The 121,896-nt window shown below is 37.8% G+C and overlaps 1 protein-coding gene across 4 annotated transcripts; it reads left to right on the top strand.

Annotated features, from left to right (window-relative positions):
- Positions 1 to 22,252: 22,252 nt before the first annotated feature.
- DAPK1 (death associated protein kinase 1) lies at positions 22,253 to 97,613 on the top strand. 4 transcript variants are annotated; one of them, XM_063295208.1, is made up of 26 exons: positions 22,253 to 22,345; positions 23,294 to 23,468; positions 42,684 to 42,905; positions 49,836 to 49,974; positions 50,786 to 50,915; positions 55,256 to 55,304; positions 55,403 to 55,429; positions 56,843 to 56,995; positions 57,740 to 57,785; positions 58,309 to 58,398; positions 59,687 to 59,779; positions 62,409 to 62,528; positions 62,909 to 63,007; positions 63,318 to 63,416; positions 64,864 to 64,962; positions 67,203 to 67,400; positions 71,092 to 71,289; positions 74,827 to 74,925; positions 80,199 to 80,276; positions 82,302 to 82,524; positions 88,352 to 88,540; positions 89,251 to 89,448; positions 91,441 to 91,579; positions 92,291 to 92,411; positions 93,947 to 94,135; positions 96,022 to 97,613. In XM_063295208.1, the coding sequence occupies exons 2-26, from the start codon at positions 23,407 to 23,409 to the stop codon at positions 97,252 to 97,254; spliced, it is 4,293 nt and encodes a 1,430-aa protein (XP_063151278.1). In that variant the 5' UTR covers positions 22,253 to 22,345; positions 23,294 to 23,406; the 3' UTR covers positions 97,255 to 97,613. The 4 variants fall into 4 exon arrangements, 3 of the variants coding, with proteins under 3 accessions (XP_063151278.1, XP_063151279.1, XP_063151277.1); XM_063295207.1 differs by lacking the exon at positions 22,253 to 22,345 and adding an exon at positions 22,515 to 22,837 and having other exon boundaries at positions 23,292 to 23,468; XM_063295209.1 differs by lacking the exons at positions 22,253 to 22,345; positions 74,827 to 74,925; positions 80,199 to 80,276; ... (5 more) ...; positions 93,947 to 94,135; positions 96,022 to 97,613 and adding exons at positions 22,352 to 22,837; positions 71,878 to 72,046 and having other exon boundaries at positions 23,292 to 23,468.
- The last annotated feature ends 24,283 nt before the right edge of the window (positions 97,614 to 121,896 follow it).

Genomic DNA, 121,896 nt, shown 5'->3' on the forward strand with positions numbered 1-121,896 from the left:
ACCCACCTGTGGTGTCCCACAAGGTTCCATCTTGTCCTTCCATATGTTCAACATTTACATGAAATCACTGGGGAAGGTCATTCAGACTTTTGGATCAGTAGTTGATGATATTGCTGTTTACCAACCAACTTCAAAGAAACAATTTGTACCTGAAAACCTTGCTTAAACGAAATAATGGTCTGGATGAGGAAAAACAGGAAGAGTTACTGATAGTAAATAGGAAACTAGACTCAGGGATTGAGATGCAAGCTATTTTGGAATAGGCTGCACTCTCCCTAAAAGAGCAGGTTCACAGTAGTGCCTTCACACAATTACGCCTAATGCACCAGCTATAACCCTTTCTGAAGAGATGTAAGGGCTGAACCTGCAAGGCTGGAACCAGCAGTCCTCAGGTCAGATTGTAGAAACATTGAGCAAATGTCTCCAAACTCTCCAAACGGGGAATAAAACAGCCCGAAGTCCACTGACTTGAAATAGTAGGAGGAAAAGTTGTAGAAGTAAAGCCCTGAAATGAATGAACAGCAGAGAAAAACACATGCACGCACACACGCACGCACACGCACGCACAATCATCAGCCAGAATCAATCCACCGAAAGAAGGTTCACTGAAAGGTTCATTGAAGGCTATGGATCATAATCTACCACACTAGTCCACAGGGAGTTGGTAGATAGATATTTTTTTACTTCCCAGTCTAGGGCTAAGCCAGAGCCCAAAGTCAGCCAGCCAGCTTCCAAGCCTAAGGGAGAACAAGAAGGTTCTCCTAATCCAGCACCTTAGGCACTACACCACATAGGCTCACACACATACATACATACACACACATGGTTTGATTTCTGTGTTCTATAGAAAGCAAATATTCTGCATAAATACAACTTCTTTGTGCGTTCAATAAAACAGTTTATCTAACCATGTTATGTCTGTGAAGATTCAGCATAACCAAGAATAGGAGATCTGACAAGAATAAACTATGTGGTTAACACCTCAAAATAAATTACTGCAATGCAGAAGACTGCCTGGAAAATGCAATGGCATGCCTGCTGGTGGGATAGACCTATTACGATCATATAATAGTTGTTTAGCGGTGCTCCGTGGCTCCCAATCTGTTTCTGAATACAGTTCAAAGTGCTGGTTTTATTCTAGAAAACCCTTCATGATTTGGTTCCCAGGTCCTTCAGTTCTGCCTTCTTCAAGCAGAACTGGGCCATCATCGAGCTTCATTTGTAAGGGTTGTCATCTTGGCCACAGATGCCAATTTTGGTGAATGAATTTATCTATTTTTATGTATTTATTGTTCAATATTGCAGCATTAGCAAGCCACCAGGAGTCCCTTTGGAATGCAGTGGTATATAAAAGGTAAATAAATATGTGTTTGAATGTCTGGAGAGTGAAGCTTTACTGACATCAGATTGGATTTTTGTTAGTTATTCACACCTTGTTTATATCCCTTCTTGACAACTGCAATGCACTCTATGTGCAATTATATTTGAAAAGTATCCAGGAGCTGCTATTGGTGCAAAATAACCAGCACCTTGAATTGCACCTGGTAGCCAACCAGTAACCATTGCACCTTGCAAAGCAGCGGGGTCACACAGGCATAACCATGCATGCCCAACACTGCTTGCACTGTTTATTTATTATTTAAATAATGAAGACGTTTTAGTAAAAGTGACCTACATTTAAATACTTTGGTCACATGAAGGAAGAGGACTTTGATAGCAGCAAAAGAGAACTACTTACTTTTTTTTTTCTGCCAGTGGGCAAGCTGTGACAGTCACTTCCTGCAATGCTAAATGACAGGAGGGTAGCCACATACTATACCAAGTCATAAATATGGATGACAGGTCTCTGGAACATTTAATAACAGGCATTTGGCAAGATTCAGTGGGAGGGGTAGGGCAGCTACATTTCTGGACCACAATTTCAGGAGAGGCTGGAACTGTTGAACCCTGGAAAATGGCTCATGATCAGAAGTTAGAGGCACTTATCTTGACCCAGCAGAAACAGACTAAAATAGGTGCAGTCAGTGTTGCCTCTTATTGCAGTTACCCTATTATACTTGGTATTTTGAATAAAATATATGCCTTCATTTCAGCATCCTGTTATATTAAGCAGAAAGGAGCATAACAGCTCTGTCAGTAAATAGTACACTTCTGATATATTTGCCTTTGTTTGCAAGACAGACAGATTGTTATCTGTCCATGAAACAAGCATTTAAAATTATAATATTGTATCTCAGAAATATCTCAGCAATGCGGTTTCCAAAGATTTGTTTTTTGAATATATGCACAAAGTGGTTAGTTTATTTCAGTGTTTGTCAGACTTGGCAACTTTAAGATGTGTGGACTTCTGCTCCCAGAATTCCCCAGCCAGCAGGAATCTTCAATTCTGGGAGTTGAAGTCCATACATCTTAAAAGTTGCCAAGTTTGCAAACACTGGTTTACTTACTTTAGAGAACATCCCCAAATGGTGGGTTATTACTATCAGAAAGAAATTTAGTCATAAGCTATGATGCAGTTTAAGAAACTGTTTGAACTACTATCCAGGTGGACCAGTGTAACAAACAGAGTCCTCAGACATTTTAGTTTCCAAAGTGTTATTCTCAACCGTTCTTGCAGATAAAAATAGAGTCAGCTTTTTCAGGTGCATCCATTGCAGTAAAGGAAATGTGTTTTATTTTGGTTTGCACACATATTCAAAGTTTCTTAAAAAGTCCATTTCATTCCAGTTAGGTCCTAATTTTATGTAGGAGTGAAACTGCCTTCGCTATTGTGAGATGTACGTAAGATCCAGTTAATAAATGTTTCACTGAGTTATTCATTTATGAATAACAGGATATCTTTCTAGGAAGCTGTTTTGCTGATAAGATGTATCATTACATTGGCATAGCAGGAATCCAAAAATCTGAGGTAAATGTAATCTCATACATAGCTCAAACTTCAAAAGAAAAGGAAATTGAAGAAAAATGATGATATACCCATTTAGAAACTTTTGATAGAACAAAAGATAAAGTTCATTAGAGTGGCCTACCTTAGATCAAAACTAATATACAGAAAATACCATAGATTCTCAGCTTTATTAGTGGCCTTCTGTTCCACTAATAATACATGGGAATGCAAGTATGGGCAATATACAGTGCTTGACTATTTCATACAAAAGAGTTACTTTAACAAATCTGGGGGGAAATGTTCCAGTTTTGAACTTCTGGCAAAAATGTACATTAAAATTCTGGAAAAAAAAATTATTTAGTACTTTAGTTCAAGAGACAGCATCATAGGTCAGTTAAATAAGGGTTAAAACATAGTTGGGCACTCTTGGACTCTCCAGATTTTGCTGAAGTACAGCACCCAGCATCGCTGACCAATTGGCCATAAACGTTTGTGCTATGTGGGGATACAGTCACCCATATCTGACAAATCACATATTCTCCTGGATTAAAAGATCAAATGGTTTTGCATCCATTATTATAAGAACAGGACAGTGCTATTTTAAGCCTCTGAGACAGTGTTTCTAAACCTTAGCAACTTTAAGATGTGTGGCCTTCAACTCCCAGAATTCCCCAGCCAGCCATGTTGAAGTCCACACATCTTAAAGTTGCTGAGGTTGAGAAACACTGCTCTGAGAAGTTCAAGGGAAGAAAATTCATTTGAGGACCTTACCTCACTTTTCTTTTCACAGCATGCTATGAACTGAAGTTTTCCCCCTCAGTGTGTCCCATCCAATCATTTCAGCAAAGATTGATTAGAATCATCTCTCTGGTGGGGCCAAGCACAACTGCCTCCCTTTGAAGGCCTTGACCCAGAGAATGACCTCAGCTAACGATCATTATCTATTTTCTTGGGGGGGGGGTGACATGTGCATTCTAATTTATATCATTCCTGTAAGGAACACAAAGTGCCTGAAAGTTAAGAAGATTCTGATGTATCTTCTCCTGACTGTTTTCCCATGTTTTATTTTCCTGGATCAACTCCAAGGCTTTTCCCTTTGCTCCTTCCTGTTGCCGCACCCAATCTATTCTTTCTGGAATGTCAACTCTGCCTTGTCACATAGCAGAGGAGTTTTGCTGTTCCACTTTTCTGTGTGTTTCAAAAGTGGGTTCAGCTCCTCCTGCATAACTAATATTTTATCATACTTCAATGCCTTGGGAAATAAAGTAGTAATGAGGCCATCTTTGCAGTGCTGTTTCCAGTCAGATGTTTTATCTTCCATTTGGACCTATAAACCTGTAAGAAAGATGTTGTCTTTAATGAAATAATGTATAATATGCTGGTAAAAAATTATTTTTTGGACAGAGTAGGATGATTTCTAATGTTTTTCAGAGCTATGTCAGCTTTCTGCCCTGACCTTTTGTAGCAGGAAAGCTTGCTGCAATGCCAATGTCTTGAGAAAGGACCCCTTCTCACCACAGTATGGTACAAATGCTGTTGTGTCTTATCTTGCTGCTTTCGCTTAAGGGAGTTCAAGTTATTACAAAATCTGCAGGGCTGTTCCCTTGCCCCACTGCTTGATGTAACTGATACATTAATTTTCAGCAAGGTACTTCTTGTACTTCACTTTAATCATATCCTCCCAATGAATAGTGTTGCACAGTCTTATGTAAGTGACTAAATCTGGATCTTTCTACTTAAGCACTATAGAGAACAGCAAAATGATGGATACTCAGAAGCTGACCTTGGAGTGGATTCTGCTTGCAGCTGAAAAACAGAACAGCATTAGTGTATATCCTTCCCAGAAGCCCTCTGGGACACAGTACTTTCCTATATGGGGAATATAGATAATACATTTAACCTAAGAAATGGGACATTGTGCAGGATTACTGGGATACTCATCTGTCACTTTTCAGCAAGACCTAAAACATCTCTTTAGAAATGGTAAGACTTGATCTTTTAGTTCAAAGTCTTCTGAACCCTTCTGATACCCGGCTTGCATGTTTTTCCTATCGTTGTCACTGACCGAAATACCACTGCCTGTAAAATAAGCAGTTTAGTATTTTCAGTCTTACTTGGATAACATTCATGAGACAAGATTGTCTGGTCCATCAAGTTTACTCTGTACTGCTTAGGCAAGGGCAAATGTAGTAAAGTTGGTGTGCTTTTCCTAAAGGCGCTCACTGGGTTGCCAACAGCTTCTTTTCTCAATTCTCTCATCTCTGTGTTAGAAACACAAACATGTTATCAGCAGATTGTTTCTGCTGAACTCACTTTTGTCCCCAGCATAAAAAAATTCACTTGGTGTCTAGGGTATCATAATGATACCTAGAACAACTGGGTTAATAATCTGCTGAGCAACTTATCTAAGGTACATGAAATATGAATGCTATGCAGCTTTATTTGTAACAATAGAACTCACTCAGTTCTTCCCAACAAATTCCACTAAAAAGGAGAATATTGTGTGGGGGTACCATCAGCTTAAAAAAGTTTAGTCAACTAATCATTTGCAGGTTAATTTACAATTCAAATACTGTACATCTATGAGAGTTTCTTCTGAAGAAACAATTGTTTTCAAAGGAAAAGCATTATTTATTTGACACGTGACTGCATTATGAATTGTATCAGGGAACTGCTTTTTAGAAAACAATAAATACAACAATTAAACAGATAAATTTGGGAGTCATTTATTTCCTATGAGAAAGGAGGATGAATGGTACTTCTAAATTTTGCCATACATATTTGTAAGAATATTTATTAAAAATAACATTCATACTTTTTTTAACCATTCTTTTAGCTGATAAACAGTCCCTAAACAGCTTCCTGATCTGAAAAGGTGTTCTTGTCTATCAACAAGTAAGTTAATTTACATTTATTTTAACTGTAAACAATAATAAAATAAAATCTGTCTACCCAGCGTTTCTGCAGTGTACTTTGTTCTCCTTAAACTATGAAGAAATCCTCAAGTCAAAATAAGCAAAACAGTATTATGGATCAAAAGGCTTTTAATCAATTCATCTGATTAGACGGTTAAACACTGTAGCCTTAATACCAACAACAAAGCCCTGATAGTTTACTCAGTATATACTTGTCAGTCAGTCCATGAAAGACTTTGTGGTAAACATGCATTAGGCTTGGGCTGTTAGGGCCAAACTACATATTACACTAAGCATGTAATTGGCCTCGCCCCTTTCTTTTTTACAGAGCTGCAGCACCAATGAAATCTTTTGTTTTTAAAAAACATTTTATTTCCACAAGTGCCATGGCAGTTTCCTCTCAGCACAAAAATAGATTCAAGGCAATTTTCATTGGACTTACAATTCAATGCAATTATTAATTTATTCATAATTTGTCAAATGTATATCCTTCCGTTCCTGCAGGAGCTCAGCATGGTGTACACAGCACTCCAGCCTCCAATTTTTCCCTACAACAATCCTTTAAGTTAGGTTTGGTGGAGAGGGCACCTAGCCCAACATTAGGGTAAAGGTAAAGGTTTCCCTTGACGTAAAGTCCAGTCGTGTCCGACTCTAGGGGGCGGTGCTCATCTCCGTTTCTAAGCCTTAGAGCCGGCGTTGTCCGTAGACACTTCCGGGTCATGTGGCCAGCATGACTCACGGAACGCCGTTACCTTCCCGCCGAAGCGGTACCAATTAATCTACTCACATTTGCATGTTTTCGAACTACTTGGTGTGCAGGAGCTGGGACTAGCAACGGGAGCTCACCCCGCCGCACGGTTTTGAACCGCCGACCTTCCGATCGACAGCTCAGCGGTTTAACCCGCAGCGCCACCGCGCCCAACATTAGCCAGGGAATTTCCATGGCTAAGGTGAATTTGAACCTGGGTGTTCCTAGTCTAACACCTTAACCTCCGCATCATACTGGCTGTCTTCTATTGTTCTAAAATTAAAAATTCAAATTGTCAGATGATAATGGGGGACATATTTGTAAGCAGATATCTTTTCCATTTATATATAAAACACGGGATGTGAGTGAAATTTAAAAGGGCCAAAGGAAACACAGGTAGACCCCATCTTTCAAAAAGTATATCTCCCACCCAAGATCATTTTACATAATTTGACTGGCCTTGACGAGCTCCAAAAGTGGACATGAATCTGGTTAGAAGAATGTACATGTTGCCGCATGAAAAAGTTTCAGCTGTTAACAGACAGGGGAGATATTCAGTCTATATACACTGCCATGTCACATCTTTTTGGCCATGTTTAATTTTTTTTAAAAAATTAATTGTTCAACTCTGTTTTCATTATCTTCTTTTAGAATAGCTGGCTTTATTGTTGTATTTCATTATTTTATTGGATTGTTTTTACTTCCCCTCCTTTTCTTTAATACCAATTTGATTTCCTTTGGAAAGAAGACTGATATACAAATAAAATAATAATAATAATTTAAATTACATCCTAGTTTATACATTGGAAGGGGAAGTTAAAATATGTAGAATGGAATCTAATCCTTATTATGGCCACCAACCAGGATTCTATCAGTTTTAATAATAATAATAATAATAATAATAATAATAATAATAATAATAATACAGTTTCTATTTCAAATAAAATAAGACAACATAAAATTGTAGCTAGGTCACTGAGCTGATCAGAGCATGTCTATTTTACAGACAGTGTAACAAAATTTATCTACATTCAAGGAGAAAGGGCAAATGTACAATTTTGCAATGTACAGCTGAAAAATAAAACAAAATACATAATACGTAAATAATACATACAATAAAATCATAATATAATAAATGAAATCTGTACATAAAATAAATCTGAACTGTTTAGTACTTTGCCAGAAAAGGAGTTATACAGCAGGCCCTTGCCTCCTTATAGAAGATGTAGTATAACAGGACATGAGCTATGGATTCAATAGATCCTTCTCCAGAAGGGCACAATTTTTAGCTCGTAAGGGATTTTTTTGTATTTGCCCTTAAGAAAAGTTGTTGGGAAGACATTGAAACACACTAATGTTAACGTCTTTTGCAGTTTAGGCACATTATTTGATTTAAATATCTTGGTAGCCTAAAAATAGAGGTATGGCTACCCAGGAACACATTCCTGGGCAGGGCAGATGGATCCATTTGGGTTTCTGTATCTCTAGCATGTTCCTTAAGTCCAGTAAGTGCTTGACTGTATCCCATCATCAGAGTGGCTTCTCTTAAAAATCCATAGTTGCTATTTTTGTAGGGTGTCCTTTTTCATGTTGATTTATAATTGCTGGTAATGAACACCTTCAGGAACAAAAATAACTTTAATCAGTGGGCAATAATACAAGTCCCCGCACCCATTTCTACTTTAGTCAAACCTGACTTGCTCCTTAGTACTCGTTTAGCACCAGACGTGTGTGTTACATGCTGTTCATAGATAAGTAAGGCACCTTTGAGTGTTATTTTGTATCAAGAGTAACTAAAGGCAATGGGTCACATCATGGTGCAGAGTACCCGAACAAGCCAAATTATTTTGGCCACAGAGACAGAAAATCTACAAGCATCTCTTTTCTTTCCCACTGTAAAAATAATAAAAATAAAAGTAATTTAACATAAGCTGCTCTCTCCTCACAATCAAAGTGGGCTACTTGTTTGGTTCTGCATCAGGCACAGTTAGGCTGTTAAAATTCCAGTAAGGGCTCCTCCAGATGGCTGAATCAAAAGCACTATCCCACAGTCCTTCAGACAGCAGGAAAAGCATACTGCCAGCAGAAACTGTGCTGCCACATTGCCAATCCCCATTATGCAACGGTAATGAGGCTGAAGAGTGCTGCCTTACGCAGCTATTGAGGGACAAGTTAAGGCACTGGTGGATTCCCCTGACTTTTTCTCCCTCCCAACTGCCAGCATTAAAACAACTACCACTCTCCTTAATGTGAAGTGGGACAATATTGCAATTTAGCTACATTCAAGGAGATGGTTGTTCTAAATGGCAGGTTTGGTTACCTCTCAAGTTACCCAATTAACAGGTCACAGACATAGAGGAGCACCTGGGACAAAGTGGGAGGAGGTTCCTTCCAATGGTCCTGCTCAGCACAACCCCTGTGACCTCTCTGTTGTGTCATTTCTGAACTCAGGTCTAAAGCTCTTTGGAAAGAGCGCTAAAATGTCTCAAAATAGTCCAGCTGACAGATTGCAGGCAAGGGGGAGGAAAGAAGGGTTGAAGGGATAGGGAGCTGATATTCCTGCTTGACATAATCCATCCTCTATGCCTGTGACCTGCCAATTGGATCAGTTCTCAACACAGACCAAACAGCACTAAACTCATGTTTCAAAACAGCCCAGCTGACAGGTAAATGGGAATGGGGCAAAGCAGTGTCTCTGTGTGTGTAACAATAACAATCAAGCTTTGTCCTTAAATAATACTGAAAGAGATTGGCTGTGCTGGCAGCAAGTGATCAAAGAGTCCAGGTCTAATCTTGTAGCTCACATCTCCCAACAGCAGTCATGAAAAACCTGCAGTTGTAATTGGCCAACATGTAATAACAACAACCATAATCATGGCAACAACTGTTGCCAAAGCCTGAATGAAATAGGCAAAATGGTGCTGCCCTTTCCCCCATCAAAGTATTAAAAACAATTTTAAAAACATGGCTATGTGAAACCCTTGTAAGCAGAAGCAGTGGGAAACCGGTAATGCAGCGAGTGGTGACAACACTAGCAACACACAGCTGGAAGAACCTGGTTCTTTTCTGGTTTAAGTTGACCTATGAACCATAGGACTACTGGTCTCTCAAAAAAGAACTAAACCTGCTTTTTAAATCACAGATCTAGCACTCTTTCAGAAGAGCCCTAAACCCCTGCTTGTAAGAATCCCATGTAAGACCTGGCAAGTGCTTTAAAACCTACCAGTTAAGCATTTCACAGGTAGATTCTTCTGCAAGACAAAGGCCAGGACCAGCCCTTCCTGCACCCCAAAGCGAAATGGCCACTGAGGGCAGTTCCCAGCTCCTGGAGGGGAGAGGTTGTACTCACAGCTGCCTAAGGTGGCCAATAAGAGTCCAGGAGATCCTAATTCCTGACTGCATCCACAACTACAGGTGAAGCATACCAGATTTTATCCTTGGTGAAAATCGTATCTGGAAAAGAAGGAAAAGGCTATTTTAAAACTGGAACAGCCGAGGACAACTTTAAGCTGTTTCAGTTATGGGCTGGATCATAGACAATCATATCAAAATCAGCATCATGAGGAGATGGCAAAGAGAATTTGGAAGAGGAAGAGGAAGAGGAGGAAAAAGAAGACTGCAGCATCAAGCAGCTGCAGTGGTTACCAGGGCAGTTCATCCAGTTTGAAGGAAGTGAGGAAAACCCCAAAGTTCAATATCAACAAAATGGCAACAGTTCAGCTTCCAAATAACCAATCGACAGTAACAAACACCATGGTGTCTGTCTCACGAGACATTGTGGAAGAGGAAGCAGAAGCAAGAGAACATCGCACCAACCATGTTTTTGTGGATTTTTGGTTCCTCTTGTTTCCTAGTTTTAAAAAAACAAGGAACTATATTCATGCTAAGATGAAATAATATTTATCTTCCTTAAATGCACATTTTCAGCATTTTCCTTTGACATTTACTGAGAATCTGCAAAATTAACTTCCTGGCTGCTGATCTGACCTTTCAACAGCTTCCATTATTTCACATAGAAAATAAGGGATCTCTTGTATTCACATGTAAACATCTCTTACCCTGTGTCACCTTATGGAAGGCTTTTCTCTACCAGCAGTGTGTCATGATGATCCCATAATTTTAACTTAAACAAAACAAACAACCTTTTAGATTGTTTAATACAATTGATCTAGTTTGATTTATTTCATAGCACTGTGCAAGTCCAGTGGATTCAGCAGTACCAACTATCTTGATAAGCAGTGGTGGGTGAAATGAAAAGATTACACAGGCATTTCCAGTAATGTGTACATATTGACATAAATTCACCAGGGTATGTTTCATCCTACCTCTCTTCCCCACATGAATTTTAACTTACAGATTAAAGGAAGAAACCTGAACTCTGCTACCTATGTGGGTGCCCTAATCCATAAAAGAGATCCTCAGCCTCTTTCCCAAAAAGAAGGGGGACAAATTTGCACCATGGCAAGGGAATAGAAAGAAAGCAGCCTTAAAAAAGAGACATCTGGCTATATATCTTCAGATCAGAGGTGCTAACTTGCAAAAAGCATTTATTTCTTTAGGAGAAAATTATTGGTTAATGGTCCTGAAAGTACAGAAGTAGTTTATGCCACAATATATTTCACAAAGAGATATAAAGAGAGAATAAATAGCCACTGCAAACAGCAGGAAGAAAACTCAATCCTAGTTGACTGCTAAAATTGTAGTTGACTCTGTATACTGGCATGGATAACTTTTTTAATGTCACAAGCCACCTTCCCACAGTAGAAATTGACTGGGAGTTCTGCTGCACCTCTACGATAAGTGTGGCCGAAATAAGTGATAAATGGAGTCACATCTCCAAGTGGATGGAACATTTTCTCCCTATCTCTAGCTCCTTCATTTTTCTCTATTATACTTTATAGCAGTGTTTCTCAACCTTGGCAGCTTGAAGATGTGTGGACTTCAACTCCCAGAATTCCCCAGCCAGCAAGCAAGGAGTTGAAGTCCACACATCTTCAAGCTGCCATGGTTGAGAAACTCTGCTTTATAGCAAACTGTAAGGAAAGGGACAAATTGCTATTGCCTGAGATTTAAATTGCTTGCATGAAAAAAAGAATTTGAAATTAGATAGAGGTGTAGGTACTGGTTGCCTGTTCAAGATATAAACCACCTAATGAAAAATATTGGTATTTTCACAGTACAACTTATAGAAAAGTTACAAAGTCAGCTTCATGGGCAATTCTCTGTACCCACTCCACAATATCTTTCTCAACTTACTAGGAGTGCTAAAATTATAATGATAAACATTTCATTACACTCTGAATTGGTGGTACTACTTTACTTGCTAGATACACACCCTGCCTTTCATTCAGGAGGTCAAGGCAACCAATGTATGTACTACTCCTTTCCTCCATTTTTTCCACCCTGTGAAATAGGTTGGGCTGAGAAAGAATGACTAGCCCAAAGTCACCCAGTGAGTTTCTGTGGCCCAGAGTGGTCTTGAACCTGTCTGCCCATTGCCTGTCCAACAGTTACCACCACACCACAGTGGCTGTTTGAGTACGTTCACATGCCATCAATTCAGTGTCCACTCTTAGCAGCTACATAGAACAGGATGTTCTTTCCCCAACTTAGCCTTTCTCGCAACAGTGCTCCCATTACCACCATAATCAAGTCCATCCACCCTGTTGCTTCTTTTCCTCTTTTTGTTCCATATTTCCCAGCATTATGGATGTCTCAAGGGGGCTGGGTCTTTGCATAATATGTCCAAAATATAATTTGAGTCTGGTTATTTGTGTCTCAGTTGAGAACTCTTGATTGATTTTTCTATCATCCATTTGTTTGTAATGACATAGAATATAAACTTATACTTACTATCAAGTAAGTTGGCTTCTGAGTGCAATTCAAGGTGCTGGTTGTTACCTATAATGCCCTTCATGGCATAAGGCCTGGTTATCAGCATGACTACCTATTTCTGATAGTATCTGCCTAGTATGTACATTTGGACAGAGTGTGTACATTCCAGGTCCCTTCAATTAAAGGTTGTCATCTTGTGGGACTGAGGAAGTGGGCCTTCTCTGTCACTGCCCCTGCCCTCCTGAACAGCATCCCTCCAGAAATATATATGGTGCCCCCTCTCTTGGGTTTCTGGAAGGCCCTTAAGACCTGTCTGTTCCCAGGCTTGAGCTCAATGCATCTGTGGAGCCCCTGTCATGCTTGGTATAGTTATGGCTGCTTTTTCGTCTTGGTTGTTACGTTTTGTTGTCATGCTTTTAACTATTTTAACTGTGTATTCTGATGTAAGCCATCCAGAGTCTTTTGGAGTAGGCAGCCATAACAAATTTATATCACCATTACCATCAACATCAAATCGCAGGTAAGTTATTATGCAAGTTATAGGGAAATATCTTGAGGAAAAATATAGTCTTTGTCTTAAGTAGATCTCTTATCACTAGGTAATAAGTTGAGAATATTCTTACCCCATGGAAATAAATTTAATTGACCAATATTGTGCCATTTGTTCATAATCAAGAAAGCTTAACACTATCATAATAAAATGAGAATAAAATTGTGTTGCTTTGTTGGCTAGCCCCCAAATCACAAAAACAGATGTTGTCATGGAAAGACAATAGGTAATATGCCTGGTAGCCTATTATTTGTACATAAAGATTACTATGTAAATTGTGCATAAGTGATACCGAAGAGGGTTATAAATCATTTGCCTAGTTAAGCGATGGAACCTTTATTTCAGTAGATTATGCCAAGAAATATAAAAGCTTTCAACTAGATTGAATGCTAAATTAATAATAGTCATTGTAAGGTTTCAAACAGTTCTAGAACAGTTGGGAATATTGTTTCCGGACTTTGTTTTTTTTCCCTTGTAGGTTTTTTGGGGGGGTTTTTGGTAGTTTTTATTCTTCTCCTGAAACCTAATAAAATCTTCTATAGAACAGTTGGGAATAGAAATTCCTACATAATGTTAACTGAGTTCTTCTCACTGGAGAAAGCATGTTTGAATGTTGTCTTAGGCACTGGACAGAACAATTGTACAATCACCCCTGACGTCTGTAGGATGTAGTTTGAACTTAAAACAGGAATGTTCTGTATATTTTATTTTTCAATATAATGCAAATATTAAAATAATACTACCTTCTATGCAATTATTAGAGACATGGATTAGATAGAAGTACTCAGCCTCACTAAAGCATGTTTAGGAACTGGAACAAAATACTGTAGTGCAATGAACCATAGACTCTCCTTTTCTTTTTCCAAGAGTTTACACACAACCTTGTGTGGCACAGAGTGGTAGGCAGCAGTACTGCAACTGAAACTCTCCCCACAACCTGGGTTCGATCCCAGCAGAAGCTGGATTCTCTCTCGGGTAGCCGGCTCAGGTTGACTCAGCCTTCCATCCTTCCAAGGTTGGTAAAATAAGTACCCAGCTTGCTGGGGAGGGTGACGACTGAGGAAGGCAATGGCAAACCACCCCGCTCTATAGTCTGCCAAGAAAACGTCACAAAAGTGGCATCCCCCCAGAGGGTCAGACACGACTCAGTGCTTGCACAGAGGATCTTTCACCTTTTTACAGCCCCATTTTGCTGAAGTTAACATTTTCTGATATGGACTTCACAGTACCACTTCCCAGCTTGGGAATTACCTAAAAACGTGGCCTTAGTTTTTCTCATAGAAATGAAGGGCAATCATTAACTCCTATGAAAGAAAACAGAACCATGCATCAAATTCCTTGCCCTGGTGATTCCAGGGAGTGGTGGAATCAGCAGCAGATTTTATCTCCCAATTTAAGTATGTCCTGATTAATCTGGCACATAAACCTCAGTAACACTATTGTAAACTGCCCAGAGTCCCTCCTTTGGGGGGAGATGGGCAGTGGCAAAATTTAATAAACAAACGAACAACCATTGAAAAATGTATTACTCAATAACCTTACCTTGGATGCAGTTGCTTTATCATGGTAGAGTATGATGGAATATTAGACAAATTTGAGAAAGAGAGAAGCTGGTTGCTTTATTTCTTGAATCAATTTATATACTACTTTCCATATTGAATATATTTGCTAATATATACAAATAAGAGAGGCAAGCTTGATCCTTGTCATTATAGTGCCACAATGTCACTGATATTTTAAATGTAGTATTTTTATTAAATTATATTTAATAATTGTTTAATAATATTCATATTATAGCTGTTAGCTGCCTTGGGCACCATTAATAGCAAAATATATCATCTGCTCCAACAATCTCCTTGTCAGTTCTTTCTTGCTAAGCCTAGTTGCACAACAAAAGAAAAGGTAAGCAAAAACCCTATGGGAAGAATACATATTACTGCTACCTCCAACCTCTTTCAGGGAAAGACTAACATGGGATTTGACAATTCTGCAGGACATCAAATTAGGCTCCTGGCATGTCCTGTGAACATATGGGATACAGATCTTACAATAACAGCAACAGTATTTAATTTTTTACAAAAATCTAGAAAGTTAAGCATGGAAAATGGCTGATTATATCAGGCTATTAAAGAAATCACTACCAAAGAATACAGTAAAGGGAGACAGAGTAATTATTAAGGAATGAAAAAGCAATTTGCTATACTTGCTTACCCCTGCCAAGCTTTCAGGTTGTTGAGATACCACTCTGCAATCAAGCAAGATAAATTCTTTGACTTTTCCACAGCCATAATCTAAAACCACAGCTCTTCAACGTGTTGGTTATTTACTGTAGCTTTATGCAGCAAATTATTTCCTCACGATATCCTTTATGTGTCAAATTATATCCTCATGAAACATTGAGGGTGCCAGTGGATCAGAAGATCAACTGTGTAGAATAACACAATCAGGTAGTGATGTTCTCCTTAAAGTCATGGAGATCCCAAAACAGGAACAGCTAGAGTCACTATATCCATGTGGCCTTTTACATATGTAGAGATATGCCACTAATTAAACACAGCTGCCTATCAACATGCAGCTGATATTGAACCAATTTTCTACAGCAATGGCATAACTCTAAGGCTAGTTGTGTCTTATTTCTCATATTGCTTGATCTGCAATGTTACAGAATTTGCTGCTGACAAAAAAGAAAATGTTGCAGAATATCTGTGTAAGGCCCTGGTTTAAGAATTGGTTGGGATCAGTTAAGATAAAGGATTATCTGAATTGGGCCTGTGTCTGCTTAAGTCTAATACATGAATAGTTTCCATTTGACGCAAATAAATGTCAATAATATTCTTGAACTTCAGTGTGGAAGCTATTGATTTCCAGCCCTTGATCTGGAATTACTGGCTACTACTACATGCTGTTGCAAAGTTTTTATTATTTCCATTGCAGCTAGTTATGTCTGGTGCACATCACAATCCTTCAAACACCAAGGGCCCATTTAATTACCAAAGCATTACTAGCTGAGCTCAGATTTCTTCTTTTAGCCATTAGCTGCCTATAAATCTTTACTGACTGAAAGAAACTTCAATACGTTAAAGGTGGAACTGAGCCTGGCAAATGATAGTACAACAGCAGCATGAAAACCAAACAGAACATTTAAGAAGAATTTGTTTGTTTGTCAAATTTGCATGGCCACCTATCTCACACTAAGTGACTCTGGGCGCATGCAATAAAACTGACAATTCAAACGTTCTATAAAACCAGTTAAAAACAACGAACATAAATAAAGCAAGATCACAAGAGGGAACATATTACATATAATACAGCCAGAGCACAGGCTCCCTATTACCAGGTGATCCCCAGGCTTGATGAAAAAACCAAGTTCTAAGGGCTTTCCATAAGGTCACAAGGGTTGGGGCTAACCTCACTTCAGGAGGATGTTCCAGAGGACAGGTGCCACGGCAGGAAAGGCTTACCTACTAGGTCCGGTCAGATGGAACTCCCTCGCAGACAGAACCCGCAACACGCCTCTCCTGCTGGATCTGATGGGATGGGTAGATGTAATCAGGGAGAGGCAGTTCCTCGGATTACCTGTCCCCATGCCATGTAGGGCTTTAAAGGTCAAAACCAGCACCTTGAATTGAACCTGCAAGGAAAGTGGCAGCCAATGCAGCTTGCAAAGCAGAGTTATAAAGTGACCTTCCAGGGGCACACATAACTGCCTGTACAGCCACATTTTGCACCAGTTGAAGCTTCTGGATATTCTTCAAGGGCAGCCGCATCATTTTATTATTTATTTAGTATGGCCACCCATCTCGCCAAGTGACCCTGGGCAGTGACAAAATTTAAAAAATAAAAACCATTAAAACAAAAATTAAAATACGTAGCAGCCGAGAATAAATCACCCATCATAATCACTAAATTAACCACAAAACAGCACACACTCAGGGCCCCAGGCCCAGGCCCAGGCCCAGAGCCAGATCTTTAAGGGCTTATGAAAAACCAGCAGGGTTGGGGCCACCCTGATCTCAGGAGAGAGAATGTTCCATAAGGCAGAAGTTTTTATAATTTTATAATTGCCATTTATATGGGAATAAAATAATCCCATATAAAATGCAGTAGCCAACAGGGTTAACAGCTGATGTTCTAGCTGATTCACTGTATAGAAAACCATTTGGGAACCATTAAGTTAGTGACTTTAGAAAGAAGGGCATGGGTGCAATCAAATTCAGAAGCCAGATAATGCAATATAACTGAATGTGCTTTCAGAATATTTACTTGGCCTTCTAATTAGCTTGTATTCCATTATAGTACAATTCTGCACAATGCTACACTCATTGCTTGGATAGAGGAATCCAACATTTTGGTGACTTCCATATTACATTACTGCAGTGTTTCTCAAACTTGACAATTTTAAGATGTGTGGACTTCAACTCCCAGAATTCCCCAGGAAAAAGCATGGCTGGCTAGGGAATTCTGGGAGTTGAAGTCCACACATCTTAAAAGTTCCCAAGGTTGAGAAACACTGCAGTAGTGTAAATATATTCTACCTGAGCTGCCTTCAAAGATTGTGTGAAAGTTCAACTATGGAAGAACGCAGCAACGCATATTAATGAAGGCTGTCTGATCTTCACATAGATTTACAGTGAAGATTCATCTGAACCCAATTCTAACTCCTAGTTCTGAGCTCTACAGGCTTAAACAAGTTGGACTCCAGATTATCTAACAGTCCTCTCTTCTCTTATATTAAATCCTTTTCTTCCTCTTCCAAATAGGTAAGATCTTCTGGTTACATCCCACTCCAAATTTCATTAGGTGGTCAAATTAATCTTGACTAGAAAGTGGATTTGTAATAATCTCAGTGCTGTGGAATATTTGGTCAAGACATACCTGAATATTTTTTTTATCTGACCAACTTAGAACAAAAACAAATGGGCAAACACACTGTGATGGTAGTACAAGTGCCTTGAATAGTTCAGTCACTTCAAATTTGGGGCAAAAATATACATTTTACTTTGCTAGTTGATATAATAACTAAACAGCTAAGCGTAAGGTCTTGTGAACCATTTGGAAGAATTCAGATACGTTTGGACTTACTTAAAAGTTGCAGAAATAGACACACATGCATACCTACATGTATGCTGCATTCGTTTTGCTCAAATTTTACAGTTTACTTTGACTGAAAACTAATTAAGAATATCATTTCTTTTATTAACTTTTAAAATTTAGCAGATGAAGTATAGGACTTATCTGCATGCTTATGAAGTGGTGAAAACTGAAGCATATTTGCTGCAGCATTCAGCACTTCATAAGCATGCAAGTAAGTCCTATACCCCGTCTGCAAAAGTTCAGTATAAGACTGCTGGATTCATATTTCTGTCTAGATCAAAATGTGATGTGTTTGCTTGTGCTTTAATGGGACGCGGTGGCGCTGCGGGTTAAACCGCTGAGCTGTCGATCGGAAGGTCGGCGGTTCGAAACCGCGCGGCGGGGTGAGCTCCCGCTGTTAATCCCAGCTTCTGCTCACCTAGCAGTTCGAAAACATGCCAATGTGAGTAGATCAATACGTACCGCTTCGGCGGGAAGGTAACGGCGTTCCGTGAGTCGTGCTGGCCACATGACCCGGAAGTGTCTATGACAACGCCGGCTCTAAGGCTTAGAAACGGAGATGAGCACCGCCCCCTAGAGTCGGATTCGACTGGACTTTACGTCAAGGGAAACCTTTACCTTTACCTTGCTTGTGCTTTAGTATGGTGCACGAACCACGTTTGTGACTTATTCAACACTAGGGTTAAGCAAATTACTATCTATCAGGTCTAAATCTTTCACCAGTGACAGGTTATTTATTTCCATATTAACTTCACCTTCCTGAATTAATCTATAAACCAGAATTCTATGAAGGGAAAGAGTTAGGGTTAGAATTAGAGGCAACTAAATGCTCTATGGGGGACGCGGTGGCGCTGCGGGTTAAACCGCTGAGCTGTCGATCGGAAGGTCGGCGGTTCGAAACTGCGCGGCGGGGTGAGCTCCCGTTGCTCGTCCCAGCTCCTGCACACCAAGCAGTTCGAAAACATGCAAATGTGAGTAGATTAATTGGTACCGCTTCGGCGGGAAGGTAACGGCGTTCCGTGAGTCATGCTGGCCACATGACCCGGAAGTGTCCTATGGACAACGCTGGCTCCAAGGCTTTGAAACGGAGATGAGCACCGCCCCCTAGAGTCGGACACGACTGGACTTTACGTCAAGGGAAACCTTTACCTTTACCTAAATGCTCTATACCACAGTTCAATGATTCTTTAAAGCCAAAAGATAGCAGAATTCTTTACAGGTGATTCTTCTATAGGCTCTGGTCCAGTGTATCTATTTCTCCTGCCCAAGTAAGCAGTAAAGTGGAGGGCTATTGAAATGGAATGTACGCATGAAGTCAAAACCGGAATTCTTATATGCAAAAACAGCAAGATATATAATTACTAGACTTTTCCTTGTCCTTGAAGATTAGCCTTTGATTAAGTAACAGGGTTCACACAACAGTTACACATTGCTCATCTGCTCTGTGTTCTTTTGGAGATATCTCTGGGTCATGAGTTCCTTTCAAGCTATGTATAGTCTGCAAAGCAGTGTCAGATGTGAAAGGAAAAAGCTGTTAAGCTTGCTGTAACAAATGGAAATGCATTTGGTAATATTGCACAATCTTTATCGAAGGTTCACAGTGCACAAGTATATGGAATATTAAGGAAGAAAAGCTCACATTGACACTTTTAAATTTTAGTAATACAATGCAAAATACAATAAATATTGCAATATTGCTGTATAATTAGGGATATATTTAGATGCTTCAGTCTAGTTTCCCCTCCCCAGCCTTGAGTCATATTAAGAGTTGCAGCATATTATATAAGCCAGCTGGAAGAGCAGGCTACATGTAATTCTAGGCAATTCTCTTGGTTTTGTTTTGGCAATTCAAATTTCTGTTCTGTCAATATGAGATAGGTTCAGTATGCTGCATTTGATTTTCTCAAATTTTACAGTTTACTTTGACTGAAAACTAATTAAGTATATCATTTTATTTTATTAACTTTTAAAATTTTATGGCATTTGAGAAATGGCTCAAATCAAACTTGGTAGTCTTAAAGTAGCAAACCCTTTTTTAGTTACATCAGGGATGCATGCTATAAATAGATGCACATCCCAAATTGAGGAACGCTTAGATGTGCATTTCCATACATGAGGTCGATGGGAGTTCTTTTACACGTGAGATTTGTAAAGCACAACAGAAACCATTCCAGCAAAAAAGAAAAAATGGGAAGCACTCAGGGAAAGGAATGTGATTGCTACATAAAGAGCTTTCTAATGAGTTGGAGTCTGTATAGGAAATGGAAGAAGGGACTTCTCTTTGCATCCAATGAGATGAGCTGCAGCTCATGAAAGCTTATGCCTTTCAACACATTTTGTTTTTTTGAAAAAGGTGCTTCCAGACAGCGAATTTCTTGCCACCTCAGAGTAACATGGCCCTCCTCCTACAAAGAACTTAGAGGTTACTTTTCACCATGCCCTGTACCAATTTTTGAAATTAACCAGTGACCTGGCATCACATCTCTGCCAGCTTCTGCCAACTTTATATCAGAGGGTATTTAAATACCAGGCTACCTTGTCAGAGATTTCCAAAGAGAGAACTAACAAAGTAGAAGTTAAAATTGGAAAAAGTCTTCCAAATACTAGAGTCATTTTCAGGGACAAAGAGATACATTGACAGAAGGATAAGGACTGTACTGTGTGTAGCAGAGCTACACACAAAACTTATGTATCTCCTGAGCCTCACAATATTTTTGTGTATGGGGGGGTATGTATGTGTATACACATACTAACTATAGTCTAGTACTTTGTGCCATCACCCTTACTACATACATAGACCCATCTAGACTGTTTAAATATTTTTTTATTACAGCAAACAACCAATCTTAATAGATCATTAATATAGTGACTTTCTGGTCTTCAGGATAATTTTCAAAATGGTTTACTATTTTCTTTCAGAGTAATGTATCATAAAAGCACAAGATAAAAATACCACATACAACTTTAGAAAAAAAAGAACTAATTAAAAGCACCAAAGCTAGAACCAGTGTGACAAAGAATATATACCTATCACAGACACAAAATTACAAGACAAAGCAATGGAAATATAAGAAGACAAAGAATCCCAAGATAAGGCTGAAAAGGTTAAGAAATAAGCAATAGAGTTATTTCAAGTATTCCAAAAATTGAAAATATCACCTATTGCTGAAAGTGCCCATCCCTGATTAGATACCACAATAGTGCAACATGCAGGAATTTTGGACAGGAGCCTTTGGTGTGGATTTCAGAGTTAGATAGGAATAGATGAGATGGGATTTTCCTTCAGGTGCTGTGATCCCAGTCACGGCTCCAGACAATTAGAACTGAGTTCAGAAATGAGCCAGTGAATTTTGGCCTATTATACAGGTATTCGATTTGATCATAACATGCAATTCCAGTCTGGTTTCAGACAAATCAATCAATCAAATGATGTTAGTATGGAAATATCATAGCACCTGTACAATTTTTTTAAGGATGTTGTCATATTTTCAGGCTAAAACATATATAACTTTGGTGGTTTCATTAGTGTTGCTCCTGTGCATTCCCGTTAAAGATGAAAATGTGGAGATTAAGTCCTATCAGCTAATTTACATATCACAATTGCAAGACAATCTCTTTTGATTAGGAAGTTTATCTCTGACAAAGCACACCTTGGTTGTCAGACAGCCAAGGCAAACGCCAACTTTTGAATAAGGCACTACAACCGTGGCCCAGAAGGCTTCCACACCTACCGCCTGCAATACCTGTGGACGCTACAATTCACTTTTCTCTCGCTGTGACTTCACAACCCTGTTTGGTGGATAGTCGGAACCGGGTGCCTCCCCAACGCGTTAAGCTCAGGTCTCACGATGCCCAGCTAGCCCCACACCTGGCAATCATGGGTAGCTGGAGTCCAACTGGAGGGCACCAAGTTAGAGAAGGGTGGGCAGTACTTACATACTGGCCATTAATCCCTGCAAAAGCCCTTCGAACGGATTAAGTCGTGTTCTTCTACTCAGGCGCTAACCTGGCGGCCGGGAAGTCCCGGCGCCTTCAAATACGTGCCAAGGTGCCAGCGATTCGTGCCTCCCAAAAGGGGCAGCCCCTCCGCACCTGCACGCCTTTGTCGGCCCGTGTGCGCGCGCGCGAGCTACATCCCACCTCCCCCGTGCTCACCGCTGGAGTGGGCAGGTCCTGAGAGGAGAGGAGAAGGAGGGGTGTAAGAGCGGCGGCTTTCCCATTGGCCGCCTGCCGGAGTGCTTTTCCCTTGCTCGGCTCCGAAGAGTGCGAACGATTAAAAAGGGAGGTTGTCGCCGGAAAAGAGCGAGCGAGGGTGAGTGAGCTGGAGGAGGAAAGGCGGAGGGGCGGGTTTTCTCTCCCTTCTCTCGTTGCCCCAGCCAGAGGAGGCTCCCTGCGCCAAGGAGAGGTCCACGGCGCGCGTCCCCTCCTCCCCCTGCGGCGGCGGCGCCCCCAGACGAGTCGGGGGCTTCCGTCCCTTCCTCGCCGGGCTGCTCCCCTCCTTCGCCAGCCTGGGGGAGGCGAGCGGGGAAAGGCCTTCCAGGAGAGCAGGGGCGAGCGAGGAAAAGCGCAAGGATCTGTGCGCCCCTCCCGACAGGGCGAAGGGGAATGCCCGCGCCTGGCCAGCTGGATTTCATCGACAGCCAAGCAGGCGGATTTTAGGCGGCGGCGGCTCCTCCCGGTTGCACGTCCTAGTTGACCGGGTAACGGAGGGGGAGTCGCTGAGGAATGTGGCGTCCGTGCGGCTCAGAGCTCCTGGCTAAGGTGAAATGGTGGCTTTTGGCGCTGCCGCTTGCGGTGCGGGGAACAAGGTGAGATGCGCGTTAGAAAGCGGCGCTCGGAGTTTAGGAGGTGCCTTTCTTTCCCTCCCCACCCCACCCCACCTCACCTCAGCGAGGCGTTGTTCTTGGAAAAAAAGGGTTACTTCTTTTTCCTGGCTGGTGTTTCCGTTTCGCAGCTCGGGGGAAGGGGGAGAGGCTGTCGCTTGTGCATGTGAGGCAGGGAAAGGACCGGCGGCTTCCATTTGTTGTAAGCCAAATTGGCAGCCGAGGCCCGGCGATTTTTAGCGAGCAAAGTTAACCAGCCGGTGGCCACCCGGGACTAGCCCCTGCTCTCTGCTTTGATTTCCCAACCATGCTTCCTTATGGACAGTGTCGGTGTGGTGTATGTAGGTATGTGCAGTGAGAAAACAGTGCCATAACCGCACCCTTCTTGCAAACATGGGCATTTTAACTCACCCCTTGCTCTTCTGTGTCTCTTCTCCAGAGCTAGTGGCCATGCATGAAGTCCTGGAAGATCCTACCAAGCTGGCGGTGATGAGTTGAAAGGCAAAGGCAGTGAGCTGGTTGTGGGCTTTCCCTTCCGAGCAGCAACAGCTATCATGACTGTCTTCAGGCAAGAGAACCTGGAGGATCACTATGAGATTGGAGAGGAACTTGGAAGGTAGAGTACCTGTTGGGAGGAAAGTGTGTGGACCCCGTGTCCCTTCATTGATAAAAATCCTTGGGGACAATCAAAACCACAGAGCATGTGTACTGGGCTGGGAATAGGACTGAAGTTCTGCTGATGTTGTTGGACCAAAAAAGAACATGGGAACCAATCAGTGGCATGTGCATAGCAACAGGAAACTGTGAACTAGCTATGTGCATTGTAGTCTTCTGTGGAATGTGAATCCAGGCTGCTTGATAGATTTCAGGTTCTGTGTGGCATGTGAACTGTAGTTCAGTTGACCAAGATAGTAAACATGTTGTAGGAACACAGTCACAGTAGTGAATTGTAAATGTGTTTGCCATTAGTGCATTCCAGTGAGATGCTTAAACACTGCAAATTAAGAGATATATTATGGTATCTTTTAGCAGCAGCATACCTTGTCAGGAGCCACAAATAAAATGTATTCTGCTGTGGCTGGGAACTGAGCATTGATACTGGTGTTATATAGGCATTTTTCCGGAGAAAAAACTCAATATTCTGATGAAATTACCTCAGAAAAATGATTCCAAGCAGCCTACTGCATTGAATAAGCATAAAAATACTGGATTGAAGAATATTGAAATTGACGCCTCTGTTTTATGCTGATAGTAACTGATTATAAGAACCCTTTGTATGATCTCAGTCTCAACAGTGAATTGTTAGTATGTGTGATAGAACACAAATTGGTATTAATCTATTCAGTTGCAGCTTGAGTCTTAATAATGGGTTCTGAATCCAAATAAATTTTATTCTCAAACTATCAGAGTTCACTTATTTCATTTCAGTCAAATGTCAGATCAAATAATTTATAGTTATTAAATAGTGTAGCTTTAACACAGCTTCCAAAGCTTGTTAGCTGAACATTATAGCATGCTGGGTGTGTACCATAGCTTTGTGATTGGAAAAACAAAGCTGTTGACTACTGATTATAGCTTCATTTTTATTTTAAATCTCTGAGCTTAATTGCTGAATTGAGTTTGTTTTTAAGTGTATTACATTCTTGTTAAGGTAGTGTTTATGCTTTCAAATAAAATGCCTAAGCGAGCAGTAAATGCTTCTACCTCAAGTATTACAATTTTCATATCCTCACAAGCAACCTGTGAAGAAAGTTAGGTTGAAAGATTGATTACCATAATGAAAATGGTAGGTTGGCAAGATTACTGAGACCAGTTCAGCTATTTGGATGTCATGCAAACCAAAACAAAACCTTGTGTAGAAACAATTACATAATGTAAAGAGAGCAAATATACTAACTTGTAGAGAGACTTCTAGCAGCTGGACTAATGAGCTGTGTAAACTTGGACATGGTTTTAAATCAACCCCTTATTTTGGTAATTATGGTTTCTGGGTCTTTCTGAGTATGGGTTTAAATTATTTTCTTCTTGAATTTATTTTTGAGTTACATACAATTAGACAGCGAGTGTAGTGGTTAAAGGTTTTGGTCCTGCCTTAGGCACAAAGCCATCTGGGTGACCGTGGGCTGGTCACACACTCAGCCTTAGAAGAATGCCATGGCAAACCACTTCTGAAAATGTTGCCAAGAAAATCGCAGGGACTTGTCCAGGTAGTTGCCGGGAGTCAACACTGACTTGAGGGCATGAATTTATTTTTGCATCTTTTATGTGCAATTATAATACAAAGAAAAGACAATGTTTTGACTTTTAATCTCAACACTGTCAAATTATTTTGGAAAAGGCAACAGTTTCACTACATGTATTGAGAACTGAATATACACTGTTTACTCTGTAACTACAGGGAAAATCCAGGCCTCCCGCAAATAAATAGGAAAACAGCAACTAGATGATTAATTTGAATTCTGACATAATTCAGATTAATTTCTGACAGAAAATTATAGTCTGTGAAAGTAAAAATAAATTCATATTTTATTCATTCTGTTATTTTATTGGCAATATGTAGCTAATCAGTTTGTAGATTATATCATCCTGAACACTGTTTTAAGAATTTTAAATTGTCACCAGGATTGTAATATTAATTTAGAATAGTAATGAGAATGAATTCAAACAGTATTAAATGTACACAGAATTGATGTTAAAATATCTGAAATCCAGAATATTTAATATGAAGTTCTTGGGTTCTAAATATCAGGACAAAAATTGCTATTTGCCAAAATAATATTTTGGATTTCTTTTTCTTAACTGTTGCAAAATTTGTAGCAAGTTGTAACTTTTTCTTCTTCAAAATCCACTGATGTTGATTTATTATTTATTATTGTTCACATTTCTATCACCGCCCATCTCCCCCTAAAAGGGGGACTCTGGGTGGTTTACCATAAAATGCACCTTAAAACCTCAACATCATAAAATCACCAGGTCAGCAGCTACAATACTAAAATAATAAAAATATAAATATGGAATCCAAGTAGGAGATTTCCATTTACTGTAAACATGCTAACACTGCAAAGCAAATCTTATGTTCAGAGATAATATATGACTAGTAAGTAAGTTGAATTTCAACTTACAAAATAAAAACTAAAAATTTATCTGTTAACCTCTATAGGACATTTTAGAAAGTTGTATGAAAACTCTTAACTTGCTTTTACATTGACTTCTAGCACTGATCATTTTACCTGAATATGATTTTGTGCCTCATATAATGTGTAGTATGCAGTCTGTAACTATGATTTGAACCTGCAATCATATGAGCAAAACAATACTCCCTTAATTGTCACTTAAACAGCAGTTATAAGCAATCAACACACTGTACAATTTCATAAGTCCAAAACAGATTTCAGTTCAATTTAAGAGGAAATTATTATGAAATACATACATGCCTTTGCTGCTGCATTTTGTCCTTTGTGGTTATGAACAGTGTGACTGTGCATTTTAAATACTTCATTCTCTGGTTTTTTTCGTATACTATACTGTTTCAGGGAATGTATATCCTAGTAATACTTTTTTTTTTAAATTGTCCCTGATCAAAACAGTCTAAGAATTCATCCCCATGAAGGTGGCTTAGTAGAAAAACATCACAGGCAGTATTGTATTGACCTTGAAACTTTAAGACTGAAACTGAAGGTGAAACAGTTTAAATGACTTGTATCTGAAATAGCATGTACTGGTAGTACTCAATTAACAGTAATTGGGACCAGGAACTCCATCGCTAAGTGATGAGGTCATAAAGAGCAATGTCATGTGACTGTACTGATTTACAACGGCAGTTCCAGTTGCCATCGTTAAGCAAATGCAACGTGGTGGTTAAGTGTGACATCATGTGATTGCCCTTTGCGACCTGTCGATTTTCCCATTGACTTTGCTTGTCGGAAGCTGGCAGTGCAGGTTGCAGACAGCAATCACGTGACTGCAGGACGCTAGAACCATAGTAATTGCAAACCAGTTGCCAGGCATCTGAATTGTGATCACATGACTGTGGGGGTGCTGCGACAGACGCAACTTTGAGGACCATCTGTAAGTTTCCTTGTCCAGTGCTGTAACTTTGAACTGTTGCTGAACGAATGGTTGTTAACTGAGGACTACCTGTATTTCAAGAAAGTGAATCAAGCCACAAGAGCATAGGTTCAGTGTGCATGAAATGGTTATACTATATAGAGGATTTTCCTTTTAAAAAATAGCTATTTTAGAGCTAGGAACATAGCACAGCCTGAAATATGTCAATTCATGCTACATTCTCTCTCTCTCACATATGAATAGAAACTTGGTTTGTTCAGCCAGATGTACACATAGGCCATTTCTCCAAATACAAGTTGTTGGAGACAAATAGAGATACTGTTTCCAACAACTGTAGCCTAATCCTTAGTGGCATTTCACTGCTAACTGCTGCAGATAGACTGAAATTAGTTAACTGCAGACTTCATACATGGCAGTGGGGCTTAAGATCTTAAAACCTCCCTTTGAATCTCTTGCTAACTGCTGCAAAACAATACAGTACCCATTTTCCTAAAGGCAAGTGCTTCATTTAGAGGAGACAGATCTTTCTCAGATCAGTGTTTCTTCATCTGATTTACTACATGCACATCAAATGACTTTTTAATTCAAACTTAATTAATTTTAATTTTCTTCTAGTTTCTATCCTTGATAGAAAACAACAAAGTTAAAGAGTAGAAGACAGCAAAAACGATAAAGGATCATATGAAAAATATAAATGGTAATCTGGAAAAAGATATCTGGCCCAGTCAGTCAAGCAGTGGTACCACTCCACCTGTGTGTGCAAATATCAGAGTTCCAAAATACAAGTAGTCATGTAGGATTACAAGTCATGGGACTGCAGGAACACAAACTATCAAACACACTTCTTCCAAGACTGAAATTTCAAAAGCTGACTGTGCTGCTTTATATTGTATGTTTTATTTGGAGGAAGTCTTGAGTGCTAGAAATGCCCTAGTTACAGAACCCAGCTAGCTTGCTACTCTGCATACTTTGTTTCAATTTCATTTATGTTTCAACACAATGAAACCTGGATTTAGGTTAGAATCAACTTTAGCTCTCAGTGGGGACACATTCCTTTGCATGATGACTTGGTTTGCGATTTGGGGATTCTTCAAATTTGCAACTCCTGCTTGAACAGCAGGTAGAGGCCATGACCAGGAGAGCCTTTGCTCATCTTCACTGGTACAGCAGATGCAGCTGTGTCTGGAGAGGATGCTGTGTCAGTCATTCATGCTCTTACTGCTTCATGGTTGGATTGCTGTACCTGGGTCTGCCTCTGAAGACAACTTGGCAATTGGTTCAGAATGTTGGTTTAGCAGGATAATAGCATTGTGGGAACTACATTCGCACGTCTAGTCGTTTCTGAGTACAATTCAAAGAGTTGCCATAAAGCCATTAAAACTTTTATGGCTCAGATTCTTTTTGCCTCTCCAATAGCATCTTCCTATCCTGTGCATTCTATGCAGGAAGAGATACTGCTCATTCATTCCTCCCACTGGTCGGGAATACAGCAGCAGAAGCGCAAGCCTTTTCTGTGGTTGCCCAACCTTACAGAATTCTTTTTGCTCCTCCAGGGGAAGGGATGGCTCATCCCAATCATCTTTTAGGAAAGAGGTGAAAACTATTGTCTTTCTTTGGCCCGGGAGCATAGATGTGGAATCACGGTAGCTGCTTTTTGCTGTATTTGGTGATTGTATGTCACTTTATGGTTTTTATGTTGATTCTTGGACTTTATGTCTTTTCTGATATGTGTTGTGAGTTTTAATTTTGTAATCTGCCTGGAACTGATGACTGGAATTGTGCACAAGTGCTGTGAAGTAAACAATAAATAGGGCAGTGTTGTGTAAATTCAGGTATATACTGTAGCATGCTGGAAAATGAGCAGATGTATAAAACCCTGAAAGTATGGGTGACATTATTAGGTCCTAATTTTAAGTGTTGCTGACTATATTCTGATATCTAATATAATATAAAGACTTGCCATAGGATACTATTCATCTTTTGCCTCGTACAATTAGAGTGGTGTCATTTTCAACTTAACTGGATTAAAATAGTTGGCTTTGACTACTGTAATATTTGTGAAATGTAATGTAAATAAGAGGCTTATGAAATAACATACTCAAAATAGGTTCTTGTTTCAAGTCCAACGTCTGTGGAAATTGCAGGTCCGTACTCTGATACATGCAAATCCATCCTAGCAAAATTGGGAAGACCTGCAGAAAAGAATATATTAGGGATGCACCTGAAATGCCCTTTGTTTCAAACATGGGACAAAATGTTCTTTTATAACATTCCAAGCTGATTGTGTTCCACAGGATAGAGGTAGAAAAGAGTTGAGTGTCTATAATCTAATGGGACAAAACTCAGTGGGAAGTTAGGGGGGAAAAAACTTGTTTCCCTTGTTTTTCATCCCTGGGTTACAAAAATGAAAGGTCCATGTTGAGTGCTATCTATCATCCAACCTTTAAAAAACTGTACAAAGGGATGATTTTAGTGTTTTCCCCAAAATTGGATAAAGAGTGGCTATTCTTATGGCATAGTAAAATCCAATCATGATTTATGAAATTAGATTCCTTCAATAAGCCATATCTTAAAAAATAATCATTTAAGTTGAAGGTAACTCTTATCTTGGAGCAAAGAACCATGCTGAGACAATTGGTTTGATCTCTAGTGTTTATTTTTCTACTCTACTAGACAGAAAATCCTGCTGAAATGAAAGGCGATGAGAAAACCCTCACAGATAAAATCCAGAAATCTAAGGCGGATCTGCTCTAAGTTTCTTCGATGGGAGATTCAAAGCTTCTAAACTACACATGTGTTTCTCCCCCTGGATAGGGGCCCCCTCCTGTTCACCAGCAGTACTCATGACAGTAACCACACCTTGTAAACTGCTTATTCTGTGGATAGGATATAATGAATCCTATAACCTTTAGTTATGGTTTGGTGTGAGGACCAAATTGGCAAAATATAGTTAATGATCAAATTTGCAAATCAGAACCTATCACAGAATTGGGATTACAAACTATAATTACACTAATAACGTAGAATTTGTACTGCTGAACAGATGGAAAAATTAAAGTAGACAAGACGCTCATATGCTTCAAATAAACTATGACTTGATGTGCCGTCTGTCTTCAGCCACTGGTCTTACCAAGGTAACATAAATGAGCCCTACCAAATACAGAATTGGGCTTGCATATTGCATATTCCTGCCTCCTCTGGTGTAATTATATACAGAGATTTGAAACTTCTGCTTCCATTTTAGATTATGTATCTTGTGGCCAAAACTCGACAAAATTTCTAAGCAATGTTAACTATGCTTTATTGAAACAAGCCAGTTTTTAGTTATAGTTTATAACACTGGCTTAATTGACTGAAGTTAATTATATTTAGAGCTCAAATGAAACCATAGGGTAAAGCCCATTGAATTAAATTATAAATATAGGTGCATCAAGTGCATAATTAAGTTTCTGCATAATTTGTTTAAATATTATCTTTCATTTGTTTCATTTCCTTTTATTTGAGAGAGAGCCAGTAAATACTCATTCTGGATTAAGGTTACATAACATAATGTCTTGTGGATTTAAAACTGGGTAAATATTTTAAAGAAAGAAGTGGTACAGAGGAGCTCATATTTACAGAAATTAACTTTCTTGTGTGCATTCATGAATTTCCCTTTAACAAACAGCCATAGATGGGAATAAAAACAGTTTCTCTCCCTCTCTCTCTCTCTCTCCTGGATAGGCAAGGTAAAACATCAAGGCATGTCTCCTGCCCATAGCAGGAACATTTTCTGTCTGAATGGATTTCATCCATGCATGAATGCTTTCTCAAGAAAGTAGGTCTTGTGCCAGCAAGGTGAGGTGGAAAATTTTCAGTGGAAAAATACTCTATTTCTAGATATGCAGTGTTTCATTAAACGAATGTAATGTGAAATGGACAGTTAAAAAAAACCCCAATTAGATCTAAAATAAGATGTGTCTTTTGTTCTGATAATTAACTTTATAAAGTGTATGTATATGCTCTTTTGGACATAATTAAAATATGTGCTGCCAGTTATCAGTATCTTCATTTTTCTCAAAATTATGTAATCAAAGTCTCCAGTTTTGTCTATCTTACCTTTCCTCTTTACATTTCATAAAAAAATCAGGATTAATCTTAGTGTTTGCCTAAGAATGTGATGACAGTCAGTCCCCATATTTATTCAGATCAACAAAGTAGTTTTTTTGAAAGTCGTGTTTTCTGATGATTGAATTAACAGTGGCAACCTAAGTTTGAGCTTCCAGTAGCTGTACAATTGCCCGTATATTTATTTAATATTTTATCTACTTGTCATAACAGTGTTGGTTTGCGCAAAGTCTTCTGATTAAATGACTGAACAATATGCCTTGCTTTCTTAAGCATTATAGAAATTTCTTAAACAGACTTCTTGAGCAGTAAATTGATATTTACAGAATAGAAGTATCCAGAAGAAGCAGGCCTTTAAATTGCTGTAAATAGTGATGACTAAATAAAGGGAAGAGGATTACTTCCTGATTTCCTCCCACTTCCTCATAATACTGATTTCTATAATAGAAAGTTTTGAAGAAAGGTATTAGTTTTGAATATCAGCATGGGTTGCTGAAAGATATTTTTCATTTTTGACCTTACAGCGCAGAATTTTGGTTCTGATATAAGATTGAATTCTCAGTAATAAATGCAGTTTAGAGGGAATATTACAGTATGAAATTCCAAATGTAAAGTGTGGTATAGCTTGTTGTACCCTTCATCTCATATGAAGGGCACCTGGAAGTGTTGTGTTTTGCCTTGCTACTCACAAAATGACCTTACACATAGGATCACATTTATTATTAGATGGTTATGCCTAAGATAGTAAGAACTTGCCTGTTAAGACCTTTGCATTGTTCCATGGAGCTTTCATCCAGACGTTGTCATGAAGCACTCCCCCATTCTCTCACGCACACTTAATAACTAGGATTGTATCCACTAATGGTCGGCAATGGCAGAGATGCATATATAATCCCCACCTCACTAGCTAATTGCATTTTCTTTTCTAATATGATTTATCCTTCGTTTCCAAACTGCCCCACCCCCCCATGCCCTGAATTTATTTGAGGGCAAAATTAGGCTAAAAGCCTAAGTGGTTTTACTACGGCACATTGCTATTTTTTTTCATGGATGCACAATCAGGAAGTGGGATTGATAAAGGAATGGTGGTATTCCATGTGCCATTACTGTAATAAAAATCTGCCAGGGATACATTGATTCCAGAAACTGGGAAACATTAATTATTGGGAATTGTGCAGTAAATCAAACTTCTGATATCTGATGTTAAGCAAGCTTCCAATATCCCTTTTCTTTTTCACTAGGACCAAGATGGTATATCTCAAAATATGGAGTACAGACACTTAATTTACCTTGTTCCCAGTATGCAGAATTCATTTTAGATAGACAGACACACACACACACGCGCGCGCACACACTGTACATACCATAATCTTGGAATTTCAGTTTGAACCCATTCCATTAAAACTTTCTTTGTGCCATGTTTGGAGCCCACTGAACAGAAGGTTAAAAACAATCTCAGAGATGGATGTTCCCATGTCAAGCTGCAATAGCAAAAGTCACCTTCTTGTCCTTGGCAGTAATTTGATTATGAATTCCTATTTGTATTTCAAGCTACATTCCTGTTCCATGAACAGATACATTCTGAAATCTGAAAATGAATTTAAATGCCTTCAGTGTCCTTGTAACTATGGCTAGAATAAAGTTTAAATATTAGGCGTTACAGTTATTTTACAGTTCTCAACTCTTGTTACAAGTATGCTTACAAATGATACCTCCTATTGATTTCTCTTGTCCAAACGGAAGGTAGATGGATAATCCATAGCACTCAAGATTCAATTCTAAAGAAGTGTAGCTGATTTGTACAAATATCAATCAAATGAAAATTTTCTTTTTGTAAAATGAAATTGAAATGCTTTTTTTTAACTCTACTTGCTGTTTTATTTTTCTCATTCATTATCTTCATATGCATGCATTTTCAGCATATAAAATAGTGCATCATTATTTTATCAAGCAAATTCCATTAGCATTTCATATAGTGTTGTAAAAAGTAAGTAAATGTCTAGAGATCTTTGATTCTAGTTGCTCCTTTTCTCTCTGTATGACTCTCATTCGTACACTGAAGCTGAGTATTAATTAGGTCTTTATAGTTGTTTTGCTCTTACCAAGCATGTACATTGAAATGTATGTTTAAAAGAGTTTCCTGAGTGTGGATAGAATGGAAAACTGGATACTTGTTTCTTTTGCAACACAAAAGCACAGAGAATAAGAACACTTGAGCCCAAGGATTGCTGCACGTAGTTTATAAACATCCAGAAAATGTGTTTACTCAAAAGGAATACAATGATGAATTTAAGACGTTTCCTTGCCTAAAAGATTAGGCACCTCCCGCATCTGCCTCTAATATTACAGTACATTCTCAAATGATCTAGGACAAGCCTCTGATTTTAAAAGTATAGATGGGTGTATATTGCTTCTATTTAGTGCAACACTATATTAAAATTCAAAATGCAGCATATAACAAAACCAGATTATCAATATGTATATATTTAATCTTAAATTGATGCCTGAATAGACTAGAGGGGATTATCTGCATTTCATACTTTTAACCTCAGATTTTCTCTTCTACCTGCATCTGCTGTAATAGTTTTAGTCAACTACAATTCCATTTTTTAGTTAATAGATTTGTATATCAGCCAAAATTTGTTGCATATAAGGTTCGTAAACGTTTATCTCAACTTCCTCTATCAGTGTTTCATCTTAATCTGTATATTAATGTTTGGTGCCATAAACAGAGATACGTCCAAAAAACATACTTCATTGATTAAAATGTGAGCCGTGTGTAGACTTACACTTAATCTGCTTTAGGAAGAAGTGCTAACAAATTCTGATTCAAAGCCTTACAACCTGATATGGAAACATTTCTCCAAATAGTGGTTGATTGATTTTTTTCAATAGTCAGGAGAACACACATTGCACAGGCAACATATCTGAAACATATCTGTGATTTTAATTGTTAAAGCTTAGATTATCAAGTCCAGTTCCAGAACAGAGTCCTGTCACAGTTATGCTCACTTGCACTTAGCAGATATAAAAAGGCTGTGTGTATAGCCTGGTTGTAATATATAACCATGTTTTTATCATGTGAAGATAAGTACCCAAATATATATTTCAAATGAAGAATATTAAGTACAAAAGAAATGTAGTTTTCTCTGTGAAACAGAAGAGCCATTGTGTCACAAGTAGAATCCTGTTGCTTCTAGGCCTGGTAAAATATATTAATGTCTAGTAGAGTAAATATGTTTCTTTGCATTGTCATTTTGTATCTTTATCAGAATTCTCTTCTGTTTGTAGTAATTAGAAGGTGACCTAATAATAACTATCAATGATTGTGGAAACAGGTTGGGAGAAAGGGTATTATAAAAAATAAGTTTAAGGTATTGTGACATTTTTTATTTCATTTTATTTTATTTTTTTATAATATTTCAGGCATTCTTTCTGGGCAAATATCTAGCAATCCTAAATTTAATCCAGTAGATCCATTGTTCAGGGAATTTGTTCCATCTGCAGTTATTATTGGTATATCCTTCACTTCACTGAAGCTGTTCATAATACTCTTCAATAGCATTAGAAATAGGACAGGACTCATTTGCTATGGACCCTGTTGCCTATTATTTGTGTGTGTTTTTACCATGCTCTTCAGACAAAAAGAAAGAGTTCTAAGACTAGAAATAAATAGAACTATCCTTGTCCTGAGGCATACAAATCTGAAAAACAGGACACAGGGGGGGAAGAAGAGTCAGAGAGAGAGGAAGAAAAAAGCAGACCAGTTCTTAGTTACTTTGTAATCAAAGAAATTGAAAGAAAGGCCCATTTAATGCAATTTGGGTATGTCTTTTCTAACAAATGCAGATACTGTTTTTTTTTTCCTTTTTGAAATACTATACATCTTGCTTATTTATTTTATGGAAGTAGACAGAGTCTTTTCTATTTGATGTCAAAATTGTTGCATCACAGTTTATATTATTTCCATTTGGGAACATTTATCTATAGATTCATTCTACTTTCCTTTCTCAATGTCTTTGTAATTTTAAAATGTCAGGTAACTTGAAATGTTTAAAATCTATACATAAAATGTTAAAAAAACATTTGTTTCCTCATCTTAACTGCTAATGGAGAATTTGTTCTTTGGCTCATTGACATCAAATACAGTACAATTATACATTGATTATATGCTTCCTGACAAAAGTCGCAATAATATTTTATCTTCAGCAAACTTGCTTTATATTTTTAGATTCATCACACCTTGTGATAAAAGCTGTGATCAACTATGCAAATATAATAAGATTAGACGTAATAGCCTACTTTTATGCAAAATTATAAGTTGATATGTGCAAGTATATAGGTGAAGGGGGCACAGTAGATGTGGGGATGATGGTTGGGTTCCTGCAGTGTTGAGAGCGGGAACTGAAGCGCTGGGGAACTCATTACCACCCTGTGATTGCTTGGTATGTGCCTGTTGTATGGTTGGATGGAGGGGCCCCTAACCAGGGAACCCAGAGGGCCAGGATTGAGGGGAAATAGAAATAGGAGCTCTGGGGGATTTAGGGCAGGCTATTCCATTCAGATGGTGACAGGGTGGGGGTGTTAAAGCAGGAGTCAGAGGGCGGGCCATCTACAGGGAAGATGCCCCTGGTGTTTGGTACCGGTAGCGTGTTCCGGCCCTCTGCACTCAGACCTACTCCCTGGACAGCAGACCCATGAAGGCCCTGGCTTTTGGCTATTGCTCTTGAATGACAGATCAGTTAACAACAAGGCCCCCCTTATATGTGATTTGATCACCGAGGAGGGGGCAGACCTTGCATGTATTACCAAGACCTGGCTGGGCCCTGAAGGCTGGGCCCTCTCAGAAATAAGCCCAGCTGGGTTTACGGTATGGTTCCAGAGGAGACCCCAGGTCAGGGGAGAAGGGGTGGCTGTTGTCATCTGGGAATCTCTGGTGGCCTTCAGGGACGCTGCTCCACAAGTGGCTGGTTGTGAGACCCTGTTCTTGAAGTTGTGTTCCTGAGAGCATTTGGGATTGTTGCTATTGTACCAGCCTCCCTGCCATGTAGCAACCTCCCTGCCTGAGCTGCTGGAGGCCATCTCGGGGTTGGCGGTGGAGTTCCCCAGGCTTATGGTTCTGGGGGACTTCAACCTGCCATCCCTGGGCTGTGCCTCAGAGGCAGCTCAGGAGTTCATGGCCACCATGGCAGCCATGGGCCTGTCCCAGGTTATTCGGGACCTGACTCGGGACAGTGGCCTCACTCCGGACTTGGTTTTCTTGTCGAAGCAGTGACAATGTGATCTGAGGGGAGAGTTAAATCTGTCCCTTTTGTCATGGTCACATCATGCCCTGGTGGCCTTGAGATTCTCTTATGCTGCCCCCCTCCACGGGAGGCAGGACCCATTCGATTGGTCCACCCTCGGCGACTAATGGACCCAATGGGGTTCAAAGGGAGCTTGGGGCTTTACCCGAGGATCTGCTGCACGGTCCAGTAGAAGCCCTGGCTACCACCTGGAATAGGAAAGCAACTGGGGCCTTGGACAGGATCATGCCCATGTGACCTCTCTTGTCCCATTGAACCTGACACTCCCCATAGTTTACGGAGGAGCTGAGGGTTCTGAAGAGGATTAAGAGACGTCTAGAGCGCTGCTGGAGGAAGACAAGGACCAAATCTGATCAAACACAAGCTAGAACCGCTATTAAGGCCTCCCTTGTGGTGGTAAGAGCAGTGAAATGTCACTATTTCTCCGCTTTTATTGCATCTGCAGAATGCCACCCAGTAGCCCTGTTTAAGATCACCCAATCTGTATTGGGGAGGTGGGTCCAGTAACCCACCTACCGGGCCATGCAGAATTTTCAAAGCATATGGAGGATAAAATCGCTCAGATTCATACCAAGTTGGATGCCAAGCATGGGGCATGCCTGTGGAGATGCCTGGGAAACGTACTTACCTGGTTATCTTGGAACAGTTTGATCCTGTTGGGCGTGAAGAAGTAGACAGCGTCCTCCGGACCATAAATGTCATCATTTGCCAATGGTGAAGGCAGCTCAGGAGGTGATGTGTGGGTGGGTCCAGGTGATGGTGTCATCCTTGAGGGGAGGGAGTGCTTCTGACAACCTTTAAAGAGATGCTGGTGCACCCCCTCCTCAAGAAACCATCACTGGATCCCACTCTACTGGACAATTTTTGTCCACTCTCCCACCTCCCCTTTTTAGGGAAGGTGGTTGAGAAAGTAGTGGCATTGCAGCTCCAAAGGATCCTGGATGAAATGGATTATCTGAACCCTTTTCAGTTGGGTTTCAGGCCAGATATGGAATGGAAACAGCATTTGGTCGCACTTTTGGATGATCTCTGGCAGGAGCAGGATGGGTACAGCATATCCATCCTTGCTCTCCTTGACCTCTCAGTGGCTTTCGATACCATTGACTGTGGGTTGGCTCAGGGAGTTGGGGGTGGGTGGTGTGGTTTTGTGCTGGTTTATCTCCTTCCTCCAGGGCCGGTCCCAATCGGTGCTGATAGGGAGCAAGAGATCTGGCCTGTGACCCCTCCTTTGCAGGGAGCCACAGGGTTCAGTACTCTCTCCACTCCTTTTTAACATCTACATGAAACCACTTTTAACCTTTTAACCGCTTAACCACCTTTAAAGTCCTACATGGCATGGGTCCAGTTTACCTGAGGGACCGCCTCATCCCAATTGCATCGATCCGTCCCACCCGGTCAGGCAAAGGGGGCATGCTACGGACCCTGTCCATGAGAGATTCTTGATTGGCATGGTCCAGGAAGAGGGCCTTTTCTGTCTTGGTCCTCAGCCTGTGGAACATGTTACCCTCAAGGGTGAGGCAGGCCCCCACAATCCCAGCCTTCCGAAAGGGAGTGAAAACTTGGCTTTGCCACCTCGCTTAGGGTAGGAGGGGAGATAGTCAATCATGGGGGTGGTGGCACCGTGATGTGGCTCTGAGGAATTTATATTTATATAAATTTAAAATATGTTTCTATATTTTATATTTCATATTTATATTTTTATGATGTATTTGTTTTTATGTTTTTAATCTCTTGTTATTTTAACTAAATTGTAAACCACCCAGTGTCGCTTGCAAGATGGGTGGTGTAGAAATATGATAAATAAATAAAGTAGAATTGCTTCATTTATTTTAGCCAATTCTTAATTTATATGTATTTTGATTTAATGCCTGGATTTCTGTAGCTAGAATGAATGAGGATTGTATTTTTCATCCTGGAGAAAGTCTGTCTATGTGGTCACTGGGAGTTGACTGATTTGATGGCACAGAACCACTCAATCAGTACTGTATTTGGGCTCTCTGAATTGTTCTCTGAACAAAAGGAGGGTGAAAAACTTGTCCTAATTATCTTATGGGATTTCTGGAAGCATCTGTGTGAAATGACATGCTGGATGCAGAGGTATTGCTTAGCAGAACGGCTCATGTTATTAGTATCACTCTTTGTTATCATGCTTCCTGGTAGAGATGTTAACTCTAAAAGCATAACTAACTCATAAAAAGTTTATTGCAAGTCCATATACTCCTTACAGTTGGAGAGTTATATCACTATAGAGCTCCTAGTACAGAAGCATCCATAGCTGATACTCTGTGAAACTTTGGGCAAATATTTTGAATCTTGCAGATTCAGGAAGGAAGCTGGAGGGGGATGGTTTAAAAAAAAAAAAGAAAGAAAAAGGAAAAAAAAAAGGGAACAAATAAACTGTCCTCCAAAAGCAACTTTGCTCTGTTTGCAGTAGATTAATCATGTCCAAATCACAAATTCAGGGTACATCATGTAGCTGATCATAATCACATTACTACTGCAATTCCATAATACAGGTATTTACCTGTATTACCTTTCCACTGATATGTACTACAATTGCAACAGACAAAAAGGAAACAAAGCTGAAGAAATTTAATGATACTTGAGAACCATTAATAGTTACAAGATTTTTATAAACAATGTTTAAAGTCCTCTAATATAGTTAGGAACTAGGAACCAGGGCATTTCACTATTATTTATTTTTAATATTTATATACTATCTACTTAGATAAAAAAAATAATAACTAGTGATGTGTAAAACACAAACTATTTCTTGGCCCAAAGTATTTAAAATATTTATTCTAAACCTTAGGTACCCATGAATGTCAACGTACGTATGGAAAGCTTCCTTGGTGTTCACAGGCTCCATGCCCTATTTACATTTTATTTATTTAGGGGTGGGGTTTTTTTTGGTAAGGTAACATGGCGCTTCTGAGTCTCGTGCATACAAACATTTGGAAATGTGTCCATCTATCCTGAAAAAAAGACAAAAGCCGAGATGATTTTAAAAGATCTTGGAAGACACCATCAAATTTCTCTCTGGTAAATCAAGTGTTTTGGTGTGGTCATATAGATCATGGTGGCTATTTTGAGTTCCCATCCTTTACTCTCAAAATTCTAAATATGGCTTTAGAACAATATCTGTAAAAATACCCGATACAACTTTGCACTGGAGAGATGGTTTAACTATGTGAGAACCTTAAATACTGTATTCCTAAGTGTAATTCTGTGATGGTCTAGGCAGCTAATAGGGGAAAAAGCTGGGATTTGTTTATCATAGTTGGGAGAAAAAAGGGTTGCAATATCATTTTCCAGTGGATCATCTTTAATCTGATCTCCCATGTATGCCTGTCACAGGTGATCCTTTTGGTTCCCAGTGGTGTAGCTTGTATGATCATTGGAATGCTGCGAGCTTTACCACTGGCAATGAGCCATGAAGGGAGTAATCAGTATGCATATTGTATTTTGAGAAAACTGCTGGTCTGTTTTTATTTTCCATCTGCTCAACACAGAGCTTTTTTGGGTCTACATTTTATAGCAGTCTGTTCTGATGTCCCTAACTGACTTTAACTTCTCAGTGGTTAGCAGCTGAGGTATCAACAACATAACACAAACTATGATTTGCAATCAGTTTTAATCTCTGGTTTGGTATACTAGTATAACAGAACTGTTTTGACTTTGAGGATAGCTGAAATATTGGTATCATGTTTGCACACATATCTGCTCTTTATCTAAATTAATCAACTTCCCTTACATTAGCCTTGATTGGTATCAGTGCTTAATACTATACCATGATTTATGCTGATTTTAGAATTCTATTGCTTATTCTATTAGTGTCAGTTTAGGCACATGGTTGGTAAAGTGATGCCTTTGAATACTGTGGCACCTACACATCCCATTTTATCATCATTTTTAGGGGTATTGGTGTAGCAAATATTGTAACAATCATCTTACATATTTGTTCCTAGTTGAAATCCTGTAACTAGTGCCTGAGAGTTATAGCATATTTACCCTGTCATATTCTAGGTTTTTTTTAAAAAATTTCAGGGGTTTACATTCTCAAACAAGCTTTCTTTTCTTGCTCAAACTGGAATAGAAGAATTATTTCCCAAACAAAAATTCAACACCCATTTAAGTAGATTAATTTTTCATTCATGGTTCATTGGATATTGTGTTTATGTGCTTATTTGACCTCCATCAACATTCACTTATTAGCCACCTTTCTAACTTGAATCACTATACTGAAATTATTACACAAATTTTGGGTGAAGTATACCTAATGTTTTGTTTATGCTGTTATTTTTATAATTCTGTTACCCAAACTCATGTTTCCTTCGTGCGAGGATGTGGAGATGATTTTGGCTGAACTGTATTTTGGTTGGTCCTAATAAGATATTGCCTCAAGTTTGGATTTTTTTTTCTTAAAACTTAAGTAAATAGATAAATATTAAATAGAAGTAAGCAGTTTGAAATTAGAAAACTACACTGGACATCATCTTATAAGAAAAAAAGATGCGTTGAATAAAACAGTTCCCAAAACTTTTGAAAACTTTTCTGTGAGTCTGGGGATATGTCATAGCTCTCCATTTCAATTGTATCTCTTGTGCCACCTCTCAAAACTCTTCCTGAATCCCCTGACCTTCAATAAGATAAGTTTTTGAAGGGTTTCAGTTCAAAAAAAATATTTCTATAGTTGCCAAGGCTTTTAATCCCAATTTTCTTGCAAGTTTCCTCTGTCAGTTTTTCAGCACTCCTTTCCCTGGCAGCTCCCATGTAAAAAGGCACCATTTTCTTTCAGTTTCACACAACCAGAGAGAATGAGGGGTACTGCCCTGCACCACATACTGTCACATCCACTGAAGGAAGGGAAGGAAAAAATAGGGAACCTGCTTGAGCAGGTCTCTAAAATTCATATGCTTAAAAAACAAAATCATTTTATCAGGATTGACATGATTTTATTTGTTCTATAAATGCCAAAATGACTCTCCAAGAGGATGTATGGAAAATTTAAATGGCCAGATATAAGAATGTAGATGCTATTGTGTATTGTAATATGATATAAAGAAACTTTAAAATCATAAAAATTCTTTTTAAAAGTTGGTTATAGAGAGGGAGGTGGTTTGAGGTGGTGAGACTGAAACCAGAGGTGCTCCAGTCAGACAGAATTAATATATACAAACATTTAGCAGGTGCATCCCAATCTGAAAGCTGGGTAAAGAATGGCCAAAAGTCCATTAATTTGAAAGGGTGGGAGGAATGGCTGAGGATTTAACCCTAAGCCTGGCCTGTAGAGAGAGCTATTCGGTTTTTCATTAGACCGATCTACTACATGCGAGTGTCTTCTTGTCTGCAGTAAAGCACCTTATTTAATCAAGTCAAGTCTGAAGTTTCTGTTGTTAGCTAGTTAGCGAATGCAAGATGGAGTTTCTGGATAGTACAGATTCATTGCCATCCCTGTGTGAAGTCGTGACATCAAAAATCAAACTGGGGTGGGGGTGGGGAATTACTTAGCTTCTAACCGTTTCATGAATAGTAAAGGTAAAGGTTTCCCTCGACGTAAAGTCTAGTCGTGTCCGACTCTAGGGGGCGGTGCTCATCTCCGTTTCTAAGCCGTTAGAGCCGGCGTTGTCCGTAGACACGTCCGTGGTCATGTGGCCGGCATGATGACATGGAACGCCGTTACCTTCCCACCGAAGCGGTACCTATTGATCTACTCACATATGCATGTTTTCGAACTGCTAGGTGAGCAGGAGCTGGGACTAGCAACAGGAGCTCACCCCGCCGCGCGGTTTCGAACTGCCGACCCTCCGATCGACAGCTCAGCGGTTTAACCCGCAGCGCCACCGCGTCACCGTTTCATGAATACTATGATCATAAAAAGATGAGGGAGTGAGCTGAAAAATAAATATAGTAGATGTTCTAATACCAAAGCTAAAAATTTTAGTTAAATTTAAATTAATTTGAAGGCTTTCCAAACACAAACATATTTTTCTGTTCACGTATTTTTATTTCAGCAGGGCTGTAGTGTTTTCCCTTATCCCCCACACTGCAGATAAGACAATGACTATATTTAAAATATGGATGTGTTGGCAGAAAGTTTTAGCTTAAAAGGATCAGGATAAATCCATGATATATTCTACCTCTGCTGTATTATTGACTGGTTGATTGACTGATTTGATTTATATGTCACCTTTCTGCAATTCCCATCTAGGATTTACTGAGCTAAATAGACCAATGATCAGAGTCAACATAAGACAGCATCCTGTGCTTTTGTGTAACAGTTTACTTCCACCAAGATAGGTGTTGTACCTTTAAAAGCCCTACTTTCTTTCTTTCGTTTTTTGTTTTAGTGGACAGTTTGCAATAGTAAGGAAATGCCGTGAGAAGGCCACCGGTGCACAATATGCTGCAAAATTCATCAAAAAGCGAAGAACAAAATCCAGTCGTCGAGGAGTGAGTCGCGAAGACATTGAACGAGAAGTAAACATATTAAAAGAAATCCAGCATCCCAATGTGATTACGCTGCATGATGTTTATGAAAGTAAAATGGACGTAATTCTTATATTGGAACTGTAAGTAGTTTTTAAATTATTTGAAATGTCTGTTTTGGAAATGAAGCTTCGTATCAGTTTTGAAAATAAGGTTCATCCTCCCCTCCTCCCTGCCCCAGTAATTATCTTTGCATTGGGAGGGGGGAAGGATGAACCTTACATTTGCTCATAAGAATAGAATAAGCAGTTGAAAATAAAGGAATTTGTATGCAGATGTCTTTATCCTTGTGTGCTGTAAAGCATGGAAGCCTTTGAAAATTAACCCTGAAGCTTATCTGCTTGGAAAGAGCCGAGCCCGTTGAATTTTAACTTTTATAATGCCTCTCCCTTTTCTGATCCAGCTTCCTTTTCCCCTCTCCTCATCAGGATCCAGCTTTCTCCCCTCCTCCCCACCCACTTCTGTTTGCATCCCTTCCCTGCTTGTTATTCTTACTGTACCCAGCTTGTGGGGTGGGGTTTTGTTTGTTTTTTCTCCTCCTGCTCTTGAATGGATGGAAGGGAATGTGTGTCTGTGACAGAATAGTATATGTGGGAGAGAATAGTCAGTATAAGCAGATGGGGACCAACTGATTTTGTAAATGGGTTACCTTATTTAAAGAAAATTAATTTTAATTAACAGTTAATACAGATTTTTTTTTTGTCTGCATTTTTTGAAGTATAACTTGTGGAAGTATATGCTCACATATATATGACATGTATCTGTGGGATGGCAAGGATGGAATTTTCCAGATTTAGTGTAGCTGGAGTTGACAGTCCACAGCAAAGAATCCGTGTGTCAAATAAGCCAGTGAATTTGCTTACTTTTGCATAATTCCTGAAATCTGGGTTTCATTTTGAAGATGGCTGCTCTCATTCTACCAAAGCGATGTTGGAAGGGTGTTTCTTTGCTTTAAATCAGCATCTTTTAAAATGCTGCAAATCACTTGCAGGCTGTAAATTGTTTTTGTGTGTTCTCTTTTTCAGCACAGGTGCCTTGAGCCACGTTTTCTTTCCCTTCCAACCTGATTCTTCAAAATCCCTTCTTCCGCTCTAAATTTTCCTCTTCTTTGCAGTCAGTTGCCCCTCCTTTCTTCACTTCCATTGTAATTCCTTCTGCAGAGCAAGCATCAAGTTAGACAGTCAGAATGCTGATCTTGGTTGAACAGCCAGAAAGCAACAGACTCAGTGAATAGGGAAGTGACATCTTTTTTCATTTTCACAAACATGAGGCCAATTTTTTTCCATAGTGTTCCCTTGTGCTTTTTGTTGATTCATTGTATATAAAAGCCTATCTGAGCAAAACAAGAAAGCCAGATATTCTTAAGGTCTGAATGGCATAAAGAAGCAACTTGTTCATTTCTGACATATGCACTGGAAACTTACCTCATTTTTCTTTTTTTAAAATGTGCTGGAAACATAAAGCGGCAATTCTCAGAACTGTAACAGTTCTGTTACCATATAAGAACAATATGAGACCGTGGGCCTCAGGTTACCCTATTTAGTAGTATTTGGTAGTCTGTTAAACAAAAAACAGTTCTATTAAGGAATATCAATTAATAGAGTAGGCTTGTGCAAATCTTCCAATGAAGCATTGCTCATGAATGAAGCACCCTGCTGGATCCGTTCCTTGAAGCTGCCACAGCTACTTGAAGGCTTGGTGTGTTGACTTTGAGGCTCTGCCAAGCTTTAGAGCACTTAATCAAATGATTTATACAGCTCTAGAATAGAACAGAAAACTTTTAAGTTGAACATTTGTTCCCACTAATGCATGTTTTTGTAATTATTGGTTAATTCTCAGCAGTTATGAGCAAGCTAGAAAATGTCATATCACTTTTTTAAAGAGTGGATTAACATTAGATGAGAAAGATTCCAGTGCACTTAAAGCATACAGTCAGATTATTCATGTCAAGTATGTGGGCATGTCACCTGAAATACTTTTGTGAAAATCTGTCAATAATGCTTTCCTGATTTTTAGGACGTTTCTAATATTAAGTCATTTGTTCTTTCTGTATTAGTGGTTAGCTATTATAAATCTTGGTTGCAGCCTTGACTTCAAAAGGTCTGTCTGCAGTTGAAGGATCATTCTCCACTTAAGCTGGTTATTTAGAAAGAACATTCTAAATAGTTTGCTAATCCAGACTGGGAGTTTTGCATTTAGTTCCTTCTCATTCTCTTCTTAAGGTTGAATCCTGGATGATTTCTTGTGTTTTCTTTTCTTTCCTAGAGAATAAATACTGTTCCTATAGACCTTTCTTCATTTGTCTGTTAGTCTTTTATACATAAGAGCAAGACGTATATGGTTCTTGAAGATTCAATTATCCCCTCTTCCAATATGAAGAGGGGATAATTGATCACTTCTGAAACATTTATTTTATGTAGAAACTACACTTCAACGCTGCTCACTCGCTTTCTAATCATAGGATTGGTAGTTCACATCCTGTACACTATACTTTTGGTTGGGAAGCATTGTTTTTTTAAGGGCAATGCGTGCTTAGTTTTTTACTCATTACTCAGTTACTCATTTCTGCATCATGTATAATGCTGTTTTCCACAACGTGCCCCACTACCAATTAAATGAATTATTTGAAATGATTGTAATTGATTGATACCAATAACAGGAATAGGGTTAAATCCTATTCTTGCATTAAAGACTTAACTTGAATTAGACCCCCTAAAGTGGTAGCGGTATGGAGAAAATCATAGGTTAAAGATAACTTCAGGTTCTACTAAAGTTTATGTGTCTCTTAAATTTAAAATATAGTTGCAAATCTTAAATTTGGGAAAAGCTACAAGTGATAAAAATGATTAATAGAAATACAATTTACTCAGTTGCAGCTTTTTTCCATCACATATCTGTCACACTCTGGAAGATGGGGGAGAAACTTCTTTTAGGGAAGGCATTTAAAATAGTTACAGATTTTGTTATTGAGCTGGTTTTTATATCATTTTCTTGCTCTTGTATTTTGATGCTTTTCACTGATACTGCTGATGTTAGTGCTTTTAACCTGTGTCTTCCCATTTGAGAATGGCATTGTTAACGAAGGGATTTCTCCGTTCATTGCAGCCTATGCTTATCCCCCAATTTGTATCAGGGTGTTAAGGGACTCCTAGGTCCAGATTTGGCAGATGTGATGTACTGAGAGAGGAGAATAAAGGAAAATTTTGCTGAAAGATCAAAAATATACCCAGTGTCAGATATCCCTTACACTTTCTAAATGTTATTTAACCTCAATTACTGCTTTTGGATTTACTTCAGTTAGCTCCCTTGAGATAATTTGTAGAACAGATTATGGTTCTAAGCATTTAAAATAGAAAAAATCAAATCATTGCTAATTATAAACAAAAGGACAGCAAATCAAGATTGATTTTATAGTAGATATGAAAAACAAGCCCTGCATATGCAAAATAGCTTCCAGGCTTAAAGAATCATTAAGATCATTTTCTGGGATTTTAAATATCTTTCCTTCCAGCAATGATAGAAGGTATTATCCCAGTCTTAGAACTTCGTTGGTTAGGAATCAGTCCTCTTTTTCCCTGTATAGAGAATAGGTTTTGCACATCCAAGCAACACTTTTTCAGATTGTTCTCTAGAGTCCCTTTAAAGAGAGAACATGTAGTTGATAAAGCACATGTCCTTTATAATTGATGAAATTGCCATATATAATGTCCTTATATCCAATAGATAGAAGATACCTTTGTCATGCTTTAATACTTTACCAAGCAAGAAAAAGTTTTTAACATTTTATCAAGCAAAGAAAATGTCTAGGAAATTTAAATCATTGTTTTCTATGAATAATTATGCAATGAGCTGATTTGCTAATAGGAAAGCCTATCATGTTGATCTGATCTTTGTTACTGTTGCTGATTTTTCTCACTACTTTCAATGAAAGTCCTTTTAATTTTGTTAAATCGACTGGGATTAAAAATCTCCATGGACAACATCTTTAGATAGTGCCTTAATTATTTAATTGGTTCATTAATAAAGGCATATAAATATGTTGGTGCTAATTCATTAAGAGAGATAATGCTGTTTTTCTAAGCCAATCTGTTTCACATTAAATGCTTAAGACCTATAATTATATCTTGTGGGATATAGTTTGTAATCCCAAAGCTTGGGTAACAGTTTGCTTGTTAGAAAAAGAATTATTTTCTGGTATTATGTAATCCAGTTTTCTTCCCAAAGGAAGGAGGTGTTGATTACTATGTGTTTTCATTTATATAGAAAACATAATTAGCTGTTTTGAACCATTGCAATAAAATAAAGATATTTAAATGGTTTAAAAAATAGCTGTTTGGGTATAGTATCTTGAGTGCCATAAGAACTTGTTAAGCTGCAAAGTGTTTTGCTCTGGATATGTTCATCAGAACACTATAATATGCTACTTTCCCTGTTACCCACTTTTTAAAGAATCAGTGTAAATTATTTTTTTAAATACTTAATATAATTGTTGAGACAAATTCTAAAATACATCTTCTTTATTCAGGGCACAGATTCCATGTGCTGGGCAAAATCATGGATCATTTGTGTTGATAAAAATGTTAGGAATCTGAAACCATGATTTAACGCTGGTTTCAAAACTTGCATTGAATGTGTGCTTGCTTAGATCTGTAGATTTATTTTTTTATGTATTATTCAAATTTTGTTACTGCCCATCTCCCCCAAAAGAGGGACCCTGGGCGGTTTACAATAAAGTTAATACTATAACAATAAACATTAAAATCCCATAAAAAGTAAAAACAATAATGTAGATAATATCACTATCAATGCAGTGATTCATTATTTTTCATGGATAGTAAAAGAAAAGTACTTAAATTTTCAGTGGAGGTTGAGTAAGACAGCCAAGATGCTACAACCTAAATAACTCTCCCTTTTATATTCAGTAAGATATTACTCTTATAATTGTTGGTGGGGTGGTAATACAGCTAGAGTACAGCAATTGGAATGAAGCCTCAGGATGCTGTATCTCTCTTGCTGTGCCCCATCACGGATAATGTTGTGTTTTTGTGTAAAATGTCTCTTTAGGTCTGTAAATTCTCTTGCAAATATTGGCAGAATAAACAATATAGAGTAATAATAAACTGAGGAAGTGCCTTGTGTGGAGAGGAGCTGATCACACATTGTTTTTAGCAATCATAAGCACAGAATATTGATGTACATGTTACTTGAAACACTCATACATGTTTTTCATATTCAAGTCTTATACTTCTATAGATAGAATCATTGACATGGGAAAATATGTTTGTGGTTATGCTATGAAGTGTTAATTGCAAAGGCTATATTGCATATAGGACTGTGGTTGTTGATTCCACATTCTTTATATCATCAGTCATTCAGAATTGGTGGGTTTCAGTGCCACAAGATAAGAGAAGCCACCTGATGATATCTATAATGTGAATGCTTCTTACCTGAGAGGTAGAAATCCTTCCCAGAAGCATCTGACTAGTGCTTTTAAAAACAGGATAGTATCTATATAGATGGTTGTCCCTGTGAAGGTCTGGAATAGTTTTAGTGGTTACAGTCAGTAGAAATATGGATTTGGCCTTTTTCATACATACTTAGTAATTTCCAGATTGGATTACATCATGTTTTCTGTACAACTGCTTTTGAAAACTGAACATTCCCCTTGTTCAGCCTGAGACAGCCAGACTGTTAAACAGATCCGATCACAGAGAACATACTGTGCCTGTTTTGAGGCTGACCAATCTACAGTTACTTTCCAGGCACAATATAAAATACTGATATTAGTCTTTAAAGCCTAAGTATTCTTATATGCCTATTCCATATAAATTTCCTCATTTACTGAGAACATATAATAAAATTCCAGCCAGTCCTTCAAGATTCGTATGCTAAGATAGTGGCACAGACCTATAGGCCCCGGTCACATACAACATCCAGAAGCCTTTGGTGCAGCCTCCAGAGTGCCTACAAAAGCTGTCACCAAATTGTATTTTTTTTTCATTTAACAGGAAGAATCATTAAATTATATAAGGAAATGTCATTTTAACTATATTTAATTAATTTTGTGTAATTTTAATAATATATGAATTTAACTAAATCAGATATTGTTTGTGATCCATTTCTGCCTGTTGTTTGGACTGTGGTCTTAACATGATATCCATTCACCAAGTACTCAGTTTGCCCTCTTAAAAAGTTACATCCTTGGTCTAGGATGGTGGCTCTAAGAGGAGAGAACTTATACAGTAGTTTCATTACTAACTTGAGAACAATTGATAGAATGGAGGAATATCAATCAGAAAAAGATGCTAATAAGTGGTTTTCTTCATGTCAGTTAATACTCATCACTGTCAGAAAGTGATTGGTAGAATAGGAATAGATGTGTTTTTGTTCATGATTTTTTTAATGAACTGAAAATCAAAATATTTAATAGTTTTATGAACATGTTTCATTCAAAGATTATACAACAATATTTAGATCATATGAAAGTGTGATGTAATATTGAAAAAATCACTTTAATTTCTATGACTTAGAACACATTTGAATACATGGGGAAGTAGATTTTACATCATAATTGTAGAATAATCATGTGTCATTTTTCTCCCACTCTATTGTTTAAACTAATGTCTTGTTTTTATTTTAAGATATGAATTACTGTTTCTCTTTTGCAAAGGTTTGTCAGTACTGTTATTTTCAGTTGTCCAAAAGTGATTTTGAACATGTTTTCCTACCTAAATTAAATCTGAAACATGATTGCTAAAATAAAGTAGCATGAAAAGTACTTAAAGCATGTAACTAAGATAATGCTTTTTAAGTGGACAAGTTTTTTAGTGGCCAAAAATCTTTATAGATCTGTTTTATTACTTGGCAAATTTAAATATTTTAATCTATTCATAACCTTTGCAGAAAGCTTTTAAGAACAGATAATGTCTTCATATGGTGAGCAGAATCCTTCACATTTGTTTTCTAAAAATGGAAAGTGTTCAAGTCATAATTAAAGCTCCTATTTTTTATAGCGTTGCAGGAGGGGAACTCTTTGATTTTTTAGCTGAAAAGGAATCTTTGACTGAAGAGGAGGCCACAGAATTTCTCAAGCAAATTCTTAACGGTGTTAAATATCTGCACTCTCTTCAAATTGCACATTTTGATCTTAAGGTACATTGAACAAATAGCTTTTTCAAACCTTGGAAATGCTGCATAAAATACCCCTTACAATTTGAGTATGCAATGCTAATGTAAAGTTTTGTTTGGGAGAACAAAAAACACCTTGCAGCTTCTTTATGTGGCAAGAGTCTATTTTGTATATATACAGTATAAATTCGAATCGATGGGGTGAGCTCCCGTTGCTAGTCCCAACTCCTGCCAACCTAGCAGTTCGAAAACATGCAAATGTGAGTAGATTAATAGGTACCGCTTCGGCGGGCAGGTAATGGCGTTCCATGTAGTCATGCCGGCCACATGACCACGGAAGTGTCTACGGACAAACACCGGCTGTTCGGCTTTGAAATGGAGATGAGCACCGCCCCCTAGAGTCGGACACGACTGGACTTAATGTCAAGGGAAACCTTTACCTTTACTATAATATAAATTAGGAAACTTAACTTTATGTGTGGATATAGTTGTATTTAAGTATTTGTCAGACTTCATTTTATCACAGAGAGACACAGATAAAAAATTTCAGGGAGCAAAGACATCCCCAGGTGTGATCAATGGGAGACAAATGATGAAAAGTTTACCACTTTTGTATGCACAATGCTACATACGTGTACTCAAGGGGCAGAGGTTGCATCACAATGGTGCAATGATATTTTTGTCATTTTGATGAAGGCCTTGATCCTGCAGACACTTCTTGTCAGGAGGAGGCTATACTTACACATAAGAGCTTATCAAATTTTTCTGATTTTTATAAATAATTTATGGCTATGGTTTGGAATTATTCACATACAATCAATATTTTTCCTTGAAGCCTGAAAACATAATGCTGCTGGATAGAAATGTACCAAAACCTCACATCAAGATCATTGACTTTGGCTTAGCACATAAAATAGACTTCAGCAATGAGTTTAAGAATATTTTTGGGACACCTGAATTTGTTGGTGAGTATTATATTTTATTATTTTGCTACTGTGTTAAATTTTGTCTGATAGTTTTAGGCAGACATGTTCTTGACAGTCCACATAATGACAACTTTGATGGATATAGTCCTGTTCCTGTCCTTTGCTCTCTGTATTGAGAGTAAAAATGGGTGATTGGAAACCAAGTTCAACTTCTGTTGAGAGCATGACATAATAATATATTTATATGGCCATTTTCTTGCCCACTTAATTTATTACAAATGTATAGAAATTCTAAGGCCATATATATTTTTGAAGTCTGACTTGTATACAGTTGTGTTACTCTTTCTTATTGTATGGATGACCTACATTTAAAAGGGGGAAAAAAGCCAAAAAAGGACCAGCTCCACTGGTTTGCAAATGCCCATCTTGTCACTTAAAGATCCTTTTTGGCTGCTAGATGAGTGATTTACATTCTGATTCCCAAAATCTCCTTGGACACTTGTTCTAACTATCAGCCATATATATTTGACTAAGGAAGAAAATGAGAGCCAGTTTGGTGTAGTGGTTAAGGCATCAGACTAGAAACCGGTAGACTGTGAGTTCTAGTCCTGCCTTGGGCACAAAGCCAGCTGGGTGACTTTGGGCCAGTCACTTTCTCTCAGCCCTAGGAAGGAGGCAATGGCAAACCACTTCTGAAAACTTGCCAAGAAAACTGCAGGGACTTGTCCAGGCAGCCTCCAAGAATCGGACACAATTGAATGGATTAAAAAAGAAAAGAATAGAATAAGTGTTGCTGTTAAACTTCATTTGTTGAGGACAGGCAGTGAAGGAGAGCTGTTAGCATTCTCTTCAGTGTAGCTATTTGACCACTGTGAGACACAGTGCCAGACTACGTGGGCCCTTTTTAAGAATATACTCTGACCAAAGATTCCATTTCTTAGTTTTTAGCATCAAATATGGTGTTGAGGACTATAACGTAGCACTGTAAGAATTCCGTTACAGTTCCCATAAAGTCTGATAAATAACTCCTTGCTGTTGAACATCACCATTGTATAGTTCCTGAATTGTGTCATCAAGGAACCTGGAGCTTGATTCTACTTATGAGCTTATTATACTCAGTTCTATTTCTCCTTTACATTTCTCCCTTAGAATCTGTATGTGGAATCAGTAAGAGATTAGGATAAGAGTAATTCCATTCAAATAAAGTAAAATTCCTGTTGATGAATAATTTATCAATTTAGCAGGGGAATGGTAGTCATTCTGTTTTGGATGAAGTAGCAAGTGTGTTTGACTCTTATTAGGTGCTGGATTTTCAACTGATACAAAGAGCATGTAGCATATTTTGCAAGCATTTGCGGTTGCACCAGTTACACCCTAACCTTAACCCTTTTTGGAGAAACAGAATGTGGCTGGTTACCCATGCTGTATAATAACATCCACACTAGATTACTATAATGTAGTGCACGTGGGCTATCTCTTGAAGTTCATGTAGAATATTCTGGCTCCCTCCAGGTATGTTAAGATTAGAGTTCACAGAATTCCTAAACAGCATGGGCCATGTTTCATCGCATCTGGATTGAATAAGGCTGATCAAGAAACTATTTCAGAATATACTAGTTGAATTGTTGAGTATGAATTCCCTATACATATTTATGACCAGATTAAAATAGCTTCTCTGTTTTAAGTTTATAGATGGACTTAACTAAAGAAGTTGCTTTGAGACATATGGCCTAGGAATTGAGAAACCACCTGTTCATCAACTAAAACTTACATTGAAGGCCTTGTACCATATTCTCCAACTTCTGATGTCAGAAGGGAGGAAATAAGTCTTTTTCAGTGATGGAATCTTTTTTGTAGAATTGTCTTCCTGTGTTTCATCTTGTACTTTTCTTACCTTCTTAAAAACCAGGGAAAGCATGTCCTGTCCTGTAAATCTGCTGTGTTATATGAGGGCCTGCCATGGCCACATTGCCAGTTGGTTCTGCTTTTTCCATTGCAGAGCCTGTATTATTGAACTTGCCATTGGTGTTGAGACTGGCTGCCTTTGTTACAGTTTAGGGGAGAATTTAAAACAAATCTCTTTACTCAGGCCTGGATTTTTTCATGGTTCAGGATGATGTAAATTTAATTTTGCATATTGTCAGTTACCTAGAGCTACAAAATGGGTCTGGCAGCATATCACTTTAAATAAATAAAGTAAATACTATTGGCTATTATGATAGGAGCTTTCTTTTTATATTAATGATAAAAGCCTTTGGTGCTGTTGTCAGAGATTTTTGGAAGTTACTATTTATTTAATTAATTTAGCTATCAAATTATTCATTTAACAATATAATTTATGATAAGAAAGGTATTAATATGTGACTGGGGAAAATCCTGTTAACTACATTTCATTTTAATTATATGAATGAAATAAAATGGAATTATGGGTCTTGCCCCAAGTACTGCCTTATGGAGTGCTGTGCCTACTATGTATTTAAAGGTGTCAGCTGTGAAAAGGTGTCTTTTTTGTTTAGCCTGATTATTTTCTCTCACTCTGTTCAGTAGATTTGAAGCTTTTCTACTCAAACTAGGTATGTGTTACCTGCTTTGAGGAACTTCTGGGATATACAGTAAATCTCCACTAAAATTATATTCCTCAGCTATATAAGAAAACAAAGAATTGACAGCTTTAAAAAAGCTGAAAGCAATTATTTAAAATTAGAAAATATGAGAATTGAAGTAAGGTGAAATGAAATAGAACTAAATAAAAATGTCTGGGTGTTTAAGTACAAATATAAATTCTTGTATGCATCAGTTTGAAGCAAAAGCACAAAGAAGTGGAGGAAGTATGCAATTTTAAGTTATTATCCACTGACAATAAGCCAGTAACTGTATAAAACCTGTCATAAATATTTCTAAAACAGTCTGAAGAAATATTTAAAAATAATTTGAAATAACCTAGTAGGTTCATACGCTACAGTAAATGCAAGCAGAAGGAGGTAATGCATAAATATATTTTAAGAAAAGGTGACAGATTTCTGTACTTAATTTAGTATAGCAGAAGCGAAAAAGGAAAATGCCACCTAAATAGCTTCAAGTTAATATACAGTATGGGTACCAAGAATGAACAAAACATAATGACTTAATGGAATGTAGCAAAAACTTGAAACAGTGTAAGAGAAGGAAGAAAAACTTGCTCTACAAATAGACTGAAGAAATGGAGTATTTTCAATTTAGGTGACCATAAATATAATGTGTATAAGAGAGTGGGGAAGTTAAACTCTCTTATATTCTGAAGACCAATAAATAAAAAGCAAAGACATTCCAGAAGGGAAAACCAGGAGACTACCTTATTTATATGTTTACATATAAATAATTTATATGTTTACATATAAATAAGCAGAAAGGGGTTTGGGGAAAGAGATGCTTGTTCTATTTTCTGTACAAAGCTGGACACGAGAATTTCAGGCAATTTTCAAATTCAGCTTCAATTTCAAATTTAGAAAAATATGTGTTTGAGCTTATGTGTGTTACTGGAGCACATAACTTTATTTTAATCAATCTCCATCTTTTCAGAGTGCCAAACACTGAGGGAGAATGATATGTAGGTATGCGTATAGTTTTGCTACATGTTTTAATTAGAAGAAACAATAGCAATTATTACATACAAGAAGTTAAAATAATAAATTGAAATCTAATTTCATCACCATCACCCCACAAAAAAGAACATCAGTAGAACAATATATACAAAACAGCAGTGCTGTATTCAGGAGAATATAGGAGAATATTTATTATTTCAATTTATAATATATTCATAATTTCCATTTCAGAGGCACTCAGCTGAATTGCCATATGGTGCATTCTTAAGGATTGCCTATTCACAGTTTGTAAGATTCAGTCCTACTGAACTCCATTAGGCTTCCTTTCTGGTGAACATGTATATATAGAAGTGTAGCCTTAATGTGGTGCCCAAGTAGAGCTAGACCTTGTTTGACTGCCACCCACCTAATCAATAAAGGCAGTGACATTTGAGATCATATGTACAGATTCATGGGAAAACTGGCAAACTTCAACTGAACAGTTGTTAAAGTTTCAGTCAAGATATAACTGAACAAGTACATAGTGCAAGCACAGATTTTCACTGGTCTAAATTAGTGTAACTTCCTTAAAAATGGTATAGATTGTTCCAACTGCCCTGTGCTTTTTTCTGCTTGCTCTTTCTAGAAAATGGAATGTTCTGGTGCTCTAGATTCTATCTTTTGTAGAGTATAATGTTTATAGGCAATAGAATGCGTTTACTAAACTTTCAGCTGCCGTACAGAACAAATGTTAATGTCAAACCTTGCTCTTTTATTTATGTATTTTTAAAAAAAGCTAACAAATACTTTATTTCTTAGCTCCTGAAATAGTAAACTATGAACCGCTTGGTCTTGAGGCAGATATGTGGTAAGTTCTCAATTTTTCTGGCACTTGTTGGCAATTTTTATAGGAGGCTTTCAGCACTGAAAAATACTTTTTTCTCCTTCTCCCATATTTCTTTGCAGGAGCATTGGTGTAATAACTTACATTCTGTAAGTATTAAAATTCTAATTTGTTTTTTGTAATTTCCTCAATGTTATTCAGTCTTGTAACTGATAATCTCATCTGTTCATGTCCAAAGAAATCTTGCTATGAAATTAGCTTGAAATACTTGTGCATAATTTTATGAACATACACTTCAGTATATAGCGAATAGAAAGTATAACCTGTATTTACTATTATGATTTGTTTTGATATTTGGGAATATAACTTGGTATGAATTTAAGACACTTAATTTAAGTGTAGTTTTCTAACCACTGAAGTGAGAAACCTGTATGACTGAATATTGTTGGATTCTAGTCCAGCCAACACAGAAAAATGGTCAGAGTTTTAGTGTAAGATCTGAAGGGCCATGGATTTCCCATTTCTGTATTGTGATTTTAAAAAGAGATATAAATTATGTCCTAAGTGCCTGCACAGGCTGCTACCACCACATCCTGGTTTAATCATTAAGGAAACCTATTGTTAAATGTTCTGGTGCTTGGTTCCCGTTTATTCTGGCTCCTGATCTCTGCGCAACTTATAGAGTGAAGTGTTAAAGGACATGTGGGACTTTTACTGCTACCACCACTTTCTCTATTTTGACTGACGCAAGTAATGAAGCCACCATTTTAGGTGCACCAAGAAGGGTTAGTGAGCATCTTTAGCAAGCATCACTATTTAACTGTAAATTCGGTGAAAGAGCTAAACAGGAGAGACCAGTTTGTTGGAGCAGGAGAGGACAACAACATGGTCAAGACTAGAGAATAGTGATTCAGCAGGAGACTGGCTTTGCTTCTTTTAAATAGGCTTTTTTTTTTTCAAAGCAGCGTTTTGAAAGGAAGAAATCTGTATATTTTAAAAGTCAAGATCAATTTGGGGGAAATCTGTCTGCCACTTTTTGCATGAGTACATGTGTTGAGCACTAACTGAAACTAGAACAGAAGAAAACAAGCTGTTATTTTCCACCGCCTACCCTTTTTCTGTGTGAAAGTGATGAGATTGGCAATGTTTAAATTAATGTTAATAAAATTGAATTGAAACTATTACTGAGCAAATAAATTTATTTGACAGGTCAAGAGAAAAATTAAGTTATTTTATTACTGTGGAGGAATTGGTGTAGCTGTTTTAAAGGGTTATTTGTATTTTAATTTAAAAAAAATTGATGTGATCCCATCCCATTTTGTGGATGTCCATGCTCACAGTGTAGTATTTTGAACTTACGCCTTCATTTATACCAAATGCACCAACGCTGAAACACTGATTGGCTCCTGGCTTACATTGGTCTAGGTGTTGGTGATTTATGTATTTGCTAACATTTGTATTTCCTCTGCTCCAAATAGAATCTAGAACTGAGGTTTGTATTTCCTCTGCTCCAAATAAGTCATGCAACAACATATTTACTGTGCCAAAATTCATTTTTACAGATTAAGTGGCGCTTCACCATTTCTTGGAGAGACAAAACAAGAAACTCTAGCCAATGTATCTGCAGTGAACTATGACTTTGAGGAAGAATTCTTTAGTAATACTAGCGCTCTAGCTAAAGATTTTATAAGGCGACTTCTAATAAAGGACCCAAAGTGAGTTTTTTCCATTGATTATTTGTGATATTAAGAGTTTGATATTTTTTTTATTTTATGCTTCTGAGCCATCCTGGCATATAACAAAAGCATCATTAGGCCCAGTTAAGGAACATCTTGAGAACATCCAGATATGGGGATGGGGGAGAGATTATAGGTATAATATACAATTTCATCAATTCATCAACTAGTATACTGACTTTACAACAACAATCACTCCTCCAGAATGATAACCAAATTGCCTTGTGCAACAACCTGGTTGGAAATATCTATGTTTCTAGACTTAAGCTTTATTTCTTTTGAAACAGGTAACATGTCCTCTGCTTCATTGTCCTGGACATCATTAAATTAACTCTTTGAAAACTATTGCACTGAGAAACCAATGATGATTTGTCATTACTTATCACATTCTGGTACTAAATAAATATATTAGAGGAGTTTTATAAAGTTTCATGAAGAATACACAAGAGCCAGTATTGTGTAATGTTGCTAGAACTGATATGATGTAGTGAGTTTAGTGGCCTAAGGCATCTGCAGGATACTAGGTTGAAAATACTGGGCTGGGACTAGAAGATCTCTGTTTTAAATTCTATTCATTTATAATGTTCACTGGGTAACTGTGCTACTTACTTATAGTTCATCCCAATTGTTTTACAGTTGTGAAGTTATAAGTAGGTGAGGGAAATAGAATAAGAATGTTCCATTGGCTTACTTCATTAAATTAACTTGTTTCTCATTTAAAAGGAGGAGAATGACTATTCAAGACAGTTTGCAACATCCATGGATCAAGGTCAGTGTGTAATACTTAGATTGTTTTATTCTATTTGTGTCTTTTATTGCTCCTATTTGTACTTTGGTTTACTTTCTGAGACATAAAAATATAAGCATTTTCTTGCCTCTTCTAAGGCACTGACTAAATATTTTCCTCCTATCCGCTGTATTTTAATAGTTATTCTAACACTTGAACCTAATCAATTTCCCCTGTATTATCAAAGAGGAAAGGATTCAATAGAAGTGTAATGAAAATAGAACATGATTCAGATGATCCATAGCAATTATATGTCAAAGAAAGGCTTTTATACTGTACAATCCTTGCTATACACTTGCACAAAAGAACTATTAATGAATATAGTTGACAGGCAATACATTCTGCCGTGATTCTTACTCTCTTTGGACTAGGGATTATAATATGTTGTGGTGCCATTACCCCCTAAATTAATACATGAATTTGAGAACCTTAACCATAACTATAGCATTTGAGAACCTTGACCATGACAGGAGCATTTCAAAGTGTTATTTTAATTTTCTCACAGCCAAAAGATACTCTGCAGGCACTGAGTAGAAAAGCATCTGCAGTAAATATGGAGAAATTCAAAAAGTTTGCTGCAAGAAGAAAATGGAAAGTAAGGTTAATATTTACAATAATGTAGTATAGTTTTGTCTTTGGAGTAAGATATATGACAGTATGTGTTATCATGGTAAAGTTATTAAGAGACTGATCCCTGGCTTAGTTTAATATAAATATTCAATTTTATATCTCTTACTTTTAATTAGTAATAGTGCAAGATCTACTGCTCCTTAAACTGAGCAATATGCAGCATTTCCACTGTAGTGAGGAAGGAAAAAGGATTAACAAAATTGTGAGAATGAGATAGGCATGAAAACTTGAAATGCAGTAATATAGCACAAAGAATGTAATTACTATGAGAATGGATAAATACTTTTTCTTGAAATGAGATTGAAATATGCACCTCTAGGTATAATCATGATTTTTAACACTTAACATTTTGTTCTAAGCTGATTCTCATAAGATTTTTGAATTGCCAACGACCTACAAATAAACATTTAAAAACATACATTTTTAATATCTCCTGTTCCTGTGATAGATTCCATGTGCCATAAATTTCCTGAGAACTAGATCTATCACATACTTAGGATTATATGAGGCAGTTGTATAATAATTCTTTTGGTCATTCCCTATGAGCAAGAAGATTTTAGTGATTAATCTAAAATCATGTTAATTTGGAGTACAGCTAATACATGGCAATAACAGGACAAGCTCAAACCATGTAAATTAAAGTTCCAGCTCTTGAATTAAATTCAGCCACAAGGCAAGTGCATCCAACCCTTATTAAACATTGTCTGAGGTATGCAGTAAACAAATATGAAATTAGTTTTTTTTATTTGAAAATTATACTAATACAACATAGAATTTCATATTTTAAAAGTAATCTATACTGATTTGCAAGAACAAAATATTGGAACTGGTTGAGTCAAAAAATAAATAATATCAGTAAATTTCTATAGCTATTACCTATTAATATGTTTTTCAGTAGAAACTGTTTGTTAGCTATTACTTATTTGTGAATGGGTGGTAATAAGATCTGAGATTTGATAAACTCTGTAAATGGAATACAACGAACCATTTGCCAGTATAACTTTGAATATCATAGGAAAAAAAGTTATAGTTTTTATCCACAGTTACCTAGAATGGAAGCAACTGTGAGACTTTATTTATTTCTGGCAAATCCAGTGTAGGTTTTATAGATATAGATACGTTAAAGAAATTTGAATTTCTATAAAGGCAATATAGTTTTTTGTTTTGCTTAGAGATTTGGTATGGTTACTATTACTACTAGCCTATATAACCTATATTTTCATATAAATGTTTGTCTCTTTTTTAATAAAAAGCAATCTGTGCGTCTAATATCATTATGCCAAAGATTATCAAGATCATTTTTGTCCAGAAGTAACATGAGTGTGGCTAGAAGTGATGATACTCTGGTAAGTAAACACATGGAATTTGATAATTTCCTTAGGAAATGTTGTGTGTAGTATGTAATTTTGTATGCAAATCAGGATTCAAATTGATGCCAATAGGTTTTACTCAGCTGCATCTATAATTTGAATTTCATATTTCTAGTATATCTGCAACAAATTATCTCTGCAAATATAACCCATGCGGGCTATCTTTGGCGCCCCTAGAAGGGCGCATATAACACCTTTACTACAAGCTGCATTGGGTACCAGTCAGCTTCTGGGTCCAATTCAAGGTGTTGGTTATCACCTTTAAAGCCCTACATGGCAAGGGGCCAGGCTACCTAAGGGACTGCCTCTTCCCCATTACATCAACCTATCCCACCCAATCATGCAGAGAGGGCATGCTGCAGACCCCGTTGGTAAGACAATTCCGTCTGGCGGGGTCCAGGAGGCGGTCCTTCTCTGCAGTAGCTCCTGGCCTCTGGAACATCCTAGCCCCAGGTTAGATTCCTCCAGAAGGCCATCGCTCCTGGCCTTCTGGAGGAATCTGAAGACCTGGCTCTGCCACCTGGAATATCCTACCCCCAGAGGTGTGGTTAGATTCCTCCAGAAGGCCATCGCTCCTGGCCTTCTGGAGGAATCTGAAGACCTGGCTCTGCCACCTGGCTTGGGGCAGGGAGGGGAATGGTCAAGCCTGGGGATGGCTAGTGCCCTAAAGTGCTCCTTCCATGCAAGACTGAATTAAATCATAGCCATCTGGACTTTATTTTTATCTATATTTATTAGTTATTTGTAATTGTTTTTATATAGTGTATTTTTATATATTGTAATTGTATTATGTATTTATTGTCTTTCTGATTATTTTGCTGTATGTCGCCCAGAGTCCCTTCTGTGGGAGGAGATGGGCGGTGACAAATTTGATAAATAAAATAAAATAAATAAAATAAAACCTGACTGATGAAAGTTCTAGGTATCATTCAGAGGGATTACTATTCAGAAATTACTGGGAAGTCTTATCAAGTAGCCATCCCCAAACTGAGGATGTGTGCACTACAATTACCATAAGCCACAGTTGGCTGGAAACCTTGGGAGTTGGTCTGAACAATAAAGGGCATCTTGGTGGACAAAGGCTGATGTGTCTGAACTCCATCTCAGGCTTCCAATCTTTATTTTGTACACTGTTTTTATATAACAAGTTACAGCTTTAATGATAAACTAGGGTTAGCAGCCCCAAGAAAGAAATTGGAAGTATCTCTTTCTTGGTTAAATTAAGTGCAGCTTCTCATACTGCACTGAGCCAAGCTGTGATAATTTAAATGAAGTTTTAGTGAAATGAGTCAGACACACTATCATTTAAAATTCTAGCTTCTTAAATGAATAACAATTTAAAGAATCCACAGTGAAGATGTACAGAGCCGCAACTAGGGTCTGTGTCACCCGGGGCAAACATGGATTCTGCGCCCATTTTGGCACGCCCCCAGCGCTCATTTTGGTGCCCCCCCAGCACGGCGTCCGGGGCACATGCCCCGGTTGCCCCCCTAGTTGCGGCCCAGAAGATGTACCAGTAAACCTCAGATAGTTAAAACCAGGAAGCAGATGCTTCCAGTCTACTAGAGGGTCTACTAGGTAGCTTGATTTTTGTAAAATTAGAACTCCTCTTTAGATAAAAGTTGCATTCTATAAGAAACACAGAATAATTATGTCAATTCAAGTCTTTGTAGCCGTTGGTCTGAGAATACTGTATATAAGTCAGTTATAGGTTCAACTTCAAAGCAGAGTAAGTTGTCTTTACTTATATTGAGCTCCTGAGATTTCTATTCCGAATGTATGAATCTAGGGGATATATGTTTAAATCAATTTGGATATCTCTGTGTTCTTAAACAGTCATTATATATACTGAACAAATTTGTTCTTGAAAAGTAAAAAAGTTAGGCATAAGAAATTTTGCTAAGTACTGCTTTATTCTTTTTGTCCATCTGCTGATTTTCTGATTATTGTGAACATAATTTCTAGTTACTGGGGTGCTGATCCTTTTTAAAGCCAATTCATTTACTAAACCAACTCTTTCAGAGGATGAATTTCAATCTTGTCCTATTGTGACATAAAATACAAATAAACATAAGACCACTGTTGCAGCAGTGTTTCATTTAAATGCAAAATCTTTGCTGCTCATTCCTAACACATGTTGAAATGTTTTTAAAAAGTAAGACAGATATTTAATACAAAGTACAGAATATGCCTAAAAAATACTGAGCCAAAGAAATCAAAGACATGAGATAAGAAAAGGAAATATAAGTAAATCTGTTGGCATCAAGGCCATACATTAAATTTCTTCATACCTGTTTATACTTGCAAAAATGACACTTCTAAGAAAATAAAAATCTCCTCAGATTAGAACAGGGTTGCTATATGTTAGAAGTTTGGAGCTCCTTTTAAGCTTGAGCCATTTCAAAATGCATGCTTCTAAAGCAGGTGACGTAGCAGCACGATTTCTGTTGAGAATATTGTAATAATCCTATGAAAAAATTGCAATATATTGCCCTTATTTGCTTTCTTTGCTCCTTACAAGAGTTTTTAATCTCTCAAATTAATTATCTTTTTATTTCCTATTCCCCCCTTCCAACTTTATACTTCATTTTGCTTAATTTATGAGGATGAAGAAGATTCATTTGTAATGAAGGCCATAATTCATGCTATCAATGATGACAATGTTCCTGGCCTTCAGCATCTTCTGGGGTCTTTGACCAATTATGATGTCAATCAACCAAACAAGGTATGTTGTGGTTGTCTGACTGTGTGTGAAATATGTGGACGAGGGGAGTTGTTTATCTTTCTGATACAATAACAGAATGCTTTATAATATATTGGAGAAAATGTGCATCATTTTCTGGTTTGCTGTTTATTTAACACCAACCATGCATTGTTATTCATTACTACATTGATTCATCTCTGATCAAATCTTCATTACTTAATGTTATCCCCAAAATTTAATAGAAATAAATCAAGCAATAAGAAAACGTAACTCCAAAATGTGTAAGAAAATGCATTATATAAGTTCAAAACTGAGCATTATTAAATCCATAGAATTGTGTTCTAATTAAATTGTATTAATATAGAATTCTCAAAGAATTCTGTGTTGTTGTTTTTCCCTAGCATGGAACACCTCCATTTCTGATTGCTTCTGGTTGTGGAAATATTCAGATGCTACAGTTATTTCTAAAGCGGGGTGCTCGCATTGATGTCCAGGATAAGGTGGGAAATTAATTGATCATTGCTAATCAATGTGTTACATATTGATAGTGCAGTGGATAAGGATAGAGACTAAATATCTATGTTTTGTAAGTGAACATTGTAGATTACGACATTGTTTTAGTTAATTCAGATTAACTTTGTAATTGCAAAATACAATCTTGCAATTTCTTCCTTTTTAATTCATACATTTCATGAATACCAGTAAGCTATATCTGTCTGGCATTAGACTATAGCTCAAGGGATGTATGCAACAAATTGCTCAAATTAGTATATGGTTTTATTGATTACTACCATAAAATATTTTGGACAGGCAGGATCCAATGCAATATACTGGGCATCTCGGCATGGTCACATAGAAACTCTGAAATTTCTCCATATAAATAAATGTCCTTTGGATGTTAGAGACAAGGTAAGGAAAAAAGTTTCAATTTTTGTTTCAATTAAAAAAACACATATGCTAAGTTTTAATATGCTATATTTTTGGTAGGTGGGCACATTTCTAATTGAAGAGCATGTTGTGCATACATGTCATGGAAAATCTCATTTACTCATAGAACATGGTGGGAAGAGGAGAAAAAAATCATTTTTGCAGAAGGATCTCAACCACCTGTGGAGAAGAGCTGCTTTAAGGATGTCCTTTACTACCCACAATTGTCTAGTTCTTTACCTATGCAGGTAGACAGAGTTCCAATCTAAGGACTGGGCTGTAGCCATACATCCCAAGAGGTGTATTTTGGCTGGGTTGTTTTAAGGCTGGGAATGGGAACAGTTTACCATGCTTTGCAGTCCTATTCCCAGCTTAATTTTTCACTCTTAAAAATATGCTACCTTAATTCTGAGGCCAAATAAAAGAATTCTTGTTAAAGTGAAGCCATTTTGCCACTGAAGTTTGGTAGTGCAATTCCAGAATGCTTATAAATAACTGAAGTAGGGAACTCAGCAGATACAAAGGGAGTACACAGATATGTTTACTTTGTGTTGACATACCTCATTTTCTTGTAAACTGCTGTCTACCAACATATGATTGAAGAACAACATGAACATTTCTTAAATAAATATTTTCAGAAATTCCTTGGAACATCTCTAAGAGGGGGAGAAATCAGTTGTTAATAAGCAGATTTTCTTTACATTATTTTTGCAATAATGATCAATACTGAAAATTGAGGTAAAGTTCCTTAGCAAAATATAAATAATGACCTAATAAATACAAAGTTTTGCTCCATGTTTTAAGGACAGAAGCAGATTCTCCAAGCTCCTGAAAATCTACATAAATTCATGAGAATCTGCCATAGGATTGAAGCTGAGAGAGAATGGTTGGTTTTCCCAGAATTTGGCAGATGCACATTCTGGACCATGAAGAATAGAGTCTTCTGTTCCCAAATATATAGTTCACTTTGGTAACTAAACCAATTAAAAAATGTATATGTGTATCTTTGAAAAATGAGCTGGATTATGCAGTCAAGCATTGATATTAGCCTGATCTTTTACAATAGGGCAAAATAAGAAAAGTAAACACAAATAAACAAATATTTCTTAAGGAATATTTATCTCGTTCAGTGAAACTCTGGAAAGGATGTTCTTTTTTTTTCTTTTGATTATGGCATCAGAACAAAAGAGAGGTGGAACTCAGGAGCTGGATTTCCATAATACACTTAACCATAAAATATAGCCATATTTTATCAAGCATATTGTGCAATCCTAACCCATATTTTTTCCAGTGAATTATGCAAATGAAAAAAAAATAGATTAGTGGAGTTAATCATGAGAAAGTGTATCGTGAATGCAGTCATAATATAGGAATTTTCACCAGTGTGGTATGAGAAATACTATTTGCATGTGGTTGTCTTCTAATACAGTCTGGAGAAACTGCACTCCATGTGGCTTCCCGGTATGGTCATGTTGATGTAGTTCACTACCTCTGTAGCATTGGATCAAATCCCAATTTTCAAGATAAAGTGAGTAATGAAGATTTCTTTATACAGCTTTTCATAGAGTGAAAGTAGCTTCTGAAATACAAATATATTTGTGTAGTGCTTTTTAATTGAAAACTCTGTTAATGAACTCTGAAATATAAGAAGCCGTCTTTATAACAAGTCAGAATTTTGGTCTTCTACTATACTTTTTCTGTAGTATGGCTATTCAGGCTTCAGATAAGAAACTAAATTTTGAAAGATCTCTCTACGATATTCCACAGTCTCTACAACAGTATATACTAATTATTTAAAACACCTAAGAAAGTCCATCTTATAATATTACTTGGGAAGAAATAAGAATCCTGATTTAAGCTTGAGACATTATAGAGAGGTAGCTAACCTTGGCATCAATTTCATAACTTATAATTGTCCAGTTCAGTCATTTGAATTGATTAATTAATACCATGAGCTCATATCTAAGTTGTAGTCTGTAAATGGTTGGAAATTATTGCATGTATGTGTCCATTCGAGACTATAGCTGGGCTGTTGAATAAGCAAACCAGTTATTGAGCCAGCAACTTGGGGAAGAATCAGAAGCTGGATCATAGTTTATACACAAAGTTCAAGCTAGTACCAAAAAAATAGTTTGAAGCAGAGTCCCTGATAAATCTACTAGTCAAGACCCAAGGTTAAATGAGCAATAATGAATCAGGTCTATGGTGGGTTTGGAAGGTGGTAATGAAGACTTTTTTCTAGTAACCAAGGGTCTAGAACTGCAAGCTTAGTAAGCCTGCGTTTTCAGAACCCTAGCTAATGATTAGTTGGTGGCCATTAAAGAGACTCTGGGAAAGAGCGCATTGCTGAATAGTTCTTTATTTACAAAGTGTCCTCCTGTTTTTGCTCCCTAAATGATTGCTTCTCTTCCTGTTGACCCTGCACTGCCTGATTTTCTTTGTGAAAAATTCATTGTGAACATATGAACTGGAACTAGTGATTGTTTTGTTTTGTTTTTCCCCACAACACCATTATGATATAGGTGGAGTTGAAAGAGCATGGTGACCCAAAGTCACGCACTGTTTCCATGGCTGAGGATGGACTTAAACTTGGGTCTCCCCAGTCCTAGTCCAACCTCTTAAGCACTATACCATGCTGGCTAGCTGTTCTAGGGATAGAACATCCCCTCCTTGTTATGCATTTATTTATGCATGCATTTATTTATTTATTTATATTTTTACTGTTTATTATATTTATATTTATTGTATTTAAAGTCATTGAACTTTAAACTTTGTTCTTATTGTAAACCACCTAGAGTCCCCCCTTTTGGGAGGAGATGGGTGGTGATAAAATTCTACATAGAATTTTATCACCACCCATCTCCTCCCAAAAGGGGGGACTCTAGGTGGTTTACAATAAGAACAAAGTTTAAAGTTCAATGACTTTAAATACAATAAATATAAATATAATAAACAGTAAAAATATAAAACGTAATAAAATCCAGATGGCTAAGATTACAACTCAACCTGTAAGTACAAAGGGCCCTTCTAGGGCACTAGCCATCCCCAAGGAAGACTGTTCCCTTCCTGCCCCAGGCATGTTGACACAACCAGGTTTTTAGTTTTTTGCAGAAGTCCAGGAGCAAGGGGGCCTGTCTCACCTCTTGGGGAAGCCTGTTTCAGAGGGCGGGAGCTATTGCAGAGAAGGCTGTCTTCCTGGGCCCTGCCAAATGACATTCTTTCATGGACGGGGTCCGTAACATGCCCTCTCTGCATGACCAGGTGGGACGGGTCAATGTAATGGGGATAAGACAGTCCCTCAGGTAACCTGGACCCATGCCATGTAGGGCTTTAAAGGTTATAACCAACACCTTGAATTGGACCCGGAAGAAAACGGAGCCAGTGCAGCTCGCGCAACAAAGGTGTTACATGTGCTGACCCTGGGGCACCCAAAATTGCCTGTGCGGCTGCATTCTAGACCAGTTGTAGCTTCCGGATATTCTTCAAGGAGAGTGCATTATAGTAGTCTATATGGGAGATGACCAGGACATGAGTGACCGTTTGAAGGGCCTCTCGATCCAGGAATTAATGTAGGGAATTTCCTATAAAATCTGGAGCTGTAACTATGGTTAGATTTCATAGGATAGCACATGAAACATGAATAAATAATGACACAGAATATACCTAGGTGACTTATTTATTGAACCAAAATTTAAAGTAGTGTTAAAGCAAAAAGGATATGAGACATAACAACTTTATCAATGTAAGTCCTTCAAAATTATTTTATAGGAAGAAGAGACTCCTTTGCACTGTGCTGCTTGGCATGGCTATTACCTTGTTACCAAAGCGCTTTGTAAGGCAGGCTGTAATGTGAACATTAAGAATAAAGAAGGAGAAACTCCACTTTTGACAGCTTCAGCCAGAGGTTACCATGATATTGTGGAGTGTTTGGCAGAGCATGGCGCTGACCTTGATGCAACTGACAAGGTTAGTTATGGTTGACTGAGACAAGTTTAACCATCTCTTAAATAATACAGAGTTTTTTATATTAAGTTTTTTAAATAATTCTTTGGATATAGCAGTCAATATTTATTGTTAAATAAAGGTGCTCTTTAAAAAACTAAATGCAGTACTCATAAGCACTCATGTTTTAAATGCAGTTATTTTTATGAGATCTCAGCATTGTCTGGTGATTAACTCTGCTAAACCCATTTTAGCTACTCGTTTGGCTTGATGGTTGACTCATATTTCAGTATCCTTTATTGTTCAGTATCCTTTCCTTACACTGACAACAAAGGTCCGCATAGTTAAAGCAATGGTGTTCCCCGTAGTAACATATGGCTGTGAGAGCTGGACCATAAGGAAGGCTGAGAGAAGGAAGATAGATGCTTTTGAACTGTGGTGTTGGAGGAAAATTCTGAGAGTGCCTTGGACTGCAAAAAGATCAAACCAGTCCATCCTCCAGGAAATAAAGCCAGACTGCTCACTTGAGGGAATGATATTAAAGACAAAACTGAAATACTTTGGCCACATAATGAGAAGACAGGACAGCCTGGAGAAGATGCTGATGCTAGGGAGAGTGGAGGGCAAAAGGAAGAGGGGCCGACCAAGGGCAAGGTGGATGGATGATATTCTAGAGGTGACGGACTTGTCCCTGGGGCAGCTGGGGGTGTTGACGACCAACAGGAAGCTCTGGCGTGGGCTGGTCCATGAAGTCACGAAGAGTCGGAAGCGACTAAATGAATAAACAACAACAATCCCTTTCCTTACTCTTCTCATTTAATTTTAGATTTTCTTGTTCAGACTGAATGATCGCTCTTTGTGAAGGAATGGATTTTGATACTAAGAGAGGATATATTATTTAGTTATCGTCCTCTCTTGGTCATGTGAGTGAGATTAGCGGAGTACCATCCTTTGCAGCATAGACTTGGAAGCATAAGACAAGGTTGGTTTAACCTTCTAGAAAACAATAATCCAATAATGCTTTTAGGCAAACTGGATTTTCCTGGTATTGCCCCTTTTATCCTTCTTAAAATAACGATCACACCGTTTTGTGAAGAAGTAAAAGTAATATTTACTCACATAATCTAGGTCTCAAAACAGCAATTGCAGTAGTAAAGTCAAGGCAGATTTAAAGTACTAACTAAGTTACTAAAGTAGAATATCTGGGCCAAAAATGGAGTCTGAGCTGCAGAGCGCAGACATACACGTGCTTTCAGATCAGATGCATGGTAAAGAAGAAGGAAGTGACCTCACAGAGTTCTCTCTAGCCAATTACTCAGGAAATCTCTGTGAGCCTCTGCCTCCTTTTATGTGCCTATCTAGCAAGACATGAATTGTTTGTTTTGACTGCAATAATATCCCACACTTTGCTTCTACGCCATTAATAAACATAATTAATTTTAACCATTCCAGACCAGAGGCTACCAAAATAACTTGTATAGTTCATTGGTGCTGTTTATTATAATAGAGACTAATAGAGCTTTATAGCAGTATTAAAAAGGTAAAGGTTTCCCTTGACGTAAAGTCCAGTCGTGTCCGACTCTAGGGGGCGGTGCTCATCTCCGTTTCAAAGCCTTGGAGCCGGCGTTGTCCATAGGACACTTCCGGGTCATGTGGCCAGCATGACTCACGGAACGCCGTTACCTTCCCGCCGAAGCGGTACCAATTAATCTACTCACATTTGCATGTTTTCGAACTGCTTGGTGTGCAGAAGCTGGGACGAGCAACGGGAGCTCACCCCACCGCGCGGTTTCGAACCGCCGACCTTCCGATCGACAGCTCAGCGGTTTAACCCGCAGCGCCACCGCGTCCCACTTTATAGCAGTATTAGAACAGACTAAAATAACAAGCTAGAAATGTATCTTCACCAGCATTTGAGGCTCAATGCCAGACACACTTTATTGGGGAAAATTATTCTATATGTGGGTGCTTAAATATTATCCTGTGGGACTATGGTAAGGAAAGTAAGCTGTTATTTGCCATTTTGAATATCTGAAATCCAGGAATTTATGACATAAAGTGGAGTCTCAGATTACCATGTATTCTTTTCTTTTCCTTCTATGTGAAGTTGGAGCTCTCTTAAGCATAGCTTTTTATCATCTGGAAGATATCAGTTCAACGGTATCTGTAATTATTAAGTCACAGTGGAAAAAGTTCTGTCTTTGTTCTTAGATTTAGAGCTGCTTCTACCACCATAGAATTCTTTTATGCAGTTTAATGTTTTGCACAATATTTATTGCAGAAAATCATTGTTTAAAGAACAAAAGGCAATGTGTGAAGCAGTGTGAGCATAATAGAAGCAAGGTTAGTTTGCAAGGATACTGTAGAAAGATATGAACTTGGTATAAACTAGATTTAGTTATATTCCCTTTTATTTTCTTATCTCTTGTCTTTCCCTCAAAATTTCTTATTCTCTTTCTGTACTTTGCATAACAAGATGCTGATTATTTTCACCATAACTTTGTAATGTTGAAACATGTGCACAATATTAACATTATACAAAGATAGAATTATTTTGAGTTTATATATACATACATACATACACAGGCGGTTTGAAGTTTTTATCTTTAAGTTTTAAGAATCCAGTGGTGGTCTTCAGTATAGGGAATACTAAGCTTTTTGAAATTCATGTCATTTACAACTACTCTTAATTAGTTTACAGGAAGGAAAAAGATGACCTAAGGACAATATGAACAAAGTAAAAGAATAGCTATAGCAGTGGGTAGCGGTATTTGTTTTCCTAAGCATTTTGGGTAATTCCTATATCAAGAAGTATAAGCTAACTTAAGTTACAAGTATATGCTATTCAGTGCTGTTACACTGCTCTTCATTTAGTTGTCTACAGGGTTTTTCCAAACTAAGCAGGAAAACAAGTAACTTTAAAAGATTCCTCTCACTTTTGCACCCTAGCTGCAAAAAACCTAAAAGCATATATACTTGATTATTATAATTTTATCTTAATGGCAAATCCCATTGGCTCTTAGGCCCAGATAAGAGGACTTACTGTATATTCCTGTTTAATTAGTCTACCAGCCTCATTTTCCTCCCATCTACATTTATATCATTAATGTTTACAATGTGGAACCTCTGTATCCAAGGAGACTTGCCACCAACTAGGTATCCTGATTTTCCCAACTCCTCATTTATGTGGAGAGACTCTGTAGAAGAGCTCCATTGCAGGCATTCACCTGCAGGGGACAGCAAGAAGAGGTTCCTCCTGAAGTGATGGCAGTTCCTCCCACTCATTTTCCTTAATTTCAGCCACATGCTTTCATTATACATCCTGCCCATTCACTTCCATTGATCAATATCTTCTTCTATTACCATATACTGCGCAGATGTAAGAACACACACATACCCATTTTAGATAATTATTTGGGAGAGAAAACCTGTCTAATTTTTGGATAAATATGGTAATTCTGGAAAGGTTGGACATTTTTTTCCCTGAAAATTAGATCTGAAATATGTGATTATTGTATTAAGAAGGCAAAAAAAAAACTTTGCTGTAGAATTCATACATTGCATAGTTATGTAACATATTCTGATTTATTGTAATATACCATATATACATATAATAGGTATTACCATAATATGTCCCAATATAGATATAAAAAATTGGTCATAGAAATTCTTTTTGCAGCAAAAGAAATAGTTCATTACTGTGTTTATGTTTTAGGATGGACACATAGCCCTTCATCTTGCTGTACGAAGATGTCAGATGGAAGTGGTAAAAATGCTAATTAGTCAGGGTTGTTCTATAGATTTCCAAGATAGACATGGTAACACTCCTCTTCACGTAGCCTGCAAAGATGGAAATGTCCCCATTGTAATGGCACTCTGTGAAGCAAACTGTAACATCGATATCACAAACAAGGTAATAACAACAACAACAACAACAAATCTAATCTTATAGTATTTATTTTATGTATTCATCAAATTTTGTCACCACCCATCTCCCCCCAGAGGAGGGTATCATGAGTGTATATCAAAATAACCTTTTTTAATGGAATTACATTTATACTTGAGAGGAATGCTGGATTTCGTTTTTGTATAGTAGATATGTTTTAAGGAAATAGGGGGATTTTTCCCTACGGCTACTAGAACCAGTAGGAGAAGAAGTTCTGTATAATGCCATCAGCGTGTTGGCTAGCTTTCCCAATGAAAAATGCTTCTTGTCCCTTTTTGGTAAATATTATTAGTTTAGTTGGTCTTGAACTTCTGTAGCTGTATTCTCATGCATAGGCATCTCTTCTGTGTCTTTGTCCGAATAAGTGATTAGTATGAAGTGTAGGCTGTAGGATTAATTGAGTATAATTACTATATGCCTGTATTTCCAAGTTAGTTATTCAGTCATATTTTGCAGTAGCAGGTAGAGGAATCCTCCAAGCATAATCCTCTCAACATAATTATCAAGCTGTTCCATTTATTCATTCTCCAATAACCATCACTGCTTCTTCTGCAGCAGGTGGAATAAGGAGGTGACTGCTGTACGTAAACTAATATTTAACTGCAAAAAAGTGCATGGATGATAAAGGATAGAAGAATTATTTTCCATGTTGTATAAATCAGAAAGATTAGGGAGTAGATCCTTCTGGCAAACTCTACTCTTCTTTCTTTTTCCTCATTAGTCACAAACAGCTGTCAGATAATATTCTTCAGCATTCTTCTTTTAGTGTATATTCAAAGATTATTACTTGCATTGCAAAAAATATCTGTTCTTCTAGTAATGATATTTAACAGCTCTGTACTTTGTATACTTGCTTTGGAAATGGTTCGGTAAAATGCATGAAATCTGAACAAAATAATCTAAAATAAATAAAATCTAAATAATTGTTTTGATTGTCTGGATTTCCTGTAAGACTATTTTCCATGATGTTGATAGTTCAATGATGAAAAAAACAGACACATCTGGAGTCTACATACTGTAGACTGACTGACACCTGAATAATGAAACATTTTAGTTGCCATAAAAGCAGTTCATTTCAAAAGTTCTAGAATTAAGGAAACTTGTTGAGTTTGGAGAATTAAAGAGAATTGCAGTATAGTTTTGTCATCTCAAATAAAACCCTGTGACCTTCTGTGCTAAAACTTCAAAATTAAGACATTGGATTTTTGGCTTGATCCCTTGAAATCATGTATTTGGATTATTTTTAAATGTAAATGTCACCAGCTGCCAAGTAAAAACCTTATGTTAATGAACCCTCTGTCTTCTTGTATTAGCTTAATCTTGACTGATTGAGCAATTAAACACAGAGCCATGATAGAAACTGTTTATCAGGAAAGCAGAATTAAGAGCAAACAATCAAGCTTTTGTTCTTATCTTTGATTGGTCCAGATGACTTGGCACAAGATTCTTTGGGGAGTAGTATGTGGAAGGAATTTCTTGGGCTCGAAAGGGAAATAGAAGTTTCCAAATATAGGTTGACTTGTAGCTGTTTTTATTCAATTTCTTCTGAGAGTAACATCAGCACAAATAAAACAACCGAGTGCTTTGGGATAGAGTTCTAGAAAGTATATAGAACACACAGAAATTTAGAAAGTAAATAATAATTGAATTACCTAATCATTTTCTGAGGTTGTTATGCCTGAAACACATTGTGTTCTTAGCAGATTTCTTTCTCATTTTCCTTGTTACGATCCACATGGATTTTTTTCTGCTGATTTATCTTCAATGAACATATTTCAAAGTATTATGTAAAATAATAAAATTAAATCATGTTTATTTCTTCTAATGGAGCTTTTGCTAACCAAAGGAAAAAGGGGCAGTTCTACTCCCATTTTGTGCATCCTCAAAGCCTGCTCCAGAGGAATTCCCTAGTCTGCAGAGCAGACCCTGACAGCATGTGGAGGTCTATAAGACAAGATGTCTTCTTGTAGGACCAGTAGTTTTAGGCAAACTCTGTTTTAGATATAGATCAAAGAAATCGTTTTGGAAAAATAAAACTCATAAAAGCATTAGTACAAACTTCAGGAGTCTTTCCATTTGTATGCTTCAACATATACATATTTTTATTTTTTAGATTTCTATAGAAGGAATTAGCTTGTTTTAGCATATTAAATAAGATTTTTTTTAAAAAATTAAGAGACAGATGGTACCTGCAACAAAATGTAATAGGAGATCCTCAATTTCTGAGATAAGTGCTGTATTCTAGGCCCAACAAGTTTGGATCAAAAATCTTGCATATGTTTTTCAGGCCCTGTAGAATGGGTGGAAGAGAAGACATTTCTTCTACACCCATTTCAGAGTTTTCCCTACTGGACTGTAAGTCAAGATTAGATGGTTACCAATCTAAAATCTAAGAATTTTGTTGCAATATAATTGAGAAGGGAATCCAGAGAATTGGATAGAGAAAGGGTGGTGTTTTTCCCCCTTTACTTCCTCAGGGAATATAAGAAAAGCAGAATTTTGATTATATATATCCTCTTCCTGCTAGAATCATAATTCCACAGAATTCATAAGCTCTCAGGTTAATCCATTTTTCATTTTTTTCTGCCACCTACAGATACAGATTTAATTGATGAATTCATCCTGTCTTCCTAATGTTCAATTTGTTTCAAATCATCAGGACAGAATAAAACTAATGATAAAAAACAGTGGAGAAATTCAAAATTCCAGGAACTTCTACTGTAATGGGAGAGTAGAATTCTCCCTTGCCGCAACAGAAATTAAAACAAAAATAGGAATTCCCTTGGTTCCTCTCATACAAGGAGCTGAGTTATTCTTGTATTTACTTTGTCAAAATTCACTTCAACTGATCATGGAGTTTTTGTTTTTGCTTTTATCTTAAATTTACTAAGTTCATTTACTTACGTGTTCTTCAAGTGTGAGGAAATGACCTTTTTTTGTAGTTGTCCTGTTTCATTTCAGATTAGTAGGCAAGGCCAAACTCAAAATAGATTGAAAGCTCTTTGTATGTTATAAATATGTCTCGGAACACTTTATGCTTGGCTCAATAAATCTGTGCACTTTGTAGGAAGTCTCTGCATAGCTGAAATTACAGTAGCACAGATGAGAGTCTGGACAGCTCTAAAGAATTGCTGTCATCTGAATTGTAAAGATGGAGGTTTAGAACTTTTTTAAGAGCAAGGGTATAGCAGTATAACCTATGCATGGAAATTTAATTTAAATTAATTTTAATTTCTAGGGTAAGTAAAGTTTGCTCACTTAGGCCAAGAAGAATTAAAAATCAAGTGTGCATCTTAGATCACCCGCTATCCTGTTGTTATTATTATGCTCTTATGTGACTCATTCCCATTAAAGGGTATTTTATGGGATCTTTCCCATTATAAGTAGCTTCATATATTTAAACTGGTCTACTGAGGGCATGCTTTTCTTTGCCAGCTGACCACAAAATGCATTTGTAGCTTTACTAGTTTATTATTTAGCAAAAACACAGTGTTTGTTTTGTAGTATGGGCGAACTCCTTTACATCTGGCTGCAAATAATGGAATCCTTGATGTGGTCCGGTACCTCTGTCTTAGTGGAGCTAACGTGGAGGCTTTAACATCTGTAAGTATGACCTATTATGTTTTCTGCATATTAGCAGTTTTCTGTAAGAACTGTGGAGTTTTTGGTGCTCAGTGCAAGTGAGTGTGGGGTTGGCTCCCCATTTACGTATAGTAGCTTCACCTGCCAGTTTTGAATTGGCAAGGCAACTATAAGCTATAAGGTAACTATAAGCAACTATAAGATCTAAAATTTCTTTCTGTGCTGTGACATTTTATAATGCCATAGCATGATGTCTAAACCCTACAATAAATGAATTTGGCATGTTATTCCCATCTATCAACAGTATTGTTACAGTAAATTACTCTTTAACCATTTTTGCTCTACACAGTGGAACCCTTGTAAATATCATAAATACCACATGTTGGTTGCGCCACGTATAACATCTTAATTAACCCACTCGCAATCTTGTTTTTACTTATGTTAATTATTTAATTGTTTTAGCTGGTTTTTATATTCTGTTTTAACAGTTGGTTTTATTGTACGCTGCCCAGAGTCATCTTGTATGAGCTGGGTGGCCATATAAATTTGATTAAGAAAATAATTAATAAATAAATATTAAATTCTTTGAAAATATTTCTTCCAAACAACTAGTAAGCTACAAATAAGTTAATTCAGAATATATGTATGTGGGGGAAGAAACGTTAATGGATAAGCAAGCTTGCTAGTGAACAAGTAAAGCAATTACTACTTGTCAGACAGATCAGCTCCACCGCTTCCAACCTACACCACCTCCTGCCTTTTCTTTCTCACCAGAGTTGATTAATGTTCCTAAAATTGGCTACTTTGCATGAAAAGCAATTAGCTATTTCACACACATCATTCACTGTGTTTAAAGTAACATATAAGACTTTTCTGGAAGAGACAGGTCAACCAATATAGCATGGGCTTTATCTGGTTTATGCTCCACAATTAACTCTATATGTGGCTCTGCATATGCGTATTTGATGATGATGGTGCTATTCATTCAATCATGTCCGATTCTCGGCGATTCTATGGACCAGCTCTCTCCACTATGTGTGTTTATGAGTTTGCATATATACTACAACAGACTTCTCATGCAGGATACCAGATTTCCACTGCAGTTTACATAATTTGCATAATTATGTTATTATTCAAATTATGTAATTTGCGTCAGCTTGTCATTGACATTGCCAAGTCATTGTAGAAACAGTGAAAATTGATGCAAAAGATGTTATTTGCCTCATTTTTGTGATGAAGTCATTGTGAACATGACATAAATCCCCATAATGCCTTACTCTCTGATTTAGGTGACTTTCCTCAATAATGGACATGCCTCTTCCCCCATTAGACAGTTAAAAACTAGGTTTCATTGTGTGTGGGGAGAGACAGAGATTATTGTAGGCTGCAGTGTCGGTCTAAAGAGAAATGCATCTGTAAATAGGGATAATTTATCAGGCAATCAGTAGTCACTCTCAATAAAAGTGGTTTTAGCTTTCCTGTTGAGTTGAATTCCTGGTCTGGTCTACCTGGTGGGGCTGACATAATACTTTGCGAATTTTGCACTCCCCACATTCCCAGCATCTTCCTTTCTTGCCTCTGATGTCCTAGTACAGCATATCATCAGCTTATTCTTCCCTCTCCCCAGGCTCCTCTTAGCATCTGCTGATGCTCTCCACAGATACTGTCACAAAGGAAATCCCTAATCCTTGCCTTCTTCCCCATTTTCACTCCCCTGAAACACCTCTGTCCAGAACAACTGTGTTTTGGTCTCTAAATGGAACAAGAGAGCCCTGTTTCATTCCATATATGGAGCAAACTATCCAAAGCAGAAACAGAATGGTTTGACTATGCGATATTTTGCATATCCTTAATGCCCGCATTGCTTTTTCTGTCCCCCTTCTTCTCTTTGAAAGGCATCATCCCCTCATTTAACTTTCTCTAGATGATAAATAGCTGCTTAAACCAGCCTCAGCAAGTGACACTATTTGACAGCCCCATGCCATTTCTAAAAGCTCTTTTCTAAGGATGTGCAAATCCTGACCGAAGTGTGTCTCCACTGCATGCATGATAGGTTTCAGCTGAGCTGCAGTGAACCTTCTTGAGGACATGGCCAATTCAATGCTCTAGAGGGTGGCATTTTGTTTTTAGTATTGCCAGAGAAAGCAGCCTTCTGGAGATTTATATCATCTTTCTTTTTTCTGCATTTGTAGCCATAACAAGGTACTTCTGACAACACAGTCATGCTTGCTATTATAAATGTAATAGTAAGTAATTATTAATTTGATCCATTTATGGCAACTGAAAGACATTCAGCAGTGTTGCATAAAGAATCAAGACATGGAATTTTATGTCCACATGTATATATGTATGCATTTGTTTAAGAGTCATCTTCCATCAACTTTCAATAAGTAACTTCTAGAAAATATTGCCCTCCCATATAAATAAATATAACTATAATAAAGTCAAGGAGCACAGTGAAAAAAATAGGACTAAGTTTGAATATAAAGACCAAACCAGTTCAACAACCAGCCTTAGAACTGACAGTGAAGATACTGAAGTGGTAAATAGCTTCTGTCTTTTAGGATCAACCATCAACAGTAAAGGAACTAATGGTCAAGAAATAGACCATAGACTAGAACTTGGTAGAGTAGTCATGAAAGCCTTGGAAAAGATATTTAAATACTGGGATGTGTTTATACCTACACAGATCAGAATAGTGCAGGCAATGGTGTTCCGTGTGACACTTTATGGAAGTGAAAGTTGGACTTTGAAGAAGCCAGATAGAGCATTGATGCTTCTGAATGTTGATGTTGGAGAAGACTTCTGAGAATACCAAGGATAGCCAAGAAAACAACAAATGGATCATTGAACAAAATCAACCCAAAGTTCTCAAGGGACAAATGACCAGGCTCAAATTATCTGGACATATTATAAGAAGATCTAGCTCTTCTGAGAAGTCTATAATGGTAGGAAATGTGGAAGAAAAGAGAAGAAGAAGATGACCAGCAGCAAGATGGATAAACTCAGATACCATGGGAATGGGTGCCCCCTTAGAAGATCTGAAGGACCAGGCTAGGGACAGATGGTCATGGAGAGAATCTATGTGGTCTCTAAGAGTTGACACCAACTTGATGGCACATAATCAGTCAGAAAATATTGAACTAAAGAATTCTATGGTGCTTGTAAACATACTAACAATATTATCACCAAAAGGCAAAATATAGACAAAATAAGGCTAAGGTTAGAAAATAAAGACAGTTGGAGATCGGAGAAAAAATTGATTATTTTGGCTGTATAAATTGACTCTTACTTAATAATACCAAGAATGGTAAACACAGCAAAAGATACATTTCCATAATCCATAAATAGTGCATTAGGCCTAAATGAATATTACATTGTATAAAATTAAGTTTCTGCATTTTGGATAACATCTTCATGTAGTTATTTCTGTTCTTATGTTTGTGTCAGCCAAAATAGGAAATTTGGATCCTTATTTGCATGTGTGTATTTTTAACCAGAGCTTATGCCACATTTGTTGATCTAATTATTCTTCTGAAAGGGGATAAAAATAAGTATTGTTCCAAGCTCTAGAATCTTTGCAAATAAGATAACTGTCTCTTGCTAAAAAACAAAAAAAAACCTGGATTCTCTTAGAAATAACAGCTCTGAAACTACCTGAATACTGCTAAGCTTCAAAGAGTGTTGTGAGGAAATAATGTCTTAGGTCCCTATGCTGATTTGTATTTCTATTCAGAAAGCTTTTGGCATTTCTTTGCTAACCCCCACAAAAATATTAATATAGGCTGAGCAGGATGGAGTATTCTACTACTTTGTGGTGTCATCATGTAATAAAAATACGCGCTAACTCTTCTAATGCTTATTTCTCAAACTTTATTTAAAGAGTAGGTAACAACAACTTGAAAACATTAATTTGTGGTTGGCCACTTATTTTCCATCCACATTTGATGCACCTGAACATTTCATTCTAATATTTTGCTCATAGCATGTGTATGGGGACAATGACAGCAATTAATCCATCTCCTTGTAAGTATGTGTATGTACAAGAACAAAAATGTATTTTTAAACATGTGGTCATTTCCAATTACCAAATAAAAAAAAAGACTTATGCAGTTGAAATCTTCAAGCTCAATACCAGTGATATCCTTAACAAAACTAATGCCTATATCCTAAACATTGCTTAGATCAGTGATTCTCAGCCTTGGCAACTTTAAGATGTGTGGACTTCAACTCCCATGGCTGGCTGGGGAATTCTGGGAGTTGAAGTCCACATATCTTAATGTTGCTAAGGTTGAGAAACACTGCCTTGGAGACATAATTTTGAACAGATAGGGTCAGACTTCCAAATGGTAGAGAAAGGACTGTTGTTGCATTACATATATAAGTTACTGTATATGTGTGTATGCATATATTTATACATGCATATATACACACATGTATATACTTAATATACACAGATACACAACCTTTAAACTGATTCTTGCTCTGAAAGAAGGGTCATCAAATTATAACGCTGCATAAAACAAAATTCTAAGAGAATTTTTGCAGTTTGCCATTTTTCTCGTAGTACTACTGACCTGTGAAATTTGATGACCCAAATTTCACAGGTCATTAGTACTAAGAGAAAAATCAAGTGCAGAACATTGAAGGCAGAGTTGCTTTCCTCATGAATTTGCTTAAAGGTGTGCTGCCTAAGGTATTGGCTTAAACTAAACTAAACTCTCCTTGCACGGATGTTATAATAGTTACTTTATTGTGTTTAGATTAACGTTCTTCTCCCGCAATCTTGCTTTTGTTTATATTTTAAAGGTTTTTTTTTTAACAGTTGTGATACTGTTTTAACTGTTGGTTGTATGCTGCCCAGAGTCACGTTCAGTGAGAAGGGCAGCCATATAAATTTATTAAATAAATTTATTAAATAAATAAAATATTCTGTGCCTCAAACACAAATTAAAATATCTTGCTTCCTATTATATTACTATAAACATACCAGCTTCACCATCCTCTAAAACATTTTGGGTATTGCTCATGAAAAAAATAGAAAAACTCTGAAAAAGTAGAATATTGCTTGAAGATGCTAAGCTTTAAACATTAAATAACAAATATTGTAAAATGAGCTAGTAGGGATGGGGAGGTAGTTATAATGTTAAATATATAAAGGTTCCATACAAGATATCCTCTAATCTGTTTCTTCCTGAACATTTATTTTCTTATCCTGAAAACAATAGAACAGTGGTACTTTTCTTCACACGTGGGCAAAAATTCATTTTAACTGATATTTTGTCTTCTTACAGGATGGAAAAACAGCAGAAGATCTGGCTAGAGCAGAGCAGCATGAACATGTAGCTGGTCTGCTAACAAGGTTGAAAAAGGTAAAGAAATTAATTTACGCTATTATTTATAGTTAAATTTATATCCTGTCTTTCTGTTTATGTAAGCATTCAGAGCAGCTTATAGTAAGCACTCAAAGTGACTTATAATGAAGAATCAAGCTTTGTATCACTTGAACCTAAAACTTTAAAAGGCAGTATGAAAAAATGTTTCAAGAAACTAGGGAACAGTGATTGTCTAATAATTTGTCGTCAGTTCTCAATTTGACAGAATTCTCTAAGAGTCATGGGGGACTTCTGGAAATCAAGTTGACATTTTAGCAGTGAATAGCTTAATTATAGGTGAATCCTAGTTTTAGGTTAAATTTAAGGTAAAATGCATGTAATTTTGATATGCTATATGATTTCACCATTTCCTGCCAACATTGCAAGTACAGCCTTCAGCACTCCCAGCCTTCAGCACTCCAAGAAGCAATAATGTAAGCTGCTTGGCCTTAAAGCTTGCTGATGCCTGCAAGATGAGAACAACAAATTAATTGAAACTACTTAGTGAGAAAAGGAGAAACTTCCTTTGAATGGTAATAAAGGCTTACTGACTTTTCACTGAAATAATTTGTAAGCTATCTACCACAAGAAGAGAGCTAGTTTGGTGTAGTGGTTAAGGCACTGTGGGTTCTAGCCCTGCCTTAAGCACAAAGCCAGCTGGGTAACCTTGGGCCAGTCACGCTCTCTCAGCTCTAGGAGGGAGGCGATGGCAAACCACTTCTGAAATCTTGCCAAGAAAACCGCAGGGACTTGTCTAGGCAGTCACCAGGAGTCAACACTGACTTGAGGGCACCAAAACAAAACATCTACAACATAGCACCACAATGTTAAGAAGAATATTTTTAATATGTATGCAGATACATATAACATTACCAGTATGCTGATGACACTCGGTATTATATCGTACCTCAGGCCAAGTCAGAGATGCCATGAACAGCCTGAACTGGTGTCTGTAGGCTGTCAGGTTCCGGATAAGGCAAAACAAGCTTGAATTAAATCCTTCCAAGACCAAGTTGCATTTTGCCAATAAATATGTCAGTCCAGTAACAATGGTCCCAGTAGTAACTCTGGACAAGATTATGTTCCCCATGAAGGAAGTGGACTGTAACTTGAGAGTCCTTCTGGACTCACAGTTCTTGCTTAAACAGCAGGGGCCACTGTAGTCAAAGGATTCCCTGATGACAGAAACTGACAACCAGATCCCTACAAGGTTGGAATACTGCAATGGGCTATATGTGGAAAAGCCTTTGGAGACAACCCAGAAACTCCAGTTAATCCAAAATATGGTGGCCAGACTGCTGATTGCTGACTCAGCTCCATTGCAGAGTGTCATAGATTCTAAGGTCACTACACTGGCTTCCTGTTAGCTTCCAAGCCCATTTAAAAGTGCTAGCCACTACTTATAAAGCCAATACGTTTCTGGGAGTCAGGTGGCATATACACCATTTTTTATTATTATTATTATTATTATTATTATTATTATTATTATTATTATTATTATTTGCAGGGTTACACCAACCACAGCCTCACTCATTCATTCATTCTATTTATATAGCCACCTATTTCACCTACATGACTCTAGGCAGCTTACAATAAAAGACTACATAGTATAAAAAATAAAACACATAGTAGCTGAGCATCAGTTAACTCTACCCATCTAGTTTAGAAATCTCAGGAAGGCCTACTAATACTCCCATCTCTGTACAAGATTCATGGAATAAGGTTTTGTTGCTAGCTGATTGGTGCATGGGCATCTTTGTAAGGATGCCCATTTTCGTTGTATTTTTAATTTATTATTTTATTTTTGTATTACTCGAAATTAATTCACTTTGTTGTAAACTACCTAGACTAATAAGACTAGGGCAGTTAATAAATATTAATAATTAATTAATTGCTCTGTTATTTTAATCAGAAAGCTGAATAGCTGTCTTTTTTTTCTCAGAAAATATGTTGCAAAACATATTTAATCTGATATTTCTGATCATAACTTTGTGTCTGATTTACTCCCTGTTTTAACTTTAGGATACACATAGGGCACTATTCATCCAGCATCTTAAACCTACTCATAATCTACAGCCAAGAATAAAAATTAAGCTTTTTGGCCATTCTGCATCTGGGAAAACAACTCTTGTGGAGTCTCTAAAGTGTGGGCTACTGAGAAGCTTTTTCAGAAGGCGCAGACCAAGACTCGCTTCTACAAATTCTGTCCGATTTCCTCCTTCACCTTTATCTAATAAGCCAACAGGTACTTTTATTTTGTGTTATCAACACTGGAAAAACATTATGATAATACTTTTTCATTTTTGCGTTTATGATAAGCTTGACCACATTCTGTAATGAAATACTATACACCCTGGTAAAATGGAGGCTGAGTGGAATGTTATTTCTTTAGAGGGAAATGCATGCTATCTGCATGCCATCCTACAAGCAAATACATAGTCAAGTAGAAGAAAAGTAGTACTTCAATATAGAGTAAATAAAGAGTACTGTCAGTGTGGTGACGAAAGTGAAGTTTGTTTCATTTTGCCAGACAGTCTCTTTTCTGTTTCAGTGATACAACTCAGAAGGTAGCAGCATCTGGTCTCATAAGCCAAGGTGTTCCAGATCTAGTCAGTGCTTTGATATTAGATCACCAGGAAATACAAGGATAGTAGGCTAAACTAGAAAGCTGAAAAACCATCCCTAAAGGTAGCAGGAACAAACTGTTGCCAATAAAACAGCATGATTGTGTCTGTGTAGTTATCAGGAATCAAGCTCAACCTGGGGGCATCTTTATGTTTGATAATTATCATAGATTCAAAATGTGTAAGGTATGAAGAGCAATACACACTGGCATTCACTACAGTTAATTGTGAAATTGTAGAATGTTTTTCTACTGCACAAATTTTGCTTTTAGAGTGCAAGGAAAATGCAATATCCCTGAGGTAGATGTCTAGCCTTCAGTGACCATAACTGTATATGTGAAATAAATTAGTAAAATAATTAGTAAAAACCATGCTTTTCAACTGATTGCCTTAGCTAAGCCTTTCACAACAATGATATTCAGATTGTCAAGTAGGGCTTCTTAGAACAGGGACTGTTAGTGCCTAAGGCACCCCTCCCCTCAAAAATGAGATTTTTTTGCCAAAATCTTGAGGTATCATAAAAGCTTTATTCCGTATTATGAAAACCAAAAGCTTTCAAGGTTTTTTTTTCAAGAGAGATCTCATAAAATGTCAGCATTTCACAAGATCTTGTAAGATTTGGGGGGGCACCCTGAGAATTATGCATGATTGCACATTTTTGTAACGAAGACTGCCAACCACTCCACTGCAAAAAATGTGCAGTGTGGCTCTGTTTTCAGTGGCTACTTTTGTAAATTAAATAGTTTATGTTCCATAGTGATTATAAGTATTTCTATATTTTTACACTATATATATTTTTTAAATCTCTCTTCTGTGGTTTGTAGTTTATAACTGTTATGCTTAGGAGCTTCTGCTGAGGGAATCTGTCAGGGTTTTTTCCATTTAACTATAAGTGTTTTAACAGATCACCCTTTCTGAGGTGGAAATCTGCATGGTGAGTAAGACAAAGTTTTTCTTTTGAAGCATCATGTTTATTTTTCCTCTGTATAGTTTCTTTATATAGTTAAGATTTTATCTTTAAGAATGTTTGTTACCAGTTTACTGATGGCTAAAAATAGGATGGGAGAAAAGTCCCATTACATGTTTAATTCTTGAGTAGTTTGGGCTTTAATGCCTGTTAGGGGAAGATGAATTAGGTCAAGGCTTTTGAGAAAGAGGCTTGATCAGAATCACCCGTACATACACAAATGCATTATTTGTTCATTTATTTTTAACAAAATGTGGGCAAAGGTTAAAGACATGTTGCCACATTTTGAATAGGATGTTGTTAGACTGGAGGGCATCTGCAGATAGGAAATCAGGATGCTAAGAAATCTGGAAATCAAATCCTATGAGGAATATTCGTAAGAACTGGCTATGTTTTGACTAGAGAATAGAAGAAAAGGATTTTACATGACAGCTATCTTGAAATATCTGAAGTGTTGTCATTTATTTTATTTATTTATTTATTCAATTTCTATAGCCGCCCAACTCAGCAAGTGATTCTGGGCAGCTTACAACGATAAAAACCATAAAACAATTAAACAATTAACAATTAAAATACTTACAATACAAAATAAGTATACATGGCTGCCAAGTAAACAATGTAAGATGTTAATACAACCAAGAAACAGGACCATTACCACACTTGGGGCCCTAGGGCTGGGCACATAATCAGGTCTTCACAGCCTTATGAAAGGCCAACGGGGTCATGGACATCCTGATCTCTGAGGGGAGAATATTCCAGAGGGCAGGCACTAAGGCACGCCTTCTAGTCCCCACTAAGTGACATTGTTTGGCTGACCGGATCGGTAGCATGCCCAATCTACCAGATTGAATTGGATGGGTAGAGACAACTGGGAGAAGGTGGTCCCAAGCCATGAAGGGCTTTAAAGGTGACAAACCAAACTTTGCACGCGTAGCAGCAGTGTTATGTGTGTCAAATATCTGACTCCACTTACTACCCGTGCAGCTGCATTCTGCACCAACTGAAGCTTCCGAATGCTCTTCAAGGGCAGCCTCATGTAAAGTGCATTGCAGAAATCCAGACAGCAGGTCAAGAGTGCATGAGTGACAGTGAGCAGTGCCTCCCAGTCCAGGAATGGGTGGAACTGGCACACAACCCGAAGGTATGCAGAGGCCCTCCTAGCCACGGCTGCCACCTGCTCTTCCAGCAGGAGCTTTGAGTCTACGAGGACCCCCAGATTGCGCCCTAGGTCCGTCTGGGGCAGTGCAACCCCATCCAGGACCAGTGATGGAAAAACCTTGTCACCGGAAGGCCCACAAACCCAAAGCCACTCAGTCTTGCTTGGGTTGAGCTGAAGCCCATTGCACCCTATCCAGACCTTTACAGCCTCCAGGCACTGGGTCAGGACATCCACGGCATCACTCAGGCAGCCAGGGGTGGAGATATAAAGCTGGGTATTGTCAGCATATTGTTGATACCTCACCCCAAACCGTCAGATCACCCAGTGGCCTCATGTAGATGTTAAATAGGAGAGGGGAGAGAACCGAGCCCTGAGGAGAGGGGAGAGAACCGAGTCATGTACAAAAATAGAGCAGGAGCATTGTTTGTTGCTCCAGAAGAGAGATTAGAGCATGGAGCTAAATTTTAGCTAAAGAATAGGAAAATTATCCTAAAGATAGAATGATAACTTAATTTGGATAGAATGAATTGTTACCTCAACCTAAGAGAAAATGCTTATTTAGCAAGGTCAGTGATGTTTTCCATGAACAGGGCTTGAATGTCTGGAAATAACGTTCTCCGTTTCTTTTATTTGAAGCTTGTCAATGTTTGCTTTTATTGGGAGCAAAACTGAATGATGGAAATTGGCCCTTCTTCTAGAGCTCCTCTGAACTGAAAAAAAAAAGCTCCAGTTGAAAAACAGAATCACAACTTTGGGCATTTCCAGCAAACTACTGAAAACTAATATTAATTAGCTTGTCTCAGTTTTGCCAACTCATTTACTAACAAAGGTCACGCCTTTTGGATTCCTGAGGACTGAAGTACAATGATAGGTTGGTCCATCCAGAAAACGGGGGACAGGTCTGAGCCAGTCCACTATCAGCAGATCAACTTAGGTAGTGTGATCAGGAAAGAATAGGCACTAGATCCTCTTCAGTCAAGAGCTGCCCTTTAGATCCCCCAATATATTTGTTGGGGTCTTGACACTTAGAATCGCTGATGGCCGTCTTTGGCACACAGGTTTTTTTGCCTTAATTTTTGGCATAAGCAAATCCTTGGCCTCCCTCATATTCCTGAATGGTTAAATTTTGCATTAGAAATAAGAAATTGGAAATTAACTTTGATTTTGCAGGTTCTCTAGGCAATGTTTGATCGCTTTGCCTTTTGAAAGGGAGAAAGCTGAAATCAGTCAGTGGATATTGGAGCATACCATCAAAGTCCTGAATGTTTGGCTGTACAAAGCTTTGTTCTTTGCTACCTCTGCTTGAGGCATTAAAACAGCTGCATCCTTTGGAAAATTCATGGACCTATTTCAAAGGTTGCTCCTGTCTGTCTACACAACTGTGTGTATGTACAGCTATTTAACTTCATTAGGAGTTGGCAGTTTCAGTGCTTCAAGGACAGGTGCTTCACTTGCGCTAACATACTTTGAAACTATTTGTTGCTAAAGTTTAGTATAGTCCTATTGAACATAGCCCTAACCTTTATTAGAAGGGCTAACAGGAGGATGTTGTATCTACTATTTATTTAATCTTATCTGGGCTTCATGTCAAAGAGTTTCCTCCTTGCCTATGCTAAATACCTTTACTCTTAATATTTTTGGAAAGAAATACAGCAAAATTCCCTGGATGTAATGGATTTGGCTATGTGAAATCAGAGACTACCCTGCTGTACTTCCCCCTTTTTATTGGTTACCACTTTAACCTATTAATATTTCTTCTAAGCAAATGCAGTAGTAACACACAGAATTAATATATTAATATTTAATCCATCTACAGTGAACATTGCTGTAAATTTGTTCTGTCATCATCTCTTTAGTCAAAAGTTAAATATGGTTTAATGGAATGTTTAGTGTTAGAATCATGATTACTTTTCAATGGTAATACTTTATATATTTACTATTATTTATTGTTAGATTTATATCCTGCTTTTTGCCACAGGAGCTGAAGGTAGTGTGCAAAGTGGTCTCTCCTCTTAGTTTTCCCAACAACAGTAACCCTGTGAGTTAGGTTGGGCTGAGAGAGAGTGACTGATCCAAAGTCACCCAGTGAGCTTCCTAGTCCAGCATCTTAGACATTATACCATGTTAATGTCTGATAACTTTTTAATCTGCAGTGTGCTAAAGCTTAATCTTATGTTAAATGGTCCAACAGTATACAAAGACTGTTTACTTCATTCATAAAATTTGGAAAATAGAGATATTTCAGTTTGTACATATGCCATATTTTCAAGATGTGAGCAAATACACAGCTTCAAACAGATTTTATCTTTCTTAAATCCAGAGAAAAAGAATTCATTCCATTGGATCACGCTTCCCTGCCCCTAAGACTGAAAGTGAACTTTTTAATCAGTCCCTACCCTCTCTTCTTATTCAGGTTATTTAAATCTATAAGGAACTTCTTAAGCACTTAAGAGTTGAAGATTAAAAGTTTTCTAAAGAGGTTTGCAGATGATCCTGCTCATAAATATATAGAATATTTTAAATACATTGGTGTATTAACTTGGTTCTCCACTAGAGGAGGTTAGAAGAGTAGAAATATAACTATTTAGACTTACGTTGTATGCTTTTAAAAGCCTTTATAAAAAGAGTTTAAGGACTCTGAGTCAAATCTCTCACTTTATTCTTCTACTTGGAAAATAGTCTATTTCTTTGGTGGTAGAGAATAGCATACTGGTTGAAAGCACTTACAAATTGTGCAACAGATCTGAGCAGCTTGGAGGATTTTACCTTCCTGCAGTGGTTACAATACAGTAGTCCCCATGTTGACTGGGGAATTCTGGGAGTTGAAGTCCACACCTCTTAGAGTTGCTTAGTTTGAGAAACACTGGTATAGACTGTTCAGGAGAGTCTCACGTCATCTGTGCAAGGGTTACTGCAGAAGAGAAAGGGTAAAGGCAGATTGGCTTCACAAACTGTCTTTCACGTGGATGCACGGCACATGGGCAGAGGGGAACTCTGGACTAAAATATTTGGAGGGCACTAAGTTGGGTAAGGCTACAGACTTGGTGTAATAACCCTATAGATTTTGCTCAGTTTCCTTTACCTTTTACCTTTCCATTACCTTTGGGAATATGAGAGGGAAAAAATTGCACAAAGCAGCTCTTCCAATAAATGAGTCTTTTCTAAGGAAAATGCCTTTAACTACTGATGGTACTAGGACTTTTCATCACCATCTTACCAAGCTTGCACTGTTACCGCTTTTAATTGTACACAGTTTTGGAATCATTAAGTGGTCAACTTTCCAAAATCTGTAATCTTTTATTTTATTCTTTCTCTAATCCAGTTTCAGTAAGTATTTCAAATCTGTATCCTGGCTGTGAGAATGTTAGCGTGAGAAGCCGGAGCATGATGTTTGAGCCAGGCCTGACCAAAGGGATGTTGGAAGTATTTGTTTCTCCCTCTCACCATTCCCATTGCTCCATGGATGACCAGTCCACAAAGGCCATTGAAGTGCAGAATGCTTATTTGAATGGTAAAACATAAACTTTGGTGCATTATTAGTTTATTTTAATGGCACTGGCAGGGTCTTTGGTGCAAACATGTTTTACTTTAAACCTTTTTTATGTATTACATTAAATATTTTCAGTACTTCAGCAACATTTACTTTTTTCTGATTTGTGAATATGCAGAGTTCCATATAATAAAGATTAAGTTCATAACAGCAGCATAATCAATGCTTAAGTCTAACTGCAGCAGAAAGATGCTATGGTGCACATGAGGCCAATCTCAGGAAAAGCTGTGTTTGGTTTAAGAGAAGCTATATTTGCACCCCTGTGCCTTCAGATTCAAAGCACTTCATGGTCATAATGATCACCACTTAATCATCACACACCTGGAATTAATTTTAGCACTTTAGACTTTGTGCTATTAATTTCTAAGCCTCTTGTGCTTAAATACAAGCAACCGTTTTTCACTGGACTTATTGTGGCACTTTTTAATGAAGTCTACAAGTTAATTTTGAAGGAGGTAAAATAAATTGTGGGGGGAAAGATTTGAGTAAAATTGTGGACAGGTTGGTTTCAATTTGAGTGCAGTCTTACAGATAGTTACAAAGTAGTGGGACTTCCAGCAAATATAAAACACTCTGAGAAAAATATTGTGATTTCTTTCTCTGAAAATAAGATCGTTTTGTTAACATTTCATAACTTTATTGCTTTGGTAACATACTTTTGGTTCTTGTAGGAATTGGTGATTTCAGTGTATGGGAATTCTCTGGAAATCCTGTCTATTTCTGCTGCTACGATTATTTTGCTGCAAATGACCCCACCTCAGTTCACATTGTGCTTTTTAGTCTTGAAGAACCCTATGAAATACAGTTGAACCAAGTGACCTTTTGGCTTAGTTTCCTAAAATCACTAGTTCCAGTTGAAGAACCTATAGGTATGTTTGTTTACATGATAAATAATCTGTGCCAAATCATCCACATAGGAAGAGAAACAGCTGGATTTTTAATAGTTTCATAAATGTTTCATTCAGTGAGATTATTGATCATATATCTTAATTGGTCATACTGTCTTAAATTGCTTATAAATTGTATCCATTAAAGTATTCATGTAATACATTGATTTTAACCAGTACCATATAGTTTGCTTTATCTCAGTGAAACACTTTTCACCTGTTATGTGACATTTTCATAGAAATGCAGAATTAAAATGCATCAATTAAATTTCTGCCCAAACTAGCAATGTTACTAAATTTTTAATTAAATGATCAGGTTGTCATGGGATTAAATGGTTATTTTTTTCCTTCTGACACTATTAGAAATGTCCTGTTAATATTTTAATTAATAGTATTGCTATTTACTTCTCCTGTGCAAATCTTTCAGTGATGTAATTTGCTTTCTCAGCTATGCCAGATAAAATGTCTTCTTTCATTTACCCCCAGAAGACTTTTGAAGAACCTTGAACCAGCCATGCCATGTATTTAAGTGGCTGCAGCCACTTCTTGGCTTTGAGGAGCAGTTCCAGAGGGACATGTTGCTTGCAAGCAGAGTATCTCATTAAATGATTTGCATAGGCTGGGTATTTATCTCTTGCAAACAGTTACCTGACTTACGCAGGGAATTAATTGGCCTTTCCCAGGTCAGCCATACATACATTCCTCTTCACTGCCCATTCATTCAATTTCACTTGTATGGGAAGATTTACTGCATCAACAACTTGCAGAAAATAAATGCTGGAGCTAAGAATTTTTTTCATATATTTCAACAGTCACTGAAGTGCACATTTAATTTTTAAGAAATGTACACAGATGTTAATTATCACTAACATTGAACTTTATTTTCAGTGCAGCCTTTTTGCACATCATCAGGAACCAGTATTGATTACATTCTGAGAAATATTTATAATGTTAGAATTAATATTTCTTGTACAAATTTATACATACATACATACATACATACATACATACATGTGTAGTCAATTTTGAAACCCCATCCTGATCCAATCCCCTTCTTTAAACATTAAATACTTGGAACTTTTAGTTTCTGGGGGAGGCTTACCACTTGATTTCAAAATCTGTCAGCAACATAGTTCTAGTATTTTAACTCAATAGTGTTAGTTTAACACTATTGGTATAATGTGTGAAGATATTATTGGGGCTTGAACATATATATTCATTTGAAATATCTAATGCTTAGAATCCTTATTCCTAATATAAAGTATAAATCCATGTTTATATTCCAAATAAATAAAAAGTTCAAATATGTTTATGCAGTATTTGCATTTAGAGGAAGTATTAAGATGTAGTGGTTCTTGCTCATGTTGATTTTTGTGGTATTGCTGCTGAGCATTTGTTGTAATTCAGTAATTGCTACAAAGTTAAAATCACTATTTTCAAAAAGCATTACTGTTATTTCCCCAAATGATGTATGTACAACATTGTGTTTAGTGTTACCTCATTCTTGTCCCAATTGTACTGCTTTCTCACTCTCTCTCACTCTCCTGTTCTTTTTCATGGTACCTCCCAGGCTTTCATGCTTAATTCTTTCTTGCATGAGAATTCTATGTGTAAGTACTGTAAAGTTGCATTCATACCATTGTATGAATGGGTTTTAGATCATTTGTTCCTTGCCTTTAATATCTACCATAAATTTGCGGCACTGTAGACTAGTGAATCCAGTGGATAATCTTTAAAAAAAAAAAAACCTACTCTCCAAAATGTATATTTAATTTGTAAATGGATAGATTATGACTATTTATTGCCATTTATAATGTGTTTTCTTCATTGCATAAAATGGAGTACTATGAATAAACATAGAAAGAATAAACATAGCCAAGCTCTTCAGGCCAAGAAAATTTATAGAATCATATTATAGTAACAGGAAGAAAAATCTATTTTTTCCTGAAAGTCTTCATTCTTTGTCTCCTGAAGCATTTGGAGGAAGGCTGAAAACTCCACTTCATGTTGCACTGGTGGCTACTCATGCAGATATTGTTAATCTCCCACGTTCTGCTGGAGGAGAGTTCCAATATGACAAAGATACATCACTTTTGAAAGAAATTAGGAATAGGTAAGAGAGAGAACATAATGAAGCATAGGAAAGCCTGCTGTATTTAGAAATTAGTGCACTTTAACCCTCTTATATACATGCAAAGACTTTGAGATAATTTAACTATTTGTTTAAGAAAATGAGCTTGGCTCATGCACAAGAAAAGAAAAGTCCATATTAATTGTACTGTTTTATACACCAAGAAGCAATTGTTTTCTGTTGTACGACTGTATTGCAGCCATCTTGAAGGTTTCACACTTCTCCACCTTCCATGCATGAGCAGAAGAGACTAAAAGCCTATATTGTCAATTTTAAATACGTGTTTTATTCCAGTGTCAATTTATCCTAGATTCAGTGGTTTAAACAAGCTAGAACCATGGTTTTCAGTTCCTGGTCAGCCTGGATTAACTACTGTTACAATAAATAGTAGATTTCTGACTTCAGACATAATAGAAAAATGAACTATGTTTAATATCAGAAGAAGAAAATTCAGTCTCCCTTTTTTCTTGGAGGACTGGGGCAGAGGCCAGTATAGTTAAAACAGAAATAAGTCATTGAATTTATCTATATGAACTTCCTTTCATCTAGACATAGAGTCACACAGCAAATGGAATGCTTCATTTGTGATCTCAAGATTTTAATCTGCCAAATTTATTCAGTTAAAAATTGAAAAAGGTAAAATGGGGCTTTGGGGCTAAAACGCTAATCTGTTTCCTAACTGTTTTTGTTTAGGTTTGGGAACGACCTTCATATTTTGGACAGATTATTTATTCTAGATGCTGGAGCATCAGGTTCAAAAGATATGAAGATTCTCCGAAACCATCTTCAAGAGTTGCGCAGTCAGATTATCTCTGTAAGTCATATGTGCAGCCATGATATAGCCATTGACCAAGTCCTTACCAATTTAGTAGTAAATACATATACTTAAAAAAAAATACGAATTGGTGATTTAGAAATGGGGTGGCCAGTCTTACTGTCCCTTTAAGGCTACAGCACAGCTTGGAAAGTGATTAAGTCCCTGCCTCCCAGCTGGCTCTTAGCAGTCGAACGCAAAACACTGTTTGCGATCTTCTGGCTGCAAGCAGCTATCCGGAGGACAGATGGGATGATTCCAGGTATTCTCTTTGATCCGGAGAACGTTTCTGGGCTTCAGGAAAACCTGCCTGAGTCCCAAAAAAGTTACTATGTTGTCAGCTCCGCCCACTGAACCAGCAGGCACAGTTGTTCAGTCTGCCATTCCCACCAGAAGCCAAGCCCTTATCAATTTTGCATGCAACTTCAATTATGTCACTCCTTCTGATATGAGAGAATGTTAGAAATAATAGCTGAGTTGGAGTCATGTCTATATGAAATAGAATAGAAATGTAATGTTTTGCCAATTAAGACTTTATCCTAATACATCAGTTTTTTAAACATGTCTCAACAATGCTGAACTTACTTTTTTTTAGAGTTCTGGCCCATTTTTTAGGAGACAACAACATTATTCTCCAGCCTAGCAGCATCCAGATATTGAAATTGCAACTCCTTGAATTTTCACACAGCTGCCTAAGAATACTGGGAGCTGAAAGCCTGATGTATTGGAGGTCATCAGGTTACGGAAAGCTAGATCAATGCTTTCCAAACTTGTCAGTGAATGTATCACTTATTTTATTCCATGTGTGTTTTATGTACCTTCAATTAACAGAAATTAAGCCATACTTTATTATAAAAAGACAAGATAAAACTAGCTTAATCTTAGCCAAAAAGATTATATTGGCCAATCTTTTGTGTTGGTTGAGCTGTAACAATAACTTTATAGTGTTCCAGTGCTAAAATCATTAGCAGGAAACGGTGTATATGTTGTAGCTAATGGAACTGCCCACTACATGTGTTAAAGCTATTGGTTTCCTATACTAAATGACTTAGCACAGTGCTTTTTGCTTAGTAACTGAACAAAATGCCTGCCCCTTTTATGGAAAGAATATCCTATTTATCCACTTAATACAACTTTCAATTGCTGTAGCAAGTGGAAAAGGGAATTTCAGATTCATTTTTATGAAGTAAGAAAAGCACCAAAGCAGTGGAGATAATAGGTAAGTGTAAACTCAGCTTCAGGTGGACTGGTGGCATTGATTGGAGAAATGTCTCTTTTTCATGAAACAGGTTCGCATTTCATCTAACCACTGAATAAAAAATATATTTGCACAAAGGGGCTACATGTCATTAAATAAATAGTCTTTCAATGTAATCAGCAATTTCACTTACAGGCAATAAAAGATATATATTGCTAAATAAAATTGATTCTGCACAGGCTTTGTTAAAAAGATATTTGTTAGAAGATATCTAAGCAAAAATAACACTTTGCATTCTAGAAACCAAGTTAATATCCACTGATTTTTTTTTTCATAGACATGTCCACCCATGACTCACTTGTGTGAAAAAATAATTTCCACTCTACCATCATGGAGAAAAATGAATGGGCCAAACCAGCTTATGTCCCTTCAACAGTTTGTATATGATGTGCAAGATCAACTTAACCCATTAGCAAGTGAAGATGAGCTTAGGCATATTGCCCTGCAGCTACACAGTATAGGAGAAGTAAGTAATGTGTTAATTACATGGATAATTCTATAATAGTGTTAATTATGTAGATAATTCTGCCTGCAGTGCAGTTTGACTATCACAAGGGATTCTAACTGGTTGCAGTTTGTTGCCCCTACTGTTTTTCTTATCCTAAGTTCTGTGTGCATGCTAGAGCACTCAGTAGAGAAACCAAGAAGAACCTACTTCATACTTCGGCACAAAGAGAAACTACCTTCATGCCAACTGGTCTTTTAAAAAGATAGAAACAGCTTAACTTGTTTCTTCCTCTTGCAAGGTTCAGTATAATATTAAAGACTTGACTGAATTTGGAACTAGAGAAATTCATACTGCACTGAACATGGGTCATTGCCATGAAAAGAGAATTTATGATAGGTCTGATTGTTTAACAAAAGTAGATTTATTCCACATTGTAGCAAGTTGGTGATATCTTGTGATCAATATAGTTCCTAAAATCTATCCTTTTTTTCTGCTGCAAAAATTCAAGTGGTAACAAATGAATCCTCTACCTCAGATCTGTCAGGAAAACCACATGGTACGGTTTGGACTATATAATTCATATGTACAAGTGGGCAGTTCTCAAAACTTTCAGTTCTCTATCATGAAAGGAATAAATTTGTAAATAGAAAAGTACCATTGCAGGGGAAGTTAAACTTGTTTTTTTTTCCTTACATGCTAGAAATTACATGAAGAATGCTTCACAGTATGGTGTATTTGTCACCAATAAACAAACAATTGGCCTGATTTCAGAAGAATTCCTGGATTCAGCTTGCCTAAGATTACCCATAGTTGAACACTTTTCTATCCAAGTTCTGCCTACTGTGCTGCATTAGTACTCAATCGCTACTTGAAATTTGGAAGCAATACTAACATGTTCTCATTTTAAGAGTATCTACAATCATCATAATTTATGTTATCCAGGCTATATTTCTTTTCACTGGGTGTGTCACGCTCCCTGATCAAATGTTCCCAGAATACCTTATTGGACTCACATCCATCTTCAAAAAACCCGTGTCAACCTGCGAGTCACCAGCCGGGAGTGGGAGATGGATTGAAGTGTGAATTGTGTCTGTGCTGGACACTTCATTTCATTAAACAGATTTATAAGTGACACAAGTCGTGATTGAATGAAAGCTTGAGTGGACAGTTACAGTTACTGACAGGGTGAAACCTTCTTTCATCTAAGGAGGTTTCACTCTGAATAGAGAAGAAAGAAAATTTCCAAAGTCTGTCATATCCCTGCCAAAAAAATCTGCTTTAGAGAGTTATTAGTCCTCCAGAGCAGTGGGAGAGATAATATTGTGGGATGCAGTGAAAGGGCGGAAACGAGGAAAAATTGAGTTCTTCCGATTTTCTCAGAATATGTGAGTAGAACTTAAGAAATATCCCTATCAGCTGTACCTTTCTGGATCCAAGTATTTATACATGTGGAAGATTAAAGTTTGAATCCACAAACATTCTACATGAAGAATTCTAAGGGCTGCTTTATACTTTAAATTGAAAAACAAATAATACAGTACAATGCTATACATGTCTAGCTGTACATTATAAAGTTAATCTTAAATAGAAAGTAATTCATGATTCTTTTGTTCCATACCATGTTTTCTTCCCAATAAATATTTTCTAGGGTTTTTTTCCTACATTCAGTCCTATAAACTGAATCCTGCTTATGTGGAAGAAGAATCAAATGGGGATAAGATTCTACATATTTGTACAGAATTGGCTATCATAGGTATTTGAACACAAGTGTAGCTTTTACAGTCAAAGCTTTCCTATGATTGACTGGTTGAGAAACCATGAGGACTCTCATACAGATCTTGTCCTTTCTCTTTTGTATATATGATTGTTAACTCTGTGGACATGGTTTTTAACTTTCTAAACAGATCAACATCATGCAGAGTGAGACAGTCCAAGATGTTGTTCTGCTGGATCCTCGCTGGTTATGTTCAAATGTCCTTGGAAGACTTTTGTCTGTAGAGAATCCTAAAGCCCTTCACCACTACAGAGGTCGATATACAATAGAGGATATCCAACGCCTGATACCAGACAGTGATGTAGAGGAACTCATACAAGTCTTGGATGCCATGGACATCTGTGCCAGAGATATCAGCAGTGGAACAATGATTGATATTCCAGCCTTGATTAAGACTGATAGCCTCCATAGGTCTTGGGCTGATGAAGAAGATGAAGTTATGATTTATGGTGGTGTTAGAATTGTTCCTGTGGAACATCTAACTCCACTTCCTTGTGGAATTTTTCATAAAGTTCAGGTGAATCTCTGTAGATGGATTCATCAACAAAGCACAGAGGGAGATGCAGATATACGTTTGTGGGTCAATGGATCAAAGATTGTGAACCGTGGAGCTGAACTTCTTGTACTGCTTGTCAACAATGGTCAGGGTATTGAGGTTCAAGTTAGAGGCTTAGAAATGGAGAAGATTAAATGCTGCTTATTCCTGGACTCTGTATGCAGTACCATTGATAATTTGATAGCCACAACATTGCCGGGGCTGTTAACAGTCAAACATTATCTCAGTCCTCAGCAACTGAGGGAACATCATGAGCCAGTCATGATTTATCAGCCAAGAGATTTTTTCCGTGCACAAAGTCAAAAAGAGACTTCTTTGACTAATACCATGGGTGGTTATAAAGAAAGTTTTAGCAGCATATTATGCTTTGGGTGTTTTGATGTTTACTCACAAGGAAGTTTAGGAATGGATATCCATGTATCAGATTTGAATCTACTTACGAGGAGGAAGCTGAGTCGACTTTTGGATCCACCTGATCCTATGGGCAAGGATTGGTGCCTTCTTGCAATGAACTTGGGCCTCCCTGATCTGGTCGCAAAACATAATATAAATAATGGGAGTTCCATTGACTTTGTCTCCAGTCCATCCTACTCCCTTCTGCAGGAGTGGGGAAATGCCCCTGAAAGTACTGTGGGTATTCTGATGTCTAAGCTGAGGGAACTGGGCCGCAGAGACGCAGCTGACTTTTTATTGAAAGCATCTTCTGTGTTCAGAGTCAGTTTCGATGCAAATGGTCAAGAAGCATATGCTTCAAGCTGTAATAGTGGGACATCTTATAATTCAATTAGTTCAGTTGTCTCTCGATGAAAGTCAACAGTGTGCAATTTTTTCTAATTTCAGCTAGTGTGAAAGGATTCAGGATGGCAAGCTTTTTGGTATTTATAAGTTCTATACATTACTATAATGGGTTGTCCTGTTCCTCCACATTGCTTTTCAAGTGACTAAAATGCAAAAACAGCGCTTTTTAAGTGTCATGTTGCTCTTATTTTAGTTATAAAAGGCTAGTGTATTTCAGCTATTTTGCAATCTGCTTTTTAATGATTATTTACTTTTTAAATTCTATTGGTTTAACTATTGGGTCTCAAGCTCTTCAACAGCTGGCCATTTTAACAAACCATCCTTCCTTGTACTGAAGACTGCACAATAATTAAGCTACCTTTCTTACATCCTCTTTTTTTCCCCCATTAGCCTTGTTTATTTTAAACACATAGATAGCCGAACAGTGCTAGTTGGTTTGGATCTGAACACCATGCTCAGAGATGAAAAAGTGAGTGCCTTTTGCAGAAGACTCATGTGGTTAAAATCAGTTGTTCCTGTGGAAGCTGTAAGACAACGCTACCTCTATTTCACTGTCTGCATGCTGGTTGTTGCAAGTGGTCATTGCCTTTGTGTGTCATGAAGCATAAGATACTTGGTAACATGAAATCTGTTCCGCTGAAGAGCTCCCGTGTAGGCCATCATGAGGGTAGAAACATGTACGACATTATAAATCTTTATTTCCGTTGAAGTGGAATGAAAACTTTTTAACTCCATGAACTTGCACCTTCCATTATTTCTACATATCTCAGGTAAAGATTTTACACAAGTGTAAAGTTCACCAAGGCACATATACAAGTGTTAGCTAACTATGACTTATTCTGTATTTAACAGTGATCATTTGTGCAAAGCAAATGGCTTTTCACTTTCAGATACTAGTGTGCTTATTTCTTATACTTGAACGTTTAATTTCATTTTGTTTTTATTAAAGCAAGAGTTTAAAATTACTATGAGGGAAAATGACTTCTTTCTGAAAAGCATGTAATTTTAAAGGTACAATATATATATTATGTGTATATACATATATAATGTATGTATATATTAATACTGTTTTTCCTTAATCTTTGTTGTAGTACAATTTTAAAAGTTTTTTTTACAAATAAATTGTTGCCTGTTGCAACTTTTTCATCATTCTTCATTTCCTATTTGCATTCATATCATTAATCACAAAAATTATTAGGTTTATGGGCATGCAGAACAGTTAACTCTTGATTTTAACAATATGGCCAATAGCAGCTATAAATTCTCATTCCAAGGAACCATTTCATGTATCACAATTTTCTGTGAAAGGACTGGACAGAATTAAGTATAAAATCTCACGCGAAGCATAGCATGTATTTTAGTCCATAAATGGGCAGTCAGCAATCTTGTAATACATGAACTAGCTTGCGAATAGTATTCAGAAATATTAATATTAAGGCCATTTTTCTGATACTGGTATGGATATTACAAGCTAAGCAGGAGGAGACTAGCTTTGTACTCAGATGACTAGCTTTGTATTCTAGTATGCTTGTGCATGCCAGAGTATAAGAGGAGTGGCCTGGGGAGGTACAAAGATAAAGATGTGCAGACATGTTTTTGAAAGTTTTGCTTTGCTAGCTAATCACATTCTCTGAAGAGGAAATGACTCCTTGTATAAATATGATTTCTGGCAAAGGTCTGTGTTAATTTCCTTTTTGATACGATGATTCTACAGTTTGAAACAGTGAATGGTATGGATTGCTTTTTAATTCTGGGCAAATGATGATAAAGACTAGAAAGTATGTGACTGAATCTCAGTCACAAGACTGTCGACAAATGTGAAATGCTGTACTGTAACTTCCCTTTTTAAACTAGTGTCTCTTGATAAGATTTTGGATGGGACCTCCTGGCTTCAATTTCCAATTTATTTTCAGTGCATTTCATTGTTTTACAAATTTATTTTGATTTACATTCATTTGCATCTTACTGTCATGAGTAGTGATGGCGAGCTGGAAGGGGCCTCTATCCAGGGGGGAAAATGCATGCGTAGTACTGAGGAATTAAGCAGCCATTCAAAGAGACACAGATCAGACCCGCCTTAACTTTTGGGGTTTATCTGTCTGGGTTTTTCCCACGCTTCTTCAGTTTGTTAGGATTCTGTTTTATGTAGCAGTAATAAACACTAGAGACCTACTCCTCCCAGTCAGCGTGATATCTGACTGTTGTTGTTTATTCGTTTAGTCGCTTCCGACTCTTCGTGACTTCATGGACCAGCCCACGCCAGAGCTTCCTGTCGGTCGTCAACACCCCCAGCTCCCCCAGGGACAAGTCCGTCACCTCTAGAATATCATCCATCCACCTTGCCCTTGGTCGGCCCCTCTTCCTTTTGCCTTCCACTCTTCCTAGCATCAACATCTTCTCCAGGCTGTCCTGTCTTCTCATTATGTGGCCAAAGTATTTCAGTTTGGCCTTTAATATCGTTCCCTCAAGTGAGCAGTCTGGCTTCATTTCCTGGAGGATGGACTGGTTTGATCTTCTTGCAGTCCAAGGCACTCTCAGAATTTTCCTCCAACACCACAGTTCAAAAGCATCGATCTTCCTTCTCTCAGCCTTCCTTATGGTCCAGCTCTCGCAGCCATATGTTACTACGGGGAACACCATTGCTTTAACTATGCGGGCCTTTGTTGTCAGTGTGATGTCTCTGCTCTTAACTATTTTATCGAGATTTGTCATTGCTCTTCTCCCAAGGATTAAGCGTCTTCTGATTTCCTGACTGCAGTCAGCATCTGCAGTAATCTTTGCACCTAGGAATAAAAAGTTTTTCACTGCTTCTACATTTTCTCCCTCTATTTGCCAGTTATCAATCAAGCTGGTTGCCATCATCTTGGGTTTTTTGAGGTTTAGCTGCAAGCCAGCTTTTGCACTTTCTTCCTTCACCTTCATCATAAGGCTCCTCAGTTCCTCTTCACTTTCAGCCATCAAAGTAGTATCATCTGCATATCTGAGATTGTTAATGTTTCTTCCAGAGATTTTAACTCCAGCCTTGGATTCCTCAAGCCCAGCATGTTGCATGATGTGTTCACAAGTTGAATAGGTAGGGTGAGAGTATACAGCCCTGCCGTACTCATTTCCCAATCTTAAACCAGTCCGTTGTTCCGTGGTCTGTTCTTACTGTCGCTACCTGGTCGTTATACAGATTCTTCAGGAGGCATACAAGATGACTTGGTATCCCCATACCACTAAGAACTTGCCACAATTTGTTATGGTCCACACAATCAAAGGCTTTAGAATAGTCAATAAAACAGAAATAGATGTTTTTCTGAAACTCCCTGGCTTTTTCCATTATCCAGCGGATATTGGCAATTTGGTCTCTAGTTCCTCTGCCTTTTCTAAACCCAGCTTGTACATCTGGCAATTCTTGCTCCATGAACTGCTGAAGTCTACCTTGCAGAATCTTGAGCATTACCTTACTGGCATGTGAAATGAGTGCCACTGTTCGATAGTTTGAACATTCTTTAGTGTTCCCCTTTTTTGGTATGGGGATATAAGTTGATTTTTTCTAGTCCGATGGCCATTCTTGTGTTTTCCAAATTTGCTGGCATATAGCATGCATTACCTTGACAGCATCATCTTGCAAGATTTTGAACAGTTCAGCTGGGATGCCGTCGTCTCCTGCTGCCTTGTTATTAGCAATGCTTCTTAAGGCCCACTCAACCTCACTCTTCAGGATGTCTGGCTCTAGCTCACTGACCACACCATCAAAGCTATCCCCGATATTGTTATCCTTCCTATACAGGTCTTCTGTATATTCTTGCCACCTTTTCTTGATCTCTTCTTCTTCTGTTAGGTCTTTGCCATCTTTGTTTTTGATCATACCCATTTTGGCCTGGAATTTACTTCCAATGTTTCTAATGTTCTGTAAAAGGTCTCTTGTCCTTCCTATTCTATTGTCTTCTTCCACTTCCACGCATTGCTTGTTTAAAAATAATTCCTTATCTCTTCTGGCTAACCTCTGGAATTTTGCATTGAATTGGGCATATCTCCCCCTATCACTGTTGCCTTTTGCTTTCCTTCTTTCTTGGGCTACTTCTAGTGTCTCAGCAGACAGCCATTCTGACTGTTAGGACATCAAAATCCATGAGTGAAGCCTATGGAAGGTTCACACAGTTGCTTTGAAGGCAGTCTCAGCAGAAATCCTGTCTATACATGAGCACCCAGACCACTGGGAACAACCTTCAAAGCCACGGTAGGAGCCACACAGCTGCTTTAATCTTCAGGAGAATGAGCCTCTTTCAAATGCTTTGCATAGCCCTAATGATTATGCCATACTACTTTATTAGAATTGGTAAGAGAACAAAATACATCTTTAACTCATTGTTTTAAAGTAGTAGCAATTAAAATGTTATTCATAAAGTAGAGTCTTTTTAGATACTATATTTCTCTATAGGATGATTTCAGCAGGCATGGCACTCAGATCTTCCCCATCTGATGTCCTTAAAGACTGAATATTATAATCAATCATTTCATAAGCTGTGCTGACTGGAGTTAAACTCCAACTAAAGCATATCTGTGGGGAAGGGCACCAGTTTGGGAATGTTGATATGAGCTGCTACTGAGCAGAGATCTGAAAGGCTGTGGAGTTATAGGTATAGCTCAATACCAATTTGAAGCATTATATCTTGGCAAATCAAAAAGTGTTGGTTCCCAGTTGTACAAGAAGGAATATTTTTGTTCATACTTCTCTTGTCTTTAAGGTATATATGTAAAAATATAAGAAGCTGTTGTAGAACATTGGTCTGATTCAATATACATGTTGCCCACCTCATTTCCCTATGTTTCTATAAAGACATACAGAAATTAAAAGATGTTGTATTTGCACGATAAGCCAGGAATATCCTAATTTACTAGAACAGATAGCTGCTGTTTGTTCCTGTTTTATGCAAGTAAGTAAAACTAACCAGAGAAGAAATATCTGAACCCATGATCCTGGTTTATTTCAAGACAAGTTTCTTAGTTTATAAGTCAACAACAAATCCTAGACTGTTGTTTACTTATGATCCTGAGCTTGAAAGCAACAAATGTGGATCATAGGTTTGGTTGTCACATGACCTATTCCATTGTAGTTTTATGCACTCTAGTGAAAGGAGGAGTGGGTTGCATGAAATAATATGGTGTTAAGTCACAGTGAGCCAGGACATGCCAAAAATTCTGCTTGTTATATGTGACATAGCTGCTAATGTAAGCAAAAACTTTTCAAAAAGGGAATGTGTACAAATGAAGATGTTACAAGTCTGCTGGTGGTGTCCTAGTGCCTGTTATTTTTAATATAAATCAATTATATTGATAGGTTCAGATCTGCAAGTTACCTTTCTTTTGAATGCCCTACCAGGAGACGGCATGACTGAAAATGAAATTCCAAGTTTGGTTTTCCCAACTGCCTCTTTGAGAAATGCCCAAAAAGGAAAATAAGCAACACAGAGCTGATCTTGTTGAGATAGCAATTTGTTTTATACTATTTAGAGTCTTATCATGGTCTAATGTCATTGTTTCTGCACACTGTTGCATTCCAGAGTAGCCTCTGTAAGTGATCACATGAAAGAATATCCAGGGTCAAGACACATGACCCCACAGCACCCATTTGTAGAACTTTTTTTTTTTAATTTAGGAAAGTTGAAGACAAGAATTGGTGCCTTAGATCCTGGGAAGCTTCACCACTAGAAATTAAACATGCTGAGTATGTTTAAAAAGAAAATCCCTGCAATTCTCTATCCCTCTAACTGTACCTTGCTTATTTGGAGGTGAATATTTGTTCTCCATCTTTTCAACTGCAGAGTGAGAAGGAGAGGCTGGGATTCTAATGCAAAATCCTACTTGGACCTCCTTGGAAGAAAGATGTGATGCAGTGTAACAGGGAAGAAGGCTGTCCATTAGATTTCAACCCTATTACAGTTGTATGCACAAACAAATTGTATATTTTAAAGAATTCCTAAGTAAACAGCAACTGACATAACCTCTGTATGGTACAGAGTTAAATATCTCATTGTGCTGCAAATTTGAATGTATATTGTCTATGTGACAATTCTGGCAGTTGTTTACAGATTCTGTACATAAACAGTTGATAGGAAAGGGTTTGGACATCATTTCAGTCAGTACTTTGTAACACTTCCTTTGGCAGAAATAACTACTTGCAAAATGTTTCCTGTAGCCAGCTAAGGGGTTTTTTTTCTAGCTTTTGGATTTTTTTTTCCTACTTGCATAACAATTCTAGCTCAGAATTATTCTCCTTGAATGCACCGCGTGTTTGAGATTCTGTACAGATTTTCAATCACGGTCAAGTTGAGCGGGGGTTAACATTTGAAAAGGTTAGAGTTCAGGGAGACCGTGTCTGGAACTTACTTTCAAATCAACCATGATGTACTTACAGAGGGGGAAAAGAAAAGAAAGGTTTTGGAACGACCTTCACTGTCCCCAGACTTGAATATTACTGGAAATCCTGGGGGAGATCTCAGACATGCTATATATGCAAGGAGTCCTAAGAATAATTCTGAGCTGGAAGAGTTCTGAAAAGAAGAAAGGAAAAATTCCAAAAGCAAGAATGGAAACCTTAAACAACATCCAAACATTTCCCATGGCCAATTATTTCTGCTAAAGGATATGTTACAAAATATTGACTGAAATTTTTGCATCTGCTGTATGCACTGTTTTCTTATGCTGAATCTGTAAACAACTACATATAAACAAGGAAGTGTGAATTCAAATCTGAAGATGGGGTGTTTAACTCTGTATCATGTAGAGATTGTGTCAAGTTCTGTTCACTTAGGGATTTATTGAAAGACAAAATCTGTGTTTCAGTGATGCCACAACTTTTGAATATAATTGAGCAAAATTAACTACTGCAATTGTCATGGATTCATCTCAGTATAATATTCTGTTATTCATCTTTCCATAATCCTGTGTCAGCAAATGGTGGGTTCTGCCAGCAAATCGGTACTCTCAGCTGATAATCCCATGTTCTCCATGAACAATCTGAGTCATGATAAGGCTCCCCAAAAGTGTGTTCCTAGCAAAATTTGTTGGGCAATTGAGTTCTGATGCATGAACTGAATTTGTACTTTATGTCAGTATATTGGTTTCTTTATTACCTCATGCCTGTGGCATTTAATTTGCATCATATGTGAATTACTGTGTTCTTGCACTCTGCTGAATCACTAAAGACAATATTTTGCAACATAAAGAGTGAATACAATCAATCTGAGCCTTGTTTCTGTTGAAGAGAATCTATACAAGCTTAACTGTATAGCCAACTCCAAATTAACAGTTCTCTGTTTAAATGCTAACTCTTTCATGGAGTCCAAAATAATTTAAATTTTGACTTTGAAAATGTTTACAACCCAAGTGCTATACTACCATCTGATCACATTTTTTTACACTGCTAAGTGACATCAAATATTAAAGCATTTCTCGATTCAGGGAGACAGGATACACTCTGTATTTGTTAAAACTTCAAACTTACCCTGCTGAATATTTTGCCAGAAGAGAAACCTCCCAACTTCAGTACAGTAATGCAACTAAACCAATCCAGACTATTAGAATTCCTTCAGAGACAAAATTTAAGATATTAATACAGTAACAAATTCATACCCATTATATTAAGAGCCATCATAAAATTGAAGCAAATTATAGGGAGGGAGGGAGGGAGGGAGGAAGGAAGGATTCCATGCAGACTGAACTGAAAAAGAAGGGTGAGACCTATACTCAAATGCTTACTCAGTGTTAATATTTTTATCAGAACATGCACATAGCATTTTTGACACATGAAGTATAACACACTGCCATTTTTAGCTGACTCGGAAATTTAAAAACAAAAGACTTTGGAAACCAAATTTGGAATAGCTTTAAATTTGAGCTATAATTTAACACACCATGTTCAAGGTCTTTGCTGTTTAACTGTTTCCATGTTTCCTAACTAGCTTACCCCAACTTGTTGCCTACATGGGTTGATTTACAATGCCCATCACTCCTGGTCATGCTGATAGAGATATTCAGAACTGTAGGCCAACCATTCTAAAGGAGGGCCACCCCACACCTTCCACCATGTCTCTACATCACCAACTGCTTCATGTGACATGTAATACCCAAAGTAATACCCAGCTGCTTAGAGGCAAGATGTATTGTCATGACCAGATGCAGAGAAAACTCAGCCTGTTTTCTGCTCTTTGCAAAATGTAAATGCAAATCTAGTTGAAACATGAACTAGTTTATCAAGACTGTTTGGTGTTTTCTTCCTGTTAAATGAGTAAGCACATAAACATATTTAACGTGCCTTGGTTTTACTTAATAGCAGGAATGTGCAATTTGGAAATCAGGCTTCTCGGATCAGGAGTCAAACTTTTTGTCCTGCATTATGTTCCTCCTGTATAGCTTTTGCTATTCATTACAGAAGAGAAAATCATCTTCCCTTCACAATATAGTGTTTATCCTTAACACACTATAAAGTGAAACGTTATATTAAATGCCCATCTAAGCTGGCTATGACCTTCATTATGTTAATGACAAAAATAAGTAAACAAGTTTAACACCTACAGTATTTAGGCATCATAGATCTGTGCCCACTTCAGCCATGAAGCAAGCATTTTTAAAAGGGACATTTCAGTAGAAAAGAGGCTGGTGGGATTAGGGTTAAGAACACACCATATCTTAGCATCTTATATGTCCAGATATTCCAGTGTGGCTTGATTTTTAGATTCTGGAGCCTCTCATCAGCCAAAGATGCCATTAGACCATGACACCTTTGGGCCAGTTTTTGTCTCTTAGAACCAACAATGTCATGGTCATTAGGAAACAGTCTCTGTAAGCAATCTTGGACTGTCAAAAGGCAGGATCTAAACACTTACATGAATACATTTTCCACTATGGGCAATGAACACATTAGTTAGAACGGCCACCTCTCCCATGTGCTCCTTTTTTTCCAAACCTGTAACTCTACCACATCTATCACTCAAACTACCTTTCTCCTCCAAAGGCAATGTGTAATGGTGAAGAGACTCTTGAGGCATCTTTGCACAGGTCTGAAGGGTAATATATTAGTTATTAGATAATGCATGTGTATGGTACAGGCTTTCATCGGCATACAGTAACTGCAACAACAGTATCAACAATATCAACCAGCGTGGAGCTGATAACCTCTTAATATGAATGACTTAACTCTGCACCATTATCTAGGTGTGGTAATAAATTAGAAGCAACCTGCCGCTCCTCTTAAATGCCTTTGACTCAAGTCCTGAGGAAGCACTTCCTCTACTTAATCTTCCAAAGTATAACTAGATCGAAATTGTTTCAGTGGTTTCCTGAATTAAGCTAGGATATCATTCTATTTAGGCTCTCTCCCCCACCCACCCCCAAAACATCATTTCTATACTTATGACTGGAAGAATAGCAAGTTTTAGTAACTTAGGTTTACTGTTATTAATAACTTACTAATGATCACTTTCTTGCAAGTCTTTGCAGTTGGGGACACTGTCTATGAGACCGTATTCAAATATTGCAATGTGGCAGGACCCTGCATAACTTTTTTGAGATCAAGCTGTTAGGTTCTTCCACCCAGAATCACAGAATGCAGAGGATGAAGTATTCAGATTTGGAGCAAAGGTACTTCCAGTTTTTCACAGCACGTTCACTGTCCCACCTTCCTCCTTAATACCTCCTCTAAAATGCATATTTTCCTGAGTGTGCCAGCAATTATGAGACCCCAGGAGAAGGCATGACTTTTTTCAGTAGGTGCCTGCAGATACAGCAAAGCAAATCCAAAGCATTTTTGCCCACTTCAGATTTGAATATTGCATATGTCTAGTAAAATGTATGAGATGGAACAGACCTTATAGATAATCTTGCCCAATCCTCTACTCAAGAATCCATTAAACCATCCCTGGCAGGTAATCCTTCAACTCCCATTGGACACTAAACCAAAATCAGGTCTCATTTTGACTTAACATGAAGTATGATTCCCACTTTCCATGCTAATCTTCAGAAAGTGTAGATCAGCTATTGTTTGCTTTTTGCTTTAACATCTGACTATAAACCTCTTATATTACCCCCTTGGAGGGAAATGAAGAAACATCCTTCAACTTGTAGGGACCTGGCATGCCATGGACTGCAGCAGGTAACCAGGTTAATCCCACCTTGGAATTTACTGGGGGGAGGGGAGAGGTTTGGGATGCTAAATAAATGGATTGTAAATCACATGCCACATAGCCTCACTCTGGCTTTTTCTTGCAGACAATACTGAAGACAAACCAATACAGTCTCATCAACAAAAGGATGCCAGAGATAAAATTGTTTACTAAGCTGGTTGAGCTTCTTGAGAGCAGATAGTTACAAGGGCTCTTACTCATTTGGGTTTAAGAATAGCCTATCATGTAGGCATCTGCTTCAGTGACTCAGCAGGAGCCACACCTTCAGCCCTTGGCGAAAAGCTGCATTTCTCTCAGCAGGCTGCATGGAAATGAAGAGAAGGCCCTTATGTGGGCAAAATGTTTTCCCTGAGGTAACATCCTTTTTTTTCCACCATGCTTCCCCATCTCCCTCTGAAACTTTATTGCAATGAAACCAGCCATGGATGCCTCCAAATATTCTATCCTTATCTAATAAAAATCCAAAAAACTATCCTGTTTTATGTACACACACCCTTCCTTAAAAGGCCCACATGGATTTGGGGAAAGGAAGTGAGAAAATACATATTACTGAAATTTGGCCAACAGAAAAGTTTTAGATGTACATGTATAACCAGGCGATGATTAATACATCCTTGAGGGAGAGGCTGTTTCCAACTGTCTTTAAAGAGGCATTGGTGTAGCCCCTCCTCAAGAAGCCATCACTGGACCTTACTGTATTGGACAATTTTCTTTCCAATTTTTACTCCCACCTCCCCTTTTTGGGGAAAGTGGTTGAGAAAGTGGTGGCATTACAGCTCCAGATGATACTGTTTTGGGATGAAAAGGATTATTTAGACCACTTTTCAGTCAGGATTCAGGCCCGGATATGGGACGGAAAAGGCATTGGCTGCACTTATGGATGGCAGTGGCAGTGCATCGATCCTTGCTGTTCTTGATCTTTCGATACCATCGACCATGGTATCCTTTTGGGGTGGCTCAGGGAGTTGTGGGTTGGTGGCATGGTTTTGCACTGGTTCACCTCCTTCCTCCAGGGCCAGTCCCAGTTGGTGGTATTAGGGGGGGAGAGATCCGACCCTCGACCCATCCATTGTGGGGTGCCACAGGGTTCAGTTCTCTCTCCTATTCAACATCTACATGAAACCGCTGGGTGAGATCATCCGTCACCATGGGATGAGGTATCATCACTATGCTGATGATACTCAATTGTACATCTCCATCCCGGGTGAGATAAGTGATGCTGTGACTGCCCTCTCCAGGTGTCTGGAAGCTGTGGGGGCCTGGATGGGGAACAACAGGCTTCAACTGAACCCTGGTAAGACGGAGTGGCTGTGGGTTAATCGCTCTTCAGTATCTGGGACTTTGTCATCTTTGGTTCTGGATGGGATTGCATGTACCTAACTTGGGGTAACCCTTGGACTCACGGCTCCTGCTCAAAGAGCAGGTGGCAGCCGGGGCCAGAAGGGCCTTTGTGCAGCTTCGTGTGGTGCACCAGTTACACCCTTTCCTGGATCGGAAAGCCCTTCGACACTCATGCCCTTGTTATCTCCCATATTGACTACTGCAACACACTCTACATAGGGCTACCCTTGAAGAGTATCCGGAAGCTTCAGCTGGTCCAGAATGCAGCCATGCGGGCTATTTTTGGTGCCCCCAGAAGGGCACATATAACACCTTTGCTAAGTGAGCTGCATTGGGTACCAGTTTGCTTCCGGGTCCAATTCAAGGTGTTGGTTATCACCTTTAAAGCCCTACATGGCATGGGGCCAGGGTACCTGAGGGACTGTCTCATCCCCATAACATTGACCTGTCCCACCCAGTCAAGCAGAGAGGGCATGCTATGGATCCCATCAATAAAGGAATTTCATCTAGCGGGGTCCAGGAGGCAAGCCTTCTCTGCAGTGGCTCCTGCCCTTTGGAATATCTTGCCCCCAGAGGTGAGGCAGGCGCCTTCACTCCCAGACTTCCGGAAGAATTTAAAAACCTGGTTCTGCCGCCTTGCTTGGGATGGGAAAGGCAATAGCTCTTCCTGGGGGTGGTTGGTGCCATAGTGCCCTCTCAATTGAATGAGAGCTTTTCACTACAAGAGTCATATATTTATCTATTTATAATGATATTTTGTATTACAATCTATGTTTTATGGTTTTAATTTGTTTATTGTGTTGTAAACCGCCCAGAGTCCCCCTTTGGGGGAGATGGGCAGTGACAGAAATTTGAAATATAAATAAATAAACAATAGCTGTAAGATTTTTCAGAGTCTCCCACTAGCAGTCACTGACTGGCACAGGCAAAAAGCACAAAAACTTGGTTCAGTTCAGTTCAATTTTATTACGGTCACTGACCAGTACAAGATACAATTCTATGAACATATACACATTAGCCTTAGCCTTAAAATATCAGCCATCTGATTTAAAAGAATTTTAAATTTGAATTTACAAGCTCCAGTTAAATGTTAAAATACGTTTAGATCACAATGTAATTTAGCCCCTTAATCAAATTTAAAAACAATCTTATTAATTTGCATTATCATGACTAATATTCTATCAAATATAAGTGTCTATAAAAATATGATATGTAAAATATTAAAAAGAGTAATAAAAAGAGTAAAATATCATATATAAAATGTGATTTATAGACCACAAAGTTATTGCAAGGGGTACATTGCTACATTTTTCCAATCATAATCTGATCTATCTTCATAGCAGCTGTGCAGAATCTGGCTACTTGCGCCGTGACAGTTGGATGTTCGTCTATAAGTAACATTTGTATATAATCTATATCTTTCCGTCTAGGGTATTTGTTGAGCAAAGGTAACATTAATTTACTCCTGAGCTCTTTATAAAAAGGACAACAGAGAAGCAAGTGGTCTGTGGTTTCTATCTCTCCCTTGTTAAAAGGACACCGCCTTGCAGCTATTGGGATTTTTCTGTATCTGCCTTCCAAGACTGCAGAAGGGAGTACATGGCTTCAAGCTAGGGAGAAAGCTTTCCACTGGCTAGGAATTTCGAGTTGAGAAAGGTAGCAGTATTGACAATATATTTATTATGCTCTGAAGATAGGAAATGAGGAGCCTTCTGTAAGTCCGTTTGTCTCTCTATGTCCTTTATCCTTTGCTTCAGGGTCAATTTTGCCTGTTCATAATCCATCCTAAGAATTAAATCTGTGGAAAATCCTAGCTTTGTGAGACTAAATTCAATATCCTTTAACCAAGAAGTTTGGAAGTAATCTTGAAAAATGAGTGGCGCTAAACCTTGGGGATAATGCTTTAGTTTTAGCCAAAGGTTCGGGGAGGCTATACGCACTCTTGCCTCGACTTTTATCATGCCGACTTCCAATCGAAGTTGAGCGTTTGACACACATTTGGGCATTTGGAGTACTGCTCTAATAAATTTTGACTGCACTCTTTCCAGAAATGTAATGCTTGAAGTCGGAGCACCAACACAGGACCCGTAAAGGAGCTGGGCTAATGTCTTCGCCTGGAAGAGCTTAAGAGCTGCTGGAATATAGTGTCCTCCTTTACTCCGGAAAAACTTTAGAATGGCATTGGCTGATTTTTGTCCAGAATCAGCTGCATAATCAAAGTCAGGTTTCCTAGATCAAAAACTTATTTTTTTTTAAGATTTGTTTATGAAAATAATACATTGAAATAATCATTTCTAATCTAATGTGGTTAAAAATACTGCATGATGCAAAAAAGTTGGCTAGTGGACACCATTTAATGCCACAACATAAACCAAAGTTAGTTTAATCAGAGTTTGTAAAAGAAAAAAAACTCCAGCTGGTTAAATTCACCATTGCGCTTAGCCATAAATAATGGGTTTACAAACCACAACAGCTGAATTTACATGTTCTGCTAAGCTGTAATGTGGTTTGGTTAGCTTTCAACTTCATCAAAAACAAAACAAAAAAACAGCCAATGTTTAGGGAAAGCAACTATGAAAAATATTCTTCAATAATTAGCAGACCATTTTAACACCAAGATGGCCGTGCGAGTAAAAGTGCAATTGCTAGAGTTCAATATGCCATCGGATGTCTGCCAACTGGAGGACATGGCCTCCTTTTTGTCCTCCTGTCCTCCGTCCAGCAGGTATAGCCTTAAAATATTGTCTGGCTTTTTGAGAGTCTCTTTTTTAAAAAATTTGGATTGTTTTCACAATAGTCATTCAAACTTTTGTGTATTCTGACCTTGTAAACTGTCTGCTTCTTTCTTTCCCTAGTCCACCGACAGATTCAACAGCGTGGATTAATGTTATTTATTTCTTGATCCCAGCAAACAGCTTCAATCCAGTCCCTTCAAATCTACAATCACTGTAGTCTGTAGATCACATGACTCGTTTCTATGGTGAAAGATGGAAAGCATGTCGTCGTCGATTCTATATTATCACTAGCATGTGTTCTTGAAAATAAAAATGTATTGGAAAAATATTGCAATTGAAAATCCAGTCTGATACTGGAAAAAATAATTTCATTTACATGTAGGCCTAAGTACTTTTTTTTTTGCAGTTTTTTGCTGTATAGTATTTTTTGTTGCAGATGCCAAAAAAGTTAAACAGCTTGTCTTCCTTTCTGATTGTCCATGTCCTCCTTTGTCTGTTCAGATATCTGATAACCCTAAATATGCCAAGGCCAGAGGTTTCCTGTGCTACCAAGTACTTATTACGTATTTCAGAAGCTTGTAAACCTATGATCTTCCCACACATATGACCCTGGGTCCTTAGCCACATATCCTACTTTGCAGAATTCAGCCTTCTGTTTGAAGGGCAGTCAGAGGAGGAAGATTATTTCATCCTCCAAATGAAAGACTCCCTGATCTAAATCCACTTTAGGGTAAAATGCCATAAGAAAGGAGAACAGAAGCCCTACATTTGGGCTACCATATCTGGATTGCGAACATCCAGGTGGCAACAATGAGTTGGAGTTTTCTGAAGTTGTTGGCATTTTTGTGGCCCAAGTTAGCAGCAGTCTAAGCAAGGCTATATAAATAAGCATCTGCAATTTTTGTGTCCTTTGCAGCTGCTTGATAAACTTCCTCTTTTGCCCCATGGCCCACACATCTGTTTGTTACAAAATGACTTTTGTACAATGGAAATTTTACAAAAAGCTTAATGTGGAGATGCCCAGTCTTTGGGAACCTGTGAGGAAGTCTAGAATTTTGAAAATATACCATGGATATTCACTCTGCTCTGACAGGGGCAAGGAGGATTCAAATAGCTATTACAAGAGGCACAAATGGTGACAATGCCCCTTAATAAACTCAGAGTCCCTTTCCCCATGCCCAGGACAATGGGCCCAGCGCTAAACAGCCCCCCACTTTGTATTTTCTAAGAATTTTCTAAGAATACTTAGGCTATCTATGCTCTATAAAATTAAAAGAACCAATTTATTTATTTTTTAAAACAGTAAAGTAAGAAAAGACCAAGAATCTGGAAAACTCCAAGGGAGGCATCCATAGATGCATTCGTATTCTAAAACATGACTTTAGGGCAGGGTTCCCCAGAGTGGTCAATATCAACCCGTAAAGGTCGATGGGACTATCTATTATTGTTAGTAGTAGTAGTAGCAGTACTATTAGTTAAAGTACTACTTTAAATAATATTAAATTATTTTCATATAATAAATGTTTGCGGGTCAATGAACAATTTGAAACTTCATGAAGTGGTTGATGAGTAAAGAGTTTGGGGACCCCTGCTCTAGGTGTTCCAGCCTTAGGGAAGTCATCTTCTTAAATTTGTATCTAGGTTAGTTAAAAGAGACCTCTCAGAGGACTAGAGATGAGGATGAATTATCAGGTATAAAAGTTAATAAAAGTTTTGGTTGAACTGAAGATAATATTCTATGTTCCTTAAAACTTCCTAATAAGATTTGTAAAGATACTATTAAAGAAAGGAGTTAAAACTAGAATTTTAACTTGGTGTCAGGCCAGTATTTACTCAACTAGCAAAATGGCTATGTAGTATATATTACTAACAATGAGACAACACCTATGCTATTTTTTATACTTTGCTTACAAACTGTTTCAACTACTTCCAGAATATTTCCAGGACTAAAAAAAAAGTCAAAGGGAAATGGCAGTAGGGGATACTTTGTATGGTGGTGGTGAGTGGAAAGAAATGGGCTAAAAACGTCATTTATTTACTGGGAAATAAAATACTGAGTTTATCTTTAACTGGTTAGGATAACAAATGTCTAGCTGGTTAAACAAAGGGAGGACACTATGAGGTAAAGGTATAACATGTGATATGGAGAGAGGAAAAATAAAGATTTTGAAAGAGGAAAGGATCTGAACAATATGACAAACACTCAGGAATGTGACTAGCTTGTCTACCTTGACCCTCGACACTTGACTGAAGAGGCTACAGAGAGACTGTAATCTCTCTTCCATCTGATAGCCCCTAGAACACATTTTAATAGTAAAAAGTTATTTTTTCCTAATGGATATAATTTAGCTTTCATCATGTTGTTGTTTATTCGTTTAGTCACTTCCGACTCTTCATGACTTCATGGACCAGCCCACGCCATAGCTTCCTGTCGGTCGTCAACACCCCCAGCTCCCCCAGGGACAAGTCCGTCACCTCTAGAATATCATCCATCCACCTTGCCCTTGGTCGGCCCCTCTTCCTTTTGCCTTCCACTCTCATCAACATCTTCTCCAGGCTGTCCTGTCTTCTCATTATGTGGCCAAAGTATTTCAGTTTGGCCTTTAATATCGTTCCCTCAAGTGAGCAGTCTGGCTTAATTTCCTGGAGGATGGACTGGTTTGATCTTCTTGCAGTCCAAGGCACTCTCAGAATTTTCCTCCAACACCACAGTTCAAAAGCATCGATCTTCCTTCTCTCAGCCTTCCTTATGGTCCAGCTCTCGCAGCCATATGTTACTACGGGGAACACCATTGCTTTAACTATGCGGGTCTTTGTTGTCAGTGTGATGTCTCTGCTCTTAACTATTTTATCGAGATTTGTCATTGCTCTTCTCCCAAGGATTAAGCGTCTTCTGATTTCCTGACTGCAGTCAGCATCTGCAGTAATCTTTGCACCTAGGAATAAAAAGTTTTTCACTGCTTCTACATTTTCTCCCTCTATTTGCCAGTTATCAATCAAGCTGGTTGCCATCATCTTGGGTTTTTTGAGGTTTAGCTGCAAGCCAGCTTTTGCACTTTCTTCCTTCACCTTCATCATAAGGCTCCTCAGTTCCTCTTCACTTTCAGCCATCAAAGTGGTATCATCTGCATATCTGAGATTGTTAATGTTTCTTCCAGAGATTTTAACTCCAGCCTTGGATTCCTCAAGCCCAGCATGTTGCATGATGTGTTCTGCATACAAGTTGAATAGGTAGGGTGAGAGTATACAGCCCTGCCGTACTCCTTTCCCAATCTTAAACCAGTCCGTTGTTCCATGGTCTGTTCTTACTGTCGCTACCTGGTCGTTATACAGATTCTTCAGGAGGCATACAAGATGACTTGGTATCCCCATACCGCTCAGAACTTGCCACAATTTGTTATGGTCCACACAGTCAAAGGCTTTAGAATAGTCAATAAAACAGAAATAGATGTTTTTCTGAAACTCCCTGGCTTTTTCCATTATACAGCGGATATTGGCAATTTGGTCTCTAGTTCCTCTGCCTTTTCTAAACCCAGCTTTTACATCTGGCAATTCTCGCTCCATGAACTGCTGAAGTCTACCTTGCAGGATCTTGAGCATTACCTTACTGGCATGTGAAATGAGTGCCACTGTTCGATAGTTTGAACATTCTTTAGTGTTCCCCTTTTTTGGTATGGGGATATAAGTTGATTTTTTCCAATCTGATGGCCATTCTTGTGTTTTCCAAATTTGCTGGCATATAGCATGCATTACCTTGACAGCATCAACTTGCAAGATTTTGAACAGTTCAGCTGGGATGCCGTCGTCTCCTGCTGCCTTGTTATTAGCAATGCTTCTTAAGGCCCACTCAACCTCACTCTTCAGGATGTCTGGCTCTAGCTCACTGACCACACCGTCAAAGCTATCCCCGATATTGTTATCCTTCCTATACAGGTCTTCTGTGTATTCTTGCCACCTTTTCTTGATCTCTTCTTCTTCTGTTAGGTCCTTGCTGTCTTTGTTTTTGATCATACCCATTTTTGCCTGGAATTTACCTCCAATGTTTCTAATGTTCTGTAAAAGGTCTCTTGTCCTTCCTATTCTATTGTCTTCTTCCACTTCCGCGCATTGCTTGTTTAAAAATAATTCCTTATCTCTTCTGGCTAACCTCTGGAATTTTGCATTGAATTGGGCATATCTCCCCCTATCACTGTTGCCTTTTGCTTTCCTTCTTTCTTGGGCTACTTCTAGTGTCTCCGCAGACAGCCATTTTGCCTTCTTGGTTTTCTCTTTCTTTGGGATGTATTTTGTTGCCGCCTCCTGAACAATGCTGCGAACTTCTGTCCATAGTTCTTCCGGGACCCTATCTACTAAGTCCAGTCCCTTAAATCTATTCTTCACCTCCACTGCATATTCCTTAGGAATATTAGTGAGCTCATATCTAGCTGATCTGTGGGTCTTCCCTAATCTCTTTAGTCTGATCCTAAATTGTGCAAGAAGAAGTTCATGATCGGAACTACAGTCAGCTCCAGGTCTTGTTTTTACCGACTGTATAGATGTCCGCCACCTTTGGCTGCAAAGGATGTAGTCAATCTGATTTCGGTGTTTTCCATCTGGTGAAGTCCATGTATAAAGCCGTCTCTTAGGTTGTTGGAAGAGAGTGTTTGTTATGCAGAGTGAGTTGACTTGGCAAAATTCTATCAACCTATGTCCTGCTTCGTTTTGTTCTCCCAGGCCATGCTTACCTGTAATTCCAGGTGTCATTTGACTGCCCACCTTAGCATTCCAGTCTCCTGTGATGAAAATAACATCTCTTTTAGGCATGTTGTCCAGTAGGTGCTGCAGATCCTCATAGAACTGCTCTACTTCAGCTTCTTTAGCATCTGTGGTTGGGGCATATATTTGGATCACTGTGATGTTAGATGGCTTGCCCTGAATTCGAATTGAGATCATTCTGTCGTTTTTTGGATTGTATCCAAGCACTGCTTTCGCCACTTTACTATTAATTATGAAGGCTACTCCATTTCTTCTGTGGTCCTGTTGTCCACAGTAGTAGATCTGGTGGTCATTTGATGTGAAGTGGCCCATTCCAGTCCATTTCAGTTCACTGACGCCCAAAATGTCTATCTTTAATCTTGACATCTCACCAATAACCACATCCAATTTGCCCTGGCTCAAAGATCTTACATAGATCTTACATTCCAGGTTCCAATGGTGTGTTGATCCTTAGAACATCGGATTCGCCGTTCACCACCAGCACCGTCGGCTGCTAGCCGTCCTTTTGGCTTTGAGCTAGCTGCGTCATCATGTCTGGGGCTAGTTGAACTCATCCTCTGTTCCTCCCCAGTAGCATTTTGACCATCTTCCGACCTGGGGGTCTCATCTTCCGATGGTATACCAACATATCTCTGGTTGTACTGATCCATTTAGTTTTCACGGCAAGAATACTGGGGTGTAAATATTCTTGTGCAAATAAACACTGTACATTATGGCTGTGCAGCAATCCAGATTTGAAGATGAAAGGATGATTTGGAGCACACTGATTTAAAGTGGTGCGCTCACTCATATCTGCTCCAAATTACCATTTCCTTTTGAATCCAGGTTGTATCAAGGCCCTGCTTTCAAGCTACAGTAATGCCTTATAGTAAGGCTACCACACATTGTCTGCAAGATTTCAGACTAACACTAGATGGCACCAAAGAGTTAGAATTTTCTGTTCTCTCTTTGCTGCTATCTAGAGTCATCTGAATTTTTGTAGCCCCAATATAACCGTATTTATAATTGTAAAAAGAATGATACATTTATATCTAAAAACCTTGCTTTTCATCAGTAATAGCTGATGAGAGTTGCAGATGAACATTTGATAAATCTGCTGCATTTTGTTTGATCCTTTCTAATGGCAAGGTATCTGCCAGCAGAATTGAGTCCTACTTCCTGTACAATCCACTGCAGCTGAAGGTATAGGAAAGGAATGGGAGCAGAGTTCTGTTAGTAGAACCTAAGATGTACCCCATATTATTTCCACTGGGCCAATTTATGCACAGCAGGGACTCATTATGATCAGCTTATATGTTAATGCCTCTAAGAAGTATCCTGTACCAGCAGGACTCTGATAATATTTTTAAGCTGAGTTGTACATGCTCAGAAATCTCCCTCGCAGAAGAGTTATGGTCCTAAGTTATCTAGACAGCATCGGAACAGCCTGTCCTAGACCACTGAGAAGATGTTTGTGTATGAAAGCTTTCCTATATAATTGATGGCGGGCACTTTCTCAAAGAGGTTTTTTCCACAGGGAAAGTGTGTTAGTCATTCCATGGCTTTTGACTCCCTGAGAGCAAAGATGATGCATGGGTGCTTGATCTGTTTCCTAGGCCAGCAGGTGTGGCTAACTGTTGAAAACTATTTGTTGTTAATATAAAGCAAAGTTACCCACTTGATTTTTTAAAACCAGAACAGCACTGGAAAAGAGAAAAACAGACTCCCTATGAAAAAAATGGTGCAAAGTAAAATAATATTTCTTTGTTAAAATGTTAAAAGCTATATAGAAATATGAGATATTTGAAAGATCACCTAAAATAATTTTCCCTAGTTTAGTGTCCTCCAGTGGTGTTGGGCTACAAATTCCCACAGGAATTGAAATCCAAGACATCTGGCTTTTCTAACTTAATGGAAGACTGATCTCAGGTATCTATTGCTGCTGGTTCTTTCTGATCTCTCTCTGTGGCACAAAATGTCAGTTTGATCCAAATCCTTGATTTCTTTTTCCTAAGCACCACCTTGGATGGAAATCACCAATTTCCATCCATGCACAACAGGGAATATTTGTTTTTCAAGCTGCTTTCAGCAAAGCATTAATGAACTGCTGTGAGCAAACTTGGTTAAAACTATGGTTGTGTTTGCAATTATTCCCCAATAAAAGTGTAAAGCAAACTTGTGTTGCAGACAATGGCCTTGGGCAGGCAAACAGGCAAAGACCTGTTTGCTTTGTCTGCCCTTTGCTGCCCCTTTGCCTTCCCTGATCCAAAGGAGGCCAAGAACAACAGAATGCCTTCCAGGGCAAACCAAATCCCAGATCTCAAGACTTCAAGAAAGGGTGATGTCCCTGAGCAGGGCTGCCCTGAAATACATCCACTGGCACTTCACTAGCAACAACAAAGAATCTTTGCCTCATCTCTAGTGATCAGGGTAGCTGGGCCTTCCAAATAGGTTTGACTACAGCATCTATCATCCTCAGCTAATGTGGCCATGATTTCTGCCTGGCATGGCCCCTTTTTTATTCTTCTACTGTGACTAATTATTGTCAGAACTGGTGGCTGCCTAATTTAGATAGCACACCTACTCCGAACCTAGGTTTGCTATCAGTTACAAAGTGCATCAAAAATAGGATTTGTTTCAGATCTAGGTGACATGGTAAGCTTCAAACCTCCCTTAAAGAGCCATGCATGATGCAGAAGATAGTACAGTGGTACACACACATGCTTATTAACTAGAGTTACCAATCTTGGCTGCAGAAATCTAGATGAACATTAGAATTTTCAGTATTTTTGCAATCCACACCTGGGAGCTCTACATTCACCAATAATAAATCACCAAAATCAAATCAAAGTGGCTGATTCTGAATAGATACATACAGGATTACACTACTTTTTAAAGTCACAAATAAACAAAAACATGCATAACATTTCTTAGTTTAACTCTTACTTCCTTAGATTGATGCCTAATGATGAAGTACTGTAGTTTAATCAATTAAAAATATTGATTAAATTGATTTTTCAAAAATGGCAGGCTGAAAGGGTTGAGCTTATGTATCCAGATGCAAAACAGGGCAAATCCCTTGTATTTTTAAGCAGACTCTAAAGAACACCTCTCCCCCTGACGCCTCCCAAAACTTGGACTATGGAATTTGAGCATTCAGTTATATTACTCTGTTGTTCTGCTGCTTGACCGAACTTGTGACTGGAACAGTTGGTGATATGCAAAAAGCTTTTCAGACATACTGGAATGTGTCTTCTCATAACTTGTACAAGATAAAGGATTTTTTAAAAACAACTAAATTTCAAAATGTGCAAAGTCCTGTAGGGTTGCCTTAGCTAGCTGCAATTATATCCAATAATTCATTTGATAACGTTAGCTGACTCCTTCTACCCACCGTTATCCCTATTCACAAGTGGTGAATTTCCACAGAAAAAGGCATTTATAATTTGCACCTATTCCTTATGACGATGAAAATGAAATTTAACAGGTAAAGTAACATTCAGCAGGAGACCCACCTGCAGCAACTTGACAGATTCTGAATATCTGCCAAGAACTTTAAATTTTTAATGATTATCATTATTATTAATTGGAAATACCAAACTAAATTTGAACCATTAAAATACTGTACATTTAAAAAAACAGCTGAGGTTTGAATTAATAAAAAATGGCAGGAGACAAGCATGATAAACTGAAGTCAACTTTCAGAAAAGACTTCTTGGAAAGGAAACTGAATATTCTCTGCCCAAGTTTTGCTTGCTTTGGGGAGTTGAGCATTCAGTTATATTACTCTACTGTTATGCTGCTTGACCGAACAAGTTTGGGGAGTTGGAGGGTAAGTATTTTGCACACTTTCATGAAAAAAGATAGCAAGTTTCATTGCCAGAAAAGTTCAGTGGCATGATTTTGGAGTTTTGGGGGGACCACAAACTACATGCTGGGGTGGCATGTCATCCGTTGCCTGTGGATTTCCCACCCCTGTCTTAAGCATTTTAACACCCGCCAGTTTTTCTGCAAGAGCTACATTCCAAACTGTCCTCAGGTTAGTCAAAGTTAGGGGGTCTTGAGTTGGAGGCTATAATATGGAGCTACTGAATTCTATAGATTATTCAAACATACAGTACAAGCCAGTTTAATTGTTTATTGGTCTTTTTATGATGATTATATATGATCAAGTTGATGTTGTCGCTTAGCAAACACATAGATCATTTTCTCCAGGAAGTTCTGCCCCTTCAGGTTTTCCAATTGCCACTGTATAAAAGTCCATCCACCTTGATGCTAGTCATCCTCTTCTTCTTTTTCTTTTCACCTTTCCCAGCATTATATGTATATTTTCCCAGAGAGAAAGGTCTTCATATAATGTGTCTGAAGTATGATAATTTGAGCCTGGTTATTTGTGCCTCAAGCAAAAACACTTGGTTGATGTGTTCAATGATCCATTTAGTAATTTTCTTGGCTAGCCATGGTATTCTCAGGAGTCTTCTCCAACACCAAAGTTCAAAAGCGTCAATACTCTTTCTATCCTGCTTCTTCAAAATCCAACTTTCGCTTCCATAGAGTATTACAGAGAAAACCATTGCTTGCATGATTCTGATCCTTGTGGATATAGATACACCCCAGCATCTGAATCATCTGAATATGTTTTCCAAAGCCTTCATGGCTACTCTACTAAGTGCTAGTCTGTGGTATATTTCTTGACTGTTGGTTCCTTTGCTGTTGATAGTCAATTTTAAAGGCGGAAGCTATCCACCACCTCCTCAATATCTTCATTGCCAGTTCTAAGGCTGGTTGCTGTGTCTGCTGTCATGAGTTTGGTCTTCTTACATTTAATCTTCGTCTTGTTGGGTTTTTTTAAGTGCTCCTTGACTTTCATACTCCTGCCAACCTAGCAGTTTGAAAACATGCCAATGTGAGTAGATTAATAGGTACTGCTTCAGCGGGCAGGTAACGGCGTTCTGTGTAGTCATGCCGGCCACATGACCACAGAAGTGTCTATGGACAAACGCCAGCTCTTCGGCTTTGAAATGGAGATGAGCACCGCCCCCTAGAGTCGGACACGACTGGACTTAATGTCAAGGGAAACCTTTACCTTTACTTTGACTTTCATTACTAGAGCTTGCAGATCATTTGCATTTTCAGCTACCAGAGTAGTGTCATCAGCATAGCACATCTTTTTTGCTCTAATTTTAAAACCACACACATCTTCCTCCTGTCCAGCTTCCCTCAATATATATATATAACCTTGTCTCAGTCTCTTGATCTTTTAACCAAGGTCAAAATTAGGGTCATTCTTTCATTCTTTCTTATATATAATACGAAAGATCACGATACGTTTAATAAAGAAAATACACGCTCAAGTAAACACAGTATGCAATATTTTACAGATGATACTTGGGATTGTTTTACAACTTTCCTTTCACGCCAAGCTTAATGTCTTAGCTTGTTCCCTCTACATCTGTCAAAACCCATTACTGGTTCTGCTCCACTTTCTCTGTTGTTTTATAAAGCAACGTGTTTGCTCTCTAGGATAAAGACTTCCTAGAAAAATAGTTGTCTTATATTATCTATGTTATCAACCATTAGACCTAACATGAAATGTTATTGCACACACATTGCACACACATTTCTGTGTCTTCACTGAAGACAATAGTGACATCAGCGTCAGTACCTAGATT

This window comes from Candoia aspera, chromosome 2, assembly GCF_035149785.1.
Source record: "Candoia aspera isolate rCanAsp1 chromosome 2, rCanAsp1.hap2, whole genome shotgun sequence".
Taxonomy (NCBI): domain Eukaryota; kingdom Metazoa; phylum Chordata; class Lepidosauria; order Squamata; family Boidae; genus Candoia; species Candoia aspera.

Bases quoted from the DNA above. Each gene is read 5' to 3' on its own strand.
- DAPK1 (XM_063295208.1), top strand. From the start codon at position 23,407: ATGACTGTCTTCAGGCAAGAGAACCTGGAGGATCACTATGAGATTGGA. The intron at 58,399-59,686 runs GTAAGGTTAATA...TTTAATAAAAAG, and splicing joins CTGCAAGAAGAAAATGGAAA to CAATCTGTGCGTCTAATATC. The intron at 59,780-62,408 runs GTAAGTAAACAC...TTAATTTATGAG, and splicing joins CTAGAAGTGATGATACTCTG to GATGAAGAAGATTCATTTGT.